This window comes from Mustela nivalis, assembly GCF_964662115.1.
Source record: "Mustela nivalis genome assembly, chromosome: 15".
NCBI lineage: Eukaryota > Metazoa > Chordata > Mammalia > Carnivora > Mustelidae > Mustela > Mustela nivalis.
Window position 1 is genome coordinate 27,972,115 of NC_139034.1, and position 144,179 is coordinate 28,116,293.

Below are 144,179 nucleotides of genomic sequence, written 5' to 3' on the forward strand. Positions count from 1 at the left end.
TCCTATCTCTTAATCTATCCACCTATTGCTCTCATTATAGATAAGCATTTTTAACTGATTTCTTGTTAATTTTTTTTTATGAAAATAGCCACAAAACACACATGGGTGTTTTTATTCCCCACATCTACCGACTTTACACAAAAGATGTTATCTACATTGTTCTACACTTTGTTTTTTCACTTAACAACAGAACCTGACATTTTTCCACATCAGTATATAGAGAACATCCTGACTCTTTACAGCTGCATGTTTTCATTAGGTGACACATTAAAGACAGACCCATTTTCCTTGTTCCTCTTCCCCATCAAGAGGTAGATTCTACTTCCCTCCCCTTGAATATGTGTTGGTCTTAAATGATTTGTTCAACTGCAGAATACAGTGCAAGTGAGCCTGTGTGTGGAGGTTAGGCATGAAGAGGCCTGCTGCCTCTACCTTCCGACACTCCCCTGGGAGAAAGATGCTAGGGGAGAAATTGGACTCCCCTGAGACCATCATGTTGTGTGGAAGCCAAGCTAGCCACATGAAGAGACCACGTGTGGAGAGGTGTTTGGCCAGTCCCTGGCTATTTTAGCCACGCCAGCCTGTGTGCCAGACGTGGCAGTGAAGACCCTGGAGGCCTCCCATGATCTCAGCCTGGCCAACATCTGACTCTAACCCCATGAGAAAGCCCAGCTGAGTCTAGCCAACCCACAGAACACTGAGAGAAAATGAAGCATTTTTGTCCTAATCACTATATTTTGAGGTCCTTTGCTACATAGCAATTGGTAACCTGAACACAATATGCAGATGCACATAATTCACTTAACTAGCCCCTTCTAGATCAACGTTCGGGTTGTTTCCGATCTTCTGTTATGTCAATCAGTGGATGTCATGAATAATCTTACCTATATATTGTTTCGTACATGTGCAGGTTTATAAATTCCCAAAACTGGAATTAGTGAGTCAAAGGACATGCATTTGCAATTTGGTGCATTTTCATTCATTTAAAGTGCCAAATCCTTGCCCATTTTCCTACTGATTTGTTCTTTTATATCTCAGTTTCTAGAAAATGGGTTCTTTGATATGAGGTACGAATAGTTTTCTCCACTTATCTTGTCTTTTGACTTTGCTTATATTGATTTTTGCTAGGAAGAATTTTATTTTTAAGTCTCCCATATTTCTTCCACTTCTTTTATCTTTTACCATTTGGTCTTTGATCCATTTAGAATTCATCCCGATGCATCTAAATTTGTTTTCTAAATTAGTACTTTTAAAAATCACATATTAAATAGGTCCATATTTTTGTTACTGATTTGAAATGTTACTTTTATCATATTCTAAATTTTAGTATGCATTTAGGTCTATCTGCAGTATTTTTATTCTGATTGTCTATTCATTTGATATCACACTCTTAATTTTTGTAACCAAAAACTATCATTTAATATGTGAGATGGCTAGTATGTGCCTTGTTAGTCTTGTTTCAAAGAATTCTTCTGAATAGTCTTCCTAATTAATTTTCTCATGTGAGCTTTAGAATCAACTTGTTGAGTCACAAAATAATCTGGCAGTTACTAATTGGAATTACACACAGGGACATTTAATTTAGGGAGACTTGCCATCTTTAGGAGGGTCACTCCTTTTATCCAAGCATATGGTATGCCTGCTTTTGTTTAAAACTGCTTTTGTATCCTCCCTGTTCACCCCCCTGACTGCAGCAGAGATGGCCCCCTACATGAAGAGGCTTTCCCGGGGCCAGACTGTTGAGGACGTGCTGGAAGTTCTGAGTGACATAGATGAGATGTCTCGGCGGAGACCGGAGATCCTGGGTTTTTTCTCGACCAACCTGCAGCAGCTGATGAGCTCTGCCGAGGAGCCCTGCCGCAACCTGGCCTTCGGTCTGGCCCTGCGCTCCATCCAGAACAACCCCAGCTTTGCAGCAGACTTCTTGCCCACGTTCATGTGCTGCCTGGGCAGCCGGGACTTCGAGGTGGTGCAGACGGCCCTCAGGAACCTGCCTGAGTACACCCTCCTCTGCCAAGAGCACGCGGCTGTATTGTTGCACCGGGCCTTCCTGGTGGGCATGTATGGGCAGATGGACACCAGCGTCCAGATCTCCGAGGCCCTGAGGATCCTGCACATGGAGGCAGTGATGTGAGCCTGCGGGTCAGTCTGACCGCATGCCGCCCCTGCATCCCTCCTCTGGCTGCCTGCTGGTCTCCTCCAGGGCATGGAGAACATCGAGCCACTGCAACAGCATCCATGGCCCGTGGCTCCATGCCTGCAGTGACAGGAACAGAGGCTGATGTCCCCGCGAGCCTCAGCAAGGGGTTGGTCTGAAATGAAATGTTCTGAATTCTCAAAAAAAAAAAAAAAAAAAAACTGCTTTTGTATCTTTCAAGATCAGTTTAAAGTTTTTGTTTCATAAAGATCTGGAACATTATTCTGGCTATTTAGCTTTTTTGTTGTTATTCTGAGTGTAAAAAGGTCTTCCATTACATCTCCTAACCAGTTGTTTAAATGTATGAAAGCTTTTAAAACTATTTATTGATTTTATGTTAAGCCATTTCATTAAATTCTTTTTTTTTTTTTTTTTTTTTTTGTAGTCTTTTTCAGATGCTCAATCTTACTGGGTCATCAAAGCATACGATTATTTAATTTGTAAATAATGATAATTTTATATCTTTTTAATTCTTATGGGCCTATTCTTTTCTGTTTATAACATTTTTAGCTTATTCTTGACTTTACTAGGAATGCTGTTGGTATTTCTCCTTTAAACATAATGTTGACTTTCAACTTGGTTTATGTTAGCAAGTACACATCTGTTCCTATGTCACTGATTTTCTTTTTAGATCAATAGTGGAAGTTGAATTTTACTACACATCTTCAAATCATCTAAAGAGATAAATACATAGTTTTTTCTTTGGTCATTTATATGGGAATTCATGTAAGGAGACTTCCTAAAATTGAACCATCTTTGACTGGAATAAATCCCACTTTGTCATATTATTACTATTCTTTTTTTTTTTTTTTAAAGATTTTATTTATTTATTTGACAGATAGAGATCACAAGTAGGCAGAGAGGCAGGCAGAGAGGCAGGGAGAGAGAGAGAGAGGAGGAAGCAGGTTCCCTGCTGAGCAGAGAGCCCGATGCGGGGGCTCGATCCCAGAATCCTGAGATCATGACCTGAGCCGAAGGCAGAGGCTTAACCCACTCAGCCACCCCGGTGCCCGTATTACTATTCTTTTAATGTGTCATTTGAGTCTATTTCGTAGAATTTTGCTTTGTATTTTTAAATAGCTTTGGTTTTTAAATGTTGTACAATTATTACCAGGTTTTTGTATCAATCTTAAGCTCAGTTCTCATGTCCTGTTTAATAAATCTTTCCTACACCATATCCATTTCATTTTGTTTGGTTTTCTCATTTTTTTATCCTCTAAACTCCTTACTGTGTTTTATCATTGTCTATTTTCTCTCTCAATTCATCTTCATTTCTTTGACGGTTTATTTTTTTTCCCGTTTCTACCCTGAATCTCTCCAGCTCACTCTTGGTCTCTTGTCTTGCTGTCACTGCCATTGGGTAGGACAGTCCCACCTCTCCTTTGTGCCCGGCTTTGTAGAGGTAGGCACAAATATTTATGACTGTGCCATTAAATATTTCACATCTGTAGTAAAACACCTTTTACTATTTTCATCCACTCTTTGGCAGCACTTCACCTGCCATTTGCTTTTCCTGATCTTTCTCTTGTTTCATTTCTTGGATCTCTAAAATAATTGGGGTAGGTTATTTTTAATGTCTCACCTTGGAGGCCCACGAGTTTTTCTTGGAGCAAATATTTGCAGGATCACATCCTAACCTAGTAGAGATTTTCGTTATGAGCTAAGATTTTGTGCATGAGTTTTAAATCTATTCTCCCCAGCCAATAAAGTCAGGCAGCTATGGGGGTTTTCAAAAAGCACCTCTCTTCTTTTTTGTTTCTTGCAGATAGGGCTTGCCAGGCAAGAAAGAGTGTGTGCGCGCGCGCGTGCTTTCATCTCGTCATTTCTACTTTTCACAACTAAATTGGGTCCAGAAAGTTCTTGCTGCCCTTATTTGTGCATGGTTTCCTCTGTAGTGACACATGAAACTCAGATTCTGCTCCTCACCTCATCTCTCCCTTTTTATGAAGGTATTTTTCTGACTCATCTTGATTTCTGAAGCCGTATACTCTTCTCTCCTCTTTTTCATGCCCCAGCCAGCTCCCCTGCTGGGTGGGAGCTATCTATCTATCTATCTATCTATCTATTTATTTATTTATTTATTTCTGCTGTTTTTTGCTATTTCGCTGTTCTTAGTTTTAGCTCCCTCTTAGTTTTGCTGAAAATGGATATTTTATTTTCATTTTTTATTTTACTTTTGCCTTCCACAACTTCAAAGAAGGGGAGAGACAACTCTCCCATTTTTATACTCAAACTGGGAAAAGTCCATGGACATTCATATTTCAAATTCCATGTGAACAGCCTAAAGGATTGAAGCTGTGAATATGGTGAAAATCTTCTCAAGGAAAACAATATGTGACTTACTTTCCAGAACATGGAGATGTTTTGAAGCCTAGGATGGATTTAAAGTATTCCGGATATTTTCTTGGTTTATCACTGGGGCAAATCATTTCTCTGGACCTCATTTCTCCAACGAAGGGAAGGATTTCTAAAGCCTTGTGGCAGAGTGGACAACCCAAGTTTTAACTCTCAGAAATGAATCACAGATGGTGGAAATTAGGCTCAAGGATACTTAGATGGGGTAGAAGACCTTCCTGGTCTAGGAGCCCAGTGTTCTTCCCTAAACAATTCTCTTCCATGTGCTGGCCTGCTCTGCCAGAAATGCATGGACTATGGTAACATTTCCAGTGCCCAAGCCCTTTGGCTCCCCTGCTTTCCTTCCTATCTCCATGGCAGTTATTTAAAAACCAGACATTTTAATACATATCGTGTTGATATAATCAAGAATACAACCACGATCATTAGATCCACTCTTCTATTAATCCCCCAATGGCCAAATCCAGGGTGTGTTACGGTAACTACATTTTGTCTGTTCAGGCTAGTGCTCTGGAAACTATACTCCAAACAAAGGGGCCTTCATTTACTCAAATTTTAATCAAACAATTGTAGGCAAATTAGCCATTTTTAAAACGGACAAAACACGTCTTTTACCGAGCTTATCTTTTAAAACAAGACAAAACAAACAAGCAAAAAAACCCATTGGTACTTTTGATCACGTTTTAAAAACTGAACCCTGCATCTCAACCGTTTTTCACTGTTCACTAATGAAATCAATGCAAATAACCTTGATATTTGTTAAAAGAAAAAAAAAGTGAAAAATTCATTTTCCAAAAATATATTTGCTTAGAAATTCTTTTTACCTTATGAACTTTCTTGGCCTTATAAACCTGTCAGCAGAGCAAACTGGGAGCCAGTTTCCTGCAGCCATAAACCCCACCACCCTTTTTACGAGTCTTTATTCTTTGGAAATGTAAACTCTTGTGCTGAAAAGCATTCACTGGGAAGATAAATGAGTAGTAAAATGATTAGTGCCCATTTAATGATTTCTTACTTCTGGGCTGGTTGACAACTGAGACCCGAAGGATGGGCTGTGAAAGCAGACTTCCTCTCCGCACCTGGGTAGATGGGGTCTTCCTGGGGCCTTGCCTGGGCCTGCTGACCCCAGAGCCTCTGCACAGCTGCTCCTGGCAGGACACTTAGTCTTTGGGGTGTCTCCTTGGAGCGCACCCTCTAACCACAAATTATCTTGAAACCTGTCACTGCCATCTTCCGGCCACGACACCAGGCCGGGAGAAGGGAAATGATATCCCGAGGAGATTCTTCACACCCCTTAGGAGCTGAGACTGTATCCTTCTGCGACCTCACCTGTTTCTCCTTCTGAGGAAGGGGCGGGCCCTTCCGCCTCCTGGCGCCTCGCCTCAGGCCACGCCCACCTGGATCCCAATCATTGCAGTTCAGGCGCACCTGCGGGTCTCTCCTCCGCCAACCCCCCCACCCCCACCCACAATCCCCAACGCTCTCTTTCTGTGGCTCTTCTCTTATTTTTGTGAAGCTACATTTCCTGCCATTCGACACCCCGCAATCTCCATGTCTCCCTTTCTGGGGGCTCTGCTCTTCTCGTGTGAAACTACATTTCCATGTAGGTTCAGGCTACCTGAAGACCTCCACCGGGCTTTCAGGCTCTGGGCAAGCTACCGTCACCCAGCTGACCTCGAGCTGCTCCTGGATTCCCTGAGCAGCCATGCCCAGGGGCTGAAAAGTTAGGATCGCTCACAGCTCTGCCAGTTAACAGCTGATGGGCTTCTGAGCCTGCAGTACTTCCCTGGAAAAAAGTTTAAAGACGGCAAATGGATGGCCTTACATTTGAAGGAAGAGGGGGCTTCCCCAAGACAGTAGGTACCATATGCAGCTCATTACTGAGAATGAGCTCTTGCCAAATATTCAAAATCCGTATTAAAATTAATTGGCCTCAGCATATATATGTCAAGCGACGCGTGTAAAACAGAGCCTGGTACCGAGAGCTGGTGCAGACTGCGGTCATGGTTGAACACATCGTTCTCAGGAATGACGGCACCAGGATATTCTTAGGAGGGACCCACTCTGAAATCACCCTGATTTTTATGGTTTTGAGTTCTTCTGCTTGTCCTAACTGGTCCCGTCTTCTCATGCTGTTGAGATAAAAAGGTGGTGTTTTTTCTTAGTGTGCCTGCCCACTGGCTGTGAGCTAGGAAACCAGAAATGAGTTTTAGGAAGTCTTTGAAAATAAGAATAAATTGGCCTTGAGTGGAAGCCTGGACCTTGCGAAATACAGTTTTCAAAGGCAGGGTCTGGCGTGGAAGGGTAGGGCTGTGGGGGCGTTGGGAGGTGCTGCGCCTTGAAATCCCAGCGCCCAGACACTGCAGACCAATTCTATCAGACTTTGCAGGGGAGAGGCCCTAGCATGAGTGTTTTTTCAAAACTTCCAGATGATTCCCAACGTGCAGCCAAGGTTGAGAAGCCTTCCCTGGTGCCCATACTGTGTGTCACCCTATGTGATGGGATTACCCAACCTGGGGTGGGGGAGAGAGGAGATGGGGAAAGCCAGGGAGCTTGCATCCAGGCCATTGCTCCCTGTGTCTCCCCAACTTCAGCTGCAGAAAATTCTTCTTGAGAAAAAAGGTTGACTGGCTTTGACTGTATTAAATTTCCTGAATCATTTTTTATTCTGCTTTTTGAGGAAGAGTGTACATTCTTTATTTGTGTTGATGAGGGAGCAGGAGGCTGGCTGAGGACAAAGCAAGAGCTGGTGCCTTGCCCCCCCCCCCACCTTCATCCGCTCCCCTCCATATGTGTAGCATTCCTCAGGCACCCCTGACTGCCATAAAATGATAAATAGTTAACTTGCTGAGATCACAATCCTGCAAGACAGGAGTCTCCCTTGGTTTGCAAATGTCCTTGAGATTACAACAAAGAAGTTACCTTATCAATAGCCCAATTTCCAAAGACACAGAACTCAGTTCCTCAAGCCCTAATGTCACCCTCCCCTCCATAAAAAACTGAAGGAGGTGGAAGTAGAAGGAAAAGTAAATAAAGTTAAATTTCTTCTAAAACCTAAATCTCATTAACAAGGATGCTTGATAGCAGGAATGTAACATTCCACCAGACTTCCAATTGTCTTTACTTGATAGCAACTAAGCCTTCAATAACCTGATAGTATTCTTTGCCCCAATAGCCCTTCTGAACACCCCTTTGTCCTCACCTATCCAACTCCTATGTATATAACGAACCACTCCTAACAACCCGGGGCAGCCGCATCTCTGCCTGCCCACGGGCCCTGTCACCATGCTTTAATAAATCACCTTTTGCACCAACGACGTCTTAAGAATTCTTTCTTTAGTCGTCGGCTCTGAACCTCCTCACCCCACCGAACCTGACTTAGGTTCTGGGACTTCATCAGTGTCATGGGGATCTAGTTAATCAATTGTAATATTTCTTAGTTCTTTGGAGAATTTTCACAGGATAGATTTAACTCCAGCTCTCTGAGGTTGTTTTCACTTTAACTTAAAAAATAGGTAATAAACCACTTCATAAATGTCAAGTACCATGCATTGTGTCCCCACAATGGTGAGTTGAGGGGTCCTGCAGACAACTCCCATGTTTGAATATCTGCTGTAAGGACTCAGAGAAGTTGTCAAATAGTTGGATTCACAGCTTAGATTTCTTACAGTGGTGTACTAAGGGTACACAGCCAGAGCAGAAGGGACAGAGACACCGGTGGAGTTGGGAGCAATCATGTACCGTCTCCTTAAGCTCTCGCTCCCTCCCTGCTTGCTGTGAGGGGTCACAGAGTGTAGCTAAATCTTTGCACACATTCCTGGTCGTCTCCTATATTTCTAACAGTAGGTATAGCTGAAGCAAAGAGACTACAGCATTTTAAGGCTTTTGATATATTTTTCCAAAACTTGGCCTCCAGAAGTTACCCTTTTTTTTTTTTTTTAAGATTTTATTTATTTATTTGACAGAGGGGGATCACAAATAGGCAGAGAGGCAGGCAGAGAGAGAGAGGAGGAAGCAGGCTTCCCGCTGAGCAGAGAGCCTGATGTGGGGCTCGATCCCAAGACCCTGAGATCATGACCTGAGCCAAAGGCAGTGGCTTAACCCACTGAGCCACCCAGGCGCCCGAAGTTGCCCTTTTTAAATATCCTTCCTAGCAGTGGCTCATTTCCCACATCCTCTCTGGCTCTAAGCAGGACTGTTTTCTAGAAGTCCTTGACCATCTTACAAGGAAGGAGTATCTCATTTTATTGGGGTATCAGTGACCCACATGCTGAGGGTGAAACATGTGAGGCCGTGGCTCCATGGAAACTAGAGACACAGGCCATATGGTCTCTGCCCTGCAGGCTGCTCACAGGCCAGGTGGGAAAGAGCCTTATGCTGTGGCAGCAGGCATGCAGAGGAATGGGCTTTTTTGAAAGGACTGGGGTCTTACTGCTATTGATCTACTTTTAGTTTTCCTGTGAAGTATTTCTGAAGGAGGAATCAATAGAATCATATATCATATAGCATATATAAATATATACCAATTTAATAAAACAATATAGGTTAAACAATAAGGTAGTTTATGGAAAGTGGGGGGCTGCCAGCTAGGAAAAAGGATAGAAACTGAACTTTGGAAATTGGATGACTAAGAAAAGAAGCAGATTCAGGTTCAAGGAAACAGTACCTAGAGGGGCCTGGGCAAAGATAGGGGTAGGGCTCATTTTTGCCTATGCTTGTCTTTTTAATTTTTGGGGGGACTATATCATGAATTACTATGTAAAGATTTAAAGAGTCATAATTTTTTTTATAATTTAGGTGTGTTGAATTTAAATTTATTAGTAGTTCTTTAAAGTTCAGAGGCCAATGGAGTATGAGGTTGGGGCACAGGTAAGAGAGTGGGGCTTCCTGTGACAACTCAGGTGTCACCAGTTTTCGGTGGCTTTGGTCACTAAGGAGTGGGTTACATTTGAGGCAGTGAGTGAGCAAGTGTGTGTGTGTGTGTGTGTGTGTGTGTGTGTGTGTAGAGGGGTGGAATGGGGAGGGAGGGAGAGAGAGAGAGAGAGAGAGAGAGAGAGAGAGGAAGCAATAGGCCAAAGACACAATTGGACAGTGGAGTCAGTGGAAGACAGAACTGTTCTGACAAGCCTTTCTGAAGTTGGGACAGCCTTATACCTGTGGGAACATGGTGCCCACACAGAGGTTTCCCAGAAGTGTCTTTTTGGAGGAGAAAGAGATAAGGGACAGCCAACATGTTAGCTGGTTCTCCTGCCTTGAAATGAGGTCCTGAGAGGCAAACCGATTTGCACAAGGAGGCACAGCACACCTGACAGTAAATCTCTAGCATGGGCAGTTGTTTTGGGCCAAAATATACACCGGCCTCCAATGACTGGGCTTGGGATGATGCAAGGAGAGGACTGAAAAGGATCTTAACTCCACAACTGTATGTTGCACTCGGTGTCAGGCTCTTGGTTCTTACCCAAATGGCCTGGAGTCCAAACGGGTGATTTCTGCTGAGCGCTCCCTCTTGGAAGCCTGTCATACACCCGATTTCCACAGCAGGTTCTGAGTTGTGTTTTTGAAGAGGAGGGTTCACGTATCAACTACAGAAATACTGAAAGGTCTTCAATGTTAAAGCAAATTTCTCTGTGTGAAAGGAGGTGTGGAATAGACCACAGAGCACTTTCCAGAATGAGGTTCTACTTACCTGCTGGAACTAGAGAACCAGAACAAAGTCGTTTCTGGAAGAAGAGGTTTGGGTCCCCAGCGAATGCAGGAAGATGACTGAGTGGGTTCTACCCTACTCCTCTTGTGTGTCATGTGGATGCACCAGCTCAAATCTCTGGGTATTTTTGCACAAATCTCTTCACTACCATCCCCTTTCCCCACCAATGTATACACTGTGCATCAGAATTCCCCACTAACTTACTTTTTGGTCTCTACTTGCAACTTTCCCATGTCTTATGCCCTTACTTAAAAACACACACACACATATACACATACTAGACTTCTTTAAAAAAATGAATCAGTGTTTATACCTCCAGCAGATTGTAAAACGTACATGTCCAGGTATTATTTTAAATTAGTAGCTGCCAAACTGATAAGGAGTAAAGAAAAGTCAGGCTTTTCTTTTTTCTTTTATGTTAGGGTAGGAAGTTGGCTCGTCAGAGTTTTTACTGTGGAATCAAGTTTTGATAGTCAGCACACAGACCTACCCCATGCTCATCTAGCCCCAGGAGGGGACACAAGCCAACAGGGTCAGGTTTCAGAAATCACCCCCATTTCACCATCTACCTTCCTCTCCCACTGTTTTGAAATGAGAACCATGGTACTGTACCATGGGAGATAGGCCAGGGCTGAGGGGTGACATGGCTTGAGTTCTCACACTCTGGGCATTCTGGGGGTGCATTCAAGTTCCATGACAGAGTGGCCTCAAGGACAAAAGGCCATTCATTACCCACATGCACTAGTGGTGTTAATCAAAGAAGTAAATCTTTACTGGTTACTTCCTTAAAGCACACCTTTTGGCATAAGCAGAATTTCTAGAAGGTGCAGAAGAAAAAATCTTAGCCCCTTGAGAGTGTCTTAAGTTATAGAAGAAGCAGCCCGGCTTTGCGTTGGACTTGCTGTCACTCTGTCACTTGCCCCTTTTCTGTCTTTGTGCTGCCACCTAGAGAGAAAAGGAAAACATGTTGTATTCTGGCAAGCTGAAGTAGTCACCTTAAACCCCAAGCACTAGCTGCACCTTCTAAAACAAAAAAGCAGGGTGGGCTGTTTTAGTTCTGAGAAATAGCAACCTTACACTTTTGCTTCTGAGGGAAGACTTCAGGTAAGGGGTGGGGTCCCCGTCCTGGCCAGCCTCTCCCTTCCTGAGCTCATTTTGGGGCTATAATTAGTCTCCTAGAGGAGCGTGCATGGGTAGGAAGCGTATTTTCTTTCCACTGTGCAAAGGGAGTGAAATACAAAATCTTCACATCACCCAGATTTGTGGAATGAACACCATCATTTCAGAAGAAAACCAAAGATATAAGAAACATATGAAAACAAGGTTTTAAGTTGAATAATTCTTTTTTTTTAAATTTTTTTTTAAAGATTTTATTTATTCATTTGACAGAGAGAGATCACAAGTAGGCAGAGGCAGGCAGGGGGGTGGGGGAAGCAGGCTCCCTGCTGAGCAGAGAGCCCGATGTGGGGCTCTATCCCAGGACCCTAAGATCATTACCCAAGCCGAAGGCAGCGGCTTAACCCACTGAGCCACCCAGGTGCCCCTAAGTTGAATAATTCTTAAGCCCTCTTTCTACTCACTTCCTTTTTCTTTCATTTTGAAAGACAGATGCTTTTTTTTTTCCTCTAAAAAGTAGGAGGCCAATGTATAAAAAATAGATAAATGTAGATTTGCTGGGAGCAGTAGTGCCACTAGTGGCCCCTAACGTTGCTCTAAAGAATGCCTTTAATGTGTTTAATGATGACATGCAGCTTTCTGACTGTATACAAGGTCAAACATAATTTACTCTGTAGCTATTATGTTCTCAAAAACATTTTTTTTAAGTTGATGAAAATCATATTTCTATGCCATAATGTGGAGGAGTTGAGGTCAGACCTTCCCTAACCAGCTGCCTCTGCAGAACCCTGTCACCCTCTGCTCAGCCTTTTCCATAGACCCCCCCCCGCCCCCACCGACACACACACCGCACTCCTAGAGCAGAAACATCTTGAAGGCAGGTGCTTTTGTGGGCCACACTGACAGTTGCATTTCTAGTGCCTAGAACATTAGGCATGTAGCAGGTGCTCAGTATAAAAAGTCTTAAAGGGATACATGAATCTGAGCTTGTCCCTGGGCTTTTTTTCTTTAGAAAAGAACAAATCACAAGACTAACTTTACTTGTATACACATTCTGATTAAAACACATGTGTAAGGTTAACAATTCTTTGAACATCTATGAAGTCAGTTCCTCTATAAATCATATTTGGTGATCCCTCCCTCTCAAATAGGCTTGATTAATGTGAGACTATCAAAATAACATTAACAAAAGTACAGTAAATGTGAAAAGGCTGACAGCTGAATTAAAGATCTGACATGCAAATACACCAGCTGAGTAGCTTTACTTCAATTCTGGGCCATCACTGTTGAGGATAAATTGACCAGCAGAATTCATTTTGAATAGAGCAAGATGATATAGCACAGTAAGTCTGATTTTTCCTTCCTTAAAATAAAATTCACAATTAAAACAGACTTGTGAGGGAAAAATGGCCATAAAGCCACACACACAATGGTATGAATAAGAAGCTTAGGTCAGTCAGTAGAAAGAATCCTGGGCTTGAGGGTAAAAAGGTAGCGGTGGAGCCTGCCACTTTCAGTCCGTGCCACCTATTTTCACCAGCATGGAATGAGGTACACCCCCTTTCTGGTCTACCTCAGGGGTTTGTTGTGAAGATCAGTGTTGCTACTGTAAGTGATTGCTGCAGACACCGTAAAGGACTATTAAACATAAAGTAGGGAACCTCTTTGTCAGTCTAATGACCCTGAAGAGTATTTGAATCCCAGCATAGGAAAGGTGTATAAATCTTGTCATTTCTTGCCATTATTCAGACAGTCAAAGCCAGTGGCCATCTTCCAAGGACATTAAGAAAATGCCAGTGCCCTTCCCATCCTGGACCGGGAGCTCTCTGTCTTCCACGAAGAGACTGACTGCATCTAACTCTGGTGCTCTCCAAAGCTTGGATTAGTACTGGAAAGAGGGCTATTTGGGAGGACGTATGTGATTCCAGGTGTCTAGTCAAGCTAGGTCATCTTTAATAGCAGATGACGTGACTTCCCAGGTGTAATGGAAGTCAGTTCCTCTGGGGAGAGGGAGTTTGGTGTGGAGAGTCTGGGAGTCAGAGGTCCTGAGCTGACCTTCTGGTTCAGCTCCTTATTAGCTGTGTGACCTTGGGCTTTCAACTGTAAAATGGGGAAATAATACCAATGGTGCCATACTGTTTCTGGAAGGAGTAATCACATAAATTCATGTGAAAAGTGCTTAAAACCTGCAAAGCACTTGGTCAGCCTTTGACAGTACTTCCCGATAATTGTGCTCTTCACATTTCTTTTTACTACAAGGTAATGTAATCTATGGAAAATGAAGAAAAGATGAGAGATCCCGAGAGCCAGAGTATGGGGAAAATTTAAATTGAAGATAAACCAGACATACAAAGAAAAGAATGTTGGTAATCTGAGATCCGTTTCAGAAATATGTATGGTTTGACGAAAATGATGGGGGTGTGTGTACATAGCGGTTTTCTAGATTGAAGAAAGTTTTAGAAGCCTGCCCCATATAAGCACATTAATCAAAAAGATAAACGATGTAAGTAAGAGAAGCAAAGGGCCAAGGGATTTAAGCAAGCCCTTTGGGTTGGCTGTCACTATCCTGGCTGCTATGGTGCCCACCCTATGACTCTAGCCGTTGTGGGGGTTAAAGGACTTACACGTAGAGCAAAGAGTTCAGAACAATACTACTCCAAGAATGTGGTAGATTGGTTAATAGTATTGCATTATTGTAAATTTCCTGGGCTTGATAATCATACTATGGTTATGTCAGGTGTTAAGATTAGAGGAAGCTGGGTGAAAAGTATATGGAAACTCTACTGTTTTTGCACCTTTCCTGTACGTCTAAAATTATCTTGAAGTAAAAAATAAAGAAAAAAAAAAGAGAAAGAGACCCAGAAGTGACAGCGATGATGCAACCAGTAGACATTTATGGAGTTATTGTAACTATAACAAAATATTTAAAGAAAACACAATGAGAGAAATGGAAAGACATAAAAAAGAACCAAATAGAGCATCTAGAATTGAAAATTCCCTTATTTGAAATAAAAATTCACTAGCCAAGGTTAATGGAAGATGAAACACTACAAGACAAAGTAAACTTGAAAATACAAGAAAACTGTCTAACATGAACATAAAATAAAACAAAATCCAGAAACTCAGTGAAAGGATGGTGGATTATTATCAAGTGGTCTAACATACATGTAAATGAAGTCCTGGAAGCTGAGGGGGTGAGAAGAAAAAAAGCAGAAAAATATTTAAAAAAACACTGGCCAGAAATTTTCCAAATTTGATGAAAATTACAAACTCAAAGATTCAAGAAGCTCAATACACCCACAAACAAGTTAACACAAAGAAAACCACATCAACATGTCATAATCAACTTAATGAAAACTAGTAATAAAGAAAAAAAATCTTAAAAGAAGCCCAGGAGGAAAGGGGACACCCTTTAATATAAAGTAGAAGAAATACAAAAAGTATCACAGATGTCTCATTAGAAATAACATGAGCCACAAGACAATGATTCTCGGACAGTATCAAAGAAGTTAAAAAATATTCAGCTAGGTTAACTAAGAAAACAAAAAAGATACACATGACAAACAAGGTATGAAAAAAGAAATGACTACAGATGCACAGATATAAAAAAGATACTAAAAATATGAGAAATGTTATGCTAATAAATTTGACAACACAGATGAAACAAAGACATTTCTTAAAAGACATAAATTAAACTAAAACTGGCATATACACATGCAAAAGAAAATTAGAATAGCTCTATCTCTATTACAGAAATTGAATTAGTATTAAAAACATTCTTAGAAAGAAAATTCCAGGCCCAAATGGCTTTATCTGTTGAATTCTGTCCAATATAAAAGGAAGAAACAATTACTAATCTCATATAAACTCAGAAAATAGGTGATGAGAGGATATTTCTCAATTCATTTTCCGAGGTCAGTTTTGCTCTGATACCAAAACTAGACAGAATTATTACAAGTAAGGAATACCACAGACCAACATTCTTCATGAATGGAGATATAAAAACCCTTAACAAAATATTAGGAAGTAAAACACAATACTGTATATGAAAAGAATAATCCACTACAGACCAAGTAGGGTTTATCCCAGGAATATAATGGTATTTTAACTTTCAAAAATAATCATTGTAGGGACGCCTGGGTGGCTCAGTTGGTTAAGCAGCTGCCTTCGGCTCAGGTCATGATCCCAGCGTCCTGGGATCGAGTCCCGCATCAGGCTCCTTGCTCGGCAGGGAGCCTGCTTCTCCCTCTGCCTCTGCCTGCCATTCTGTCTGCCTGTGCTTGCTCTCGCCCTCTCTCTCTCTGATAAATAAACTAAAAAAAAAAATATCTTAAAAAAAATAATCATTGTACTTCACATATTAAAAGACAATCTGTTATTAAAGGAAAGCTACAGGAGCATCTCAATAAATGAGGAAAAAATACGTGACAAAATTCATATCCATTCCTGATCAAAACTCTTGGAGAACTGGGAATAGGAGAGAAATCTACAAAGACTACACACATTGATGGATAGAAGGAATGAGCACATCCTGTGCCTAGATTTTGGTTTCTAAATATCATTCTCCATGAAAAGGAACCTTGGCTCTTTAGGAGAAAGGCTGATTTACAGCTTGAGCAGAAACAGGACAAGCGCCTGGAAGACCCTGGCACAGAAGAACCCACTGGACAAAATACAAAATCTACAATTCCATACTGATATAAGTTCATAAATGAATAAATAAGCAGAGAAAGAAAGCTATTCCTCTTAAAGAAAATGTCAGCTAAATATGAAAGAAATAATAAAGACAAAATGAAGGAGTTAGAAAAATCACCAGTCGATTCTAAACCTTGTCGGTGAATGTTTGATAAGGAATAGCATACTTAAAAGTCCCCAAGAATTTCCCACAAATTGCCTATTAATTACAAAGAAAAAAGTAGTAACTCTACAGTGGATAAACCTGTATCAAAGTGAATGAAAGTGAATGTCACTGGAAGTGGGTCACACTAGGGCTCCTGAGACAGTTCACTGAGAAAGACACATCGTTACCTCTGTAGGTACCCATAAGGTATTGCTTGAATCTAGTCAAGACGAAACATCAGGCAAACTCAAAGTGCGGAACATTCTGCCAAGTAACTAGCCTGTACTCTTCAGTAATGTCAATGTCAAGTAACACAAAGACCAGGTGAGAAATTCTCCAGATTAAAGACTGTAACAATAACAAAAAAGAAGTCTCAGTGCTAAACAGTTTTACCATTTTCTTAAATATGGCCCAAAAATAGAGTGTTCCTATGCAAAATTATTCCTTTCAGAACACTGGTCAAAATGGGAAGGTTAGCACGATTCTAACACTAAAACCTAATACCAATATTGCTTTTGAATACAGAAGAGAAAATTCTAAGTAAAAGCCCAGAAAAACGAATTAACAGCTAGATTTGACATAGCTAGCCCAGAAGCATACACTGTGGTATTCTTTATACAAGGTCAGGGAGGGTTTATCATGGAACTCAAGTACAGTTCAACAGTGATAAAAACCCCCTCATCACCTCAAGAGGTGCTAGAAACATATTTGATAACAACCAACACCAATTACTAATTAAAACCTTAAGGAAACAAAGTATGAAAGGAAACATCAAAAATAGATATTCTTTATCATATTAACAACAGCTAGTGTCAGAATTAATGGTAACATACATTAATCAAATCACAAATCAAACCGATTGACTACTATTACTACTCTTCAACACTGTTCCAGGTATTGTCACCCATGTAAAAGGATATAAAGGATATCAAAGAGGTATAACTATTAGAATTGCACCCATTTTTTTCCAAGATTACATACCTTATGTATCAAAACCCCAATATGAATATAATAAAGTTAAATTAATAGTTTAGTAAATTGGTTATTTAAAAGATAAATATGTAAAAATATAGAAGTTTACCACAAAATACCCAGTTAGAAGATGTGACTAAAAAATAGATTTCATTACTAGACAAAAATACCCAGATATATGCCTAAAAAGAAGTATTTAGAACCTATATGAAGATGAAAAGCAAAATAGTAGCAGAAGGTATGGTTAGGATTTTAGCAAATAAAGAGAAATCCTATATTCCTAAACAGCAAAAAGGAATTTTATAAACATGTCTGTTTTTCACCCAAATAATTTATGTGTCTAACAAAAATCGCAATAAAAAATCCCATTGGAACTTACTCTTGAACCCTGACAAAATAATTGTAGAGATCTAATGGAAAAATCAACAGGTAAGAAAACAATCAAATTAGAGCTTTATCTCACAGCATATTTAAATATAAATTTTATAGATGATTTAAGTAATTAAATATAAAACAAAAAATTATTAAAAAATCAGAAGTGACTGGTTAACTTCCCTGCAGAGGAAATGTATGTAAATCAATGTAAAGGAAAAGTTTATATATATATATATAATAGATATAGATATAAAGTATCTATCTCTCTCTATATAGTGGTATGTTACCATACACAAACACACACACACACACACATATATGTGTGTATCTATGTAAAAACCAAAAACATCTGCATGACCAAAAAAAATCATACACAAAATTGAAGACAATTTGCAGACCAAGAAAAAATTTACAATGAACACAGTGGACAAAAACTGTCTTTAAGTTATAGAATATCTCTAAGAGTCCATAAGAAAAACACTGACACTGCCACAATTTAACAGAGGACATACACAGATAATTCTTTAGAAGATGATGAATGGTTAAGTAAATGTGAAAATGTTCACCATTACTACTAATGGGGACATGTGAATTAAAATGACAATAAAAATGCCTTTCCCCCTACTTATTTGCAAAGCTAACATTCAAAGTTAACAAGGGGGCAGTGAATAAGATAACAACTGAAAGGACCATGTGTTACAGTGTAAGATCCTGTATGCTTTCTACGAAAGATCTACCCACAAATACATATTTGGACAATTCTGTTATAAACTAGGAAGCCCACATCTAAAATCCATTCTAAGGGATCAATAAAAGCTGTAAACCAAACATTGACTTGTAATCTGATTCTTCAAAGAGTGAACACTTGAAAGCAATTTAAATGTTCAAAATAGGGTCATGGTCATTAAATAATCACATATCCAAATAATTAAAAAAAGGACCATCACTAAAAAAGCATATTTATGAAGAATACTTTAGTAGCCTGGGAAAATGCTCACAAAATGATGCTGCCAAGAAAGAAGATAAAATTATTATTATTAATAATAATAATAATTAAAAAAATTATTACAAGAACACGTGCCATATGATCTTTGGGTAATGTCACGTTGGGCGATTACCATTTTAATATTATGCATTTCTCTATTTTCTACAACAAACACAGATTCATAGGGCAGAAAATACTCAACAGAAGATTCACTAAAAACTCAAGGCTTTGAAAAAGTAGTGGTTTCTCTGATCACGGTTATCGGATTCTGTCCGTATGCTGAAAATCATATTGTTGTCACTTCCATGTGGCAGACTGGCTTAAAAGAACAGGCATACACTCAAATATTGTCACACGCCAGTTTATTGAGGAAACTGTGATGCTAGCGAGAGGTTAACTCTATTCACTTGATTACTTTTCATGATGTCAAACAAGAATCTGAAGGCTACAAGCCATGAAGTTACACAATGACTTTCCCATATTTTGTTCAGAAACACAAAAACGAATGTTTGACTCTGAAAATTGCCCTCTTTTTTTTTTTTTTTTTTCAAAAGGTGGTAATTAAGGGTCGGGAGGCACAGTGGTATAGGGAAAGGACAAAAATGGAACATGTAACAGGCAAATATTTTGGCTAGATTTCATTTTCCAAAGTTTCAGATCTCTCCAATTTTTTTTTTATTTTTTGTAGTGAAAAAGGAATCAATACTTTTCATTCCACTCTTGTCAACTTTAGCCAAAGCCTTCTGAGCTGCAGTCATTTTGCTATTTTTCTGTTAAGGAAAATAAGAGAAGAATTATTACAAATGTAACTAACTTTTATAAATCGTACATGCAAATCAAACAAGACCGTGCATGCATGTCTCAAGGTTCATGAAGAGAACTACTGGCTACTAACATGCTTCATAAGGGAGTTATTATTATTATTATTATTATTAATTAATTAATTTATTTATTGTTAATCTGATTTCCATTCACAATTCAGACCTAAGACACAAAATCCAGTAAAAGAGGCGGGAGACCAAACTGCCGCCTTCTAAGGAGTGGAATGCTACAGCCAACGGTTTACTTTACGGGGATAATTCTGGAGGGTGTATGAAGTACAATAACACCAACAAAGGAGCTGACACAGACGCGACTGTCAGAGAGGAATGCCAGCCTGGCGGTTCTGCGCAATGAATAATTCACCACCATGGACTGGTGCATTTTACTCATAGGCTCTACGGGAAACCAAGGACAACACTATTATATTAAAAAAATAACCCGTACCGAAGAGCATCCTGGACCAGCAGGATGACTGCCCCAGTTTTCCTCCAACAGAGAAATACTTGCCAAAAAGCTGACTCCAAGTAACTCTGCCTTTGAAATTCCTGGTCCCTGTGTTTTGTTTGTTTGTTTTGCTTTGGTTTGGTTTTGTGCCATATCCTGAACTAGCACTGCCGGCAGGTGAACAGCCGCTGACTCTGCTTCAGTGCATCTCACCTTCTCCAGCAGAAGCAAACCTGATGGGACTCAGCAAAGGGAAAAACTCATCTGTCTCCCTGAGAACGGGGAGACAAAGTCACTGTCAAAGAAGCTTTTACAGGCACAGTATATGATCCCTGAAATCTTGCTTCTCACATTCTGTCACTTACATCTTAGGAGGTTTATTTTTTGGCTGAATGGTGAGAAGTGATGGCTCTTTGTGACCAGTTATCCTCTGTATTTACGGACACATCCTGGCCCAGCTCTATTTCCCTGGGGCTGTGCCCAAGTAAATGTAACAAAAAGCCACAGTTACAAGGGTGGGGCAGAATTAGTACTTGCAGAGAAACTCAATGTCCCTGCTTAGGAAGCCATGGAGATAATTGGCTATCTTGCCAAATCTCAGCTGGGATTATACCCGTGACATCACATGCCCAGATAAATTACATATAGATCAAAGAATAAAATCTATAAAAAAATTAAATGCTAAGGAGAGAGAATGTTGTTAAAATCTAAGAGGAAGTGAATTTATCTTGGGATGGACAAAGTCTAAGCATAAAAATAATGAGAAAGTCACAAGGAAAAACAATTCCTACATTTCATCTTCATAAAAACTTAAAACTTTAAAAAATCGAATGAAAGGCTAAACACAAATTACAGAGTTATTTGTACCCTATATGTCATCAAGTGTTAATAATTCCTAATCTTGAATGAGCTCTTAAAAATCAACAAGAAAAACACTATCCCAATACAAAAAATGGGCAAGGGACATGAACTGACAACTTCTAAAAATGCAAACGGCAAATAAGCATTTGGAAAAACAACTAACCTTTCTCATCGAAGAAATGTACCCTAATCAGACAGCCAAAAATTTTCAAGAATAAAAATAATATTCAGTGTTGTCAAGAAAGCAAGATGAGCAATCTTGTAGCAATAATGGTTGGAAATACAAATTTCTACATTTTTGGAAAGCATTTTATGTATATATTCTGTATACACACATACAATCATATATATGATTATATATATGATATATATCATATATAGTCATTTATGTGACTATATATGATAAAATATATATGATAAAATCATATATATTATTATATATAATACAATATATAGATAAAATCATAAGCATACACACACACACATATATATTCTCTCCATAATCATGGAAAGAGCTCATGTTTTCTAAGCCCTTACTCTTAGTTCTAAATTGTGTGTAATGAAATAATCAGAGATACAGATTATAAATAAGAATGTTTATCACTTCATTAAAACAAAGAATGAAAAAGGCAGAAATAACCTAGTGTCCAAAAACAGGAGAATGACTAAATAGATTATGTGCCCTACAGTGAAATAAAATAACACAAAGAATTGAATATCATGAAACCATTAATAATCTGTCAGAGAATGCCTAATCACATGAGAACATTTTCACAATATACTACTAACTGAAGAGGACAGAACCCTAAAACTATAAATATATTAAAATGCCAATTTTAAAAGCTGTATATATTTTTATAATGTATGTATTAGATAAAACTTTGTAAGAAAGGTTACAAAAATATTTGCTGGGCTGATTGCTGAATGGTAGGGTTATTAATAATTCCTGTCATCATTATAAGTCCAGGGAAGCTTCCAGGCAGTAGAGTTGACAGAACATGAGCTGTGGAAGCTCCCCCACTCTGTTCCCCCCAACTCTGAATACACAGCAAAGTGTAGGCATGCTCTTGCTAAGTATAGTGCCTTGCCTTGATTCAGAAAAAATCTTCCTGGCATGACATATTCATTGTCATTCATAATTCTGAATTAATTACTGAGTCATAGAAAGGCAAGTTCACAGTCCTTTGTGGTTAAAATTGTAACATCAGAATCAAGCATGAAATCACTCCCGGATGTCCTCAGGGCCACCTACTGAATCCAGGAATATGCCACTCTGGCTGGACACACATACCTTTTCAGTCTTCAAATCTTTCCTGTTAAACTTAGTGTAATCTTCTTTTGCTTCTACGGGCTCATCAGATAACTTTACTTTCTGCAATGTTAGAGCAGTGAAGTGATGTCAAATGTCACCTTGACATGTCAATCCATTTTTTAAAAAACAATGGGGTCCATTTGGACCAAATGGAAGGCCAAGTGGAACAGCAGACCCTGCAAAGGGCTTACTCTGCATTTTGTCAATTATCTGGGGGAAAGAAGCCACATATCCCTTCTGAGAAGCAGTGTCGGTGATGGGGGGATATGCTAGGGTGAGTCCGTGACCTAGCCCGTTGGGCCGTCTAGCGGTACTGATCACATATTTTGTATGTACTGGGACTGGGAGGTATTTAGGAGACTGCTGACTTACAGACAGTCTGAAGGGGTGAAGGCAGGCACATAAGTCAAAGATAAAAATTCCCTCCAAAGGGGCCAGGAGTCCAGTCAGAAACACCACTTCAGTCACCTTCTGGGCTGATGTAACATCCATTTAGGAATAAGGCACATTATTCTCTTATTACCATTTTTGTATAGCTTCATGTTCTTACCTCCTTTCAATTCAATTATCTCATTTTGTCCACACAGGGACAACCCTGCAAGGCAAGCAGCCAGCAGGAGAAGGAAGCACAGAGAGAGTAAACAAATGACTTAAGCCCACTTAGCAGAGGATAAGGTGTGAGATCTCCATTTCTGGACAAGAGCTCTTTCCATGAGGCCCAGTACAACTAAGTCCACCTTTACTTCATGTTTTCACCTTTCACGAGGGCATTCTGTACCAACGAATGTGAGAGCCTTGTCAAAAGCTAGACTGTGGCCTTAATGTTGACATTATGGAAGGAACTGTGACACATTTACTATGTAAAAGGCCCATAGCAGGGCAGGTAAGTCTTGATGTTTAACATAGAGAATTGACTGCATTTGACCACAACTTGGATTTCTGCAGATCTTCAAGCTCTTTGTGGAGACACCAGGGTTGAAAGACCCAATGTGGATCTTCCCTAGGAAATGCAGATTTATTCCCAGCCTCCCTCTTCATAACCCAGCGTTTGCCAAACGAAGAGCTGTGGAGTTAGTTTTAAAACATGCCATGGTAGATGTCTAAAAACCCAAAGGGATAAAACAACGTGTCTTGAAATTCTTCACTGTAAAGGAACAGGGAGGACCTCCTGGAAATTTAGAACATCATATGGCAACACTTTCTCTTGGGCACACAGTAATCTCTAGCAAATGAATCTTCAAAAGAAAAAGACTAGTTTATCACAAATGAACTACTACCAGCAAAGTAGGTATATAAGCAACTTTCTTAAGAATATGTTTCTACTTAAAAATTAAGATCAATAAAGGGTGTTTAGGTGATGCATATTTTTACTAGAAAAGTATCTTTAGCCAGGAGAGTGGAACTCACAGGTCATAACGACGAAGGCTATAACTGTCTCAAACTGCAAAAAGCTTAAAGTTATAAGATGGTTTGTGATCCACTGTAGCAAAATGTTCTACTATAGATGTCACGAGAAATGCTTGCGCATAGTCACTTTTTGCTGGTAAGTCAAATGAAAAACGTTCAAGACAAGAGCTAAAGACGAAAAGTACTTCTTTGTAAGTATACAGAGGTGTCACATATACAGAGATGATGACTTGTTCAGGTGTTTTAATAGTATCAAACAGGATACCGGTAATCAGTGCTCACAAAAAAGATGACTGTGGTCAGCCTCTGCACTGAACTTTTTCTAATGTTACAGCACATGCTGAATGTTTGAAAGAATCACAATTGTTACACTTATTTGAACTGTTCTTATTTAAAAGACCAAATAGGGGCATGTAGAGTCCGACTCTTGATGTCAGCTCAGGTTTCTGTCCCAGGGTTGTGTGTTTAAAGCCCGCGTTGGGCTCTGTGTTGGGTTTCATGCTGGGCATGGAGCCTACTTCCAAAGGGGGGAAAAAAAAAAGACCAAATCACTACAGGTCTGGGGGGATTATTTCAGAAGAAACAGAAAATGGCTCAGAAAGACAGTAACAAAGGCTGCGACTTTGAATGGACACAGTTCTGGCAAGAGAAGAGCCAAGAGCAGAGCACCACAGGAATGAATGCCAGGATGGGTCTTATTCTTACAAATGATCTGCAGGAAGGAACTCCAGAGTATCTCCAGTCCACTGACTGCACTCAGCTCTGCCAGCGATAAATGCAAACGAGGGGAGAGCGCGGGGGCTGGAGGCTGAGCGTCGACACAGGCAAACATGGGATAGTAAGAAAGTAATGCAAAACATATTAAGGATGCCAGGCTTTATGCTATCTTACACACAGATACAAAGACACCTAATAGCCACTGGAATGGATTTGCTGAAAACCATCAACTGTATGACTGTAAAAATCGATCAAATCCCAGACACAGACAAGAAGGCTGGCAGAAGATGTTATCCTAAGCTTGTTTAAAGCGTGGTACATCACCTGTCCAGTTTGCACTCCAGACACTAGAGCCCCAGCCAGACATCACAGACTGGGAGACCTTGAATAGCAACTAAGCAGCCCAGGAGATGAGGCTGAGGTTTAGGAGAAGCAGGACTGTGAGATCTAGATCAGGGCTTGGCAAACCGCCAGCCCAGCCCTGCCAGCCGCCTGTTTTTATAAATGAAGTTTGGCTAGAACGCCACCGCCCGCATCCGTTCAGAAATCGTCTGCGGCAGTCTCTGTGCTCCCACAGTGGAGCTGAGGAGCTGTGATACAGACCATCTGCCTTGTGAGGCCTCCAACTGTCACTATGTGGCCTTTATAGGATAAGTCTGCCGACCCCTGATCTAAATCATACACTATGACATCACAAACGATTTAAAGTTTGGAAATTAAAATAGGCAAACAGAAAACCGGGTTAAGAGTAAATGTAGGAAATGCATTACCCTGGATGGTGTCAAAGGCCAAACCTTCAAGAACAGGCTTTGATCCTTCACGAATGATCTCTAAGTTACTAAGGAAGACAGATATTTGGGAAAAAGAAAGATGCTTTGTTTCTGGAAGGAGAGAAGTAAGAGAGGAACAAATATGCCCATCTTCTTAGTTCCAGCAAGGCAAGCATGCCTCTGTCCTCCAGAGCTACTGTCAGAGATGAACTACCAGACTGGAAGAAACGTGGGTCTTACCTAGAAGGACCTTAGGCCCTACAGCAGCTGACCTCTGCCCAGCGCTATTCCTCCCAAAGGGAAAGGATGGTGCTCCTTTGACAGCCTGCTGAAAATGGCCACCGCTAAGGCTGACGCACTTGAAATTTTCTGTCCTTCTCATAAGTCAAAGTAATGAGTGCTTTCAGAGCCGCCACAACCTCCAAACAGGACATGAGACCAAAAAAAAAAAATCCAAGCATGTTGGCCACCTTGAAGGCCGGGAGAGAGGAAAGTTCTTCAACATGCACTTTCCAGTCTCGAGGCATTCATTATTCTGTTGGCAAGAGAATGGCCTCATGGACGAGCTGGTGCGCGTTTATTTATTTCCCTGTCTCTGAGCAGCGCTCACTTGTCTGAGATCAGGCCTGGACTGAGGGACGCTGCAGTTTGCCATCAGGTGCGGTTTACCACTGGCTTCTCTGCTCTCTGCATTGGGAGACAAAAACAAGCTGTGGCCCATGGGGCCAAGATGCTGTGGGTGGCAGTTTGAGAACATCTGGAAGAGGAAGGGTTTTTTGCAAGACACAAGTTGTGCTGATCATTCCTAGCACAGAAAGAAAAAGTTTGGCTATCCTTGCTCAAAGGATTCTTTGTGCGGCAGAGTCATGCTCTGTTCGCCTCTGCGGCCATAACAGTTAGATCGGGCAAAATGAGTTGTAGTTATCCATCGAGTATTCCTGATGATTAATCAGGGTAATTGCGGGACCTGCCTAACCCAAGAAGGCTGAATCTTAATTATGTATCTTTAGGTAGGTATCTGGTACAATCAACTCTTACCTGGTTTTCTCAGCACTACAAAAAAAAATCTACAAAATCTTCAAATCTACAAAATCTACAAATCTACAAAAATAAAAAAATACTGATAAAGAGCTCCTTATAACCTTTAATCCACACAACATCACTCCACCCAAGGAGGATTTAGTATGCTTTAAAATGGACTAGAGCACACTAAACCTATGTGGTAAAAATGTACTATTTTTCCAAGTCCCCCAAAGATATCTTAGTCACAGCTCCTTACCTTTGATGGAGGGTTTGGCAACGATGCTGAAGTTTCTGGAAGCCTATGGAGTGAAAAATAAGAATCAGTCATGGTTTTTCATAGAGAAGCAAACAGAGAGACTGGGCCAACGGACTTAGCAAGGGCTACTTTCATGGACTAGCTTCACCTCCATGTGTCCTCCTGGACTATCACCTCAGTGTCAAGAATGACATTTCTGTAAATGAAGAAATATTTATTTTCTTCACATTGGAATTGTCTGAACTAAAAAAAATAAAATTAGAACTCATTTGTTGCAATGGAACTGCTTTTCTTTAGCCTCTATAAATTTACATTTTGGCATTGTAGTATTTTTTTTCCTTCATAAATGACAAATCCAGCACATGTATATTTTTTATTTAAATACAATTTAGTTAACATAGAGTGGAATCCAGCATCTATTTAAAAGTAAAAATTATTTTAACTGTTGACAAAATTCAGACAAACTTGACTTTTCTTCAATTAAAGAGAAGTATAATTGACATATCTTTCTACCTGAATCTTTAACCAAAAGCTAATCACTTCAGAGGAAAGAAAAGAATCTGAAAAATAACCGGAGTACAAAGACATAGGTCACGAATGAGATAAACAAGCACAGAGGAACCCAGGGAAACATTAAACAGAAAGACAGGGTTATCAATTTAAAGCAGGCTTTCAAACACTTCAACCAGTTTCCACTAATTGTTTTTTAAAGTAGGACCTATGCAATTTGCTAAAAACAGCAACTATATATGTATTAAGAAGCCACTTTAAAAAAAAAGAAAAGAAAAGAAGCCACTTTATTTTCATGTATCAGAGGAGAAAGCTATTATATGAATCAGGAAAAGCTATTATCACACCCATAAAAACTTAACAATAGTTGCTAAAATCAAGAAAAGAAACACATTCTTTTCAGTCTAAGGTAAAGTCTTTATGTTATATTAAATATCTTCATGAAGGACATAACACAAATAAATCATTCATAAACCCATTTTCCGCCCTCAGACACAGATTGTATTTCATCCTTTGAGTTCCAAGTGCTGGGCATAATAAAGGTACTTGGCAAACATCTCATGAAAGTGAAAGTGGTACAAAACCTTTAAATGTAACTTTCAAAAATATTCTAGGGGCACCTGGTGGCTCAGTTGGTTAAGCATCTGCCTTTGGCTCTGGTCATGATCTCAGAGTCCTGGGATCAAGTCTTGCACTGGGCTCCCTGCTCAGCAGGGAGTTGCTTCTCCCACTCCTTCTGTCCCTCCCCTCCACCTTCCCCACCCCCCGCTCTTGCTCTCTAATTAAAAACAAAAATCTTAAAAAAAAAAAAATTCTACATGCCATCTCTTATTTTCTTCTAATCTTTATTTCTCTTAAAATGATCACAGTGCTCGCTTCGACAGCACATATACTAAAATGAAAAGCTATCACAAAAAACCACATTAGTGAAGTCTAACTGGTGATAAAACTGTATACCAATTATACTCTAAAATCACACCAGCCCATAATTCTACATGCCATCTCTTATTTTCTTCTAATCTTTATTTCTCTTAAAATGATCACAGTGCTCGCTTCGGCAGCACATATACTAAAATGAAAAGCTATCACAAAAAACCACATTAGTGAAGTCTAACTGGTGATAAAACTGTATACCATTTATACTCTAAAATCACACCAGCCCATAATTCCAGTCCTAATACTCACCAGTTTCTGCAATCAGTATCTACCAAATCATTTTGTTCCAATAAATCAGTGTCTATTAAAAACCACCTTCAACCATAGAGTCTAGGAGGTAACTCAAAAATAATTTATGAGAAGCAGTGATGTGATAGAGCCATTAAGGAACCTATTGTTGGGAAACCAAGAAGCATCGAGGTACTTCCTAATTATGGCTAAAGATGAACAATACTTACTTTAAATATTTCGCTAAGTCATCACTTAATTCTTTAGGGATGTAATCAGATATCAGGCCATGAGCATAACGAATATAATCCTCTGAAAGAGAATGGAGAGTGCAAAATAAAATCAGTTGCAATTATGGTAATTTTAGTCAAATTGATCAGAGTTAAAGTTCTGGCTCTCTCTGGCCTTAGAGACTCACTTAAGCTTGTTAGCCTCCATTTTCCCATTTGTAAAATGGTGATGTTAAGATGCATGATTATAGCAGTGAGCTATTTCATGGATGCGATATGACAGAATATAGCAGATGCCCACCAAATGACAGTTAAAACAAAAAATTCAGGGTCTTTTTCTTAGTTCAGGCCTTTGAATACAAATAAAGCTCAAAATCAGCTGTAACAGTATGACATATTCAGGCTTATAAACACTAATTTTTTGGTCTGTTTCAATATCGAATGAATCAAATTAGTGAATAGTAATGAATACATTCATTTAAGAGACGTCATAGATGATATATCTCTGTCAAGTACCTGAACATTATATATACTCTCAAACTAATAAAAATGTCTTCAAAAATGGAAAAAATTAAGCTCAGCAGAATGTATGATCATTTATTCTAAAGCATATGGCCACTCAGTACTAAAACGAAGCCGTGATATGGATGAGATGCAGTTATGGAAGTCAGAATCTGTTTTAAAGCCCTGTTTTTTAATTTGTATTTTATGTAGAGTACTAGAGGATAATCAAACTTAATATATGGGATAATCACATGGGGAATATAAGCTACCAAAAGGACCATCTCAGGTTTGTTGCTGGGATATTCATTTGCTTCTTTTTTTCTTTCTCTTCTGCCTTCAAACTAAGACAATAATTTGCCTGAGCATTAAAGTGACTGCTTTCTGGAGCACATAATCTCAAAGTCTTCAGTGAGAGAGACCTTGACTACCAACACAGTAAAGTTATTTACTGAAAGTTACTCACTGATAACTGAAAGTTATCACTGGGCCCTTCTTAAAATGTGTTATTGGTTCTAGGTTAGTAATTATCCAGTAAGTCATGAATAGACAAAGGGAATTAAGAAAGCGAACACGTTATTGGTTTGCCACTTCTGGTGGCTTACTGAGCTAAAGACCTAAAAAAAGGAAAGCTTACTTCATGACTAGGCCTTAAATGGCAATATAGCTTTGCCCAGACCATTATATTTAGAGACTGGCACAAACACTGGATTCAGGGCAGAAGATGTGATCTCCTAGCTAGAAGTGGTGACATTGGATAAGTCATCTACTCTCTGAGACCACAGTTCTTTACTTTTAAAATGAGATCAGCCTAAATAATCTCTAACATCCCTTCACCTTCTTAAAAAAACAAAAACAAAAAACAAAAAACTAGGGTCCATCCATCCACTTGACTCAACTCCTTCTCTTCTGTTAAAGCCAATCAGAAACCATGAGAGCTGGTAAACTCGGGATAGCCAAAGCTGGCCACCATTTCCAGAACAGTGGGAGTCCTCTACCATCTATAAGTGCAAGGTGTTTTAAGCTAGATTTCTGCAAATCAAGGACTGCCTGCATTACCTTCAATCAGAAACAGGCCCCTGGTCCTAGTTTTGTTTTAATGATGACACTCAGATGCTTTGGACTTGTATGCCCACAACAGGGGAACACTCAATTGGAGCTTAAAGTCAGAAAAGTTTCTGTCCTACCATTTGGGAATGTTAATTGCACTATATAGCTGTTTTTATTCAACTGTACATACAAAAACAAGAGAACACATACTAGAAAAAGCAGAAAATGTACATTAATAACCTAAAAGAAAAAAATTGCCAAGGGCATCAATTTTCACCTAAAATCGACAAAACAAGACCAATAGTAGAACATATACTTTTTTTTTTTGAAAGATTTTATTTATTTATTTGAGAGACAGAGATCACAAGTAGGCAGAGAGGCAGGCAGAGAGAGAGGGGGAAGCAGGTTCCCTGCTGAGCAGAGAGCCAGATGCGGGGCTAAATCCCTGGACCCTGGAATTACGACCTGAGCCAAAGGCAGAGGCTTTAACCCACTGAGCTTCCCAGGCACCCAAGGACATATACTTCTTGAGAGTAAGATGCAGAGAGGTGCAGCCCCTTCCTCTCCCTTCCTCCATACTCGTGCATGTGCCCTCTCTCTCTCTCTCTCAAATAAATAAAATCTTAAAAAAAAAAAAAAAAAAGATTTTAAAATCACAAGTCAGGCATTTATACAGCAGCAACTTACTGCAGGCAAAAATGATTTCTGACAAAATGACTTACTTACCTTCCTTGTCACTGGAAACCTGGTCCCCAGAGAAAAAAGCATTTGCCTGTACCCGGGCACTGACATTTATGTTATTGGTTTTTAAGGCTGACACAGTCTGATGAACCTGTGAAGTAACCAAAAAGGAAACATCAGGGTATTTCCAACTAACGTTAGAAATACACCACCTTCCAGATGGTTCTCAATCCGTTTAAGATGCAGGAAGAATATCTGAGGATCTAGAAATGTCTTCACTGGTATCAGACAAAGAGAGATGGCCACAGCATTTCGGCATGATGTCATGACATGGACTTCTTAAGGCCTACACAATATGAGAGCACTGGCTCTGGAGTTGGGCGGCTTGGGTATGCTTTGTGACCATGGACTACTTACATAACCTCTCTGTGCCTCTACCTAATGGGAACATGAGTAGTACCTAATGCACAGTACAGCGGTGAGCATTAAATGAGTTCATGTAAAGCCCTTAGAAGAGAACACAACACAAAGTTAATATGCAATCATTTTTCTAAATAGAATAAATCATAAATTTCCTGCTTCCTAGGAATTTAAGAAAAGAGACACAATCAATAAATATAAACATAACTTTGCTATTCATGTCATTATCATTTGCTAAGGACAAAAACTAAATGCCAAGATCCTTCTCAGGACTTTAACCTGATTCTTCACTTACTACTAATGCAGATAAGGGTGAAGGGTGAGGGCACTTTTGAAATCCTTCCACTACTTCGGATAGGAGTGACCCAACTCTGCAAGGTTCATTTCCATGTTTCCAGGTTCTCCATGTTCCCCATAACATGATAGGACAAGCATGTTTTTACATACAAGATAGAAGAGAATCTTAGGAATCCATACTATCCTGGTATTCACTGAACTTGAAAATCTTTGTTATCAATAGACTTGGTCTGGTGAGATTCTTAATGAGTGTCAAAGTACACAATTTTCTTAGACCAATGGCTTTCACAGTAGTCTGTTTGTACTATAAGCACAGGAAGAAAATACACAGCAACCCAATAAAAATATATGTTTCAAAGAATCATACTTAATACTTGTCCTTAATCTGTGCTATATTTTAATCCATCCCACCCCATCCCAGAGAAATACTGGCTGTGACCCATTAAATCAATTTGAAAAGCACTGCCCTAGACCTTCTATTAGTTCTAGCATTTTAGGATCACTAAAATCCCTCGAGCAAACGGACGCTGAGAGTGAGGCACCCGTCCTCTGAGCCTGAATTGTGTCTGCCTCAGACCCCTGCCTTACTGTGTGAACAACAAAACCTCTGAGACAACAGCAGGACAAAGAGCAGCAAATGTGCATCCTGCCTCACATTACCTGGTGTGGAAGTCTACATTACCAAGTAGTGAGAACTTCTTTCGTCCAGTGGTGAGGATCATGGGCAATGGGGATGCAGGTCAAAGGAAAATGTCAAGCTAACTCCAGAGATGAGTTAGGGAGGATGAAAAGTAAAAGATTTCTGTTCATATTTGGATATCTTTTTTTTTTCTCTTTTTAAAGATCTTATTTATTTATTTGACAGACAGAGATCACAAGTAGGCAGACGGGCAGGCAGAGAGAGAGAGAGCAGAGGAAGCAGGCTCTCTGCGGAACAGAGAGCCCGATTCGGGGCTCCATTCCAGAACCCTGGGATCATGACCTGAGCCGAAGGCAGAGGCTTTAACCCACTGAGCCACCCACTGAGCCACCCAGGCGCCCCTCATATTTGGATATCTTTATACAGGTTTTCTCTTTTAGTTGGATATATAAGATGGCCATTTGATTCGTACTTAGCGCCTTCTCTAAAGAGTTTTTTAAAAAAGAGCATTAAACTTTTTCTGCCATAAGGTATTAGAGATGTACTCTACCTTTTTTTCCAGCCACTTTATTGTCTTCTCTTTGCTGTACTTGTAATATTTCTTTTTGTCTATTTCTGGATTAAAGAGAAAAAATCAGAAAAGTGTATTAAACATAAAATAAATTAATAAAGCTATGTATAAGACATATATATATATATATATATATATATACACACACACACACACAGAGACACATAATATCAATAATTTAAAAATGTTTCATAATAGTTTATACTCTTAAAAAACTCAATTTATAAGCCTAAGAGCATACTTGAGAGATTAAAAAAAATCCCCAAACAGAACCCAGGTGCCTCAGGTTTCATTCAACCATCAAATGAATGGGAATTTAAGCAAATCATCAAATAATACTACAGTTCTCATCCCAATGAGAAATTTTTCTCTTTTCTTTTTATTATATCTTTATGAGATGACAGATGTTAACTTATTGTGGTGATCAATTCATCAAACCTGTGAATCAAACTATTATACCTTACACCTTGGACAATGATGTGTATCAATCACTTCTTAATAAAACTGGAAAAAAGTATGAAAACAAATCTGTAGAAAATTTCTAGTTTTTACAACTCAGCAAATTAACATGCTAAGGAACCTTCATTTTTGGAACTGAGTTGAAGCTTAGCTCAGTATTTTCAATGAGACTTCTTTTCTAAAATAAGGATGGAAATCCCAAGAAAGGAAACTGAAAGTAAATGTAGATGCGCTGCAGACACTGAGGGAAAAAATCTTGTTAACTACTTGGTACTCTCCTGGTGGGATTAGCGAAAAAGAAGAAAAGATTATGCCTATCTTTGAATGCATTACCAGTATAACCATGACTATGTTTCAGGAGAATTTGGATTTATGATAGACTTGACCTGGCCCTTTTTGGGGATAAAAGTGCCACCTCTTCTAAGTTACAGTTCTGCCCTTCACAATCCTCCTAGCTTTACATACGGTGACATGAGCTGTTATTTCCTCGGTAACACTTCATTCATGGAGTTTCTTGCTTTCTGTGCAATCGGCAGAGGCAGAGGCCTGTGCTCCCAGCCTCCTGCTTCATGCAGGAGTGATCTTTGGGACCCCTGGAAATCGTAGGGCCAGATGCAAACTCCCCCCATGTGACTTGGCTAGCCATGTAGAATAGCGTTTTCTTTTTCCTCCATATTCGTCACGGGAGATGGAAATGCTTATTCAGGGATCATTTTCGGCAGTCTGTTACGTTGCTTGCCTTCCATGAAATGGTTTATATATATGGGAGAGGGGCTGGCCTTGGCTCCTGTACGTGTCCTTCCCCATTCCAGCCTGTGGTTGTTAACACTGTGGGCGGTAGGAGGCAAGATGGAGGGAGGGCTGGGCCTCTGCACCCATCACCTTGGGATGTGTCAACTGGAATCATGAAGGAGAGACAGTTGCAAATGGCATTGTCAGAGTTTGAGGATTCCAAGGGGCAACAGCTGCTGTGTGGGAGCCAGGGGCAAACCTGGACAAAGAGCCTGCTGTGGAACCAAGGCAGGTAAGACTGGACTCAACTTCCCTGGAGACAGTGTCCTGCCCATGTACAAAAATAAGGGGAATTCTAAGAGCACACAGCAATCACTCAATAAATGTACACTGTCGTGTGGGTTAAAACTTCTAAAGAAGCTCCCTTCATTGCCTGAGATAAATCTCCAAAGAAGTTCAGTGTAGAGGTCTCTCCTAAGAAATCCCACCTAGACTATTCTACTCACTTCTCTCTTGCCTCTGATGGCCATATTTCTTGAAAGAAAGTTCTACAACATTTCCTTCCTCTCTCGCACTCCCTGAGCCCCTTGTAGGCCCTTCCTTAATCCTTTTGAAAATGCTCTGCCGGTAGAAGTGGAGACCACAGGCTCTGGGCCATACTGCCTGGGCTCTGACACACCCAGTGCAGATTGGTTTTCTAATGTTCAACCAACTCTGCATTCCTGCAATAAATCCCACTTGGTTATAATATGTTATCCTTTCTACACACTTGATTTGCTAATATTTTATTAGGAATTTTTCAGCCTATGATCATAATGAATATTGGCCTGGTTTTCTTTCTCTCTCTCTCTCTCTCTTTTTTTTTTTTTTAGATTTTATTTATTTATTTCACAGACAGAGATCACAAGTCAGACAGAGATCACAAGTAGGCAGAGAGGCAGGCAGAGAGAGGGGGAAGCTGGCTCCCTGCCGAGCAGAGAGCCCGATGCAGGGCTCGATCCCAGGACCCAGAATCATGACCTGAGCCGAAGGCAGAGGCTTTAACCCACTCAGCCACTCAGGCGCCACGGCCTGGTTTTCTTTCAAAAGTAATTTGGTATTAGGATAATTTTGGCTTCATAAAATTAGTTGGGAAATATTCTTTTCTCATGTAATTTCTAAAAGGGTTTGTGTAAGTATCATTATTTGAGTATTAGTTCTATCTTAAGGTATGGCCGAATTCATCAGTGATGCTAACTGGGCCTGGAGGTTTTTTCCTAGGAAGTTTTAAACTGTCAGTTTATTTCTAACTGAATACTCCTTGGAGAAGAACAAGCACTAAGAAATATCCAACTTGGATACCCCAGGATGCTACAAAAGGACCAAGTGCAAAAACTGCTTAATTTTGAAATTCGCAAATTTCGATAAGGGGGTTCAAAATATTCATGAAGGCCACGGGTTACCCAAAATTATGAAAAATACCATGTTTGTTCATGTCTTAAATTTAATATTTGCAAGAGTTAGTGAGTTAGATAATATGTGCATATGCTGGAAAGGTTTCTTTCCTTAACGTGTCTGGTGCCTATAAAACTGGTCTCAAACATCTGGAAAGATTGGGTTTACAAAATAAGGATGGAATAAAAGTGAGTCCACAATTAAATAACATGTTCAGCAATTGGGTAATCGGCTCATCCTGAATTTCCCTGATGTATTATTGAACAAACTGCCTAGAGCACATTTTCACATCTACTTTCCCAATGTTTTCCATAACAGAAACTCATATAGTCTCTTTTTTTTTTCCTGCCTCCTGGGGACAGAAACTTGGCAACTGTACTTGGGGTATTTTAATCAGGTAAGTTTTCCTGGCTCTTCTTGTTAATCACATCAGACAGCCCAGAGCAGCTCTGGCTTGCAATATGAAACAGTGTGACACTCAAGATGAAGTTCATAACCCTTTATTAGGCCCTTCCCTGTCATCCCTCCACTGAATGTGAGCTTCTTCGGCAAGAAGTGACTGAGCCCCAGAGCTAGCAAACACAGACACATCATCTCCTTCACTAATAGAGCAGGCAGTGCTAACTAAGATCATTGCCATTGTCACTTAGGATTCAAACAACTGGGGCTGGGTTTACTGGGCAGGGATGAGGTGGGTAGGGGGAGGTGCTCATAAACCTACAGGCTTAACCAGATCTTTAATGCCACAGACTTCTGAGACAGCATCTGAAGTCTAATAATGAAACAGCTGGCTGGGGAATCTGAGTGCTTCAGGTTTTGCTCTACCTGCAGAGTGCCTATGGAGAGAATGGACATTAGAGACCATCAGCTCTCTCCTTTGTCTGTGCTCCCTCTCCTGAATATCACTGACCACTCCCTGGCAGTCCCCTAGCAATAAAATATGGAACGGGAACCAAACAGTAATTTATAAGTGGACAGTAAGCTAAATTCGAGTAGGCAGCTGGGACTATTGCTGAAAGGAGGGAAATGGGTGCCTGAGAACAGAAAGCTCACTGCTGGGATGAGAATTGTCTTTTCCTTATGTTATCATAGTTCTCCGTCTTTCCTGTCTCTCTCTTTTTGCCTCACAAAGGGAAATTATGAAGACGGGATATATAAGATTTTTTTTTTTTTTTTTAAATAAGTTTCTATCTTTACATGAGATACCACCTAACAACTCTACCTGAGTGTTCTGGAAGGTGTGGCACAGTTGCAAGAAGGAGAGGAAAGAGTGGCTGTCAGGCACAGGCTTCAGTTCTGGTTCCCTGGCTTCTACGTCTGTGACGCTAGTCTAGTAACTTCATCTCTTTGAGATTTGGTCTCCTCATTTGTAAAAATGCAGGTTTTAACAGTAACAAGAGGCAATTACTGAAAGATACGATGATATATAACTTCGCAGTAGATAGTAGATATTTTTATTATTATCACTTATCCCCATTCTACTTAAATGACTTCAATATGTATTTAGCAATGGCCCATCAAACAGATGTGTAAGGGTGTGCCCAGTATTTACACATCAGCAAAGAATTAATAATTTCTACAGAAGTCTTAATAGTACTTATATTTACTAAGCTTTTACTATCTATCCAGTACTCTCTGGGCATTGATTTACCTCTATTACATAATTTAATTCCAGAAGCATCTCTTTATGGTAGACACCAGATACTATTAATTGCAATACTTAAATAATGTTCACATCCTGGTTACTCAATAATTTCAACACTATAAAGCTAAAAATAAAATCATTGCTTTATTTTGTGATCCAGAACAACTTTGCAAAGTACTAATTATAACATATAGGGGATACTCTCAACCCTTCAAACTCTTCATCTGACAGATCAAGGATGCTGAAAAGTTTGAACGATTTCTTCAAAACTGTATAGCAAATATACTTTTAATTTTCCTTGCAGGCCATCAGATCCTGCAATCAGATTACAGACTGTTTTTAAAGAAATTCTTTCCCCAAAAAGAAACGAAGCAAATATAATAAAATATTAACATAGGTTGATTATTGGATTGAGTACTAAATAATATTTGCAGTTTTTTTTATTTGAATTTTTTGTATCTTTAATTTTCTTAAGTTAAAATAATTGTTTTACCAGTCCATGTACTTTCATTTTCAAAGCAGATATATTATCAGCCTATATATTTTTCAGGTTTCTACCACGCTAGGCCTCAAATTTTTCTTTCTTTCTTTTTTAGTGATAGTAAGACAAAACATAAAGTGATAATTCAGCTTAAATTTCATATAGTAAAAGATGTATGCCATTCTTTCTAAAAGTCTTGACAGTTTCTTCATAATCAAATTCTTCTCCTAAAAAATGACATCTGTATATCCTAAAATAATGGAAGTTTTAAAAACAAAACCAAAAATTTTAAAAATGAGAAAAAAAATGATATAGAAATAGTAGGATTTCTTACATCTCTTAAAAATGCATCATCCTGAAAAAGTCCTTTTCATCAAAATACACATAAACAATCTCACATTACTTGCCTTACCCCTTAACCCAGAACACAAATATGTGAAATATTTTCTTTGTGTCAGTTCTGTATACAAGGTCAGCATACTGAGATGGAAATCTTTTTCCATGAAGATCCAAAGGGTAATTCATAGTATTTTGAAGTTTACTTAAAGCTGGTCAAAGATAAGCATAGGACATGCACTTTCTCCAGCAGCTGAACTCTGTCAGGCAATGTTGAGGAGTGAAAGAGAGTGATAGGAGTTCAGATGATGATTTAATCAATGGTCAGGGGTTCCGAGGAAAAGAAGGAAGGAATGAGAGAGAGGAAAGCTCTTGTTTTGAAATGCAGGTTCTAACAAATAACAAATGCCAGTGCATTAACACTGTTTCTGAATCTGGGTTTCTGTGTTTTGGTTTAAGATAACTGTTCTTAATATAGCTCATGCAAGCATTTGGGATAATGAATTAATTGCATTTTCAATTTACCTTAGCTTGGCAAAATTAAAATGACTTAAACCTATCCCTCATTATTTAAGCTTTCAGAAATGGCTATAAGCCACTTCATTTGTTCACCCACAAAAAGATGGTTATCTCCTCCAAGCTCAGCATCGGGGAATGTCTTTAATGGGACTGTTTTGATAAAACCTTGGTGCCACATTCCAAATCCAAAATGGAGCCCTAAGCTTGGTCAAGGGTGATTTAGCTGAACCTAAAATGTAAAATGTAATCAGCGAGGTTCTCCCCTTTCCCACTGTAAGCTTACACTTCTTGGAACTACCACTTTGTTGGGCTCAGAACTGTCACGGTTGCCAAACCAACCATGAACAACCACAGCTCATCAGCCTCTTGGTTTGGTTCCCACACTCTATGTCCATGTTAACCCTGAAGCTACTTGGATGACTTTTTGGAGACACGGATGCTAAGTTTGTATAGTGTTTCCAACTTAACAAGACATGCTCACATATGCTTCACTTCCTTCTCTCAAAATTCAAATGAAAAGTATCTACAACTCCTCTCTTCGGTAGCCTCAGCCTCCTCCCACCTGTGTCTCCAGAAGGCCACCCTCACCGCAGATCAGGGCACAGCTCAACAGTCATCACTGACTCCTCTGCTGTCTTGACTACCACCCAAAACCGAATGACACTGGTTCTACCTCTTGGGGCTACAGTCTGCTAGTTCCAGTGCTGAGTTCAGGCTACCATTATTCTACTACAGCAGCCTCCGTGGACCTGACCTTCGATTCTCCAATAGGTTTTCCACATCATAGCCCTGCCCTGCTCAAACTCTGCTGATGCTCCGCTACCATCACACAAAGTCAGACACACATCAGCGCCTTTATCAACTGAACCTTGCCCTGCATGGGCAAGGGTGGGAACCCCTTTCCTTCCTTCCCGACCTTCATGTACCTTTGGCATTCTATACTCTGGCAAACTTGAACTCCTTAGAGGTCCTTACACATGACGAACTTTCCCATACATCCATGCCTCCGTAATGCTGCTATTCTGACTCATCCTTCAAGGCTCCACTTAGAGGCCCTCTCTCCCAGGACAGGAACACCATAGCCAACTCCCCGCACTCCCCATTCGCCAGGTTATAAATCTGTCCTGTGCATCCCCAGAAAGCCAGGAGTTCACTTTGATTACTTTCTGCTGTCATTGCCCTATTTGCATTTGTCCCCAATAGACTCAAAGCCTAGTAAGGTAAAGGATAATGTCTTATTTATAACTAGTTTAACTCTAGTGCTCAATATATGCTTCTTAGCAGGCATTCAATAAACACTTCTTGATTTAATGAAGGTACAGGCTTTATGTAATTTTACAAGAGAGAAATCTGAGGCAGAAAGCAGTCAAGGAACTTAACTGAAGTCACAGACTAGTTCAAAGAAGAACTGAAACCAAAGCCCAAGCCTGGTGATTTCTGGCCCTGTGGGAGACAGTCCACTGTATTCCACTGGTTAGAATTTCCAACACTGAACAGTCCAGTACAACAGAGGACCAGCACTGACGAGCAGAAGCAAGTCTAAATGACAGCTTCCCCTCCGACTGGCATAGAACAACCTTATATTCAGAGGGACAGGCACGCAGCCTTTCCAGCAGCCATAAGCCTGATTTCAAAGGCCACATACTCTACCTTTCTCCTCTGTCACATGTCGAAGTAACTTCTCCAGATCAGGAAGTTTCAGCAACAAGATGCAATTTGGAAACATGTCATCCACCACAACTTGATTTAGGGGCTGGAATTTTCCCTGAAAAAAGACTTCATTCAGTCAGAAGGCAAGCACTCCAGTCAGCAAACTCACACATTATAAAAAAAAGAAAAAGATACATCATCTCATAACTGGACCTTTAAACTGAGTTCAAAGTCATTTGTCTCACCTAAAGAACCCCTCCACTGGGATAGGCTCCAGAACGGACTCTTGGATCCCTCTAAGAAGCTCTTGAACGCCCTGGGGTTCCAACCAGCATACCACCCATATCAAAAGTACAGTCACAGAAGGGAAAAGTTCTAGAAGAGCACCAGAAGCCATGGAAGCTTATGGAAATGGTCTGGTCCTACCCATTCACTGTGAGGAAGAACCAACTGAGGTCACAGAGCAGGGGTTCTAATCATCACTCAGGAAAAAGACCAGATCACACATAGATCAAATAGCTTCCCTCCCTATCCTTACCCCAGGGCTGAAGAAAGAAATGCTAGAGCAAGGAGAAAATTACCAAAATGAATCTGCTCCTGCCAGAACTGTCTGATAGTGCTTCCAAGTATAGACCATGATAAAAGAAAAGATAGCCAGAGGGATAAGTACAAGGAAGCTATACACATATTAAATCAGGCCCATCTCCAGAGTTGTGCAAGGCCTGGTGGCCAATGGGCCAGAATTCAGAACATAGGAGTTCAGAATATTCTTCTTCTCAATCAGGTTATATTTACTTAACTGTGCAGAGGCATGAAGTCTGTCTAAATCATTACTCCCCTGACTTGGGGATAGTGGACTTTATAAAAAAATGTATGGTTCTGCCCATGTCCCACTTTTAGCTCACTCTGCTTTTCTGTTTTGGTGACAACTCCATTTGGAGACAAAGAAACCGTCTGATCAGTTTTCTTTCTACAAATGCAGCTTTCTTTGGTTTGAAGGGTGAAATCTCATTCACTCAGTAGCATATGTCAAAGCTTGTCATACTTTCTGTTAAGTCAAAGAGTGGCAAGAAATGCCTCAGTTCCAATGCTGTCTTCTTCCTTCAGATAGAAACAATATCCACACATTTTCCAAGTCTGCCTGTCTTTAGATATCTACCTTAATCTATATTCTTTCATGGTCAACATATATTTTAAGTATTTAGCAATTTAAAACAATAATCATATATAATGAACTGCCACACAGTTATGTTAATTTCGTAAGTAATTAATACTTCATTCTCACTTTCTTTACCATATATACTCAAAAAGGAAATACAAGAACCAACTTGTTTTGAATATAAAGTTAGTAACAGTTGGGATAGCTAGAAATTCTAGAAGAACTTTTCTGATGTTAAATCTTATGATTAAAAAAAACTAGGTCAACATTTCAAAAGTGCATACCAATATTCTTTAACTCAATAAGAAAATATTGTGTCTCACACGCAGGGAAGGAAATACCTCAATGTTTCATGAGTTATTTTATAGTGTACTTCAAGTATTTGAGAGGAAAAATTAAGATGGTTTACAGTGAAAGCCAACCACCCCTCTACTTCATTCTGTGTCTTTCGACTTGAAACAGCCCTCAGGACTCCCAAGAGGTCCAGGGTGAGGATAATTCACCATGGTCATGGTCTCAGTGGGACACAGGGAAACAGCCCCACAACATGGAGGGGGGGGGGGCTTTAAATGTGCATCAGTATAGGTGCTAAGGCTGGCTGGTGACTTTACCTCTGTTAATGTAACCTAGAAAACAAATGGGAGCCAACTGAAATATTCAACTGAATATTATCAGATCCTTGCTTCTGGTGGTGACCAGACCATTTCTGGTGGTTCATTTAGAGATGAAGATTTACTGTCCTCACAGCTCATATACCCTAAATATGCTGGCTCCATGGTAGCTTCCAGAGAATGAGCACCATGAATGAAGGAAGGAATAAAACGTCGCCAGTCCAGGGTAACGGACAGAGGATATAGGAAAGGAGGGGAAGAAAAGAAGCTAAGCTGTTTCCAAAGACAGCATGACTTAAAGTTTGAAGTCCGTTTTATTGCTTTCGGTTTTTATAGCAAATTAAACTGATACACCCACCGTATGGAAGTTTTGGAAATTTGGTGTAAGGACTAAATAAGATGAGCCCATAAACATTTAAACTATAAGCAAATATCAGAGTACGAAGACCCAGATTCTTCTAAGCAGTTTAAAATAACACTTATTCCTTAAAATTGTTAATTCACAGATTTTCAGACTGTGGTTGGTAGATGCTGGGGGGGTCTCTCAGACCCTTCCAGGGGGTCCAGAGCTCAAGACTATTTTCACAATAATGCTAGGATGCTATCTGCATCTTCACTGTGCTGACATGTGCACGGCCAAGGGAGGAAGAACTGCAGGCTTCTTAGCACCAGTCATGGCCAAGGCATCAACCTGTCCTGCAGCTCCTGTGCTCTTCACTGCCAGGCAGGGAAGGTTAAAAAAAGAAAGAAAGAAAGAAAGAAAGAAAGAAAGAAAGAAAGAAAGAAAGCCAGCGTCACTTCAGGATACCCTTGATCAAGGAGTAAAAGCAATTACTTTTAGTTAAATCTTGACCCTGAGTACAAATCTTTTAAATATTCTGTGTGTTAAAAGTGATGCTGAAGCCCCTTCTGCTGCTACCCAGGTGCAGTAATCACCTCAAGGAAAAGTGCTTGCATCACTGAGTCAAAGGCAGAAATAACTACTTTTTGTGGGATACCATTTTTAATTGAAAAAACCGTTAGGGACTAGTGCTGTTCAGACCTGGGTATTTGGCAGAACATAAAAGAAGTGAGCCTGGGACTTCAAGGAAAAGACTGAAAGTACTTGCAGCCGGTGATATAATTTTAACTTCCAAGCAAAAATTAGAATTGTAGAAAAGTTGTATCTGCTATGACAGCTTCCCAATATACAGTTTTCTGATGAGATCAGTGGTGATATTAACAGAGGAGGGAGAGAGAGAAATGAGATGTGTTAACATTTGGAAGATCTGCAGAAATCAGTGGAGCAATATTTTCCAAATGACCAAGACATGACATTATAAAGTCCTACATAGGTAAAAAATCCATTCTCAGTGCAAGGCAGACCAATGGATTCTCATGTAAACAGAACACAGGAAATTCACTGACAGGGTTTCAGATTCTACATTGCAACGGATTTTTAAGAAACCACTTCCCCCTTGTTGGTTTTTAGATTAGTATCAAAGACTATGTTGTCTGAAGGTGCTATTGTACCAGTCTTCCCTTTTCTGACTCCATGTCTGTGTGAGGCCGCGAATTCTTCATATACCTCTACGGAAACAATACATGGACATGGACCGAATGCAGAACCAGATAGGAGAATCTCGATGTCCTCTATTCAGCCAGACATCAATAAGATTTGCAAAAATGGAAAACATGCCACAGTCTTCACTGAATTTTGTTATTTGTTTCATTAAAAACATGTTATTTATGTTAACATGTAATGGGCTCATTATTTCAAAATAAATTAATAAAACTATTTTAAGTTGCTCAGTTTTAATTTCTAATGCAGTAAATATTGATAGATAAAACCCACAGGAATAAAAAGCTTTTGGGGATCCTAAAACATTTTTAGAAGTATAATGGTATCCTAAAACCAAAATATTTTAGAACCTCTGACTGAAATGATTACTGTTAATGAACTCTTTTATTGGAAGGGTATATTTCATCTAACTAGGATTCCTTAAGTTGCAAGAACAGCTTCCAGGTTACTAGGCACACCCCAGCTGACCTATTTAACATCTCACAGAAAGAAAATGAAAGAAAATGTATTCTTTCCTCTCCTAAGGGCCAGGGTCAGTTTCTTAACATTTGTATTGTATTTCAAAACGAATGAGTACTTAACGATAAAATCCTCCTCATCCTTAGGCTTTTTGTCAAACAAGTAAGTCATGGGGCATAGAGGACTAGGCCAGTCTTAAAAGTCACTGGTAAACCAGTCAGAGATTAGTGCAGGTACTCAGGTTTGTGTCAGTGCTCTAACCCATGCCAGCACATGTGATACAGGTATTCTAGACCAAATCTACCAACCTGAATCTAACTAAATTATATCTGAATTATTGGGACTCTACATTTGGGTCATTAAAAGGAGAGAGAGAAGAGAGAAGATCAAGCAAAAAACGATCTATTCTGTTCCCTCACTGTTAAGTCCCAAAGAGAAACTCACCTCTTTACCAGTCTTTCTGAGGTAGTGGAGAAGCAGAAATAGAGGGTCCATGGGTGTGGCAAAGTGGAGAAGACCTCCTACAGATTAAAAAGAGAACAAAAGGAATTAAATGTCTTAGAAAGACAACTTACTGGGGCATCTGGGTGGCTCAGTGGGTTGAAGCCTCTGCCTTCCATTCAGGTCATGATCCCAGGGTTCTAGAATCGAGCCCCGCATTGGGCTCTCTGCTCAGCAGGGAGCCTGCGTCCTCCTCTCTCTCTGCCTGCCTACTTGTGATCTTGGTCTGTCAAATAAATAAATAAAAATCTTAAAAAAAAAAAAAAAGAAAGACAACTTAGTTATTTCATCTTAATCCCAATATGGAAACCATTCCTTGAAAAATATATGTGAAATTCTAAATTCAGAAGCTCTTCTTACATAGGCACATGATTCTACATGACTCTTTTGAAATGTGCTACGGTAAGTGTAGTGACCATCTGTCAGCACATAACGTTATTACAGTCTTACTGATAGACTCTATGCTGTACTTTTCACTTCTGTGACTTATTTATCTTACAACCGGAAGTCTGTACCTTTTCATCTCCTTTATTTATTTCAGCCACCCCACAACCCACCTTCCCTCTGGCAATCACCAGTTTGCCCTTTGTATTTAAGAGTCTGTTTTTGGGGCAGTGCCTGCGCGGCTCAGTCAGTTAGGCGCCTGCCTTTGGCTCAGGTCATGATGGGGGTGGGTGCCTGGGATTAAGCCCCGTGTTGGGCTCCCTGATCAGTGGGGAGTCTGTGTGTCTCTATACCCAACTTGTGCTCTCTTTCAAATAAAGAAAATCTTTAAAAAAAAAAAATTAAAAAAAAATTTGTTTCTTTTTTTATTGTTTGGTTTCTTAAATTCCATTTATGAGTGAAATCATATGGTATTTGTTTTTCTCTCTGGCCTATTTCATGTAGCATTATACCCTCTAGGACCATCCATGTTATCACAAATGGCCAGATCCCATTCCTTTTTATGGCTGAGTAATGATCCATTTTAAGTGTAAGTGTGTCTGTGTGTATCTATCTATCTATCTGTACATATAGATATAGATATGTACATATAGTATATGTATATACAGATATAGATAGATATAGATAGATATATATCTATATATCTATATATCTATAGATATCTATAGATATCTATCTATATCTATCTATATCTGTATATACATATACTATATGTACATATCTATATCTATATGTACAGATAGATAGATATAGGTATATATCTCCTCAGGCAAGGGAAACAAAAGCAAAAATGAACCACTGGAACTATACAAAAAAAAAAAAATAAGGTCTGCAGTGAAGGAAGCCATCAACCAAAGGAAAAGGCAACTACCGAATGGAAAAAGATATTTGCAGATGATATATCCCATAAAGGGTTAATACCCAAAATACATAAAGAACTTATATAACTCAATGCCAGAAAAACAAGTAATTTGATTAAAAATGGGCCAAAAACTTGAATAGACATTTTTCCAGAAAAGACATACATGACCAACAGACCCATGAAAAGATGCCCAACATCACTCATCATCAGGGAAATGCAAATCAAAACCACAATGAGATATCAACTCCCACCTGTTAGAATGGCTAAAATCAAATACAAGAAATAATAATAATAAATAAAAATAATAAAAAATATAATAAATAACAAGCGTTGACAAGGATGTAGAGAAAAAGGAACCCTTGTGCACTATTGGCAGGAATGCAAACTGGTTCAGCCACTGTGGAAAACAGTATGGAGGTTCCTCAAAAAAGTAAAAATAGAAATATCATATGATCCAGTAATTCTACTACTGGGTATTTACCCAAAGAAAATAAAAACACTAGTTTAAAAAGATATATGCGCCCTGATGTTTATTGCAGCATTATTTACAATAGCCAAGGGATGGGAACAATCTAAGTGTCCACTGAAGGATGAATAAAGAAGATATGAAATATTTAGAAATCATTTTTTATTATGTTTTTATTGTGTTATGTTAGTCATCATTAGTTTTTGATGTAGTGTTTTGTGATTCATTGTTTGCATGTAACACCCAGTGCTCATTGCAATACATGCACTCCTTAATACCCACCACCAGGCTAATCCCCCTCCCCTCTGAAACCCCCAGTTCGTTTCCCAGAGTCCATAAAAATCATTTTTACCAGAGGTCCTCCTACCACCCCAAAAAAAGGCAAAGTTGGGAGAAATACTGACAAAATGTGAACCAGGCAAACATTAGGAGACCTGTATGTGTAAGTTTATCTATAAAGCTGCAGTAAAATGTCATTTCCTACACGTTTGAGGATGAAGCCATGGGCAAGCAATATTATTCTCTCCATGAATAGCTCCTTCTATGGTCTGTGGGTTCACAGCTTGGAATAGCCAATAATTCAAAGCTGAGAAGGTGGTTCCCCACTTGAGACCCCACCCTATTCAGACCTTACCCTAACGTCCTACTCCTTAAGGAAAAGGCAAGAGGAAACAAGTCTAACAAGACTGAACATAAGGAACAGGAGACTCTGTAGTAAGATTACTATCCAGGCTAGAAGGAAAAGAAGCATATCAAGAAAACTACCTACCTAGTCCCCACTTTTCCTTCCTTTATCACAGCCTCGCTAAGCTCCTTCTTACACACTCCTTCTTCCATGGAGGTGAACGAGAAGAGATATTTCATCACATGGAACGATAAATAATTCCTTTATCTTTATACTTATTTTGGTTTCAGGAAACATAGGTACTTTCTTTGATTCCCTAACAGAGCAACCTACCTATACAACCAAGAAATTCTAACCCTAAATTATATATATGATTCCAATTCACAGAAAGTAAAAAAAGTTAAGAAAGTAATTTCACATTATGATATTACTTGATTATTTTTTTAAAGTAGAAGAGAAACTTATGAAAACAACCTATCAGAAGCTCTAAGCTCATTTTATATGAGGCATCCGTGATAGAAATTAGGAACAGGTTTTTAGGTCTGAAAACAATATCCTGGTGGCTATTCTTAAAAGCAGCTCTTTCTTCAAGGCTAAGTTTAAAAAGAAGACAATGATGAAAAAAGCAGGCACCTTTGCTATGAACATAAAACCACTCAAATAAGGTCTATTAAAAAGCATAAAAAGCAGATACCAACTCAGACAGTCCAGGAGAGGTGATCAATCACTGACTCCCAATATTTCCCAGTTTCATCAGGATATTATTGTGTCTACCTAGCTAAACCCAACTGCAAGTATATTACGTTAGAAGTTAGAGCTCTCATACTTTGCCAAACGAATAAGCATAGCAGTGACAATAAAAGGGAATATATACTTTCCACCTGCCAGACTATATCATAGTCTGCCATTGTATTTTGGCAACTGAAAGCCATTTCAAATATTTTCATGCACATAGGTATATGAAATTTATCACCAGCAATAAACTCTTGTTCTGGAACGTCCTAGAAGAAAGACAAAGTGGCCTTTTTACACTGGCTCTAAGTGGAGACATACATAGTCAACAGAAAGCAGAGGGCTGACAAAGAAATAGAAAATACTCTCAGGAAACAATGAGAACACAGGTAGAGGGAATGTATAATGGCCTCAACTATCACTGACTCAACCTTCCCCCGACTCCTTGAACCATCAGAACATGCGGAATCCTTTCTCCTTCTGAGTCAACACTGCCCCCAAATTAGAGGAACATTAAAAGAATCAGAACTTTGGTGTTGGGTATGTGTGTGTGTGGGGGGGGGGTGAAGGGTGGGAACAGTAGTAATTTTATGACAACACGTTAAAAAAAAATCTTTGTTATATTCTATTTCATTTTAGAAGTGCATTCATTTGCACAGAAGTAAGACATTAACACCTGAAGATCCTCAAAAGTGTCTAAAAGAAGAACAAAGAGTTCCCAGTCCACACTATGTACGCTCCTGTGTTAGAAAAATGACCTAATTCCTGACCAGGGAGGCATCTGTGTTTTAGGAGACAAAGTGGAGTTACTAGTTTAAATTTGCCTACTATCTAAGATACATAGATACTGATTTAAAATTGTTCAAACTATCTTTCCTTTCCCCCTGATTAAATCCTGCTCTGATGCCAAGGAAGGCCAAAACATGGACCAGACTCCAAACTGGGCAGACAAGCCTGCACTCCAATGCATGAAGGATGGAAAAGCTAGAGTATGTGTTTAGTTAACAGAAATATATACATGCGTCACTTACCTGACTGGACTGATTGATTTATAAACCAAGAATGGTGTTTTTCCTTGAAAACTTTTATTTCAAACAGCTGCTGTTGACACATATTGAACAAGTAAATGGTTCCTTCCCCTGTTAAGACAGATCTGTTTTTTATTTGTAAGTTTTCACACACACACAAAATCAAAAGACTGTCCAATAGTTCTGAGGAATGTTCCTAATATGGACATAAACATACATAGATATATTCTATACAAACTGACTCTGAGGAAAGTTTATAGCTATTATATACAGATGCTTGTTTCTGAGCTCTATAATCCTCACTGAACTTAAACCAGTAAATTAAAAAAAAAAAAACAAAAAACGCAATCATTCATCTTAACTGCTACAAAGCGTCTCATTGACTCCTCCATTAGATCGCAAGGGGAAATCAGTTCTAAAACTACCCAAGCCTGACGCTTCCACCAGATGAACTGAGCTGGCATGTGGGTCCTGTCACCAGAGGGCCCAAGATAGACCCCGAGGGCCAGCACTAAGTGAGAAAGGCAAGGGCCCTTTGATGCATGAAATTTTTTTCTAAACACAGCACTATCAAGGACCCTGAGTTTGAATCTATGTGGACCACACGTTGGGGGTGTGCCTTTGAGGAAGTTGTACAAACCTTTTTGTGCCTCTGTTTCCATATCTGTAAAATGGAAGCAATAGGGAACATACCTCACAGGGTTTTGTAAGAATTAGAAAGGCAGAACACATGTAAAGTTCCTAAAATAGTAAATGCTCAGCACATGTTAGCCTTGATTTTTCCACAATGTAGTAAATGCGAACATTTGTTCCTCTGTTGTTTACAGACATGTAGATAAAACACAAATTTTACAAGAAGCCTGACTTTTTTGTATACCTTTACTTTCATTAAATGCTTTACAACCTTTACTGCTACCTAAGACTTCTCTAGAAAAAATGTGAAAAAAAAAAAATTAGAAAAAAAAAAAAATACGGGGCGCCTGGGTGGCTCAGTGGGTTAAGCCACTGCCTTCGGCTCAGGTCATGATCCCAGGGTCCTGGGAATCGAGCCCCACATCGGGCTCTCTGCTCAGCAGGGAGCCTGCTTCCTCCTCTCTCTCTGCCTGCCTCTCTGCCTGTTTGTGATCTCTCTCTGTCAAATAGATAAATAAAATCTTTAAAAAAAAAAATTAGAAGTTAAAGATAATAGGAATTTTCAATTCAAATTCAATTCCACCTTGAAGAAAAGGAAACTGGAAGAAGCCAGGACTTTTTGCCTTTTTTGTGGCTTCTATTTATGTCTTTCCATCAACAACGGTAACAAGGCACTACCCAATAAATTTCTCTTGCTTTTGCTATTTCAATATTGTACCTGCCAGCACAATGTTCTAATTTGCTAAGTATCAGATGTCTACACACAATCTTACAAAATTAATAACAACCCTATGACATAAACCTTGTGAAATAAATTAAACAAAAAAACCCCACATAAAGATAAATATCAGAATTACTATATTTTATAGTATATTTTAATATTTTTGCCTAAAAATTAGGAAACAAAATATAAAGTTAAAATGAAATTAGTTGCAATAAAATATGTATCTGTATACAATGCTTTTAATATAAAAAAATCACTTCTTGAATTGGAACAAATATACCACCTTTTGGTTAGAACAAAATAAGGAAAGTACCACTAAAAATGAAAACACTCAAAATCTTGGCATGTCAAGTAAAAACTCTATTTTTTCTTTTTTACTCTGGCTGTTTATTTCACAACATAAAATGAATATAAGTGGACATTAATATTGGACAACTATTTAAGAAGAATTGGCTTAAGAAGGCTAAAGAAAAACAGTCTGTTTTCAGAGAGAAGCCAAACACACTACTTTCTATCTTGTATGCATTTCTGATGAGTGAACAGTTCTATGGATTTAAATTAGAAGAAGAAATAAACAAAATTTAGGCCAAGCTCGCTGTTGTCACCCAGCAATGCCAACTTACTTTTAAAACCTATTAAGGAAGAACAAACGTACAAAGGTAAATAAGTATATACACTTTTTATGCGCAATGTTTAAAAAATACTAGAGTTACTGTAATCGGAAGAGAAGGGGGCAGGAAAGCTTACCTGAACACGGGTTCACCAATTTTACAAATATAAGTCCACTTTTCATCTTCTTTGAAGCATCTTTTAAATATTCTGAAAAGAAATAATGAATTTGTTAAATTAAAAGACATTTGCTTTCTTGCTCACCTTATTTACCTTATTCTCTCTCTCTCTCTTTTTTCCTTCTGTTTGAATGATTTTTCTTTGTAAACTCTCTAACTCCAATTTGGTTGTATCCTCTGTGTCATACTTAAAAAGGCCCTCTCTCCCTCAAGCCTATATGAATCACTTACATTTTCTCCCAACAACGCTGTTATCTTTTTTTTTTTTTAAAGATTTTATTTACTTATTTGACAGACAGAGATCACAAGTAGGCAGAGAGGCAGGCAGAGAGAGAGGAGGAAGCAGGCTCCCGCTGAGCAGAGAGCCCGATGTGGGGCTCGATCCCAGGACGCTGGGATCATGACCCGAGCCGAAGACAGAGGCCTAACCCACTAAGCCACCCAGGCACCCCCATTGTTATCTTTTTAATCTATCTGAAACATAGCTGGGTTTAAGGTATGGAGAGGAGATCCAACTTTTCTTTTTTTCAGTGAATTGTCCGGTTGTACCAACGTTATCTTCTGAAAAACGCATGCCTGAAATAGTTCCTTTATGCTAAATGTTTAAACTACATTTGTAAGTCTGCCTATGGAAATTCTATTTTGGTCTACTAGTCTGTGTCAATATTAGCATTACTACTTTAATATTTTGATTATTATAGCTTTAAAATACATTTTAATATCTACTGAAGTAAGTTCTCTCATTATGTTTCCTCTATAATATTTTACTGTCGAAGTTTTAATGGTGTAGATCAAAACACAAAGACCATGACCATTTGATTTATAACATCTTCCATACATTTTGAATGCACATTCATAGAACACATTTGGTGACTCTCTCTCTCCGAAAGGAACAAAGGGGTCTCATAATCCAGCAGATCAACAACCTACCAAAGAGTAAATCAGAGAGCTTTGGGTAAGCAGTAGCACTTCATTGTGTTTATTTTATGTGCCGCCCCTTCACCCCACTTCAGATCTTCATAAACTTGAATACAGCAAGCATGATTAGAAATCGGCTTACACATAAATGGTTAAAATACAACTTTCTTCTTCAAATAAGAGGAATATTAAATAAGCAAAAGAAAATATAAACCCCAATTTTGCGATTTCCAATCACAACTAAATGGAATACCAAGAACTTTATTTACCCTCCCACCTAAAACCATCAATGACAACAACAACAACAACAAAACAAAGGAAACTATTGTGTTCAGGACACGGGGCATTGAGTCGTACAGGATAGTGATCCCTGAGAGATGGGCGACAATTAAGGTGACCTCTACAAATGCCCCTGCGTATTGCCATGAGGAGTTTCCACCTGCCCCAGGGGGAGGCTGGCAGACACCCTGCATTGACAAATTGGGGCTGCAGGTTCACTGGGTGGTGCACAGGAAAGGAGAGAGGTACAGAGAAAGAAAACCCTAGAGCTGTGCAAAAGACACTGCCTGAGTATCGAACTGAGAACTGTATGTAGTACATGCAGGTGATGAAACTACCCCAAGACTAGGAGATGAGAGGGGAGAGTACCTCACGTTCATGCAGGGCTCGGAACTCCAGACAGACGGGGAAGCCTCTTGATTCCGAGGACATAAAAGGGTCTTGCCTTAGCAGCAGGGAACAAAGAACCCTAGCCTAAATGCAGCTGTGGTACCAATAAATTAATTTTATCTAAAAACCAAGACCTTAAAAAAAAAAAAAAAAAGCAAGACCTAGGGGCACCTGGGTGGCTCAGTGGGTTAAAGGCTCTGCCTTTGGCTGAGGTCATGATCCCAGAGTCCTGGGGATGGAGCCCCACATAGGGCTCTCTGCCCGGCAGGGAGCTTGCTTCTTCCTGTCTCTTGCCTGCCTCTCTGCCTATCTGTAATCTCTGCCTGTCAAATATATAAATACAATCTTAAAAAAAAAAAAAAAAAAAAAAAAAGCAAGACCTAAAAGGATCAAACTCTTTCTGAGTACCTTCACTGGGCCCCAGAATGAAGCTCAAGATTATTTACAGGAATACAAAAATATTCCTTGGCCGAAAAGATAAAATTCACAATGTCTGGCATCTAAGCAAATATTACTGTGCATTCAAAGAAGCAGAAAAATATGGCCCGAAATGAGAAAAATGAAGAACCCAATTATTGAGAGAGGGGTCCTGATATTAGACACAGATGTTCAAATGGATAGGCAGAAGCGTAAGGACAGTATTCCTCATGCACAAAAAATTAAGTAGAGACACATAAGTTTTCTCAAAAGACCCAAGTTGAAATGAAAAATACACTAGATGGGATTAATGGCGGAAGAAAAGATTAATGAACTGAAAACATAGCAAGAGAAACTATGTGAAATGAAAACACAGAGAAAAAAGAATGAAAAATAAATAGACATTAGTGAACTGTGGGACAACTTCAAGCATCCTAATACATGTGTCTGAAAGAGAGGATGTGGGAACGGAAAAAATATTTGAAGAAATTATAGCCAAATATTTTCAAATCTGATGAAAACAATAAACCTACATGTCCCAGAAGTTCAATAAAGCCAAAACACAGGAAATAGGAATAAACTATATATCACGATCAATACTTCAAAGCCAGTAATAAAAAGACAGATCTTAAAAGCAGACAGAGTTAAAGAAGACATACTATGTACAGAGGAACAAAACTAAGAATCTCAGCAAGTTTCTTCATTGGAAACAATGCAAGCCAGAAGACATCTGTAAAGTACTGAAAGAAAACATGATGATCCCAGAGAAATTACCCTTGAAAAAATAAAGGTGATAAATAGACTTTTTCAGACATGCAGGAGCTGAAAGCAATAACCACCAACAGACCCGCACTGCCAGGAATGCTAAAGGAAGTCCTGGCAGAAGGAATAGGCTACCAGATGAAAATAAGAATTTAAACAAAGAAATGAGAAGCACTGGTAATGGTGACTACAGGGGTAAATCAATAACAATTTTATTTCTATTACTTATATCTCTTTAAAGATCACTGACTAGGGTACCAGGGTGACTCAGTGGGTTAAGCCGCTGCCTTTGGCTCAGGTCATGATCTCAGGGTCCTGGGATCGAGTCCCGCATCGGGCTCTCTGCTCAGCAGGGAGCCTGCTTCCCTCTCTCTCTCTGCCTGCCTCTCTGACTACTTGTGATCTCTCTCTCTCTGTCAAATAAATAAATAAAACATTAAAAAAAAAGATCACTGACTAAACAAAAATAGCAAGTTAGTGTGGGGTTTATAACATACATATAAATAAAATACATGAGAAGATAGCATGAAGGCCAGGACAGGGGAGAGGAAAGCATACTACTGTATGTTTCATCTTACTGTGTGAGTTTTTTCTGCCATCTGTGGAATGGCGTGACATCACCTGAAGCTAGATGGGATCGATATACGTGTGCAGTAAACCGCAAAGTGGCCACAAAATTAAGAAAAAATGCTGCCACTAATATGACAATATAGATGAAATAGAACCATAAAAAAATTTTAATCCTAAAAGAAAAAGGCAGAAGGGGAATGAAAAAAGTTAAAAAGGACAGAAGAGACAAACCAGAAAACAAACAGCAAAATGACAGACTCAAACCTAACCCTATTAATAATCACACGCAATGTAAATGTCTGTACACCTTAATTCAAAGGCAGAAATTTTCAGATTGGTTAAAAAAGTAAGGTAATCCTCTATGCATGCATGTAGAAACACTTGAAAGCTGCAAGTAGATTAAAAGGAAGAAGATATGCTTTTCATGCTAACACTAGCACGCTTTTCATGCTAAACTAATTAAAAGAAAGATGGAATGGCTCTGTTAATAACAGACTTAGAACATTATAGTAATAAAGAAGGTCATCCCACTGACTGACTGCACTTAGCATCAAAGCTTCTAGCTCCATCCATGTTGATGCAAATGCCGACTTCATTCCTTTTTTATGGCTGAGTAATGGTCCATGGTGTATTCACACACCACCTCTTCTATATCCATTCAGCTATTGATGGACACATGGGTTGCTTCCCTATCTTGGCTATTGTAAATGATGCTGCAGTAAACATAGGAGTGCACATATCTTTTCAAGTTACTGTTTTCATTTCTTTTAGTAAATACCCAGTAGTGGAATTGCTGGATCATACGGCAATTCTGGTTTTAATTTTTTTGAGGCGCTCCATACTGTTCCATAGAATTTCACTCCTATTTGGAATTTAAGAAACAAAACATACAAAAAAAGAAAAAAAGAGACAAACAGTAAAACAGACTCTTGACTGTAGAGGACTGGTGGTTCCCAGAGGGGAAGGTGGTTGGGGGGGGGGGGTGAAATAGGTGAAAGGAATCAAGAGTGCCCTCATCGTGATGAGCACTGAGTGGTGGACTGTGGAATCACTGTATCATACACTTGAAACTAATACATGAATGTTAGTTATACAGGAATTAAGTCTTTTTTTTTTTTTTCAAGGATGTGATTTCCTGGTGATTTCCTCTTTAGGAAAACCTCTTTTCCTAAAGAGGAAATCATTGTAAATGTTTAAGCTCACAGACACAGAGCTTCAGGATGCACTAGATGAAAGCTCATAGAACCCTGTGCCCCAATTCCAACCCTTGGCAACTGCTAATCTGTTCTCCATCTCTACAGTTTCGTGATTTTGAGAATGTTATAGAAATGGACATACACAGATTTAATTTTAGGAGTCTTTTAAGACTTTCCTTTCTGCAACTTATAAAAATGTGAAGGATAAAGTTTAGCACTGTTAAAAACTTTTCCACAAAACTAAAACAGGTTGTGGTTTTCCCTCCTTCACCTTGCTGTTTCTCACTATTTCAGCTTCACTGTCTCTACTATGTCAAGGCATGGAAAAAGCGACCTCTCTCCTTCAGCAATACACCTGTGGTTTTACTTCAGTACTATAGTAAACCTTTCAGCTTGAACGTGGTGAATCGTTATTGATTTTTTTGTTTCCTTTTTTTCAATAGAAAGTTCTAGTTCTAGGGATTCTCACCAGCTCTCCTTCAGCTTTCCCATTCTTCCAGCGCTTAAAATGATTAAAATTTATAAATACTAAAAGTCTAAAATATATATTCTTAACAACTATACAAGGGAAGCAGTGTTTCCATTTTTCTCAGGAAGAGCACTAAATCCAGAGGATTAACTATAGCCTAAATGTCAAACTGTAAACTTTGGAATTACTAAGTACAAATAAATACTGACATTAATGTGTTCTGCTGCAAATGCCAGGGTTCTCTGAAATACACTTTGAGATGTATTAGTGTAGATAATGCTGAAATGTCTACGTAGTATGGGAAAAAAAAAATCTTTTCTCAGTTGTGCCAATAAAATAACCTGCAGTTGTATTGAATATTTCAACACAGAATTCCAAGCGAGATGCTATTCTCAGGTTGTTTTACCTCTTTAACAACAGAATGGATTTTAAAATTAATCTCTCCTGCCTACTTCACTCATTCAGTTTTTAACTATTGATTAGTAAAGCAGACCCGGCCTGTTCCCATGAGGAACTTTTGGATGTTCCCTGGAAGAAACAGATACTGAGTCAACAATCATACAAAGGCAGACACCAAATGTAACAGCTACTAAGAAGAAGAAATACATGGAATTTAAGACCTTAAGATAGGGGACACAACAAAGAAGAGTAGGTCTGAGAAGGCTTCCTGTGCCTCACATTAAGTTCTTCACTGTGATGGCTAAGAAGTCAAGGGAATTATGCTTTCACTTCACCAGGGAAATCTTCAGGAGGCTCCTGGGCCAAACTCAAGCCACAGAAGGGTTTTGTTTGATTTGCACATTTGAAAAAATTTGAATTTAGGTGCCAATATTTGGAAATCGGGTGATTTTTACATAAAGGCCGCCCTTCAAATACATGCTCCCTAGATAAGAAAAAAAAAAAAATCACTAGGTAAAGATTTTGCCTTGTACAATCAAACAGGCAACAACAAACTAACTTTGTCAAAGTCCAACTACCACTTTCTAGTTCCCCTTAGTCCTCTGTCCCATCTCGTATACCCATTGCACAGTCGGGGGATTATCAGATGCCATGTATGGTCTCACGAGACCACGTTTTTGTCTGCTAGAATCTATGAACCCACGGCACCAAGTATGGTGCTGAATAAAGAACCATTCACTAATAAACACCACTCTCTTACTGAATCTTTTTTTTTTAAATTACCAATCTTTATTTTATATTATTTTATTATAATTTTCTGTTCCCAGTACTATCCTAAGCACTAAGGATTCAGCTGTGAATAAAACAAAGCCCCCTGCTCTCATAGCAAGACTGCATTCATAAGGGCTCTTTATCTGCCCCGCCCCCACCCCTCACCCCCATCTTCTTCTCCAGTCCACTTAGTCATTCTCCATGCTCCACCCTCCCCTCTCAATCAACCAGACTTACAGGACAGGGAATAGGGCCCAGATCTACCAGACCCTGGAGGCCCAGGGTGCAGAACATAAAATTCATTCCACAAATGTGATTTATATTTATAATTTAAATTTATATTTATTTTTTATTTATATTTATTTGTATGTATTTTATAAATTTAAATTTATAATTTAAATTATAAAATTTAAAATTTGCTAGGAGCCACATTAAAAATAGGTAAAATAAGTGTCAATAATATATTTTACTTAACCCAATAGGCATTTTCAATTCAACATGTAAAGAAAATTTCATATGAAATGTGTTAGCATGATAGTACCTGTAGATTTTTTATAGATGCCCTCTATCAGATTGAGAAAGTTCCCTATTCCCAATTTTTGGACTGTGTTTTAGGATGAGATAGTGCCATAATTTCTCAAACACTACTTCTGTGGCTGTTAAGATGGTTATGTGGTTTGGGGCTTTTATTTTATTACAATGGTATATTATATTGATTGATTTTAGTATGTTGAATCAACATTGCATTCCTAGGATAAATCTCACTTGGTCATAGTGTATAATGCTTTTTACATACTTCTGGATTTGGTTTGTTAGTTGTTGAGGTCTTTTGCATCTATGCTCATAAGGGATATTGATCTGTATTTTTCCTATGCCTTTGTCTAATGTTGGTATGAAAGCAATATTGGCCTTGTAGAATTAGTTGGGAAATGTTCTCTCTCTTTCCTTTTTTGGGGAAAACTTTGCAAAGGATTCATATGAATATGCTCAATGTTTAGTGGAACATACCAGTGAAACTATGTAAAGATTGGGCTTTTTTTTGCCCCTGTAGGAAACTTTTAATCTAACTTAATTTCTTTACTTGCTATAGGTCCATTCAGATTGTCTATTTCCTCCTGAGTTGGTTTTGGTAATTTATGCAATACTAGAGCTTTGTCCATTTCATCTAAGCTATCTATTTCTTTGGCATACAGTTGTTTGTAGTGTCCCCCATGATCCTTTTTAATTTCTGTAAGGTCAGTAGTGATGTCCCCTCTTTCATTCCTGATTTTAGTAATTTGAAACTTCTTTTTTTCCTTCGTCATTTTAATGAAAGATTTGGTAATTTTGTTGATGTTTTCAAAAGGACCAACTTTGGTTTCATTGATTTTTCTCTCTGTTGTTTTTCTATTCTCTACTTTCTTTATTTCTACTCTAATCTTCATTCCCTTCCTTTCTATTTGCTTTGGGTTTGATTTGTTTTCCTTTTTCTAGTTTCTTAAACTGGAAATTTGGGTTATTTGAGACCTTGCTCCTTTAGGCATCTGCAACTACATATTTTGCTCTGAACACTGACTTACTTGCATCCTTTATGTTTTTTATATATTTTGTGTCATTTTCACTCATTGCATTCACTTTGAGCCACTGATTATTTTAAGAGTGTGTCATTTAATTCCCACATTTGTGAATTCCCCAAATTTCCTTCTGTTATTGCTTTCTATTTTCATTTCAGTGTTTTTGGAGAGCATATATTGTATAATTTCAATCCTTTTAAATGTAGTGAGGTTTGTTATGGCCTGTGATTTTTTTTTTCTAGAGAATGTTTCATGTTCACTTAGGGAGAGTATGTATCCCATTGTTGAGTGGAGTGTTCTACAGATGTCTCTTAAGTCTAGTCATTGTATAGTGTTGCTCAAGTCTTCTCTGAGTTGTTTTAGCCAATTGGAAAAGGGTTACATAAATCTCCTCCAACTATTATTAAATTGCGTATATTTACCTTCAATTCTGTCAGGTTTTGGTTCGTGTGTTTTGGGGCTCTGTCTTCAGGTGTATATATGATTATTAGATCTTCCTAATACACTAACACTGTTATCATTAAAAAATAACCCTTTTTGTGTCCAGCAACAATTTTTGTCTTAAAGTCTATTTTATAAGATATTAGTATAGCCACTCAAACTCTCCTTTGGTTACTTGGTTACTGTTTGCATGGTATATCTTTTACATCTGTTTATTTTCAACCTATTTGTGTCTTTTAATTTAAAGTGTACATCTTTTAAATAACATACAGGAGGGTCATGCCCCTCCACACACACACACACACACACACATTGTGCCAATCTCTGCCTTTTAATAGGAAAGTTTAATGCATTTACCTTTAATATGATTACAGATAGGTAGGATTTACATCTGCCACTAACTTCATTTTCTATATGCCATATGGTTTGTTCCTCTATTACTGCCTTCTATCATGTTTAAGATTTTTTTCTAGCACATTGTTTTAATTCTCTTTTCATTTCTTTTACTGTATTTTGGGGGAGTTATTTTCTCAGTCATTGTCTTGAGAATTATACTAAGTAACTTAACTTACAATAATGTAGTTCATATTAATATTAACTTGAAAACTTCAATAGTAACCAGAAACTTTCCTGCAATACATTCTTTTTCCTACCCCTCCTTTGCGCTAGTATTCTGTGCCATATACATACATATATACACAGGCATATACATACACACACAAATTATATCTTTATATAAGCCCATTAACCATTTTATATCTTTTGCCTTATGAAGTTGTATTTTTAAAAAAATTTTAAAAGACATTTATTTATTTTAGAGAGAGAGCGAGAGCGAGAACATGAATGGGAAGGACAGAAGGAATGGGAGAGAATCTCAAGCAGACTCCAGGCTGAGCCCAGAATTTGACACAGGACTTGATCTCACAACAATGAGATTGTGACCTGAGCCAAAACCAAGAGTCTGACGCTCAAATGATTGTCACCCAGGTGCACCTGAAGTTGTATTTTAAATTAGACAGAAAAGAATCACAAACAAAAATACCATTGTACTATCTTTTATAGTTCGCTATGTATTATCTTTACCAGTGCTATGAATATCTCGTGTGGATTCAAGTTACCATCTAGTTTCTTTTCCTTTCAATCTGAAGGACTCCCTTCATGATTTCTGAGAGTCAAGTTTGCTAGTGATGAATTCCCTCAGTTCTTCTGTATCTGAGAATGCCTTAGTTCCTCCCTCAGTGGTTTTTTTTTTTTTTTTTTAAGATTTTATTTATCTATTTGAGAGAGACTGAGGGAGAGAGAGAGAAGAGCAAGAGCAAGCACGAGTCAGGGGAGAAACAGGGGTAAAGGGAGAAGCAGACTCCGCCTGAGCAGGGAGCCCGATGCTGGGCTCAATCCTGGGACTCCAGGATCATGACCTGAACCAAAGGCAGATGCTTAACTGACCGAGCCACCCAAGTGGCCCTCTCCCTCAGTTTTGAAAGATAGTTTTGCCAGATATAGAATTCTTTTTCTTTCAGTATCTTGAATATGCCCTCCAATTAACTTCTGGCCTCTATGATTTCTAATGAGAAGTCAGCAGTTTATTTTATTGAGGATCTCTGTACTTGATAAGTCATATTATCTTGCTACTTTCAAGATTCTCTCTTTGTCTTTATCATTTGACAGTTTGACTACGTATGTGTAGATATGGATCTCTTTCAGTTTATCCTACTTGGAGTTTATTGAGGTTCTTGAATATGTAATGTTTTTCATCAAATTTGGGAGGTGTTTGTCCAATCTTCAAATAATTCTTTTTGCTCCTTTTCCTCTCTCTTCTCCTTCTGGACCTCCCCCATACATATGTTGGTGTGCTTGGTGGTGTACCACAGGTATATGACATTATGTTCTATTTTCTTACTGCTTTTTTCTTTCTGTTCCTCAGGCCAGCTAATCTTAATTGACCTGTCTTCAAGTTTGCTGTTTCTCTTCTCTGCCAGTCCAAATATGCTATTGAGCCTGCTAATGAATTTTTCACTTCAGCTACTGTACTTTTCAACTCCAGAATTTATATATTCTTTATAAATTTCTATTTCTCTTTATTGATAAACTTTATTTTGTAAGGTTTCATTATCATACTTCCCATTAATTTTTAAGACATATTTTGCTTAGTTCTTTAACTATATTTATAATAGCTGATTAAAATCTTTGCAGAGTAAGTCCAACAACTTGGCCCCCTCAGGGACAGGTTTTATTTACTACTTTTTTTTCTCCTATGTATAAACCTACCTTCCTTTTTCTTCAGGTGTCCCACACCTTAACAAAAAAAAAAAACCAAAAAAACAAAAAACAAAAAACAAAAAACCCTAGACATATTAGAAATGTAATAATTAATGTGACAATTCTGGAAATCAGACTCCCCTTCCCCAACTCTCCAAGATTTATTGTTGTTGCTGTTCTTTGTCATCATTGCAGTTGTTGCTATTTGTTTAGTGACCTTCCTGGACTAATCCTATAATGTCTATATTCTCTGTAACCACTGATGCCTCAGTTAGTTTACTGGATAGCTAACGATTAGTCTGAAGTTTGTTAAATGTTTTGAACAAATCAGCCTCCCAATATTTGCTGAGAAATTCTGCATGTGTTTTGGGATACGCCTGCAACACTCAAGTAATTTTAACTTCTGCCTTAGCTTTTATTAATTGCTTGCCTAGGACCTCAATGTCAGTCAGAGGTGAGAGATTAGGGCCTGTCAGGTCTTTCCTGGGCATGCACACAGTCCTGAATATGTGCTCAGTCTTTTAATTTCCTAGGACTATGTCAGAGCTTCTAAGATACCTTATCCTCATATCTCACTTTTACGTTTTTGACCAGGTCCTTATTTTCCCAACTGCTATTACCCCCTCAGCAGTTGATCTATTAAACAATTGCCACTGATCATTTTTGACAAATGCCCTGAGGACAAGATATTTCCTGCAGAGCAAGTTCGAAGCTCCAATCAAGCTTTTCCAGGGAAATGCAAGACAGTTCAAACAGGGACAATGCTCTGGGAATGGGACTTCTTAAGAAGCTCCAAATGAGGCCTGTCCAGCCCAATGGTTGCAAAGCTGCTGGTTTTTACAAGCACCATGTTTGCAAGACTGCTATTTTTCAAGGTTACTGTAGACCTGAAGAGAGGGATATGTGAGCAGTTCAAGTTACAATACCACAAAGACTGCTTAATGAGGTTCAGCAGTTTTTCCTGAATAAACACTTCTCAGACTGTTGGAAGACTTTGGCTAATTTCAAGAGTTTTGAAAAAGTTGACTTTGGCCATCTTTGCCAATGTTTTCATTGCTTTTATGGAGGATTTACCCCCACTGGATTTTGATGGCTTAGCATAAGTAAAGAACTTATATTGCTATAAGACTTCGGATAAATTCTTTAATCTATACCTGGCCTTAGGCACACAAAATTACCTGTGACTATAAATTAAAGGCTCTATGAAAGTTAAGGGTTTTTGCTGTTGTTGTTGTTGTGTTTTTTTTTTTTTTAACTTTCATTTAAATCTGGAAAATCCTGTATCATCCCATGGACCAGTTTCTCATCCAAAGGCTTAGAAGCTCCATCTTTTTTCTAACTTTTACCTACATCTAGCATATCTAAAGGATAGCTAAATTAATTAAGGAAGAAAAAAAAATCTGTTTTTAGAATAATGGGAAGGAATCTGAAGCACAATCTATTAACCTAGTTTTAATTGAGGCCTATTTCTTTGATAATGTCTGCATAGAAAAAGCACAAGATCTGGAGACAGAGAAGTCCACAATCGACTCACAGCTCCACTTCTTCTCAGCAGTATGAGCTTGGGCATGATACTCAGACTCTGTTGCCTCAGTTGTCTCATTTATAAAATGTGCATAATAATTATTATTTTATAGGTTTTTCTTAAGCTTAAATATATGTGAAAGTGCTAGAATACATAATAAGCACTCAGTTGAAAACCAGTTTTCTTTCTCTCAATAATATGGAAACATTAAGAATTTGTAGGGAGGGGCACCTGGGTGGCTCAGTGGGTTAAAGCCTCTGCTTTCAGTTCAGATCATGATCCCAGATCCTGGGATCGAGCCCCGCATCGGGTTCTCTGCTCAGCTCTCTCTCTCTCTTTCTCTGCCTACTTGTGATCTCTGGCTGTCAAATACATAATAAAAATCTAAAAAAAAAAAAAAAAAAAAAAAAATATATATATATATATATATATATATATATGTAGGGAATAATAAGTTCGAAGTATAAAAGCTGAAGAAATTCTAAGCACAAAATTATCTAAGGGCCTAACAATTAGCTTTCCAAGAAGAGATTACATTAGGACTGGGATTTTTTTTTTTTAAGAACCCCAAATATAATGCATTTTACATGTGAAAATTAAGATTGTATATAGTAAAATACCCAGTTTTTGGCACATGTGACATGCTCAACAAATGTTACATGAATGTGTTCTTTGATTTTAGAAAAAGCTCAGTAAGAAAGGGTGAAACAAGTTTTGATACTTAACAAGCTAAACTTCATTTATCTAGAAAATTGACTTGTATGAAACACCTTCTTCTAAAACTATGCTGAATAAAGTAAGACTTCAAATTATATATTTTTTAAAGAGTAGGCTTTACATTTTCTTTCTTTCTTTTCTTTTCTTTCTTCTTCTTCTTCTTTTTTTTTTTTTCTTTAGCTGTTTTCTCTTACAGAAGAGAAAACATAAGCCATGCTGGCCAAAAGAGTGTTTTCACAAAAATAAAAGAATTCAGACAAATCAGAAGCGGGTACTCAGTCTTTTCAGTCATTTCGGACTCAGAAATATCTTAAACTTCCCAACAGTCTCTAGCCCTGCCGGTCTAGCTTCTTACGCCTAACCAATCCATAGCAGTTTTCTTGTGGTCTTTGTGTTTTCTATAAAAGTCCAATTTTATGTCCCACTGGTCACCATTAACTCTAGCAGCAAATCTTCCATCTGTTTACCATCCTGATCTAAGTACCTCAACAGAAAGGAAAGTCTGATTGCTTCTTTCCTGACATTTGAACTTTAAAGAAAACATACCAGTGATAAAGAGACAACTGTGTCCAATGAATGTAAAACAATGAATAGTGACTAATATGTATTGGGCATTTACTACACACTGGGCAATGTCCTTGATATAAGTTACATAATATTATCCTTATAACAGCTCTATGAAGTAGGCACTATTTGGGATTCCTACTTTCTTGCATGAGAAAGTTTTCCAAGGTTAAGAAACCAGGTCGCAGAGCTATTTAACTGTATGTAGAGCCAAGAATAAACTCAGGCAACCAACAGTTTAAACTATGATACTGCAGAGAAACTCTTAATCTCCCATCTCATCCGTCTCAACTCAAAAAACAGAAACTGCAGCTCTGAAGCACAAGAACTAGCTCATACAACTGTTCTCTCACAACACAGATGTCCCAGACTCCTCCGTCTCCTCTTATTGTGTCCTTCCCGGCCTTGAGGACCAAAAAGTCATCCAGTCAGCTGCCCCCACTTTAGTGCGGCCAGAATCCCACACTGCCAGAGGTGCATGCAGCAGAAGGAAAAACGGGAAAGGGAGAGAGAGAAAAGGGTTCGATCAAAAGAGACATAAATAAAGGATGAGAGAAATGTGTTGAGGGGCACAAGAAACCTCAAGTAATAACCAGATAGAGGCCAGCTTGACCAAATGCGAGAAAGGGAAACTGATGTTTCTGTTAGAGAATGCAATATCCCATACATTGCCACATACACCCCCGAGATTTCTGTGATAACCTGAGTACACGGCGTGGATCAAGGCATGGACTTAACCATTCTGTGACACCGGCAAGTTAGTCAGGAGCTCTTGTAGAAGGCAAAAGAGAACACTATTTTTCATCTTCAGACTACATGGTATGGGTTGTACAGCTGATATGAAGCTAGTTATCAACCAGTGTTTAAACTTGGCAGGTCTTTTTTATCCCTCTCTTGTTAAGACAAGTTTCTCCGTATTGTTTAAAGTTCAAAGACAGGAGACAGGAGGGAAAGTCACCTTTTTGCCAAGTGTTCTTATGACTTGGAAGCAATGGACATTTGTTCATGGCCCTGTCTGATTACTGGCACACAGCTCTGAGAAACACACACCCACTGTTACATGGAAAAGAAAGAACAGACATCAAAGCATCACTTACTTTATTTTTAGATACCATATCAAGGGTATTCCATTTTCTTAAGAAGGTCCAATAGGGGAAAAAAAAAGATGAGAACATCACTCTCATGCTCATGCAATACAGTGATCTAAATAGGTTCCAGTTCATTTTCTGTAGTCATCGGCGATTAGAACACATTCAAGCCCCTTGGTTCCGTCTGTTCCATTGCCAGGGATAGCTCCTTGGAAACACTTGGTTAGGACACAAATACAATGCATGCAAGACAAGTCAGCATAATTTTCAAGTCACTTGCTACTTCCAGGAATGCTAATTTCAGCATTAACTCTATGCTTCCCTTCCCAAGATGTTACCACTGCCATCAAAGAGATCTGGGTCACGTTCCTGGCTTTGAAGCTTTCAGCTTCCTTGAACACTACAGGAGGTAAACCAAGAAAGATAGAGAGAGGCATGCATCAGAGAAATAATTTTCAAGTTATGGGTTCCTCTAAGAGTATCTTTTTAATTTTGAAGCTTTGAAGAAAGAAGAAAAAAATAAAAAATGAAAACTGGCCTTCACCAAAACCAGAGAAGATAAAATCTCCCATTTTCTCGGGGCTGCCTCTATCCATAGCCATGTTTTTGGGATTGGTCTCTGTGCTAAAGAAGAAACTGATGAAAAAAATTTAGGTGTGCAGTCAATTCAGAGCCACAGAGACCAACAATACATCAAGATGGAGCTCTCAAAATATCTAGGAAGCAGGAAAATTCTGGAGGGGTTGAAAGGACAGACCTGACTGGGATGTCCAACCATAACCAGGCTGGCTCCAGAATAGGAGGTGTGCTTGGTCCCTGGTCATCAACCCGACAAGAGAGGGAACCCCAGTCCTTTCTGATCCTCCCAGATCTCCTACCCTGGTGAGGTAGCGCCATTCAGTCAGCAGAGTGGCCTCTGGCACACGGCAGGGGTCCCAGAGGACCGGGGAGCGCCTGGAATCTCAGCCATTTCATTCCTGTTGAGTGTTGGTCAGATGATCTGACTTCTCGAAGTCTTGTAAAATGGTGATAATAAAGCTTGCCTTGACTACTTCCCAAGGCCACGGAGATGGTCAGCTACAGTAACATACATCGAAGTGTAGTGCGAAGGTATAGGGCTAGAAGATACAGACCCTAGAAGATGGGCTTCCTTAAGATTATATAAACCCTGGGTAAAAGAAGGAGCTGCCCCACCTCCCTGCCACCCAGTCAAAGAGACCACTAGTACCTGAGAAGCTGCGCATGCTCGGCTGAGACAATCCCTGCACGCTGGTGGGTATGGGCCACAGCTGGCTTTGTGCTGCTGAGCCTCGCCTTTCCTTCTTCTGGAGGAGCGCTCCTTACCCTCAGGTACCCTCCGTCCTCCCAGTCCCACCTGGTGCTGTAGTGGAGCTGGCCCTCAAGGCTACAGCTAATAGGGGGTGAGGCTGTGCTTGCATGAGAGCTCAGAGGGGCCAGTCAGAAGGTTGTCTTGAAAATAGAAACAAGAGAAGAGGGGCAGCTTCTCCCAGCAGACACCAGATCTGAGGCTGGTGCAATGTGCAGCCTGTTTTCCACGAAGTGAAGGAAGCTGGTTTGAGAAGAGGAAGTGAATTCTCAAGAGAGGCAGACACTCTGGACCTCCTCGTGCTGCGAGCCGTTTCCAATGTTCTCAGACTCTCCGCCCTGCCCCTGCCCCTGCCACCCAGCTGGCCCTTCCTAGGAAGAGATGACCCAGCTAGGAAACTCCTAAAGGAATACAGGCCAGGTTTTGTAACACAAGTCAGATAGACTGGCTCTACGTGAAGCAAACAGTAATTTCCATACCAAGGCAGACTGACTCGTGGTCCATTCAAACTGTCATCCTATTTATGGCAAGCGCCCCAATGGATGTTTGCAGGAGGTCATGGCTGTCCTAAAAAATCAACCTCGAATGGCTTTTAAGAAATCCCAACATGCCATTGTATCCGCTAGGGTTCTGTGAATTTATGCTCACCTTCTGGCATCCATTTGTATTTTCAGTCTTTACCCACTCTTAAAGATAATCCATCCAGGGGCGCCTGGGTGGCTCAGTGGTTTGGGCTGCTGCCTTCGGCTCAGGTCATGATCTCAGGGTCCTGGGATCTAGCCCCGCATCGGGCTTCCTGCTCTGCAGGAAGCCTGCTTCCCTCTCTCTCTCTCTCTCTGCCTGCCTCTCTGCCTACTTGTGATCTCTGTCTGTCAAATAAATAAATAAAATCTTTAAAAAAAAAAAAAAAGATAATCCATCCAAAACATGTACGCTGTGAAGTAGTACTTATTTGGTATATTTGTTACAATAGAAATAAACTTGCATGTAGAAAGAGTAAATAGTGAAATACGGGTAAAAATAGAAAAATGAGAAAAAATTAAGAACACTGACTTCATACTGGGATACTCACAGGATAAAAAGACTGGAAAGAAATATTTCCAAAATTGGTATTTCCCAGTGGCAAGATGATAGATAATTTTCTTCTTTATGTTTTTGTGTCTTACTAAAAGGTATATATTAGTATTCTAATAAAAGAAGTTACTGGGCGCCTGGGTGGCTCATTTGGTTAAGCAACTGCCTTTCGGTTTGGGTCATGATCCTGGAGACGCAGGATCGAGTCCTGCTTCGAGCTTCCTACTCAGTGGGCAGTCTGCTTCTCCCTCTGACCCTTCCCCCTCTCATTCTCTCTCTCGCAAATAGATAAATAAATAAATAAATAAATAAATAAAATCTTTAAAATTAAGAAAATAAGAAGTTACTAAAAAAATATTGGGAGAAAAATGTCTAAATAAAGATTTAAGATTTTATTTATTTATTTATTTATTTATTTGACAGAGAGAGAGAGAGGTGTCACAAGTAGGCAGAGAGAGAGAGGGCGAAGCAGGCTCCCCACCGAGCAGGGAGCCTGATGCGGAGCTCGATCCCAGGACCCCGGGATCATGACCCAAGCTGAAGGCAGAGCCTTTAACCCACTGAGCCACCCAGGTGCCCCTCTAAATGAAGATTTAAGGGCTCGAAATTGAGCAATAGATACTGCAGAGCCTCACCAAATGTCTTAGGCTCCTGCAGGAAATCAGCTCTGGCTACAGACTTTGGCCAACTCGGATCCTAGTTGTTCTAGGGGCAGATAATAAAACAGTCCTCAGAACATATAGATCTGACTCTTTCGGTACCCAGCCCATTCCACTTTAGCAACAGTCATACCTGGAAAGTAAAGTTACCTTTTAAAGATATTTAAAAGGCACATACAAAGGACTTCCGAAAAACAATGGCTGGAAGTCCTAAGTGGCATGCTCTGCTTCCAGAGACACTGGGCAAGGGTGGGCTCTGAAGCTTAAGGCAAAGGCGCCCAGCACTCAGAAGCCCATGGTGGTGATGCAGGACGTACACACCTGGATTCTCTCCAGCCGCTGGCACATACTGGGTTCAATTGATTAAGTGTCCAACTCTTGATTTCAGCTTAGGTCATGATCTCAGAGTCATGAGTTTAAGCCCTGCTCCACACACCCCCAAAAGATAGTGAATTGAATAATCATGATGAAATGCGTAGATAGGTCAAGAAGGTACCACTAGCTTGCACACTAACAGCGGGGAGGCTCAGAGGGAAGATGTCTTAGAAGAGCCATGGGCTGACTTTAAAGGATAAGGAGGCATTTGCCAGGCAGAGAATGTGGAGAGGAGCAGCCAGAGGTCTAGGCAGACCCAAAGTCACTGGGCATTCAAAGAAAGAGACATTGTATAACCCCAATATCCCTCAGTATTTTAGTGTTACAGTGAATAAGTAGTATGAGTACATAGTGAAATAAAAGGCAGAAACAGAAAAATGAGAAAAATTTAAGAATACTGGAATTCATTTTGTGATCCATACAATAGCTTAGCTTTGTGGAAACTAAAGTCGAACTGAGCCTTGAAGAAAGGCTAGAATTTGGACAGAAATGGAAAAGGAGGACAAAGGGCAGTGTAACAAAGACTAGGGGAAAAAAATGGAATGTGAGACATTTTTCCTTTCAGTGAATGTTTATTCAATGCTTGCTCTGTCCCAAGTCTGGGGCTAAGAGCTTGGGGTGCAAGGAAGAGCTTTGGAGGCTGGGACTGTGCTCCCCACTGTAAAGAAGAAGAAATGGAGACTTTACAAAGAGGATACAATTTGGAGGAGGGCATGGAGCCAAGAAAAAGCACAAGCCCAGTTTTAGCTGTGTTTTAATATAACATGTTAGAAAATACTGATGAGTTGTTTGTTATCATGGTGAAAGCTTAGAGGATATGGGGGACATCCATGCAGCTCCTTTTCTGCTATTCAAATTAAACATTATGTTTTATTTAGGTAAATACCCAGTACTAGAATTACTGGTAGTCCTATGGTAGTCCTACTTTAAATTTTTTGAGGAACACCCCATCCTCTTTTCCACAGGGGCTGCATCACCTTAAAGGCATTCCCACCAACAGTGCATGCAGGTTCCTTTTTCTCCACCTCCTCTTTTTGATTGTAGCCATTCTGAAAAGGTAAGGGGATATCTCATGGTGGTTCTGCTTTGCATTTCCCTGATGATGAGTAATGTTGAGCACCTTTACATGTATCTTTTGGCCACCTGGATGTCTTCTCTGGAAAAGTGTCTATTCAGGTCTTCTGCCCATTTTTTGATCAAATTATTTGAGGTTTATTTTATGTTGAGTTATATAAGTTCTTTATATATTTTGGAAATTAACCCTTTATTGGATATAATGTTTGTAAATATATTCTCCTATTCAGTAGGTTGCTTTTTTATTTGATGGGTTTCCTTCACTATGCAGAAGCTTTTTACTTTGAGGCAGTCAAAATTTTTTAAAAAAGCTTTTTATTTTGATGTGCTTTTCCTTACCATAGGAGACATATCTAGAAAAATATTGTTATGACTATCCCTATGTTTATTGCAGCATTATTTACAATAGCCAAGATATGGAATCCAAGTGTCTATCAGTAGATGAATGTATAAAGAGGAAGCTGGTATCTCAACACACACACACACACACACACACACACACACACAACTGAATATTACTCAGCCATAAAAAGGAGAAGATTTTGCTATGGATGGACCTACAGTGTTTTATACTAAATGAAATAAGTCAGACAGAGAAAAATACTATGGTTTCACTTATATGTAGAATATAAAAACAAAACAAAATAAACAAAAAGCAGAAACAGACCTATAAATACAGAGAACAAACTGATGGTCACCACAAGAGGGGAGGCGGGGAGAAGGGCAAAATGCGTGAAGGGGAGAGGGAGATACAGGCTTTCAGTTACGTATGAGTAAGTCATGGGGATAAAAGGTACAGCTAGAAAGTACAGAGTCAGTGGCATTGTAATAGCCTTGCATGATGACAGATTGTAGCTACAGTTGTGGTGAGCATGACATAAGGTACAGAGTTGTTGAATTATTATGTTGTGTACCTGAAACTAAGGTAACATCATGTGTCAACTATACTCAAATGAAAAAAAAATAAAATATTTCTTATTCTTGTTTTATGAAAATTTATTTCTGCCTTGGAGGATAAATACATGAGAGTTATAAGTTCTTGTAAGTGTCCTAAATCTTTTAGAACAATTACTAGCAGGACAGCATCAGGCTCAGCTTAATCACACCAACTGACAACTGACTAAGCCCATCCCCTCCAGAATGTGCTCCGCAAGCAAAGGGAGCAGATCTAATGACCATCTGAGAAAGGTCAGTGGGGCTCCCACCAAAAACAACTTTGTAAAGACAAAACCAGCCTCAGGATTTGTGTGGGAAATACTACACATGCTCCATGAGGGAGAGTTTAGAGACTCCCACCCCGCAGAAGGCCTGCAGAAGACTACTCAGCAAAAGACACATCTTCCAAGAAGCTGAGCTTCACTACTCAGAGGTTGTCTACAATCAGCGTTTGAATTGTTCCCCATCCCTCACCAAGCTAAGTACAGTTTCCTCCCCTGTGAATAAGCTCTTCTGAAAGTAAGGAAACTTTCAGCTCACAGGCTGGATTTCCAAACACAAACATGCACGCACGCAAACAATGCTGCCAAAGAACAAAAAAACCCACTGACATTTTCCTTCTGAGATTAACCTTGTGCCTTGTACATACAGTTATATGTACTGTCTTTAGGGTCACTGAACAGTCATTTAGATCTATAGCAATTCTTCCTTTACCACATATTTTCAACTGTTACTTTTTTCCAAATAAGAGATGCTTCTTGTGGGCTTACAAAAAAGCTATAGGACTCTAATCAGAAATAACATTAATATAAATTGTCTCTACCATTAAACAGGAAAATCAGTTTTGCCTTTTCAATTTGATTTCTTTTTCAATCATTTAATTAGAACATAGTTCTAAAGCCTGCTTTCATACAATGCTTTCAAATCTATTTTTGTATTCTATTTGGAGAGACAAATCTGATATTATTATTTGTGAATATATGCTCTTGCTCATAAAAGGCTCCTTAAGTCATCTGGGATTACTAAGGGAGGCAGACCACCTGTGATTCTTATTTCCCAAAAAGCAATCCATCCTCTAACCTCACAAAAGCAGGCACTATTCATGCTGTGGGGAAATAAATAACAAATATGATTCTCCCTCAAAATACTTTTCAACGTGTATTTTTTGAGATAAAGGAGAATAACGTCATTGCAAAATTTGCCTACAGCTGAAGATGTGATGTGGTCTACTTTGATCTGAGGGGCTGTTTAATCAGGGGGCTGACTGAGACATGCTTTCAGACCAAGCTAACCCAGATGAATTTAGTGGTCCTGAGATCATTTCGTTCCTTCCTTTTATCCTTCACACAACATTAGGGTTTCCCAATGTTTTGACATCTCCTTGGAGCTGATGCAGTGACAAGGTTCAGCCATGCCAGCAATCCACACAATCTTGTATCCTACTAGGCTCAGTGGACCTGTTCCCAGCCCACCTCTCATCTGAGGGCAGATTTCAACTTAGCAGAACTGACCAGTGTAGAAAACGTGGAGTAGAGAAAAATGTTTAAAAATATGACTTAAAAAATTTTACCTTCGGGGCAGCAAAGAGGGATAGAAACTTACACCAAATTCTAAAAAATAGAGATGTTGATGGTCTCTTACAGTAACTAAAACTGCAAATAGGGTACTATCCACAGACCATTTTGGAGAAACACTTAAGACCATTCCAAACTACAAGAAATGCCTACCTTGCTTAAATGGGAGGCAGTTCTGTCTGCACTGGCCTATGAAAATCAAGTCCCTAAGTCGAACTACTTCACAAGTATCCCTTCCAAGTTCCAGCTTTTGTTTTTCTGGGACATCCGACTTCTCTAAAGAAATTGAAAATAAGAGGCCTCCCTAGTGCTTTTTTATATATTCTTCAACATATAACACAATGTTATTGTAGGCAACTTGATAAACAACGGGAATTAAATGGTGGGAAAGAAGTATCATTCCGAAGTCCAGTGGCTGTGCATTTGTCTCAAGGATAAATCTCTGAAGTTCTATTTGCCTCTTGGCTAATGCACTTATGTTCTAGTACACAGAGTAGTAAGCTCTTCGGATCCCAGAAATTTTCTAAAACTGAATACAAACTGCTTCCACCAAATGCTTTTGAAAAATTCTTACACAAATTTTTGTTTTCTTTCTTTAGGGCCCAGCTTCACTATAGCTATGGTCCTCACTCCACCCAAGATGTAGTCTTCTCTCAATCGTACAACTTACTGGGGCTGATTTCTCATCTGCTGAAAACAACAATGATGACAACAAATGTGTATTTGTGAAGACAGGCCTCACAGCCTGTGCTTCCATGTGCACCCCTGATGATACTAATTCTGGCCCCCACAAAGAGAGCTAAACCTAAGGCTGACCAATCCTGCCTCCTGGCCCACTGCCAAGGGCTGTCCCTGTGCAGGGCTTCCTGGTGGTGTCCACACACCAGCAGCATCAGCATCACCTGGGAACTTGTTTGAAATGCACATTCCCGAGCCCCCTCCCTGAGCCACATTATCAAATACTCTGGGGGTGGGGCCCAGTTGACCAAGTGACCAAGGCCCTCAAGTTTGAGAAGCATTGTTGCCTGGCAGGAATGATCAATACACCAATGTTTGTACACTCAAAGCCTGCAGGTGGCAGTAAAGGCCGGCTCGAAAGACAGGAGCAGAAAACAAGTTGAGTTTCAGAACCTGCCTGCCTGATAACACCGGGCCCCAGCCGCCTGCTCAGCCACTCCAGTAAGCTCAAAGGTCATAGGACATCTCAGCTTGGAACAGGAAGCTGACTCACATTCTCACGGCGCAGCAGTCAACACATCAAACCTAGGATTGTCAGGGATGCATCAATATTTAACTATTTTTGAAAGTTTTTGTATTTAATACAGTGAGGCTACAAACACACCTCAAGAATGAAAATGTCAATACTGATCAAAAGAACAAAGATCAAACAGAAAATATGAAACGCAAAGTATCGTGGGCCCTTGTGTGTATCTGAATCATAAGAATGCCCTTCATTCTGCAAGAATGATTAGAGTTCCTGCCCTTAATATCCTACTGAATTGATGTGACAAAAGCAAGAGGATATTTCTAACATAAGGCATGTTTACAGGTAAGCCTTTGCTAGATTCTGCCAAAACCCTGAATTTTCCTTTGATGGCTTTAATATACAGACATCTACAGTGAGGACGTGGACCAATGGGAACTCTCATACACCGCTAGTGGGAGTATAAATCGGTACAACCACTTCGGAAAACCGTTTAGCAGCATCTGCTAAAGCTGAACACACAGATACCTAGAAGCAGCAATTCCACTCCTGGGTATATACACCCCGAGGGAAATGAGTGTCTCCTTCTACCAACAGCCTCATAAAAGCATGTTCTTAAAAGTATAACTCACAATAGTTACAAACTGGAAACATTCCAAATGCCCACCCACCAGAGAGGAAATAAACATGGAAGTTCATACAATAAGACACACACAGCAATGTAAACAAAAACCACCCGAAAAACCAAACCACTGTTAGACACAATATGGATGAATTTTAGAGATATAAGGCTAAGTAAAAGAAACCAGACCTAAAGGAGTACACACTTATCCAAATAGGCAAAATAAATCTCTAGTGACAGAGGTCAGTATAAAGGCTACTAAGGCTAACAGCAGGCATGAGCTTGCTGGAAAAGTTCCATATCTTGACTTGGGGGATCATTACAGGGGTATATACATATGTATACATGATGAAAATACAGGGGTGTATTCACTGAAATGCACACTTAAATTTGTATACAGTTTATACCTCTTTATAAAGGGAGAAAAAGTTAAACACACACATGCACAAATTATACTTGGCAGACTGTCACATAATAATTTTCAATATTCATCATAAAAGTCTAGGTTCCTGAGTAACTATCACATCATCAGAGTATTATCTGCTGTAAAAATAATGCATTTACTGACCTAAATCTAAAATTAATTCCTTATTTCCAATGTTATGCCATCATCGCAATGTATCTACTATAATGGAGTCAAACTTCTCCAACTTGCTCTCCCTAGTCCCAAACCCCTTTCATTCTGACATTTACTGGAATCCATCATGTCTGGAAACTGACTGACTATCCATTATCCTAAGCCCCTGCAGACTCCGAATGGTTCCTCATCACCCAGGGGGTGGCTGAAGAGGCTTGGCTCCAGCATTCCTGTCCTGATCTACCCACACGAATGTCTTTGAACCACCTTTGTCCTAGCCCCTACCACCACCTGGCTTCCCTCCTGCCTCCTTCCCTCCGCCTACGGCCTGGCCCAGGGCTCAGGCCCTATAAAAAAGTGCAGGATCCGATCCAGTGGGAACCCAGAGGTTGGACCAGCTGCCCAGTGCAAGAGTGCGGGACAGCTAACTGCACCCCAAAGCAGCCACTCCAGGGCCCCACTGCGTGCCCAGAGACCGTGAGCCCATGTCGCTGTGCGTAGGCCTGGGCCCCTCCTGCGGCCCACCCTAGCAGAAGCAAGACGCTCGGTCCGTTTCTGCGCTTTCGCATTTGGGTTGTGAAAACCGCAGCTAGCTGTAACGAGCTAACGAGCGACCAAGATGAGGAGCAACAATCTGGGAAGGAATCCCGTCCCGAACCCGGGTCCGAGGGGCGCGCGGCACCACTACGCACCACGCAGGGAGGCGCAACCCGCTGGGGAGCGCGCGTCAGGCCGCGGGGGCCGAGGGCCGACGGGGGGCGTGCCGCGCCGCTCCAAGTGGAAGTCCGGCGGTGCGCCATCCCCGTCCGCCGCTCCGCGCTCTCGGGCCGGGCCGGGCCGGGCGAACAAGAGGCCGGGCGGGGCGAGGCGCGCCGCCGTCGCCGGCGGCCGTGTTTACCTGGCAGCAGGAACACGTGTTGCCGGGCGCGAGCCCCGTTCCCGCAGTCCATGCCGGCCGCCTTCTCCGGGAGCGCGAGCCCGACGCCTGCAGGCCCGGCGGCAGCAGGCCTCACCCGCGGGGCGCGGGGCCGGCCAAGAGCTGGCGGAAAATGGCGGGAGAAGGGTCTATTCGGGGGAGCGCGGCGCGCCGAGGCGCCGCCAGAGCCCGGGAGGCGGCCCGCGGGACGAAATTACTTTCGTTTCCGGAGCCAGCCAGCTGCGCCGGTTAAATTTTTAAATTTAGCGCCAGGCCGAGGCGCCCCGAGGGGTGGCGCGTCGCCCGCCGGCCGGGGAAGGGTCGCGGCCTCTCCCCTCCGCGGCGCGGCCAGTGGTAGGTGCTCGCCGAAGGCGCCGAGTGACGCGGCGCGCAGGGCGGCTGCCCTGGGACGCGGCGGCGGGAGGGGTCGCCTGGGCCCGCCGAGGGGTGGCGCGGCCGGCGGGGAGAGTCCCGGGGTGAGAGCCGGGTCCCCGGGGAGCGGAGCCCCAGGATAGAGGAACCAACACCGCCGGAGGGGCTGGAGCATTCGCGCCCACCCGGCGGGGAGGAAGAGCCTGCAGCAGGTTCCCTGTTGAGGGCGATCCCTATCCGATCCTAATCCTGAGGTCGCTCTTGTCAGTGTATCTTGTTCAGCAGTCGCGTTCTGCGTTGGACTTAATGTCAGAATATTTTGTTTTGTGATTCATAACGCAATGTAAGCAATCTTCAAACTGGGCTTAGCCCTTACCACTAAAAAGAAGTTAGTGTACGACTTGAGGCTCAAAATACGAATTTGTTATTTTGGAAGATTCTTGGTAACGAGTTAAAAATTGCATTTAAAAAAAGTGATGTTTAAAAATCATGAAATTTGGAGATTTAAACTTTGAAAAATAAAATTTTGTTTGAAACAGCAGTGCCTGGTACGTGGTCTTTAAAAAGAGGATAATAAATCCTTCCTTCATAGCTTTAAATAAAGATAGGTCTCCCTCTCCCGTTCATTTCCAGTCCCCTTCCCCGGGGGCAATTACTGTTAAAAGTTCATCCTCTGTTCTTCCAAAAATTTTCCTTACACCATACAAGTCCATGTCTTATTTATTTATTTATTTATTTATTTATTTATTTATTTACAACTGGAAGAATATTATGTAACTTTTAATGCACTTCACTTTTCTGGAAGATAGTTAAATCTGGCAGTACTAGATCTCAGTCTTCCGAAAGGGGTTTTAACTTCAATTCCATTTCCCACGGGGGGGTGACAAATGCAGTTGAAATTGACTGCAGAACACCCCTCTCTGGCTGAGGAGGGACATCGCAATGCCAGCGCTGGAACAGGCAGAAGATTAGTATTGCTCTGATCTCTTGCCTCCCCCAATATTATACCATGGGAAAAGTTATGGTGTGTAAGCTAAATCCCTAGGCACACCGTAATCATTACTAACAGCTAGGAAAGAAACGTTACCCACAGTTCCCTCTCTCTGACATGCAGAGTTGTTTTCATTCTTCTCTGATCCTTTCCAGCCCTTGGCTGTATGAATATGCATTTGTTATGTGGTTGTTTCACAGAGTAAAGACAATTTTGTCTGCTTGTCTCCCTTAACGTTGTCTCCCTTAACGTTGTATAAATGGGTTTTCCACGGCGTCCAGAATATTGTTAATGGAGACATTATTTTACACTGTTAATCTACCAAGGTTACTTAACCATTCTCTAGTGAGCAATATTTAGATGATTTTAAACTGTTATTATAAATAGCAATGAACTAGATGTACACATAGCAACATGAGTGCTTCATATCAAGAGAAAAATAAAGTCAGAGACAGGACTAGATTCACAGCAGAATACCAAGTAGATAAATTAAAAACACACATAAACCACCACTATATCTTTTATAAGGATACATGTACCTTTAAAAGCATGTATCAGACACATAAGGAAAGGTCTTCAAAATGGAGGAGAATGGGATAAGGGACAGATAAGGAATGAGGGGGCAAGAAAAATCAAATAAGAGAGGGGCCAGGGCACACATGGGCAACTGTCCCTATGTCTTATGAACTGGAGAGTATAATTAATCCTCTGACATTTAGGTCCAGGGACAAAAACTTTTTTTTAAATGTGTTACAACAAACATTTCTAAAAAATTTCCTTTATCCACTTAAAAAAAAAAATTATTTAAGTACCTTCTCAGAAGGTTACCAGTGGTGATATAGGAAACTGACTCCAGATTCCTGTTGCCCTCAGGGTAAATAAAGTCCAAGGTAGGAACCTGGGAACACTGGTCTGCACTTGCCCCTCCAGCCACACCTCCCATTGCCTCCCATCCCTGTTCTCAGTGTGGCCATGAGGACCTGCCCTTGCCACATATAGCGCTTGACACTGTTCCCAATGCTGGGATGCCCCTGCCCAGGGGCTAAACTCATTCCTTCACCTTCTTTCTCACCCTCCACCACTTAGCCAACTTCTACTCCTCAACCAGGTCTTAGACAAATTCCTTCTCTACAGCACTTCTGCTGCCCCACACTTTTCTAAGAATGAGAGAGATGCCTCCAGTCTTCCCAGGGATGTTACTAAGTAGTGGAGTCCAATCCTACTTCAGTTTCTTGAGGGACAGTATTTAGTAACTCACCACTTTATCCTCAAAAAATAACAGTGGCTCTCTCTCAGCAGTAACTGTGACAACACTGTGCTCAACACTTAACTCAGAAGATCCCTTTTCATCCTCCAACAGCCTAAAGGGGAAGTATTAGTGTGATCCCCACAGTTTATGGAGGAAGAAAGTAAAGTTTAGAGAGATCAGCTAATCACCCAAGAATGCCCAGCCAACAAGGGCAGAGCAGGAATACCATCCCAGAAACAGCTTTTCACCTTCCCTCCCTCCTTCTCTAGTGTCCAAGCCTAGGGCAGAGCTTACCAGCACTGCATGAGCTTAGCATGGATCTTTTGAATAAACATGTGTGGATATATAGGCAGTTATGGCCCAGTGTGGCTTGTGGCATTCTTACATTTGATAAATAAGAACAAACTGATTATATGGAGTATACCATAAAATTTTCCATAAATTAATTTTTATATCAGTTACACTAACATGCAAAGAGACAAGTAGGTTATTTCTCAAAGAATAAGAAACAGCAAGTAGAAAACTGTGTGGAGAATCACAGAAGCTCTTCTACATGCCGGAAGCAGAGATGTTCATTTTCTAGTTAGGAAAAAAAAAAAAATGAAGTGGGGGAAAAAAATAAGTTCAGAGTCAGAATTTTAGCGATGCTTAGTGATAACCAAAGCAGAAAAAATTCTAAGGGTAGAGAAAGGATTTCTCTCTCTCAGAGATTATTAAAAACTTATGAGAATGCTTCTTTCAAAACAAAATGCAAATGAAAAGTCACATTTATCATCACTTTTAGCATAAGAAAAGATTGTTGCTTTGTGTTTGCCTTATTGCCAAATATTCATCTAGTGACAGTAAAGAAGGCATCAGCAAGCATAAGCTGGGGAGGAGAAAAGGATCAGCTCTTAAAAGAGCCAATTGTTTAGAAAGGGAGCCACTGAGTACTAGTGAGCCATCATTTCTAGAGAGAATATTTCCTTTACGTTCACTCTCTTAACCTACCCAAACTAAAATTGGATTGTGCTTGTTGCAGAGAGGCAGTGGGGCTCACATAAACTAGTGAGATCTGCCGGTTCTAGAATAAGAATGACTGAAGCTGTTAGGAAAGGAAGAAGAGCAACTCCTGACATCTAGAAGCTGGCCCTGGGGCTCACAGCTAGACCATGTGACTGTACCAGGAGACAGAAAAAATTTCCCAGAATACCAGCCTCACACAAGGCTGCCCTGAGACCAGAATAAAGTGAGAGAAAGCCAGGCTGCCTCATGATTTTGGCAAAGCGCAGACAAAAACGGGTCATTGTGGCACCCACAAAATGCCACACACCTCCTGGCTTAGCCAGAATGAGTGACTGCTACTTCTTTACTACTATGGCATTCTCCTCATTCCGGCTTCCCCTCCCTGTAGATAAGGTTCCCTGAGATATCCAATCATGAATTGCCCCAAATTCCAACAGCACCCAGTCTGGAAGTAGTTCTTGCTTCCTTTGACTCCCCCCCCCAAGTCACCCAACCAAAGCCCAACCCCTCCAAACCTTCCTTCTAACACCCTCTTAGTAAGACTCATGATTTTCCATGGCATGAATTCACCCTCCCTGCAGCAAATAACAATCTGAATTTGTTCAACTATCCGTGTGTTCCTCGTAGTTTTTGACTGAAGCCTACTGACACCATGTTTATACATTTCAGTCTGTGTGTGTGTGTGTGTGTGTGTGTGTGTGTACAGTTATAAACATTACAAGTATTTACATAAAATCAAGGTAGCAAGAAAATTCAGGCAACTCAAGCTCCCTAGAGATATCTTCTGAAATATCTGTAGAGATATTGAGCAAATGAGTCAGATAATCAGACCATTACATCTTTTGCTGCATGAAAGCCTGAACAATCACCATACACTTCAGAAAATTTTAATAACTCGGTGCCCTAGTTATTCACTTCATTTACTTTTATCTATGCCGTTAATATTTTCTACAGTGCAGTGCTTCTGAGATGTGTTTTTACGCCATGAATTACCTAGCAAGTCAATTAATTGAGAGATGCTAAAATGTTGGCTACTTTTCATTAAAATATTTATTTTCAAAAGCAGAATACATACTCCTATACAAAGTATGGCCACAACTAAGAAGAAAAAAAAGGAGTGGTAATTAAAATTTAAACATAGTTGTTCTTTAATTATTTCAGTTAATATTTCAATTTGATAATAGAAATATTAATTTCTAGTTTCACTTTACTCCATAATCCCTCCTATCTGTTTAAACAATAATATTCTGGTTCCCTTTTTGTCCTGCTTTCTTTCACCACTGGTCTCACAATTAAGAGGCTTAAAGATACACATCCACTGATAACATCAAAGCAGAACATTTCTGTGGTTTTCTGTCTACAAGTAAAATACTCTTCAAATAGTAATGAGATACTCTATTAACTCACTCTGTCAAACGATCTGAAAGTAGGACCCACAACTGTTAAATATAGCTAATTATTGCAAAAGACTAACAGTTTTTCCTGGTAGTGTGACTTCCACCCAACATTTTGCTCAACAGCAAAAATTAGTAATATTGATTATTTAAAAAGGAACTTGTGCATTCTGTACAGACATTTAATTTTACAGTAACTCTTCTACTTACATTGACTATGTAACTTTTCTGAGATCTTAGAATCTTCTTTGTAAGGCCATGAAAAATCCTTCATTCTTTCAGAAACTAATAAAAGGACTGTCCTTTAAAAGTCCTTTAAACCCTTTAATTTCAAGTTTTATAGTGATAACTATAAATAATTTGGCTGCTGAACTCTGTTACAATTTTTATTATGTTATACATTGTATCATACATTATCATTTCTCTATTTTTAGCATAAACATGAAGCGCTCTTAAAAAAAATTCATCAAAGTGTCTAGACAGAACAAATGAATGTGGTTAGTTCATGAATACCCCTAATTCTTTAAGTACTTAATGAAATTAATAAAAGAATTATCTTTTAAAAGTGCTTATACTTTTTTAATTTTTTAACATAAATATTAAATGCACTAAAAAAACCCACATCAAAACTTCTAGATAGAACAAATGAATCCCATGTATTTCTTATCAAGATCACCCCCCAGAGGTAAAGAATGTGTAACCAAATAAGTACCCTTTGTTCTACAGTTGGGAAAAAAAAAAAAAAAAAAACAGAGAGATTTGAAAAAAAATTAACATTGACTTCAATTGTGAAAGAATTTCCCTAAACTTAAAGACTGCAGTTTTTTATTCCACGGCTTTGGCAGTATTGACTAAACTGTGACTAAATTGACTAAAATGTGACAAGCCTATAATGAAACAGATTTTGTCATCTTTCTTGTAGATGGGAACCATCCAGACATGTTTCTATTTATTTAAAATGTAGCTTAAAATAAAAACAATATTAAGAAGTACGAACAAGGGGGTGCCTGGGTGGCTCAGGGTCCTGAAATGGAGCCTGAGCCTGAACTGGGCTCCCTGTGCAGTGGGCACAGTGTGCTTTTCCTTCTCCCTCTTCCTCTGCCCCTTCTCTCTCCCTCACTCAAATAAATAAATAAAATCTTTTTTTAAAAAAAAGTATGAGCAAGGTATGGTGCAGTGCTTCCAGTTTCAGAGATAAACACCGAGACAGAAGAAAGCTTTACAGCTGAGTTCATGTTTAAATTGCTCAAAGATCAGTACAGATTGGGATGAAGGAAGTGTAAGTTTGGGGACAAAAGAAAAAAAATGATAATGCTTTCAGCTTCTCACAGAATTGTAACAGTATGCTAAATAAAGAGGCACAGTTTAAGATCATGATTAAAAGAAGTGGCCAAATTTTTAGTCATCCCTTTTGTGAAGCTTTTTGTTATATTTTGTTTTGTGTTTTGTGCTATTTATATGATGTCAATCTATTTACAGTCCCTCGCTTTTGTGATTTCTAACATCAAATATATCTTCTGTGAGTCATCTCATAAATGGCATCCCTAGTGCAATTATGTACAACCCAAAAGTGATATTTCTATGGTTTCTTCTCCAAATTATTTATTTCACAGTCCTCTAGCTTTTAAAAAACTTACACTACTTCATATATGATCCTCATAACACAAACTAGATCCAAGTACCCTTTTTTTTTTAATAAGTACAGAAAGACATTGTTGATTTCCTTACGTGCCAGGAAGAGAGGTCCCTGCTTCTATGTTGGAAAGTCTGAAGTGAGAAACAAATGAACTGTACCAAAGACCTAACCCTCCTGCCTGGGTGGCAGGGCTAATTCCCCCCAGGACTTTCATTCCCTAACCTGGGAGGCTCCAAAAATAAAATTTCAGGGCCCATCACACCGATCCTGTTACTTTTCTCCTGAAGTTTTATGTTGTAAACCAAGTGATCCTGCAATTTATTTTCTGACCTCCTTTACTACTTCATTTTCCACATTGGAAAAATAGGTGAGCTCAGCAGAGGTACAGGTTTTGATAATTCTACCTAGATTATCTCTATTATATCTACAAATTGTAACCAGAGGCTCACTTCTTAACTTGTGCTACACTCCTTGGGGTTGCATTCCTAGAAGTTAGTCAAAGGCCCTTGGTCTAATGGCTTGTCAAGCCAGATGAGGATTGGGCCTTATAAGGAGAAAATGTTAAGTTAGAATGCCTGCTTTCTAAAAAAAAAAAAAAAAGTTAGAAGCTTCTGATAAAAGGCAGAAAATAACCTATGAATGCAATAACAATCTCTTGGTAATTTTGAATTTGAGGCTTGGTCTCTCTCCCTCTTGATGTGGGCCCCATCTAAATTAATCTACAGGATTTATGGACACCTACTCTATGCCAGACACTGTCCTGTGTGGGCTGTATCAGTAAATAAAACAGACAGAAATACCCGCCTTTCTGGAGTTTACGTTGAGTAGAGGGAGACAGACAAGTAATACACATAAGAAGTAAATTCTATAGTACAACTGAGATGGGCTAGCTCTATGGAGAAAGGAAATGCAGTGGGAAAGGGGGGTTGTGAGTATGAGAAGGGTTGCAATTGTAAATCAAGAACTCAGAGCGGGTCTCATTGAGAAGGTAACATTTGAGTAAAGACTTGAAGGAAGAAAGGCAATTAGGCAGGTACATACCCATGGGAAGGAAGGGTGTTCCAGGCACAGGGAACAGCTAATGCGAAGGCCCATGCTTCAGCTCTCATGGCACATTCTATATCAGAAGAGACTGTACCTTAAGTGGAGTAAGCAGGGGAAGAGGTAGTAGGAGGTGAGGTTAGAGAAAGGATCTTGCACACCACTGAAGGGGGACGAATCGGACCCCTCAGAGGGCTGACCAGCGAGGGCTTAGAGGGTGCAGAAATGCATCAGAAAAGGACTTTGATCAACAGGTGGCCAAGGGAAAATGGTAGAACAACTGAGGGCCCTTGCAGCTATAAATCTGAAAGAGGGCTGGTGTTGTTCAGAATATTTTCCTGTAATCCACAGGAAGAAATACATTTTATAGCATGACCCAGCATTCATACAAAAGACACACACAAATACAGGTTTTCACAAACCAAGACTTATAGGCAATACTTGTCTGCAGTTGCAAGAGCATTGCTATCGGTAATGTGATCATTTTGGCTCCACTCTAACACGGGGATGATGTAATCAACAGCATTGACTCTGATCCTGCTTTGGCTAAACACAACACAGGGCCTAATGACTTTAAACATGGAATCACCACCATTAGCTCATTAATCAAAATCCAATGTATTTATAAGATTTTCTGCTTTCATGACAGCTGTCATTATATAAAAATACTGTGTGGGCTGGATCGCTATTAGGAAATGTAAAACATGTAAGATTTGGGTACATCATTTCTGACAGGCAGCCAATATTTATGGTAGTTGGCTAAAGAGATTTTTCTTCAAATAAACAAATGTTTAATGTTTCCAAAAAAGCATAGACATAACCCTAATTAGTAAATTTGCGAATAGATATTTGTTCATTATCTCCAGACCAATCTTTAGTTACATCTGTCTATCTACCTATCTATCATCTATCTTAGATAATACAAATTTTAGAACTGCATCTCAAAATGTTTTGACAGTTTCTCAATTTGTTTAAGAGCAGCTTGTTTTATGAACATATAAGCACTGGTACTTTTCTGGCCTGTTAAATTGCTCTTTTAAAATACAAAATTTGTTTCAATGAGATAATAGATTTAAATATTTTTTTCCCCTGCAAAAAGTTCTTAGATTTGCCACAGGATAGGTTAAAGTCTATTTGTGACTTATTTACTTTACAAGTGGAAGTTTGTAACTTTTTTTTAAGGTTTTATTTATTTATTGCATACAGAAAGAGAGAGAGAGAGAGAATGGGAACACAGCAGGGGGAGTGGGAAAAGGAGAAGCAGGCTTCCTGCTGAGCAGGGAGACCAATGCGGGGGGGAGGGGGGGGTATTGATCCTGGGTGTCCAGAAGTCTGTAACTCTTAATCTCCTTCATCTATTTCATACATCGCCCAGCCACTTCCTCTCAGGCAACCACCAGTTTCTCCTGTGTATTTAAGAGTCTGTTTGTTTTTTGTTTGTTCATTTGTTTTGTTTAACAGATTCTACATATAAATGAAATCATATGATATTTGTCTTTCTCTGTCTGACTTATTTCACTAAGCATAATGCCATCTAGAGCCAATCATGTTGTCACAAATAACAGGATTTTATTTTCTTATGGCTGAGTAATATTCCATTTTATATACATACACACGCACAACCTCTTCTTCTTTATCCATTCGTCTATCAGTGGACACTTGGGTGCCACCATATCTTAGTTATTGTAAATGATGTTGTAATAAACACAGGGGTGCATATACCCTTGCAAATTAGTGTTGTTTTCTTTGGGTAGATATCCAGTAGTGGAATTACTGAATCATATGGTATTTTTATTTAAAAAAAATTTTTTTTTTTTTAGGGGCGCCTGGGTGGCTCAGTGGGTTAAAGCCTCTGCCTTCAGCTCAGGTCCTGATCTCAGGGTCCTGGGATCTAGTCCCATGTCGGGCTCTCTGCCCGGTGGGGAACCTGCTTCCTCCTCTCTCCCTGCCTGCCTCTCTGCCAGCTTGTGATCTCTGTCTGTCAAATTAAAAAAAAAAAAAAAAAAACTTTAAAAAAATTGAAAAAAAATTTTTTTTAAGATTTTATTTATTTTTTGACAGAGAGACAGAGATCCCAAGTAGGCAGAGAGGCAGGCAGAGAGAGAGGAGGAAGCAGGCTTCCCGCTGAGCAGAGAGCCTGATGCGGGGCTCTATCCCAGGACCCTGGGATCATGACCCAAGCTGAAGGCAGAGGCTTTAATCCACTGAGCCACCCAGGCGCCCCCATTTTTAAATTTTAAATCTATATCATTTTCCAATTTACATTTACCAATTTACCAATTTACATTTCCACCAACAGTGTGCAATTGTTCCCTTTCCTCCATGTCTTTGCTAATACTTATTTCTTGTCTTTTTGATACTAGCTATCCTGACTGAAGTGAGGTGATATCTCACTATTTTTTTGTTTTGCATTTCCCTGATGATGAGTGATGTTGAGCATCTTTTCATGGGTCTGTGGCCATCTGTATGTCTTCTTTGGAAGAATGTCTATTCAGGTTCTCTGCTTCCATTTTAATTGGATTATTATCTTTTGGGGGGATTGAGTTGTGCTGGTTCTTTATATATTTTGGATATTAACCCCTTATTGGATTCTTGCAATTGGACATTTGCACATATCTTCTCTTATCCAGTAGGTTGTCTTTTTGCTTTGTTGCTTTCTTTTGCTATACAAAAAAAAAAAAAAAAAAAAAGAAGCCTTTATTTTGGTGTGGTCCCAACAGTTTAGTTTTTATTTTGTTTCCCTTGCTCAAGGAGACGTACACATAAATATGTTGCTGAGACCAATGTCCAAAAGATTACTGCCTATGTTTTCATTTAGAAGTTTTATGGTTTCACATCTCACATTGAGGTCTTCAGGTTCAAGTTTTACAGTACACTAGAATCATCCCCTCTGAACCACTTACTACACAGCAGTGTCCAGTTTTTTCAACAGTGTTATCCAATGAATCACTCTGCAATGATGGAAATGTTCTATATCCGTGCTTTCTGTTAAGATAGCCACGAACTGCTTGTGACTGTTGAGCACTTGCTCTGTGGCCTATATGACTGAGAAGATGAAATCTTAATCTTGTTTATTCCTAATTTATCCAAATCTAAATAGTCATGTGAGGCTAATGGCTGCCATATTGGATAGAACAGTTTTAGAAAGAAAAGCTGAGTAAGCCACTTTCCCACTTAAACCCCACCAAGTTTCCAATGACCTTTCAAATAAAAATTTAAAGTCCTCAGTTTGATATTTAAAGCCAAGATGAGCTGGCCCCTACCTATTACTTGCTCACTGTAACCCCAACGTCCTTAGTCATCTTTACATTCCTGTGACCTACTACGGTCCTTCCACCCTCAAGGTGTTGATACAGATTGCTCTCTCTGCCAGGAAAGTTCCCTCCACCACCCACCCAATACTCTCTCACATGGATTATTGATTCACGGACTCAATCATTCAGAAATATTTGTTGAATTCCAACTATGAGCCAGACATCGTGCTAGTGAGTGACACTAAGGCAATAGAACAAGATAAAAGAGGTCCTCTGTCCTCCTGGAATTTATAATCTAGTTAGTATGACAGGCTTTTTTAAAATAAATAATCAAAATGATAGTAATTTGTGATAAGCTTCTTATATCTAGGGTCTGAACCAAACCAGAGAATAATAGCAGAGAGGGAGAGGATTGTCAATGGATAGGACATTTTCAGTGGAACCCTGAAGGGAAAGAAGCTACATTATGTGAGAACAGGAAGAAGGGCCTTGGAGAGCACTTATCACAGGGGTAGTTAGAGCTTCTCCCTGTGATCACATATTTATTTAAGTTTGTAAGCTCTGTGAGAGCAAGGACTCGATCTTGTCCTATTTACTCATAGCACGAGGCTGGCATAAAACTGATGCTCAGTAAATGTTTGCTAATGGATAGATAAGTACGTTTTCTGAAGTCTAAAACAGAGCAATTGTTTTAAAATAATTATAAAAGGAAAAATAGTTAGTGATTACTAATTATGATTCAGTTTGGTTTATAAAGAGAACTTTATCCAATCTTGGAAACTTTAAAGTACAAAGTACAAAATAATTTCTCAGGAATCAAGAATTTGTTGATACTCCACAAATTCTCAGAATGTCTTAATGAAGCCACTTTTCCTGGAGTCTCATCTTCATGCCCAAGTTCTTACTTTTATTAAATTAATTATTAAATTAGGCCTAAGCAAGGCCATTCTTTCCATTTGTGCTTCAGATCCCCTCCTGGCTATTCAGATTGGAAACATGTCAGCTTAAGATTGCACAGTTCAGGGGTACCTGGGTGGCTCAGTTGGTTGGACAACTGCCTTCAGCTCAGTTCATGATCCTGGAGTCCCAGGATCAAGCCCCGCATTGGGCTCCCAGCTCCATGGGGAGTCTGCTTCTCCCTCTGACCTTCTCCTCGCTCATGCTCTCTCTCACTGTCTCTCTCTCGCAAATAAATAAATAAAATCTTTAAAAAAAAAAAAAGATTGCACAGTTCATACTTCAAGTCCCCACCTACACTAGCCCAAACAAATTAACACTATAGGTATGAGATAAAAATTGAAAAGGCATACCTCATGTTGTAAGGCATCCCTATGGATTACCTTTAGAGATAAATGTAGGCGTCCCTATGGGTTACCTTTAGAGAGGAAGCTCAGAATAGTAACTTGGGGCTAGCTTTGTAGGCTTATAGCTTCTGAGCTGAGCCGCAGACAGAGGCAGCTGGGAGTTCCACTGTGTTGGGTACCAGAATTAAAGTTGCCCTATGTGAGATGGGGTCAGGGTAGTCCCATTACTTCAAATCAGCAAGTGAGGTAGGGATGGAAAGAGGGATATTGGGATGAGGGAAGACACAGACAATGTTCCTGCAGGCCAGGAACATTGCAAGGCCCTCTGTGATTAGGTGACTGGATCTGGGAGCTCTCCAACATGACCAAAGGTGGAACGCCTGAGCTACAGATACTAGACTTGGCTCTGAGTTGGGAGCTGGGTGGAGGCCATTACAAATTTGCTAGATAAAAGGGCACGAGAAGAGCTGGAGGTAGGGATGAGCAGGACAAACAAAAAACAACCCTTCAAGATGAGCCTGCCATCGAGAATTCCAAAGCACAAGAGGAAGAGGACAGTTATTACTCAAAGCGTGGCACACAGAACCTACAAGAGGAACATGGATTCTCTTAAGATGATACGAAAATAGCAGAGCAATCTGAAATTGATATTGAAATAAATGTTTCAGAGCCCAAAGAGATAAAAGAACACCCTCACAAGAAAAGACAAGAGATCATAAAATAAAAACTGATGGAAATTGAGAATATAGATACATATATATAAAATCCATTAAGATTCATCAAAATTAAAAAAAACAACAACACAGGCATTGAAATAAATACACAAAGTAGAATAAATTCTAGGCCGGACACAGTCAAACAGACAAGTGATAGATGAGAAGGCGGTAATGAGGAAATAACTAAGAAATTACACAGGCAAGTTGGTGGAAATAGGAAAGGAAAGGGTGGCTGGTAATCATGGTGGCTAGATTAAGAGGCTCCTGAAAGAGTTCTGGAAAAGATTACAGGGAATGGGAGAGAAGCTAGACTTGGAGAAATAATGGCTGAGTATATTCAAGAATCGTTGAAGTATTGGAGTCCTGATAGAAAAGTGTCTCCCATCTCCTGCCTTTCTCTAACTCCTGAACTTTCCAGGCTGTCCCCTGGAACTCACTGTGGTCACCCTCTGAAACCTTTATATCACAATCTCTTCTGTGAACACTCCCTTCTCCTACTTGCTCTAAAGCAAACTTGGTTCACCCAAGGAAAGAGTTTTCCTGGAAGCCCTTCAGAGTTTTCTCTCTCATACCACCTTACTTTGAGGTGGGATAAGTGTTCTTGTTCCTCACGGCTAGGAAGAAACTTTTATGAACATAAAATGAAAGGCAAAAATAAAAAACTCTGAAAAAGAAAAAAAGATTGACAAATTTGACTACGTTAAACGGTTTTTTTAAAACCTGTAAAATATGACAAAGTTAAAAGGAAATCCACAGACTGGGAAAATATATTTGTCATGTCTTAACTGACAAAAGATTAGAAAAACAGAATGTATATATTTTTAAAGCCTGCTTATCAATAAGAATGACAAAACAGACAGATGGGTAAATGTTATAAACAAATAATTAACAGAGGAGGAAACCCGAATGATCAACAGACAAGAAAATATGCTTACCCTTCATGAACAATCAGAAAAGACAAATAAGACATCAAGTTTACACCTTACTGGAAAAATTTTAAACCCCTCAGTATCAAGTGGTGAAAAACTCAGAACTTAAAAAAAAAAAAAAAACTCAGAACTTTTTAGTGGAAGTGTGACTTTTTATGGGCAATTTGGAGAGCAGATTTTATTATCTAATAGAATTTAAGATGTACATATTCTATAATTCAGCATTTCCACTTACATAAGTATTATATCTTAGAGAAACTCTCAAATACGTGCTCATTCTGATCTGTACATATATGTTCAATATACAGTTTGTAATAGAGGAAAATTGGACATGTTTTAAATGTCCCTTAATAGAAGAATGAGTAAATAAATTATATCACTGTTGTACAAAGGAAAACCATATTGCCAACTTGGAGAAATCTTAAAAACACATTCTTACATGTAAGTAAATATCAGAGTGATACATACACTCTGATTTAAAGAATACAAACACTCAGGGCACCTGGGTGGCTCAATGGGTTAAGCCTCTGCCTTCAGCTCAGGTCATGATCTCAGGGTCTTGGGATCGAGCCCCTCATCGGGCTCTCTGTTCGGCAGGGAGCCTGCTTCCTCCTTTCTCTCTGCCTGCCTCTCTGCCTACTTGGGATCTCTGTCTGTCAAATAAATAAATAAAATCTTTAATAAAAAAATAAAGAATACAAACACTCAAATATGGAGACTATTATATCCCATAATACATATATGTATATGAAATGTGTGTATGATTATGTATATGTGATCTACATATATATGTGTGACCTAAAAACTGGACAGGAAGAATATGCACTTTGCTCTAGGAGTCCTTACCCTTCTAGAGAGAGAATAGGCCATAGTATATAAAGGGGGCATCAATTATATCCCTAATATCTTAATTTTTAAAATAAAATATTTAAATATTTTATATTTTATAAAATATGAAAAAATTTCTCTGTACTTTCTGAATGCTTGAAAATTTAAAGGACTTGCTTTATTGCAGTCAATAGAACAGATGGATATTTACCTTAAAACTGAGACCAGATATAAAACCCAATACCACATCCTAAATTTGTAAAGAAGACAGGCTGGTTAATAACATTTTAAAAAATCAGTTATGTGGCATAGACGTGGTTTTCAGCAAAGAAAGTCCTGGTCCCTGTTTCTACTTAGGGTTGTGATAAAGGGAATGGACTTGGGTTCAGCCAAAGAGATTTAGATTAGACACTAGAAATAACTGCATATCTCTGCAAGACTGAAGATTGCCTAGGGATTTGGAGAAAGAGCTTTGCTGAAACAGCTGAGATCCTGGCCTGCTTGGAGCTAGAAAGGATTACCAATGTCATCGATGTCCTTGGAAATTTGAGTTTCGATCTGTGCACTTTACAGATAAGATCTTAATGGATCTCAGAATCAATTGCAAGGCAGGAAGGACACCAAGGAAGAGAAGAAGAAAGCTTGGTCCTCAGTCCTCATAAGAACCTATGCTAATGAGAAGCTATTACACCCTAAAGGACCAGTGGTGACCAGGCTCCAGGAGAGTGTGATGCAGGGTCAGGTGCAGTTTTCTGTGTCCGCCAGGTTATTTCTAACCACCTGTCAACAAGCACTTGTAGAGCAGCATCCGAATTCTATATTGCACAAGGGGCTCCACAGAATGAGTATAGGAAAGAATGACATGAGTGCTTGTGCTTAAAAAGTGTGCAATCAAATGAGAAGAGACCCCCGCATTTGAAAGCATGAGAAAAACATAACACAACAGTTGATAATCAAGGGTGAGTGCACCTGAAGTCAAGGAAGGATTATGGGCCGGGCTCCCTGTCATTGAGGAGGGATTTATGATGAGCTTGGACAGTCACAGAAGAGCTGAGGGCATTTCAGATGTCCGCTAAAGGTGGGCTGAGTCCTGAGGGAGGAATGTTCATGAGTTTCAGAGAGTGCTGTTCATGGAGGGTCGTGGCTACAGTGCAGATGTTTCGGAGAACACGGGAGGTGATGAGGTGACATAGTTGATTAGCTGTGTGCGGTCACCCAACGCTTTGGAGATCAGCCAGCGAATTCCAGAACTAAGCATGGAAGCCTGTGTGTGTTCTTGAGTCAGGCAGGGATATTCTGAGAACCATGTTTCCAGGTTTTGGCAGCAGTTTTCACCATTAAATATTTCATATAGATTAGGTATAAAATAAAAGGTCTGCATGTTTTTCTGCTTCTTTTTTATATTAAAATTTTGGATTCTTCTTGTTGTGAAATGACTCCTCTTAATGGCTTTAGAACACACTGAAGAAAAGAATACCCCTTCATCAGTCGGACGACTTCGCCTGAGCTTTAATCTGGAGCCTAAAGCCTTAGTATTTTTTTAGATTTTCACTGCATCTTGGTGTGATTTCTCAGAAAATAGCAGTAGCGGGTTTAACATGGCAGAGCTATGAAAAATTCAGACTTCCTAAATAAAGACTCTCAACAGTTTTATGTCAGATCCCAACGTAATGCTTACATAATGCTCATCTGCCACTGGGAAAGGGCATTAGGTTTCCGACTGAAGACTCAATATTGTAGAGCAGGGGGCTGAGCACTGAATACAGAGCAGGAAATGTGGCCTCTGTTCTGTCTCTGGGTCTGCTCAGCACTTCCGGAGTCAAGTCAGGTCAAGTCACTTCCCCCACTCCAGGTTTTATCTAAAACTGAGGGGAATTAAGTCTAATGAAATAAAAAAAAAATAACAACAATTTTCAGCTCAAACTTGATATAAAGATACATTTATTTATGTATCTGGGGTTCTCGCTTGAACCCAGGCAGGTACATTTGAGGGCATCCCTGGGCATATCTGGTGGGTTGGTAGAAGTCTAGTCTCAGTTGCATGAGGAAGAAGTCTTTTGGGAAAATAACCCAGTTTTAGAGAGTCGAGCACACACACTGGTTCAAAAACAGTTCTCTAGCACCGGAGAATGGAGACAATAGGGAGTACGTTGTTTACTATATAGAGCCGCTGTGGCGCAGCCCTTGTGGACTGGTGGGGGAATTCTAGGAAAACTTCAGAGATATTGGTGTACAAATTGCTCAGAAGACCACTTAAATCAGTCGAGTATTTTCAACTGCAAGGAATCAAAATCCCCGACTCGAGCTGGCATAAACAATAAGAATATTTATTTATATAACTGGATTCCAAAGGTAGAAAAACATTAGTTTCCTCTTAAGATTGGTTCTGTTTGGAGGTACCTGGGTGGCTCAGTGGGTTAAAGCCTCTGCCTTAGGTTCAGGTCATGATCCCAGGATCCTGGGATCCAGCCCCGCATCAGGCTCTCTGCTCAGTGGGGAACCTGCTTCTTCCTCTCTCTCTGCCTACTTGTGATCTCAGTCTGTCAAACAAATAAATAAAATCTTAAAAAAAAAAAAAAAAAAAAAAAAAAGATCCGTTCTGTTTGTGCTCACAATTTGGTTGCCAGAGCCAATGGGAGTTACCTACTTCTTGGTCTATCTGAGGCATCACATACAAATCCTTTTTATGTTGCCTTTATCATGCCAGATCATGCCTTTCCTCAACACCGTGGCTAGGGGACTACCACTGACTTGAACTAATCAGGTTCTATTGTTGGTGACCCAGGTGGTGCTCAAAGCGCCCTGAGACTTGTGGAAGAGGGGTAGGGTTCTGAAAAGCACTTAGGTTCTATAAGGTGTTAATGAATATTCTGCAAGCAATGAGCTTTTCTCAAGACTCTTAACTCGTATCTGGATAGTGTCTGGAGAGGTGGGGAGAAGAGAGCATCTCCTAGTGACTGAAAACACTTACCTTGCGGACACCAGAAAACGAGGGTTATTGCCACGAAGGTGTCTGTGATAGTTTTCTAAAAGCTGAAAGGACACGGTTTCCTCAAACTAATAGGTCGTCCAAAATACAGCTTTGGTAATTCTGATGGTTCATGTTCTTTAATATGAAGTTTCTCATTCACTGCTACTGACTTGGGCAGAAATCACATGTTCCATACAGCTGGAAGGAAGCTGTCTAAGAGAAGTTATCCAGTGTGTGTGAGGAATGGAGATGATTAAATGTATAGATGGGGAACGATCCTGGCTGGGATTTGGGATACATGAAAATTCAAGAAATGCATTTGGACAGACCCCTGGGGATTTGGCTAAAACAGAGAAGAGGAGATATTTTTTAAAAATGGTTTTCCCTTGATTAATGGTATAATTTTGCTTTCAATCATGAATTGAGCCCACTTTTTGGTAGGTGGGGTTGATGAACTGCAGAAATTCTAGTTCAGCTTTACCTTGGCTCTTGGCATCATTTTAATGTTAATGCCGATTGATTGATACCAGCCTCTTTGTTTTAGGGATAAAACCTCCTGAGCTTATTAGAAAAGCCATGTTTCCTACCTCATTCAGTGCCTCTACTTTGCATATAAACAGGGAACTTGGTTGTGGCCTAACTGAATTTCTGTGCACAAAAGTGTGGTTTCCTGATAAAGAAAATGAAATCCTGTCTCCATGTCATTATGAGTCTAACATGCATGCTAACTTTTTTTCTTTAAACTGTGTATCTGACTCACACCGAAAAATCCTATTTCTACTCCAAGGGAAAAAAAAAAGTTAAATTTATGTTACATGCCTGTAAGGCATTTTAAAGTTAATCGGGCCCTTTGGGTCTAATTTAATTTGTGTAAGATTGCTGTTGATGATTAGAATAGCTATTTAAGATTTTTGTTAACAGTCTGTTATGCGGACTTAATGGAAATACTCCAAAAGCAGTCTGTTCACTTTCCCCTGTCAAATTCAGGTTACAGAGCCTTCACAGATGTTGTAAGTAGACATCGATATGAAAAGGGAATAGAACACAAATTAAAATCATAAGTGTACTCAAACTGCCAACGTTGAGCTTTGGTTAAAAACATCTGTCACATAAAAGCAAACATTCAGAGCCATTGCGTCTTGTAACAATTGTCTTTATTTTTCATATCTTTGGCATTTTCATCATTTTATGTTACTGCTCCCTTTGGAATTTTTCTTACGAATGATTGTTTTCTTAACACGGCTGATTTCTCTATACGAATAGTGTTTGTAAGGCTTTGGTACCAACACTATAAAGTGAAAGAATCCCAAGGATAGCTGGAATTGTAATGGTCTCACAGAATCAGAAAACTAAAGCAGAGCCCTCGGAGAAAGTGAATGTATTTAACTCATACAGGCCATTTTAACTCAGTGAGCTCTCTGAGTCCTTCTACAAGGTTCTGTTTCCTCATTTACAATTTATAATGTCCTTACAGACATAAAATGACCATGGACTTGGTCCAGTTCTTGCATCTCTATAACAAAGGAGATTCCAGGATGCTCTAGACTGGTCTCCTGTTGTTTGTTATAAGCAGACAGGTGGGTTTGTTTGTTTGTTTTTCCAGATTTATTTGTCTAATGACTTTGTTCTAAAAGCTTTCGATTTTTTATTCCTTTGTTCTGTTTTAGTTTTCTGTTATCCAGGCTCTGCGTTTCCAAACCATGGACCCTCTAGTTCATCTTCGCCTTCTCACTTTTCTCTTCCATCTCCTTGGTTTCCTATCTCCTCTTTGACTCATGTTTCTTTAATAGAGAGAGAGAGAGCTTTCTCAGGGCAAATGAGTGTCCTGTGAGCTGCAGTCCGCTGCTACAGCGGAGCAAGAGCGAGGAGGCCATGAGCACCTTCTCTGCGCCATGCTGGGCTGCCCAGGGACATCCTTTGCTTCCTGGATGGCAGTAAGGAAGGGACAAATGCATGGATGTCTGAAACTGTAGCAAATACTTTGAAAATAAGCAGTCCACTCTTTGAGTGGGAAGTGGTAGAACCAAAATCCTGGCCTTTATTGATTCTTGATTTGCTGTTAATGGTGATAGGTTATGATACTACAATTAATACATTATAATCAATGAGGTGACCGAAGATTAAACTTATGTGGAAAGCATTATCTTGACAGGTATTTGGCTGGAGGTTTGCCATAATGTTCTCTTTTCTTAAAAAGTCTTTTCAAAAGTATTAATTTGGGGCCCTTGGGTGACTCAGTTGGTTAAATGTCTGCCTTCAGCTCGGGTCACGATCCCAGGGTCCTGGGATGGAACCCCACGGCAGGATCTCTGCTCAACAGGGAACGGGGGTCTCTTTCTTCCCCTTCCTCTACCCCTCTCCCATGCTCGTGTGTGCGTGCACTCTCTTTCTCTCCCAAATAAATAAATAAAATATTTGGAAAAAAAGTACTAATTCATAGAAGGCGAACATAAGATTTAGATTAAATTTATTCCTTAATTTGGGGGGAAATCCCTATTTTATCTTGCTTCATGTAATGGTTAATTGGCATGAAGAGACTAAAAAACTAATAGAAAAGGTTATGGATCATGCTGCCTCAACCTACTCTCTTCCTGATCAGCCCAGGCTGGTCACCACATTCTCCTTCCTTAGGCTGTCATTTGCACCATCCAGCAGATTATAACCTTTCTCACTTTCTTTTCATGCAAAACAAAATCCTTTTTATACTAACATATTCAATGTCATGAATGGTAAGACTCAAATACAAGGCCCAGTGATCACATTTCCCTCCATAACTGATGAGGTGATTGTACAGTTTGGTTAAACGTTTGTTCAAATATATTTTTAAAGATTAAAAAAAAAAAACCACACCTAACCTTTTGTTTCTACACCTCTGACAATAATGATAAAAACAACTTACCTCTCCCGTTCCTACATGTCTATCATCGTTGTGACACTCTTGAAAACAGGGGAAACAGGATGAAAACAGGGCATCTCTGGAATTATGGTAGAAAGATCTGGCAGCCTTTCCATCTGTACTTGGACTATGGAGATCTACTTTGAATGTGGGCTCTCTTTGAAGGCTCAGGCCACCCTCCCGCATGGACCTTTACCTGCTGTGACTCCATTTTAGGAGCTGTGTTTTCTTCCCCGTTGCAGACTTTCCTTGTATTTGCCTCAGTGGTAAAGGTTAACAGTTGGTTGGGGCTGAGGGTGCGGGTACAATGTGTAGCATTTGCCAATTCCTGTGGTGTAAGTACTCCCAGCACTGCCACTCTCAAGCTATCACCTTGGCATCACTAAGTCCAAAATTTGGAAGTAATATGCATAATGGGCTCTTGGGAGCAAGAACATGCCACCTCAGAGATTACTAAACTACTGTTAAAAACAAGACAACAGATCCAAAATGGAGTCCCTTGTGCTAAGCTCCACATCACCAAACTGAGTTTTGCTTATAGTTCTGGCTTTCCCAGAAACTGTCAATTAGGAATCGCCTGACCAGTACTAGTTAGATAGACCCCTGTCCTCCCCCAAAGGAAAATAATCTTGCAATAACCAACATCCTTTTTTGCCTAGTATCAGTTCTTTTATCCTCCTCCCTTCTGGCTGTAAAAGCCTTTAATTTTGTATGACTCCTCAGTTTTTTTCTATCTGCTACATTGGATACTAACTGATTTGAAACTGTTTTTTTTTTTTTTTTTTTTTTTGCTTGAACCCTTAAAAATTATAATATGCCTCAGTTTATCTTTTAACACTACTCACCAAACATTTACCTACTGTGAGTCCACTACTTCTGTTATGTACCATGGGAGGATACAGTGTATAAAATAACATCCCTGGCAAAGCAGAGGGAGACACAAAGCAATGGCCAGAGAAAGACGGTATGCAGCAGTGATCCACCAGCTCCCCCAAAGTGACTCAGAAAAGCTCAAAATAAGGGCATCTTTGTGGAGAAGAAGTGCCTGAAAGATGCTGAAGATTTCACTGTGTGGTCAGAAGGGGAGAAGCCATTCCAGGCAAGGGAAGGCTTGAAGGCTGAAATAGTCATGGTACATTCTTAGAAAAATACAACAGATTTCAAGTCACCAATACTATTCCAATGACCACAAATGGAAAACTTTTTGTACTATTACAGAATATTTGTTTCCCATTTACCAAGCATTTTTATACAGAATGTTTCTTTGGAGCTTCACTAAAACCTTGGGAGACAGGTAGAAAAGAATAGATTATTACTAGTATTATTATTATTATCTTCACTTTATAAATAAGGAAACTTAGAGTAGGGGAAGTTGAGAGCCTTCCTGTGCTCTGATAGGCCCAGGTCCAGAATGCTCTATCCCACACCTTACTGTCTGCCATTTTGAGGGTTCTGCTCCGAGGTCCTTTGTTAAGACGCACATCCATACAGTGGGCTCTCAAATGGCAGAGCCCCTCAGGCATGACCATCATCTGTTTTTCTTTATAAAGAAACTCTTGTGGCTGGAGCGACAAATCGACCAGGAACGTGAGGGTAAAAGGATGGTGAAAAGAAATTAAGAGACAGAGATGGGGCAGGAGGAGCACTGAGGAGGATGTCCAACAGTGCTAAGTTTATTCAAAGCATTAAGGCCATATATATAGTGATAGGAGAAGCAATACACCTGTGTCTAGTTAAACAACCATGAGTTCCCATAATAAGTTTCACATCTAACTATAAGCAGACCTCCTGACGCCAAACGACTGATGCTAGTACAATTGTTCTATATTGATACAGCAAACCTGAAAGTAATTTATGAGCAGTATTAGGGCAGCAAGAACCAGCAATGAACTTTTTTTTTTTAATATTTTATTTACTTATTTGACACACAGAGAGAGAGAGATTCCAATAGGCAGAGAGGCAGGCAGAGAGAGAGAGGGGGAAGCAGGCTCCCTGCTGAGCAGAGAGCCCGACGTGGGGCTCCATCCCAGGACCCTGGAATCATGACCTGAGCCGAAGGCAGAGGCTTTAACCCACTGAGCCACCCAGGTGCCCCCAGCAATGAACTTTTGACCAAAACCAAATTATTCTCATTTGTTTAGCAAGCGTGTGGGAAGTCACATAGGTGAGTGCACAACACATAGCACAGACCCTTTCTCAGTGCTACTCAACTTTTCCCACCCTAAACCTCTTGTTAAGTTATTTGGACTTTAAAGGAGGCACAAGTCAGGACCTCGTTTGGTCCTTGTCTCAAGCCTTATTGCAGCCTCCCAAAAGAAACTGAAGGACTGCCTCAATGGATTTATAAAGAAGAGTAAAATCTTCTAACAGTGCCATTCTTTACAACATGTGTTCAAGATACTGTGAAATTACTTTGAAAGTAGACTAGTTATCTGACATGAATAAATAAATAATTTTTTAAATAAATACTTTTACTTTATTTATTATTCTTCCTCTAATTCACAAAATCCTTCAGATGCCTCACAATGAAGTGGTCTACATTAGGCAGGGTCCTTTTGGTTGCAGGTGACAGAAATCCAAATAGAAATTAGCAGAAGCTAAGAGGAACATTAGTTAATCTAACTGGAGGATGAACAAGGTCATTTGTAATTTTAGCATGTATTTAAGATAAGCAACATACATTCATTTTGTGTGCTTATAAATTATACCAGTATTGTGAATATTTTAAGTATTCAGTTTATTCTTTGTAGTGGACACTGTGATGTGGTCACTCAGACCTTCAGGACAAGGTACTTTTCCCCCATTTGGGAATGTTGGTCATGGTTGGTTCCCTCTTGGAGAATTTCCATTGGCCAAAAAGAAATACCTTGCCCGAAGTCACACTCCGTACCTAGGTGCATCTGGATGGGAAAGAAGAGCCAATCGAAAGACCTGGCTTCTTGCCTCAATGTGGGGCAACTCTGGGGGGGAATCCAGCTCCAGAGCTCCCCAAGAAATTAATACAGCTTCTTTTGCAGCTGACTTGTGGTTCACCTTGTCCCTCTGCCAGTTCAGCTCCCCTCATTCCCTTACAGGTGTTGATCCTGAGGGCACTTCCCAGTACACAGTACTTCCTGTGGCAGAACTAAATTGTTTCCAAGGTGATGTAGCAATTTACTCTATAACCAAAGATTTTTATGAGTTCTTTTTCTTCCACATCCCCAGCAACATTCTGTGTCATTGGGTCAAAATATTTTCTTTGTAAAGCCAGGAAGTGTCATGGACCATTTCAATGTTGTTTTAGTTTTAATTTCTCTGAGCACTGGTGAGATTAGCCGTCTTTTCACCTGTTTATTGCTTATTTGTATTTCGTCTTCTGTAAACTGCCTGTTCACATTCTCTGCCCATATTTTTCTATTGAGTTATCACTTTTTCTTGACTTGTCAGAATTCTTCACATACTAATATTGCTATGTGCTATGCAAATATCCTCATGTGTCTCTTGCTTTTTTACTTTTGTTTGTTAGTTTTGGGTTTTTTAAATCTTACTTTTGTTTTATTTTCTTTTTTATTTTTATATAGTATTATATGGAGGGTTTTTTTTAAGTTTAAGATATTCACTGTATTCATTAAGTTTAAGATATTAATTGTATTCATTGTATCATTAAGATATTCATTGTTGTATTATATTTTTATGGTTTATGTTCTTGAATTTTATATAATAATTACTTCTCTATTCCAAAGCCATAAAGAAATTATTTTCTATTTTCTTCCAAACTTTTATAATATTGCTTTTCTTATACTTAGGTTTTTCATCTGTCTGGATAGCCAATTTCCTCAAGACTCCTAACTTGATTCAACTCCTAATTTGAAACAACATTGTTGTAACTCCTAATTTGAAACAACATTATTGTTTCAAAATGTTAATGTCAATGTCAAATATGTAAGCACTTAAGTTTCTAGACTTCTTTGTCTTTGGTGTTCTGAAGTTTCATTGTGATATGCCTACCAATGGTCTTATTATTTTCATCTAAGAGTGAGGGCAAAATAGACTTTTACAGAAACAAAGCCTGATACGTTTACTAGATCCTTGCTAAAAGAACTACTGAAAGATATATCTCAGGAAGAAGAAAATTAAAACCAGATGAGAGAACTAGGTTGTAAGAAGCAGTGCATCTTTGCTTCATTTGGCAAAGATGCAACTAAAACAAAACAAGAAGTTGAAAATAGAGCTACCCTATGACCCAGTTATTGTACTACTGTGTATTTACCCCAAAGATACAAACATAGTGATCTGAAGGGGCACCTGAACCCCAGTGTTTATAGCAGCAATGTTCACAATAGCCAAACTATGGAAAAAGGCCCAGATATCCAACAGCAGATGAATAGATAAAGAAGACATGGTATATATACACAATGGAATACTACTCAGCCATCAAAAAGATGAAATCTTGCCATTTGCAATGACATGGATGGAACTAGAGGATATTATGTTAAATGAAATAAGTCACTCAAAGACAATTATCATATGATCTTACTTATATGTGGAATTTAAGAAACAAAACAGAGGGTCATACAGGAATAGAGGAAAAAAATAAAACAAGATGAAACCAAAGAGGGAAACAAACCATAAGAGACTCTTAACTCTAGGAAACAAACTGAGGGTTGATGGAAGGGAGAGGGTGTGGGGATGGGTTATCAGGGTGATGGACATTAAGGAGGGCACGTGATGTAATGAGCATTGGGTATTATATAAGACTGATAAATCACTGACCTCTACCTCTGAAACTAATAATACATTATATATTAATTAGTTGAATTTAAAATTAAAAAATTTTAAAAGTGAAACATAACCAGCATTAGCTATCAAATAGTAATCACAACGTATGTTGGCTGTTCTAAGCATTATTTAATGGCCAATCTCTTCTTACCTAAATTGTGAAAGGTAAGAAAGGGCAGAGTAGAGAAAATAACAGAAAGAGTAAATAGAAGGTGGAAGATATTGAGAAATCTGTACTGCTTAAGATCATATTTGGTGCTTTTTCTCTTTTTACCATTTTGTGAGTCAATTTAAAAAATGACAAATTTATGCTTTTCCTAAAAAATGGATAATATGCAGGTATTTTTAATTTGGAATAATATAAGCATCTTTAAAATGTTATTTTTGGCTTTAAAAAGTAGGTAAAAAGCCAAAAACTGGAAACAACACAACTATCCATCAATGAATAAACAGGGAACAAAATATGTTATATAGGTAGAATGGAATATTATTTAGCTTTCAAAGGAAATTCTGACATATACTGCTACATGGATGAACCTTGAAGTTTGCCTATGCTATGAGAAATAAGTCAGTCATCAAAAGACAAACACTGTATGATTCCATCTACAGGAGGTACATCAAGTAATCAAATCATGGCAATAGAATGTAGGTTGTGATCAGGGATACAGGGGGAAGACAATAGGGAGTTATTGTTTGATGAAGACAGGGTTGGGTTTCTGTTTTGCAAAACACGAGGAAAGTTCTGGAAGTGGATGATGATGGTGGTGGCGCAAAAATGGAATAGACTTAATGTCACTGAACTGTACACTTAAAAATAGGTAAGATGGTAGATTTTATGTTATGTGTATCTTAAGACAATATCCTGAGTGAAATAAGTCAAACTGAGAAAGTCAATTATCATATGGTTTCACTTAGTTATGGATCATAAGGAATAACATGGAGGACATGGCGAAATGGAGAGGAGAAATGAGTTGGGGGAAATTAGAGGGGGAGAGAAAACACTAGAGACTGTGAACTCTGAGAAACAAACTGAGGTTTTGGAAGGGAGGGGCTGGGGGAATGGGTAAGCCTGGTGGTGGTATTATGGAGGGCATGGATTGCATGGAGCACTGGGTGTGGTACATAAACAATGAATCTTGGAACACTGATAAAATAAAATAAAATTAAAAACAACAACAACAACAAAAAAATAAAAATAATTTAAAGAATGAGTAAAATTATGTTAGCCTCTGTTTTATCATGTGTTCAGGGATGAAAGCACCTCTGAGAGAGAAGTCCATTGCTCAGTCAAGGTTTGAAGACACCAAGTTTAGTCTGGTGGGGCCACACCATATCCACCTCCCACAAGGCCACTTCCAACCAGTCCCTACTCCCGAGGTCAGTTTTTCTAATAACTCTAGAACCTTACTCCTCCTCTCTATTAGCACTCCAAGTCTTGGGTCAGGCCCTCTCATTTCCTACTTTGAATAACACAACACAGTATTCCCTGAAGTATTTTCCACACTTCAAGCTAAGTGGTCTTCCAAAAACAGGAATCTGTTTAAAAAAGAGTGGGGGAGATAGTGAGTAATCATGTGAAATGATACAATCCAGTCCAGGAGAAAATGCAGTCTGAGAAACAGTTCATGGATTGTAATCCTTCAGGAGAGAATAGTTTAAGTTGTGGAGACAGAAGTCAAATGACAAGGAGTTAAGAAAAAGTGAAGAAAGTGAAATGAAATTGCCTCTTTGTCTTAAACTGTCTATTCCATTGGTCTGTCTGGAAAACACTCAGTCTTTAAAGACCAGATAAATGACCTCTTTTTCATAGTCTTCCTTAACATTTTCAGGAAAGTTGAGAGCTTCCATTTCCCCATTTCAGAGTACCTTGTTCACTCTTTTACTATGGAGCTTATTAAACCCCACTAATTATTAGTTTTTCATCACTTTCTGTCACTAGACTGTGTGCCCTTGGGAGCAGATATTATTTTCTGTTTATCTTTGAATCCCCAGATCCCATCATGATGTGAACAATATCAGTGCTGGCTGAATGAAGGAATGGTGTTGAAAACATCTATAACTTCGAATAACTCTGAGGTGATCTTAATTTAATTAATTATTCTCCATTCAGAGGAAAGCTACTAAGGCAGAGTCCATTGAGAATCCATCTCCGTGGCTACCCTCAGACACAGCTTCATTATGTATTGACATGATAACCACTCATAAATCCAATCATATAAGGTCTGGAAACATCTGCATGATAGAGTCATATTTTATGTATAACACACCAACAGCCATTGATTTTTGCCTATAACCAGCCATGGATCAACACATTTTACACATTACCTGTAATTTCTTCTGGAGATTCTAACTCCAACTCCAATGCTGTCAACTCTTCTGTTCAACAGTTGGGACACAGGCCAAATCCAGCCCATTGCCTGTTTTTGTAAATAAAGTTTTGTTAGAACACAACCATGCTCGTTTATTTACCTATTGTCTGTAGCTGCTTTTGCACTACAACAGCGGAGCTGAGTAGTTGTGGCAGAGACTGGACAGTGTACAAAGCCTAAACTATTCACAATCTGGAACATCAAAGAAAGTTTGCTGAACACACTTTAGTCGATAAACTAAAAGGTAAACATGATTTCATGTCTTCTGATGTTTAGTGACTAGTACAATCATTTGACTTAAGCTATTAAGAGCATACCCAAGGGGCACCTGGGTGGTTCAGTGGGTTAAAGCCTCAGATCATGACCTCAGGGTCCTGGGATTGAGTCCCATATTGGGCTCTCTGCTCTGCAGGGAGCCTTCTTCCCTTCCTCTCTCTCTGCCTGCGTCTCTGCCTCCCTGTGATCTCTGTCTGTCACATAAATAAATAAAATCTTAAAAAAAAAAAAGCATACCCAAATCATGAAATGCATTTTCCACTTTTCATAGTCTCAGAAGTTTAAGTAGAAGAAATGAATGCAATGACATGATTCAGGGTGTAACTATTTCTAGGTTAGCTCTTTGCTCACTGTTCTTCTGTGCATAGACACAACGAAGATGAAGATTCATTTTAACTTATATTCATAAATTCTGTTAAATTACACTGGATTGCTTATTAAGTGAGCATTATTATCCACATTAAATCTGTCACCAATGAAAAAAATTACACCCAGAGAAGAGTGTAATCCCCTTATTAGCCTGTGACCCCAGGGCATGGCTGAATAGCACAGAGGCCCTGAATGCTCAGCTTTCCATGCGGAGCTCTGACTTTGCTGAAAGATGTCTAGAAACTGATAGAATCAGGCGGCTCCCTGCTGGCAACACATCTGTACAGAACTCAGAAGCATTGTTTATTTCAGCAGAGATCTGGAACAAATTATCCTTAATAATTTGGCTCCTGAAATAGCTGTTTCAAATGTTAAACCATGGTGAACTTGCACTTTATGGGAGTTCTCTCCTCTAAATCATGATCCTTTTGTTTTTCTAGAAGTCCACTATAATATAAGCTCCATGGGACATTTATCCCGCAACTCCAGGCCCTGAGATGGTCCCTAGCACCTAGTAGGCACTCAACAAGCATTTATGTTATACTAAGTCCATCACAAATATGGGAGATCCTAAAGGGCATTTTTGAAGACTAAGGAAAGTTTAAGCTCCTTCACATTTAATATGAATTTTGAACTTTGAGGTTTTCAAGCATTCTTTTTTTTTTTTTTTTTTTTTAAGATTTTATTTATTTGTCAGAGAGCGAGCGAGAGCAAGCACAGGCAGACAGAGTGGAAGGCAGAGTCAGACAGAGAAGCAGGCTCCCTGCGGAGCAAGGAGCCTGATGTGGGACTCGATCCCAGGACGCTGGGATCATGACCTGAGCCGAAGGCAGCTGTTTAACCAACTGAGCCACCCAGGCGTCCCAAGGTTTTCAAGCATTCTTTAGCCACATTTAAAAGGAGTGTGTGTGTGTGTGTGTGTTTCATGTAACCTTGTGACAAGTACACAATCTGAGGACAATGCATATCTACTGGGAGGGTAAGAGTTAATTTCCATATAAGACACCGCAAGTTACAAGTCTGTTATTCTTATCCTGAAAAGGAGAATAGCCAGGAATGATGCAAAATCACAGCTGGATTTGTTGCTGTTTTTGTTTACTTGTTTTTATACCTATCAGAGAAATCATGAGGCAAAGACAACTCAATTGACTAAATTTTAGAAAGAATCAAGTACTTTCTGGAAGAGGAGTCTTACAACTGCTTTCATCTCTAGGACAGTTTAGAAGCGTTGTAGAAAAGGAAGGAAGAGACCAGCTTACTTTTAAACACACCGTCAATGATTATATGTGGTTGGTGATCATGGATAAGATTCACAGGGTTCCCAAAACAGTCTGCACCCGCTCAGCCTGCTCTAGTTTGTGGGAATAGCACAGGGAGAGTTGGGGGTAGGGCAGGAGAGCTGAAGAATATCCCCCAGGGGTACATCAAGTCTTCCCTAATACAAGAAAACACACATCCAGGCACATCATAGTCAAACTGTTGAAAACCAAAAGTGGAAAGAAAACCCTAAAAATGTCCCAAGGAAAAAAATACATGTTATATTCAGAATATCAGTAAGAATGATGACTGCTTTACTTTAGAAAGAAAAATGGAGGCCAGAAGATAGTAGAGTAACATTTTTAAGTAGTGAATAGAAAAGAAAAAACATCAACATAAAATTTGCTCTATATTTCAACACTGTGTAGTATTTTTAACAATGTGTGTACCCACTGCTGATATCTACATATAAATTTATCAATATATTATCTACATATTAGGTATCTATATATTTTATCTATATCTATATTACATATCACAGATATATAATATTTATGTTTACTAATAAATTATATAAAATTTATCTATATTTTATGTATATATATTATATATCATATATATAAGCAGAATTTGATACTTTAAGATAGATAAATACTGAAACCATGTTCATGGATGAAAGATTTAATATTAAGATGCCATTGTCTCCAACCGATCTATGGATTCATCACAATCCCAACTGAAATCCCAAAGGCCCTTTTGTCTGAAATCACAAGCTAATTCTAAAATGCATATAGGAAAAAAAATAATAAGTGCGTATAGGATTGCAAAGAGGCTAAAATAGCCAAAATAACTTTGAAAAAGAAGAATAGAGTTGGAGAATTGGCACTTCTTTATTTCAAAGCTGAGGATGAAGCTGCATTAATCAAAACAGTAGTTCTGGCATGAAGATAGACAATGTATATCTTTGTCTCAGATCTCAGTGTCACAGATCACTTTATTATGTATTATACATATACATATTATGCATACATGTTACACATATGCACATTTGGTATTATGCAATACATATATGTACACTATATGTGTATACATATATGTCTGTATGATATATAGGTATACAGATCTATAAATTTATCTATAGATTTGTCTATTGAGCTATCTAGCTATCTAGCTATTTAATTGTTTCTTTTTACTCTGGAGAACTCAGACTAATACATACTCCTAGGTGTGTACCCAGGAAAAATAAAAACATATGTCTACACAAATATTAGACACAAATGATAATAGCAGAGCTTTCTGTATTAGTTAAAAACAAGAAATAACCCCAATGTTTCAGCAGGTGAATCCATAAACAGAATGTAGTGTATCTATGCAATTAGATACCACTCTGCAAAGAAAAGAGGACTGCTTATATTTACAACCACACAGACGAATCTCAAAACCAAAATGATGAGTAAAATAAACTAAATGCAAAGGAATACATACTATATAATTTCATGTATATAAAGTTTAAGAAAAAGAAAATCTATGGTAAAAAATACAATCAGTGGAGGGGCCATTGGGTTGCAAAGGGACATGAACAAAATTTGGGTGTGATAGGAATGTTTTATATTTCGATTACGGTGCCAGTTTAATAGGGAGATGCAACTGTCAAATTTATTAAACTGTACAATTTAAATAGATGCAGTTTATTGTGTGTAACTTATACCTCAAAGGTCATTTTTAAAATATGGATAGACACTTTATGCATACGCAAGAACCCAGAAAATGGTTGGATAGTCACCTCTGTATAGGGACGTAGGGTGGAAACTTTAAATTTTACTCTATATAGTCCCAGATTTTTAAAATGGATCATAAAGTGTATAGCTTCATTACAAAGATTGGTGAAGCATAGAAATTTATAAGAAAAATTACAGATTACCCATAATCTCATGACTCAGAAAAAGCCTTCTTAACATTTTGGTTCAATTTAAAATAGTATCATGTGTATATATTCCTTGGGAGCACGATTCCAAAGAAGAACATAAAACTGAGATCACTCTGTATATAATTTTTGCATCCTGCTTTTTTATTGAATATTATATCCTAAGCATTTCCAAATGTCTTTGGCTGTTGTTTGAAAACATGATTTTTACAGAAGTGTAGCATTCCACTATATGGGAGCAGCATAATTTGTCTAACCAGTTCCCTAATTGTTGGATTATTGTGGATTATTTCCCATTTTTTATTATAAATAATGTCCCAATAAATATAGTTAATCTTTCCAGGTATCCCTCCTTATCTCTAAAAATAGGTTCTTGGGAGTTGGGATTTTTGTATCTAAAGCAATACAGACACTCTTTATATGGTTCTCCTGTGATTAAGTTTCAGTTAAGCACGACAGCATGAACAAGGGAGGGCCACCTGCCTTTGTACGGTTGGATACATAGGCCCCAATGCCCTTCAAAAACTGTACCACGTTATATTTCCACTAGCAACCCCAGTACATCCCAGCCAAATCCAGATAATGTCACTTTTAAACAGGTGATAATCTGAGAGGTAAAAACATGGCATCGAATTTACAATTTATTTTCCTTTTATTATTAGAATACCTTAACTTCTGTCATATGTTTATTTCTCATTTGTATTCCCCCTTTAGGGAGCTGCTTTAAATTTTGAAGCAAAATCCTCTACATGGGGCAAAATGGAATTTTTAGGTAAACTTTATGTTTCTATAATAATCCCCCTCATCTCCATCAAACTTTCAAATCTTTACAACAATCACCACAATATAATATTAAAAACCTCTTGGATGGTATCAGCAAGGGTGGGAGTGGTTAGTAAGTAATCCATGGCAGACAACTTGCCAGAGTAAAAATGGCAAAAGGAATATAAATCTCGTTACCTTTCTTCACTTTAATCTCAAAGCTTACACACCCATACAATTTGGTCCGACTCAGAACATTAAATTAAATCATTTCTCAGATACACAATTTCTATTCCTATGAAAATAAGCTACATTTTGTTTCATACTGTAGTGGCTGGGGAATACAAATGCTTCAGGTTGGTAGTATAATTATAACATGTAACTTTCCACTAGTGATAAAAGAAAGACCTGTTTGAGAGTATAAAATTTGTCCTTAAGGAAGGCAATATGTCTGGTTTGAAGCACATTTGTCAGACAACAGGACAAAGAATCTCACAACAAAATGGCCTTCCAGTGTGAAGGCTCAGCATAGGGCTGGCAAATAGTAGGCACTCAATGAACTACATTGAGAGTAAATTCTAATGAAATAAATAATTTCCTTGCCTCCTTGGGATTTTTTTAAGTTTTAATGAGATGCAATATTATTTTTAATGAGATACAATTAATGAGATACAATTTTATATATAAATATACATATATATGTGTGTATATACATAGTGCACAGAATTTAAATATTCAGTATAATAATTTTGGTGGTGGTGTCAATTTGAGTATAGATAACACACAATGTTACATTAGTTTCACGTGTACAATTTAGTGATTTGACAAGCGTATACATTATGCTATTAGTCTAACAATTGTTCATTACTTCCTCCTGTGTCATCATTATCCAAAATAAAATAGAGAATACTTCCATCACCCAGAAGTTTCTTCCTGGTCCTTCCCAATTCATTTCTCATCTCCCAAACCCAGAGGCAACCATTATCTGATTTTTATCACCATAGCTAGTTTTTACTGCTCACAGACTTCATAAAAATTGAATCAACAGTATTCATTCTTCTGTGCAGAAATTATTTTGCTCCCATATACCATTTTAAAGATTCATCCATGTTGTCATACCACTCCCTTTTTGCCGCTGAGTAGGCATTGTACTTATGGTATGGATAATGGATATACTACAAATTTTACAAATAGTTTTGCCATTCTCCCACTGGTCGACATTAGGTTATTTTTTCATTTTGGGCTATCATGGCTTAGACTGCTTTGAACACTGTTGGGCAAATCTTTGTGTGGACATAGCTTTCAGTTTTCTTAGATAAATTCCTGTTAGTGGAATTGCTAGGTTATGGGGAGAATGTATCTTTAACTTTATGAGAATTTGCCAAACATTCTCCAAATTGGTTGTACCATTTTATACTCTTCAGCAATGCTCCACATTCTTGCCAACACTTATAGTCAGTTCTTTGTATCTTTGGTTTCGTGTTTTTGTTTTTTTTTTGTTTTTGTGTGTTTTTTTGTTTGTTTGTTTTTTGTTTGTTTTTTGCCATTCTACTGGGCATTGTATTTCTTTGTTGTTGATGAAGATATAAAGTTTAATGAGTTTTGATGATTTCATAAACCATACAATCACCATGTAAAACAACATATAGAACATTTCTATTACCCCAGAGATTTTCCTTGTGTCCCTTTGAGTTATTCCTCTCCTTTGAAAAGCAACTATTTCGTGACTTTTATTATTGTAGATTAGTTTTGCTGTTCTAGTAATTAAAGTAAATGAAATTATCCAGTGCGTTAGTTCTACCGATTTCTGTGTAAAACTTTGCCACAAATTTAGCGGCTTAAAACAGCAGACATTTATCATCTCACAGTTCTTATAGGTTAAAGAAATCTGTCACTGCATGGCTCAATTCTCTGCTCAGAGTCTTACAAGGCCAAAATCAAGGTGTTGGCCTGGGGGAATTCTTGCATGGGGCTCAGGATCCTCTTCTAAACACTGGTTGTTGATAGAATCAATTTCCTTCTCACACTTTTCACATGGACCCCTCCAGCTTCAAACCAGTCTGAGTTCCTCTCAAGCCTTGAATCTCTTTGACTTCCCCTTCAGCCTCCGCTTTTAAGGGCTCATATGATTAACTGGGCCTCCTGAATAATCTCCCTATTTTATAGTCAACTGATGAGTGACCTCAATTGCACCTGCAAAGTCCCTTTGCCAAGTAATGTAACATATTCACAAGCATAACAGCACGACCAAGGTCATGGAGCCAAAATTTTCTCACCAACAGTAAGTGTTCTTTTTTTTTTTGTTCTTTTGCTGCAATCAGATTAATATCTGTAAGATTTAGACATATTTTGCAATTATCAATAGTTCTAAACTTTTTTTTTTCCTTGAGAAGTATTCTATTCCCTGAATATATCACAGTTTGTTTATCTACTCTCCCAATTGATTGACATGTGTGTTTTTTCAGTTTTTGGCTATCGTGAATAAGAATGCTGTGAATATTCTTTTACAAGTCCTTTAGTTAAAATGTGTTTGCATTTCTCTTGGTAAGTACCTAGGAATGTAACTGCTGAGTCATAGGGGACATGTATGTTTAATTTTATAAGAAGCTGCCAAATAGTTCTCCAAGTTGCTTGTACGTTTGTTACGTTTCCACGAGCAATGTATGAGAGTTTCAACTGCTCCATATGCTCCCTATATTTGTTATTGCCAGTCTTCCTTTTTTTTTTTTTAAGCCATTCTAGTGAGTGTGAAATTGTAGCACATAGTGGTTTTAATTTGCCTTTTCCAGATGACTGACGATGTTCAGCTACTTTTCTTGTGCTTGCCGGCTATTAAGTTTTTTCTGAAATGTCTGTTCAAATTTTGTGTCTATTTTAAAAATAGGATTTTCTCAATTATTAATATATGTATATATGTTTATATATTAATATATATTTACATATTAATATATTAATGTTAATTGTAAAAATTTTCTCCAGTCACAGACTGGAGGAAATTTTATAAGAAGTTGTTATTCATTTTCTCAATAATGGCTCTTGAATAGCAGAAAATTTAATTTCCACGAAGTCCAACTTATCAATATTTTTACTATTATTGTTAGGGTTTTTGGAGCCCTCTCTAAGAATATCTCTTTTTTTTCTAGAAGCTGTATAATTACATATTGCTTATATTTAAGGCTATGATCCATCTTAAATTAATTTTCTTCTACAGAGTGACATGGGGGTTGAAGTTTATTTTTTATTTTTTATTTTTTTAAAGATTTTATTTATTTATTTGACAGAGAGTGATCACAAGTAGGCAGAGAGGCAGGCAGAGAGAGAGAGGAGGAAGCAGGCTCCCTGCTGAGCAGAGAGCCTGATGCGGACCTCGATCCCAGGACCCTGAGATCACGACCTGAGCCGAAGGCAGCGGCTTAACCCACTGAGCCACCCAGGCGCCCTGAAGTTTATTTTTAAAATATAGATATTAGGTTTTTTTCTATCACTTTCCTTTACTAAAAAAAGACTTTCTTGGGGGCGCCTGGGTGGCATAGGTGGTATTCGCTCAGGTCATGATCTCAGACTCATGAGAATGAGCCCTGCTTTGGACTCTGTGCTCAGCTGGGAGTCTGTTGGGATTCTCTTTCCCTCTCTTGCCCCCTTTGCCCCTTCCCCTCCTTAAAGGAGTATGGGGGTGTGCTCTCTCCCTAAAATAAATAAATACATTTTTTTTTTAAGAAAAGACTTTCTTTTCCCCGTTGGTAGATTTTTGTCAAAAAAATTACCTGAAATATATTTACATAGAAGTTCTCTAGTTTCATTCTTCTTTTTCAGAATTAATTCTCACTACGTTAAATCCTTTGCAGGTATTTCCGCACCGTTTGTTAAAATGATTTTCTTTCCCCACTTAATTACTTCCACAATTTTGTCAAAAATCAATTGATTATATGGGTCATTCTACTTCTTTACTCTATTGCTTCATTGATCTATTTGCCTAGCTTATTCTAACATCACACCTTTTTGACTACTGTGACTTACAAAAAGTCTTGAAATCAAATTTACTCTTCTCCTAAGTTGTTTTGACTATTTTAGGCCTTTGCATTTCCATATAAATTTCAGTGTCAGTTTTTCAATTTATACAAAAAAAGTCTGCTGAAATTCTGAATGAGATTGTGTTGAATCTGTATATCCATTTAGGATGAGTTAATATCTTAATAAGATTTAATGCTTTCAGTCAGTGAACATGGTATGTCTCTTCATTTATTTGGATCTTCTTTAATTTCCTTGACCAATGTTTTATCATTTTCAGCATACAAGTGATGCACTTATTTTGTTAATGTGCATTTTGTTAATTATCCCTAATTATTTCTTACTTTTTGTTGTATTAGAAATGACACTTCTTTTAAGGTTTCAATTTCTAATTATTTGTGGCTAATGTATAGAAATACAATTGATTATTGAATATTGACCTCTTTCCTGTAAACATGCTATATTCATGTTCTAGTGATTTTTTTTATAGGTTCCCATTGGATTTTCTACATAGTTGATCATGTTGAATGTAAAAAGAATGATAGTTTTACTTTTTTCCTTTCCAATCTAGATGCATAATTTATGTTTCTTACCTTGTTGACACTGGCCAGGATCTTTTAGAACAATATAGAATAGAAGTGGCAATTGTGGATATCCTTTCCTTATCTCAGATCTTAGTGAGAACACATTCAGTCTTTTACGGTTAGTATGGTGTAGCTGTAATTTTTTCAGGGATGCACTTGTTCAGATTGAGGAAATTCCTTTCCACTCTTAGTTTGCTGCAAATTTTATCAAGAATGGATGCCGGATACTGTCAAATGCCTTTTCTGTATCTATTGATACAATCATATAGTTTTCCTTTTTCAGTCTGGTAATCTGGTATGTTTCACTGAATGATTTTTAAATATTCAATCAACCTTGCATTCCTGAATAAATATCAATTGACTATGATGTGTTACAATTTTTATGTATTTTTATATTGCTAAAATTTTTATTAGAATTGTGAGGTTTATTTATGAAAGACATGGTCTGCAGTTTTCCTGTAATATCTTTGCCAGGTTTTGTTATCAGGATAATACTTGTCTCATAGAATGTATTAGAAAGTATTCTGTACTTTTTTATTTTCTGGAAGAATTTGTGTAGAATTGGTTCTATAGCTTCCTTAATCATTTCATGAACTATACTAATGGAACAAGGAGTTTTATTTATGGATAAATTTTCTGTAATAAATATATGTTAATTTTTTTTAATACTTTAATCAGGTTATCTGTTTCTTCCTACGCATTTGGTAGTTTGTGTCTTTCAAGCAATTCATTCATTTTATCTAAGTTGTTAAAATTGTTGGCCTAAAGTTGTTCATAATAATTTCTTAATATATTTTAAATATTTGTAGAATCTGCAGTGGTATAATGGTGTCGTGGTTGTATTTTGAATGTGTTCTTTTGAATTTTGAATTTGTTCTTTTGCCTCATCTATGTTTTTGTTTCTCTATTCTTTCTTCATTTTTATTTTAAGATCAGATATTTTGTAGTATTCCACTTTCATTGTTTCCTAGCTATAACCCTTTGCTTTATTTTTATTTTTTACCTATATATTATAATATTTAACATAATTCTGGCTACTTAGAATTAATATTGACTGGCCTCAGGTACAATATAGGAATCTTAACAACAGTATATTTTCACTTACCATCCCTCCTTTTTTTTTCCTTTTTACATTTTATTTATTCATTTGAGAGAGAGAGAGAGAAATAATGAACAGGAGTGGGGTGTCTGCAGTAGCAGAGGGAAAGAAAGAACACACAGGCAGACTCCCCACTGAGTGTGGAACCTGACGTGGGGCTTGTTCAGGATCCTGAGACCATGACTTGAACCAAAACCAAGAGTCAGCCACTTAAACAGCTGAGCCACCCAGGTGCCCAGATACAGAATTCTTAAGTTGACATTTTCCCCCCTCAGCATTTCAAAGCCCTCTGACATCCGTATTTTGGTTATTAGATAGTCTTTTAATGTAATTTTATCTGTCAGGATTAAATACAATTCTGCATGCTTATTTATTAGATCCCTAAGATCTCCTCCAATATCTGTAGATTTCAGCCATGATGGGTTTAGGAAGAGTTTATATTCACACTTTGAATTTCATTTTTTCTTTTCCTCTCTTACTGCTAAGATTTCCCCTTTAAATTTCCATCTGCTTTTCCATCCCTCAGTCTTATCTCTGGCATATTTACCTATAAAGATGTGGTTTTTTTTTTTTCCCCATAATTTCCTGCAGCCATAGACACCGGGATTGGGCAGTGCCCTTGGACCAGAAAACCACAACCTCATAATTCTTACCCTTCCTAACTGAAATTTTAAACTTGAACTTGCCTGCAACTTCGGTCCACTTTTGCATGTCCCACTGTCTTAATTTTTTATTTTTATCCTATTTATATAATTTTTATTTGAAGAGAGGGATCATATAACCAGTTTATTCTTTTGCTATTAGCAGAAGTAGCAATCGATATATATCTTCTTGTAGAATTTGAAAATTATAATTGCGATCATTGTATATAAGCTCTGTGAGTTTTTATCAAACAAAATATGCCTTGGTTATTTTTCCATGTTAGCACTGTATCATTATTTTAATGATTTTAGTGTATTTCTTAGTATAGTATGCTATAATATATTTATCTATTTATCTAAATACAGATATTTAGTGTATCTCCAAATGTGTGTTTTTGACAACAAACACTGATATTATAAGTCAAACGTATTACTAGTGATACACTTTTATGAAAGTGTGTGATTATTTCCAAAAGAAGTCCCTCACAGAGGGAATTTCTGGGTCAAAATACATGTGCATTTAAAATTCTGGTAGAAAATCTCCAAACCATCCTCAAAAATGGCTAACTCAATTTACATCCTACCTATAGGCTGAGACTACTCATTCCTCTTTCCATACCCTCACTAACCCAGGATATTATCAATTGAGGATTCATTTTAGATACAGAAAAATCAAGAAATACAAGTCACAGTCAACTAAGGCATCATAAAATTGCATAATGTTGAGTCATAATTTATATTTTGTTAATGATGAAGAAGGAGATTCATAGAATATAAGTTCCGAGAAGTATGGATTTTGTTTTTGTTCACTGCTATATCCAGAACAGTGCCTTATATATAGTAGACATTCAATGATAGTTGTTAAGTAAATGAATAAAAGAATGAATAAGTGAAAAAAAAAATCGAGAGTCAGAACTTGCAGTGGTATTGGAAATTATAAATGTAACTGCTGCAAATGGGGGAAAATGGAGACCAAAGAGCTAATTAGCTGTTCAAGGTGTCACATGTGATGAGTTGCAGAGATATAATTGGACTAAAGGCCTTATAAGAACTCAGGGCACTGGAAAGTCAGAAGTGATGTTGACTTTTTGACTATTACTTTTCTCTGATTGATACCTCTTCAAGCCACATAATACCCAATATCTTATCTGAGGCAAAATATTTAGCCATGTCTTTGAAACTACAACATAGACTAAAATTTTAGGTTGGAGTTAGAATTTCATAATTGAAAGCACTTCCTATCTCTAGAGGACTAAAATGCAATGCCAATGTCCCTGAGATTGAAATCTGCACCATATCCCTGTGAAGCTTTCAAAGTAACTGGGAGTGTTAAAGTCCCCACAGTTGTTACTTTCACCAGCACACAGAGTGCATAATGAGTGCTCTTCTTCCTTGTCCCCACGGACCAGGAGCATCTTCATTGGTCTGTCATTCAAGCAAGAAATAAACTGCTATTTTGTTAAATGACTGAATATTTGAAATTTACTTGTTTCAGTGTTTAACTAGCATAATGGTAGGGTAGGGGTTTTTGAGACCATATGGAAGAGACAATAAGCCGTCCTTAGAAGGTGTCCTTAGAAGTAATAATACTTAAGGTAAGCATTGATGAAAAAGAAGTTAAACTAGGAAGGGAATAGCTCCCTGAACCTGACAAAAAGAACAGCACAGGATATGAATGGGGGAAAGAACAGCATGGGAAGAGCTCCAGTGACAAGAAAAAGTATATTGCATCTGAGGAACTGAGTGTGGATGTGACACTAAGTGGCCACAGTGTAATAGGTAAGAGGCAGAAAGAAATACAATGCTGGAAATTGAACAGGGACAAGTTCATGAAGATCTTACAAGCTATTCATGGTGTTCATACTTCACCTTCAGGGAAATGAGAAGCTAGTGAACTTTTTTTTTAGGTAGGAATTTGTCTTTATTGGATTTGTATTTTAGAATGACCCAGAATACTGGTGCTCTACTGCAGATGAGTTAACTGGTAGTAACAACAGAAGCTGAGAAAATAGGAGAAAATAGTAGCCATCCAGATGTCAGAAGGTGATGATGGTTTAGAGTAGGCTGTAGGTAGTGGGTGGAGAGAAGTGGGTTGGCTATAGGGATATTTCAGAGGTAAATGGACCAATCACAGTCCTTGATATCATGGAGAAGGTGAAGGACAGGGAGGAGTCAAGGATAACACCTAGTATTTTGTCTGGGACACTGGAAGAGGAACTGGGAACATAGGAGAAAGAGTGAAGAAAATTAGGCCAGTCCTGAACAAGATGAGTTTGAAGTGATTATGATATACCCAAGGGATATATCCCATGTCTCATAGTAAATTGTCATGTGTCCACAGAGCTTTAGAGAGAACAAAGTCCATCTTATTGGGGGATGTCATTATCATGAAAGTGGAAGGTAATGCTTGAAATAAAGCAATGGCTCAGGAAGAATATGCAGAGTTCACTCATTCATCAAACTGGTCATTCACTATCAGCACTGGGGGAAAAGCACCAAAAATGCAGGTTTTTTACTCACTGAGCTATAATCCAGAGGGGGATGTTCTGGGGGTAGACAATATACAGGTAAACACAACAATAAAACACAGAGTCATTCTCTGTGTTTTAGACCCAGTGTTCAGGGAAGGAACTCTTTGAGGAGATGTTGTACTATTGAAGCCAAGAGACAAGGGGGCCAAAGACTGAAGCCAGAAGAAGACTGACATTTAAGGGCCAAAGAGACAAAGGATGCCACAAGGAAGACTGGGAAGGCCTGGCCTGAGACTTGGGAGAGCATCCATAGACAAGGCAGCAGAAGCCATGAGAAGAAAGCTTTCCAAGAACAGAAAGGTTAAGAGACCAAAAAGTGGCCACTGAATTGACAAAGGGAAGATGACAGGACCTTGGGAAGGGCCCATTTCTGGAGTGGAGGAAGGCTGGCAGGCAGATCCCTGAAGCATGGGGATGGAGTTAGGTGTGAGGGGGGAAGCACAGGAAGAATAGGCAGGGATTTCAAGAAGTAAAGGAAGGAAGGAAGCTGGACTGAGGGAAGATAGAATTTTTGAGCAGTGAAAAATAATAAGCATATCTGATGTAAAGAAGTCACTATAAATAGTGCAGGAAGAGGGGGGGCACCTGGGTGGCTCAGTGGTTTAAGCCTCTGCCTTCATCTCGGGTCATGATCTCAGGGTCCTGGGATCGAGCCTCAAATCGGGCTCTCTGCTCGGCGGGGAGCCTGCTTCCCCCTCTCTCTGCCTGCCTCTCTGCCTGCTTGTGACTTTTCTCTCTCTATCAAGTAAATAAATAAAATATTAAAAAAAAGTTATGAGAGGAAAAAAGAGACAACAAAATGAGAAAGAATTCAGGGATTGCTTTGTGTACTAAGTGTTTTATGTATTTTTTTCTTATTCATACAATACTAATATTACTCACAGTTTGCAGGTGAGGAACTTAGATCACAGAGTATAAATAAATTCTTCAATCTACACAGCTGGTAATGGATGTTTTGGGCCTAAATTAATATCTGTCTCACTTCAGACTTTGTTTATATTTTTTAAAAATTGTTTTTATGGTATGGATTTCCCTCAAAAAATTTAAAATGGGAACACCAACATATCCAAATCAGTAAGGAAGAAGTAAAACTTTCACAATTTGTAGATGACAGGATACTATATGTAGAAAATCCTAATGACCCTCCCAAAAAACTACTAGAACTGATTAATGAATTCAGTAAAGTCACAGGATACAAAATCAACATGCAGAAATCTGTTGCATTTTATATAGTAATAGTGAAGCAGCAGAAGGAGAAATTGAGAAAACAATCCCATTTACAATTGCACCAAAAATAATCAGATGCCTAAGAATAAACCTAACCAAAGAGGAGAAATATCTGTATTCTGAGAATTATAAATACTGATGAAAGAAATTGAAGATGACAGAAACAAATAGAAAGACACTCCATGATCATGGATTGGAAGAACAAATATTGCTAAAATGTCCACAGTACCCAAAGCAATATACACATTTAACACAATCCCTATCAAAATATTAATAGCGTTTTTCAGCAGAACTAGAAGAAAGAATTCTAAAATGTATATAGAACCACAAAATACCTGAATAGCCAAGGCAATTTTGAAAAAGAAAAGCAAAGTTGGAGGCATCACAATTCCAGATTTCAGGTTATATTACAAAGCTATGGTAATCAAAACAGTATGGTACTGGCACAAAAACAGACACATAGATCAATAGAACAAAATAGAAAACCCAGAAACAAACCCACAATTATACGTCAATTTATCTTTGACAAAGCAAGAAAGAATATGGAATGGGAACAAGGTAATCTCTTCCACAAATGGTCCTGGGAAAACTGAGCAGCCACATGCAAAAGAATGAAACTGGACTACTTCCTTATACTGTACATAAAAAAAAAAAAAACCCTCAAAATGGATTAAAGACCTAAATGTGAGGCCCAAAATCATAAAAATTCCAACAATAATTTCTCTGACATTGGCTATAGTAACACTTTTCTAGATAGGTCTCCTGGGGCAACGGAATTATAAAAGCAAAAATAAACTATTGGCACTACATCAAAATAAAAAAAATTTTTTTTTGCAAGGCAAAGGAAACAATCAACAAAACTAAAAGGCAACCTATAGAATGGGAGAAGATATTTGTAAATGACATATCCGATAAAGGTTTAGTATCCAAAATATATAAAGAAGTTATACAACTCAACACCACAAAAAACTAATAATCTAATTTAAAAATCGGCAGAAGAAATGAACAGACATTTCTCCAAAGAAGACACACAGATGGCCAACAGACACATGAAAAGATGCTCAACATCACTCATCATCAGGGAAACGAAAGTCAAAACTACAATGGGATATCACCTCACAAGCGTCAGAATGGCTAAAATCAAAAACACAAAAAAGAATGAGAGTTGGTAGGGCACCTGGGTGACTCAGACTGTTAAGCATCTGCCTTCCACTCAGGTCATGATCCCAGGTCCTGGGACTGAGCCCCACATCAGGCTCCTTGCTCAGCGGGAAGCCTGCTTCTCCTTCTCCCTCTCCCTCTGCCTGCCACTCCTCCTACTTGTGTGCTTTCTCTCTCTGTCAAATAAATAAAATCTTTAAGAAAAAAAAAAAGAATGAGTGTTGGTGAGGATGTGGTAAAATAGGCACCCTCTTGCACTGTTGGGAATGCAAACTGGTGTAGCCACTGTTGAAAACAGTATGGAGGTTTCTCAAAAAATTAAAAGTAGAACTACTCTATGATCCAGTAATCATACTATCGGGATTTACCCCCCCCAAATGCAAAAAAACATGAATTCAAAGAGATACATGCATCTTTATTTTATAGCAGCATTTATTTACAATAGCTCCTTCTATAATTTGGTTATTATAAATATTATATATGTATATAATGATATATAATATAAATACATACAGTATAAATACATATAATATATTATATATATAAAATGGAATATAATTTAGTCATAAAGAGAATGAAATCTTGCCGTTTGCAACAACATGGTTGGAGCTAGAGAGTAGAATGCTAAGTGAAGTAAGCTGGTCAGAGAAAAACAAATACCATCTTATTTCACTCATATTCATTCTCACAGGAATGACTCTTGATCTCAGGTTAAGAGATTCAAGTCCCATGTTGAGGGTAGAGCTTACTAAAAAAAGAAAAAATAGTCCCTAGCCTGGAATGCTGACCTAGAGTGACCAGTAGCCTTTTTGTAACCAAGAGGACAGAAACCACAGATGGAAGATGTTAGAGCAGAAAGCTAAAAAGAGCTTCATTCTTTGGTAAGCTACCCCCAGCTTCCCTCTCCCTCAGATGAATTTCTGTTATACATGATCAGTAAATCCTTATTTGTTTAAGCCTCAGTTAACTGGGTTTTATTCTACAGCTGAATGAAGTTAAAAAATGACACACCATGCTTTATTTTTCTTCACAACACTTACCGAGCATCATCAATTCAATTTACTTGTTGATTTTATTGTCAAACTGTCATTAGAATATAAGCTGCTCGAGGGAGGAATGTGGTCTGTTTTACTCATGTCTATATCCCCAAATCTACAACAGTACCTGACCAGCTGAGATACTCAATCAGTGTTAACTATTTGTCAGGTGAACGCGTGGTGGCTTGCTCCTTTCCATGTTAATGACTACAGCTGTGCCTATTTTTTGTATGAGCTTTCTTTGTAACAGGGGTATGTACTATCTTGGTGTCCCATGACTTTATTTATCCATTACCCTAGAGATAGGCATTTCAGTTATTTGCGTTTTTCCTCTATGTACAACTGTGCTCATATGTGACTATTTCTGCAGGATAGAAATTATCCTCCAAAAGGACTGATTTATATATCCTGCTAATAGCATATGAAACAAGTCTTTGTCTGACATTGTTGGCCACGTGTATATGAATTCGCTTTTATTTCTGCCAGTCCGGGGATTGAGGAGTAGGAAGCCCTATCTCAAATGTTAATTCACCTACATTTTCCTGAGAGCTAGTGAGGTTGACTATCTTTTCCTATGTTTATTAGACCATTGATTTTCTCTGTATCTTTTGCCTATATTTGATCAAAATCCGTATCATTAAATCTTGTAGAATTGTTTTCTATAAGTTCATAATTGATCCTTTGTGCTTTTTTTTTATGCTGCGAGTATATTTTCTCAGGCTGCACTAGTTTTAAAATGTTATTTATGGTCTTTCATCAAATAAAAGTTTCATAATTTTATATAATAAAATCTATTTTTCCTTTGTGATGTGTATATCCTGTATCTTGTATATATTTATGAGCACTCAGCACTAGCAGTAAGGATCTTGGAGCTGAGAACAGAGCTCTAGGAAGGCTGTGCCAAAATCTTCCTCTGGAAGTCCTTCCTCTCTCACATAAATCAGTTTCCTGCTCCTGCTGAAGGCCCTTTCCATATGTGTAGCCCTGGTTCTGACTCTTGAACTATTTGTCCATTTTAGTACCATTATCACACTTTTTCAAAACCTTTTTAAATTTAAATTCAATTAATTAACATATAATGTATTCAGAGTTCCTTATATCACATGCCCTCCTTAATGTCTATCCCACAGTTAACCCCATCCCTCCATGGCCCCCCTTCAACAACCCTCTGTTTGTTTCCTATGATCAAGAGTCATAAGGCTTTGTCTCCCTTTTTTAGTTTTGTTTTATTTTTTCCTTTCTCTCTTCCCCTATGATCCTGTTTTGTTTCTTACATTATCACACTTTTAAAATTAGTATAGCTTAGAGCACACTTTGATACATAATAAAGTCCTTCCTATTTGTTTTTTTTTTTTTTTAAGATTTTATTTATTTATTTGAGAGAGAAGGAGAGTGGGAGAGTGGGTGCAGGGCTGCGCATGATTGGGGGAGGGGTCGAGGAAGAGGGAGACGCAGACTCCCCACTGAGCAGGGCGCCCAATTCAGGACTCAATCCCGGGTTCCCGAGATCATGACCTGAGCTGAAGGCAGACGCTTAACAGACTGAGCCATCCAGACGTCCCCTAATTGTTCTGATTTCAAAATTTTCTTAGCTATTTTGACGCTTTCTCTTCTAGACTAGCTTGAGAATGAGCTTGTTTACTTTCATCAAAATCCTATTGAGGTTTTACTGGGATTGTATTGAATAATTTAGAGAAAATTAATAGCTTTATAAAATTGAACTATTCAAACAGAAAGGGAATATTTGTCTCCATTTATTTAGATCTTCTTTTATAGTTATTTAAAAAAATTTATTTATTTTACTTTAGAGAGAATGGGGGGAGGGGCCGGAGGAGAGGAAGAATCCTCAAGCAGACTCCCCGCTGAGCATGGGGCCGGATGCAGGGCTGGATCCCATGACCCCGACATCATGACCTGCGCTGAAATCAAGAGTAAGATGCTTGAGCAGGTGAGCTACCCAGATATCCCTCCTTTTACAGTTTTTAATAATTTTTTTATCTATAGTTTTTGCATAAGTCTTGAACATGTTCATGTTTACTGTATTCCCAGCTATTTTGTAGTTATTATAGATTGGACCAACTTGCCCCTGACATTTCTAGTCAGTTATTGTGGTATATGGGAAGCTAATCAGTTTTTGTATGTTGACTACAAATACCTGAAGTAAACTTTCCTCTGTTCTTACAGTTTTTAAGTTGATTTTTGAATTCCCCAGGCAGGTGTTTCTATCATCCACCAGAGCCCAATCTGTTAGCTTCCATGCTATATTGCTTCCCTGTGAAATTCGGTAATTTAAATATCAGCATGGAAATTTAAGAAAACTAACAGAAGTTTTACTTTGAAGTGTAGTGTAAATTGTGATAAATAAAATAAGATATTTTAAGGTATATTTTTTGTCCATCATATGCATTTTAAGTAAGCTCTATGCCCATGGGCCTTGAACTCACAACCCTGAGATCAAGAGTCACATGCTCTCCCAACTGAACCAGCCAGGCAACCCCTCACATGCATTTTATATTTGATGCTGACTTTAAATCTAAGTCTTTGTAAAATGGAATCATGTATTAAAATTAACATTTACCTGGAAAGCATAAGATTTTATTCTTAGCTGAAATGAATAGGACATTAAGAAATGCTTCACTGGGGACACGTGGGTGGCTCAAGTCACTGAGCATCTGCCTTTGGCTCAGGTCATGACCCCAGGCGCCTGGGATGAAGCCCCACATCAGGCTCCCTGCTTGGAGGAAAGCCTGCTTCTCCTCCCACTCCCCCTGCTTGTGTTCCCTCTCTTACTATTTCTCTCTCTCTGTCAAATAAATAAGTAAAATATTAAAAAAAAAAAAATCCTTCACTGCTTTAACAGATTATCTATCATTATCTATGAATGATCCATCAAAGACTATAATTTAGGCCTGAGTTAGCTTAGATATTTGAACAGAGGCATTAAAGATCCCATTGAAAGTGGTTTCAATTTTCAAATGGGAAGTACAGATGAAATAAAATTTACATATGATGTTTTTTGAACAAATGCTTGAAATTTGATCATTTTTATGGACCATTTGCGTTTTATGGTCAGATTCCCATCTATAAGACCCCACTTGATAATGAACAGTGAATAGTTAAAAAAAAAAAAAAAACCCAAAAAACAAAACACCCAGATGATGAGAATTAAGATATAGACATTCTTTGTGCTAAAATATGCAGTCGTATTTTTATATAAACTTAAGTTTTAAAATAGTTTGTATCTTTTTCCTCCAAGGAGGAAAAATAGATCACTTCAATCATGCTCAACAAATCTTTATTTTTAAAATGTCTTTTACCTTATTTCAACTCTTCTGACTATTCTCAATAATATTTTGAAACAAAAGGACTGAAATGACCAAACAAATAAAACAAGTAGATCTGTCGGCCTCTCTTGTTTTCCTAACACAGAGAGCCAATGTGGGAAGGCACTAAGCCAGTTCCCAAAACTGCATAAGCTCCCCCTTGCTGCACGCAGGGTTTAAGAGTTGGAAACTAGACCAAAACTCCCAGTAAGAAGTTTTGACTTTACGGAAACATAAGCATAGTAATCTTGCTACACAGAAGAACCATGTGCCTCCAAAATCCCTTGTCCCTGCCCCCTTTTCTCATTTTTCTTAGGAAAGAAAATTCTGGAAAAATAGAAGGGAGAGAGGAGGAAATGAGAGGATGGATAAAACCCCAAGGTCTGTTCCACCATAAAGCCTGACAGAAGAGAAACTAGGGAAGAGCAGAAAATTTCTTAAAGGAAAGAAGTGCTAAAGGGAATGAAGATAAATATAAGGAAAGGAATTGTTTGTTTTTATTTTAAATATATTAGCCCAAGTCAAGAATTTCTTTCAATCATATTAAGAGAGTACCTTCTAGTACTTGAAAATATGAGGGCAGTCATGGGAAGTGATGAGGTGATCAAATTTTTTTTTCCCCTACTGAGTTGAAAGAACCCACAAAAGTTCAGGAAATTAAGCAGCTTTTAAATTCTTCCCTCCAAGGGGAAGGATAATCTTCAGGGGTTACATTTTGTAATCAGAAATTGAGGGGAAAACCCAGTAAGGTTGTCTTGTTGAGATTATGTGTAGGCAGCAGGAAAATCCCTGCTACCCCCTCATTCTTCAACATGAAATCATCCACCAAAGCTACAAGAAATGAGGAAAAATCCTATTAGTTCTTTTAAAGTCCCTTTCTTGACTTTTTTCTGCCAACATCAAGGATTCCTCCTGAAAATAAACTAAACCAAGTGAAATGATTCACACGTCCAGAAAGAACTGCATTTTGTGTTGAGGTGAATTGCACATTAAATTATGTTGGAACAGGCAGGTGAGCTCCAACATTTCAAACTTCTCTTTTCCCTCCCTTTACTTCACTGGTCTATTTTTCTACACTTAGTTGTACTGAGCCTCACTTAGCTTCACCAGTTTAATAGGGTCTGGGCAAGCAGTGCATATATGATGTCCCTAAAACACATTGCCCTATGTAAACAATTGTTTTTGGCAATTCAGAGGTTTCGTGGCAGGACTGCATTTTTTTTTTTTTCTTCTGAAAATCAAATGTTTAGGCCAAAGCTGGAATTGCATGTGCATTTTTATGACCTGGCATATTCGAACATCACAATTGTATGTTTAAAAAGGCAATTTGATCTTTTTTGCTCTTTCTTCTTTGGGCTTCCATCTTTTCGGTGCCGTTGTTTTCTTTTTTACAGAACATTTTCAGATCTTGGTCTATCTCTTCAGCATCTGTTTCTCCTCAACCATAATTTTCATTCAAAAATAATAACTCTCTGGTCTCTTTGGACATGTTTTGTTTTGCTCCCGCCTATGAACTTTGCCAGGGTGTGCTGAAGGTTAACAGCTCCATTGCTGGAATTCTCTTGGATCCCTTTTGGAGAAAAGCGCCAAAGTATATAAGGAGGGCTCAAATGTATCTAGGCTCTGCCGAGTCCTTTGAGGAAGGCTTCACAGGGCGGCACCCTCTCCCATTTCCCCCTTCTGTTCCCGCTGGGCCAGGCTTCCTCAGGATTCCAGCACAAGTTCGTATCTTGCTACACTTGGGGTGAGTGCAGCACAAAGTGAAGAGATGCTGAATCGCTATATTGTACACTTGAAACTAATGTAATGTGCATCAACTACACTCAAACAAAAGAGATACTAAAAGGAGGAAAAAGGAAAGAATCCAGAGGAAAAGAACCTCTAGATTCACAGAAGGGCCAGAATACTTGTTTCTCTAATCACACTCTATCAGTTTACTAACACTGCTTCTCACTTTCTGCAGTTTTCATCCCACATTACCCAAGGTCATGAGTACTTCTGTTGTCCACTTAATAATGCTCCCATCAATTGTCAGGAAAGACCAGAGTTGCTTAGAGAGGTTTTTCCACAATTGTTGAATTCTGCAATTCACCTAAATTTTAGGTGAAAGTTTAGGTGAATTGCAGAAGTGTTGCTGGAAATGGCCAGAGCGACCTTTTAGGGCCAAGAGGCACTAGGTCACAGATCACTCCATTAACAACATTTCTGCACTCAGTAGGTCAAGCAGTTTGCTTTAGTTGTAGCTTTCTGTTGCAAGAAGCCATACACTCAACCCAAAGTGGCTCAAGCAAAAAGTTTTTGGTGGCGTGTGTAACTGAAAAGCTCAGAGGTGGGGCTATCTTCTTGTGCTGCTAAACATAGGTCTTGGATGGTGTTGTAAGACCACTGGCTTCTCACTATAAATCTCTTCCTTTTGTCTCTTCACTGTTGGCCCTCTTGACCCTCAGACTCACAGAAGAGCTACAGAAGCTCTGGAGCTTAAAATGTCTTAGTTTCACGACCAGAAGTGGTCATTGCAGTCAGCCATTTGATAGTGGAAGGGTTTGCTGCATGAAACTGGATTTCCAGGGTCTGTGGAAAGAGAAGCATGCTTGGAGATCTGATACTCCTAGAGATTAATCAGCCCTGGAGCCTTCCTATTATTAAGTCTTGTGATTGGAGACAATAACATTCTTCTCAATTAAATGACTTTGTATTAAATTTTCTTGTTAGAAAGGAATTCATCATTTGGCCTACACTTTCTTCTAGTTCCATTATTTTATTTTATACAGTACATTCAGCTCAAAGCATCCTAAATATTATTGTCATATTGGCTCCTCGTGGGTCATGTGTCACTTCCTGACCATTCACAATGAGAATGTGATGTGTGATTGGCCCCAGGCTCAGATGCCCCAGTCCACTTCTGCAGTGGGACAGCTTCCTTCCCCCTGACTATATGGACCAAACATGGAGGAGGAGGAAGAGGAGTATCTACTGGTAAATGAGGGTATGTTTCCATAAAATAGTGAAATAGATACTGTGAAGCAAAAGTATCAGGTGTCCAAGACTTCATCCTTTCGAGTGTGCCCTCTATTACACTATGGCCTTGACCTGTCAGTATAGTGAGTAGGGAGTGTGTAATTCAGTACTTGATCTGGTAGCCCAGCATGTATAACTTTGGAGATGTTCAGATCAAGGGCAGATCTACTGTGCTCTTGACCTGTCTCAATAGCTTATGAGTGCTTTTCCTCACTTAGAGCCTCATATCTCCAGCTTTGGAACATCAGCCATTCCAAGGTCATGGCAAAGTAAAATGTTGTCCATGGCTGGGACAGACAACCCTTAGTCCGGGGCTCTCTAAAAGATAGGAGGAAACTCAGACAATGATTGAAGCAACATGTACCATCCCAGAAGCCCATGGTTCTCTGGCCCTTTCTCTCATATTCCCTAAAGTTCAGTTGGTCTCATAGGTCTCAAAGTCAGCCTGGGATGTAGAACAGTGGGGCCTCAGGTCAGGCTGCGTCTAGTGATTTCAATTGTGCTGTTGGCTGGAATTCCATCTGTCAAGAAGGTTTTGCAGTCAGCCATTTGATAGTGGAAGAGTTAGCCCATGAAACTGGATTTCCTGCTTATCTGGAAAGAGGAACACCCCAGGAGATCTGACATGCTCTGTGAAAATTAGGGGTTAGTTTTTGCTGGTTAGTCTCTGCTAAACCTAGTGTATTTCAATATTCGAGGATTAAAACATACACACACACACACTCAAAGAAGGATTTTTCTATTTTTTTTCTCATGAACTTAAGTAACTTCATCAAGAGAATCTAATCAACTTCAAACTATTTACTTCCCTCCAAAGTAATTTCCTGTCAATGCACAGACATGCATTTTTACTTAGTTATAATTAGTGTGAACATACTCATTTTTATTTAAGAAAGGTTTTCTTTACCTTGGCATTCAGATTTGTTTTCATAGGCGAAGAAAACACTGGGAACTAGAAAGAACCTTCACTGGAGAGTTGGGAGGATTATATGGGGTCATGTTATCCTAGAGTTGAAGAAACCTTAAAGGACCCCGAATTCCACCCCATATCTCTGATGACCGCCCTTTAGACTAACAGACTCACTGGGGCAGCTTTCCCACACAAAGCCCTCTCCAGTTCTCACTCCACCACACTGAGGGGGGCTGTGGTGGGGGACACTCTCTTCTAAAGGAAGGAGGAAATCCCACCCTCCAGGTGGGGAGGGTCCAGTGTCTGTCATGTTCCTGCACCCTTGTTACCTGCCTCATTTGTGTGATGGAGTTATGTTCAATGAATGGTTTCCCATTAAGGAAGAAAGCCGCCACCAGGCTACTCTGTAACACTCCTCCATACCATTCTCCTCAACTGTGTGCTGCTTTTTAAAAATATATATAAAATGTAATCACACACCAATAGTTTCCAGTCTATCAAAGCGTAAATTTCCCAGTCTTCTCTCCTGAGTCAAGAAAGCAGCGAAGTTAGGTTTAATTAAAAGCAGCAACTATTTGTACAGCTGTCCCTGGGTTCATGGCTCCTAAAAGGATTTAGCTTCAAACTCCCGCTGCCCATGTCCTTGGGGAGTTTCACACAAAGCCATTTGGGCTCCTCCTCTGGGCAATGCCAAACCCTCACTTCCCCAGTCACCTTGGCAGGGAGCCGAAGTGTGTCCTACCCTAGCTGTGCCCTGATGCCTCCTTAGCCATCAGAGTCCCTGAGTGTCTGTGGCATGAGCAAAGCAGAGAAGAGTAGAATGTCCATATACACAAGTTACACAAGTTTGGGGGACAGGGGGCCTTGAAGGTTACTCCAAGAAGTTCCTGAAAATTCTCCCAGGATTGGGAAAGGGGTGGGGGAGGGGATGGGGACACGGTCTACCTTTTGTGAGCTTTCTCTGGCTCTTGGCACCCTTGCTTAGGGTGGTTCTCTTACCTGCCACCCTCAGTACCCAGGGCATGAATGGTCACTGACAGGCATCCTTCAAAGCAGATGGAGGCGGGGTATCCCTGCGGACGGATGCATCTGCACCAAGCCGCACGTTTTCCCATCGAAGTCCTGGAGAAGAGAAAGAACCCGCGCTCAGCATTTGGGGGATTTTCGAGCGCACAAGGAGCCCAGCCTCAGGCAGTCTTGGGTCCCGACGCGCCCTTTCGTACTAAGAATTCAGGGGCCAGCGCAGGCCATCTCCTGCGGGCCTGGGGCGGGGCCAGCCCCACCCTCGAAAGGCAAGAATGCCGAGAAATGTGACCTTGGCGACCCCCAAAGCCCCCGCCTCTCTCACTCACTGCTGCACCTGCCCGCCAGGCGCGCCGAACCGCAGGCAGAGGCGATGGCTAGCCCGGCGCCCTTAGTGGCCTCTATCAGCCACCAAATGGTGGCTCTGCAGACTCTGCAGCTGCTGCAGCAGGAGTGGGGCTGGGGGGACGGTCCGGGCGACCCGGGGAACCCGCAGGATCCAGACCACGTGTCCGCCGCCCCAGGGCATCGCACAGGCCCGCGGCTGGCCCGGGCGGGGCCTGGGCGCCAAGAGGGGGGCGGGGCGCAGGGGGTCAGGAATGGCGGGTCTGGGGCTCGGGCAAGTTCCCCAGAAGTGGAAGTGGTGCGAGGCGCCGAGGGGGGCGCGGAGCTGCTGCCCTTCCCCAGGGGTCGGGTGCCCTGCACCCTGGCCCAGATGGCGATGCGCAGTGCGCTGGCCCGCGTGGTGGACTCGACCTCGGAGCTGGTCAGCGTGGAGCAGACGCTGCTGGGCCCCCTCCAGCAGGAGCGGTCCTTCCTCATCCATCTGAAGGTGAGTCTGGCCTCCAGCACCCCGCTCCAGCGCAGGATCCCGCCACAGGGCGGGGCTGCGGGGCCGGAATGAAGGGATGAAGCCGGGAGGGGCCACCCGTTGCAAAGCGGGGCCATCCATAGGGATTCCGCCTCTGTGAGAGGGAAGGGGGGAGGTGACACCCCTGGGACTTGAGTCCAGGAACTGAGGGGCCCACCTGGGGCCCACCTGGCTGTGGAACTGAAACGCAGGGAGGCCTTGCCAAAAACCTTCCTTCGGAACTCCTTTCTCTCTCTCTCACATAAATCAGCCTCCTGCTCCAGCCCAAGGCCCTTTCCACATGTGCAGCTTCTAGGGGTGGAAGACAGCTGCCCCTGCTTTCCCCTTCCAAGTTAATAACCCTTACTCCAGAGCCTTAAATGCATGTATTAAGTCCCCTCTGCCTTTTGTGTGAAAAAAATCACCTAAATTTATTTCAAGTTCCTTCACACTTAAGAATCAAACTTTTTTTTGCAGAAACCCAATTCCCCACAGAGTTCAGAGGCCTTTACGGAGTCAACCTAAATTGTCATAAAAGTGGGGTGAGAGCCGGGTGCAGCCCGGGTGTTGAAGCGTGAATACTAATGCTAAACTCCTGCTAAGTCGAGCAGCTTGTGTTTGTAGGGCACGTTTCCTCTCATGGTACCAAACTATGTTCCTCAGCCTAGCCAGGGAGCAGAACAGCTGCCTCCCCGGCCAGGTGGGACTAGGGAAATCTGCAGATCTTGGGATCCAGTGTCTGCCTTGTCATTAACTAACCTAATTGGTTTACGGTCACAATGTCTTTGGGATCTTCTGGCTTTCCAATTTTGCTTCCTACCTTCCCCTTGGGAGGCCAGCAGAAGGAAATGGGTGGGAGTGATGAAGAAAACTTAGGGGGGTTCCCCAGAGTTGCTATTCTTGCTCTTTAAGTCAAGGTTTGGAAAAAAAACTGCTGTGTTTTTAGGTTACTAGACACTGTAAAAGGTTGATCTGAAATTAAATATGATCAAGCAAATGATACAGCCAAATAAGTATTGTTACTCTAATACAATGGCTTCTCAATCACCTGATACTGACATTTTGGGCTGGATAATTGTGGGGCTGTCCTGTGTTATAGGATGTTTAGCAACATCCTTGGCCTCAACCCGGGAGATGCCAGAAACCTTACTCCCCCCCCCCCGCCCCCAACAAACTGATACAACCCAATATTCCCAAATGTGTGTTGGGGGAGGGGAAATAAGATTGCCTCCAAATGCAAAGCACTTCCCCACTTACATTAGGAAGTTAAAAACTGAAGCTGCATTTCACTAATGCTTGTGTGTAGAATGACCTTTTTTTGTACCATGAAGAAATAAAAAATCCTACCAAATGAACTATGATGCACCATCTATTGTAAGATCACATCAGAGATTTTGGAAAAGTGAAAAAGTGTGCATCTTAGAATTGCTGAAATAGGAAGGGTTGTCTGATGTTGGGGCATATACAGGGCACATGTAGGTTGGCAGAAGGAGAGACTGAGTGATCGGCTTTACCTTAGGTGATCTCAGTAGGCTTCTTGGAGGAAATAATCTTAAAAAAAAAATGAATATTTGCCCCACAGGCATAAAAGGGAAAAATCACTTCAGGGGAGCTGTGTGATCTAAGGCCCAGAAGAAATGAAAAAACTTGGGCTTTGGGGGAACTAAAATTAATTCATTATGGCAGAAACTTTAACAGGATGATGGACAGGTAAGTGGGGTCTGATGGCAAGAAAGGTCTGTGTGTCATGCAGAGGGCCTTGAATTTTCTTGCAGGCAAAGGTAACCCTTGAAATGACTGAGGCGTGGACGTGACCCTAGATAAGTTACAGCAGGTGAGGATGCAGTCTGGGGATCAGCTTGGAGACCACTGTCCGAGGGCCCAGCCCAGCTCAAGTGCACTGGGGCTCTCTGCTCTGGCCTATAAACTATGCCACTCGAGCTTCATGCCACCGTCCCTTCTACTTGGTCATTCTTCTGATGCTTCCTACTTGACTTTTTGTCCTCAACATTTTCCACCCTTCTCAAGCGTTCTTTATCCAAACCTCAACTGGTCATTCCTCTTCTGAGAAAATAGAGGCCATCAGACACAAATATCTTCCTCTCTACCTAAAAAAATCTCACTTCTACTCATCTTCTTTCTTGTCTCTAATAGAGAAATGCTGTTTGGTCCCCTCAACCCCCAACCCAAAGTAGCCATCCTATTGGAGTCTGCTGGTCACCTGCAGTAATGGGTTCTGAGGGCTCCTGAGAACAGCCTGTGTTTTCAGAAGGGAGAGGTTTCTTTAGATGATTTGTCTCCTGGCCAACATCTCAGAATTTTGCTTGGTTTTTAGTTTGGAGAAAAAAGTAGTATCTTTGGTTGTAAAGGAGTGATTACAAAGAACTTAGACTTAAGGACACAGTTGTCTGTCTTTTCAGGGGGCTGGTTATGCTGACCTGGCTTCATTATTACTAGTGTTAAATTGACTTTTGCATATGCTACAAAGTGTACCACCATAAGTCTAGTGACCATCCACCAGCATACCGTTGATTACCTTCACCCATTTCAGCCATGCCTCAACCCCTTTCTCCTCTGGGAACCACTAGTCTGTTCTCCATATCTATGACTTTGTCTTTGTTTTATTTTATGTGTTCATTTGTTCATTTGTTTCACGTATGAGTGAAATCATTTAGTGTTTGCCCTCCTCTGTCTGACTAACTTAGCATAGTACCCTTAAGGTCCATCCATGCTGTTGCAAATGGCAAGAATTTATTCTTTATTTATGGCTAAGTAATATTCCATTGTGTGTGTGTGTATCTATCTATCTCACCTCTTTTTCCCTTTATCTATCGCTGGACATTTAGGTTGCTTCCATATCTTGGCTATTGTACATAATGTTGCAATAAACACAGGGGTGCATATATCTTTTCAAATTAGTGTTTTCAAATTTTTTGGATAAATACACAGAAGTGGAATAGCTAAGTCATGCAGTAGTTCTGTTCTTAATTTTTTGAGGAATCCCATACTGTTTTCCATAGTGTCTGTACTGATTTACAATCCCACTCACAGTGCCCAAGGGTTCCTTTTTTCCACACTCTGACCAACACTTGTTCTTTCTTTTCTCTTTGATAGCAGCAATTATAACAGGCGTTAGGAGGGGTCTCATTGTGGTTTTGACTTGCATTTCTCTAGTAATTAGTGATGTTGAGCATCTTTTCATGTGCCTGTTGGCCATCTGTATGTTTTCTTTGAAGAAATGTCTGTTCACATGCTCTGCACATTTTTTAACCAGTAGTTTATTTTTTATGTCTTTGAGTTGTAGGAGTTCTTTTTATGTATTTGGATATTAACCCCTTGTCAGATATTCAGTTACAAATATCTTTTCCCGTTCAATAGGTTGCTGATTCATTCTGGTGATGGTTTCTGGTGCCCTGCAGAATCTCATTAGTTTGATGTAGTCATGTTTGTTTATTTTGCTTTTCTTTCCATTGCCTTTAGAGTCAGATCTGCAAAGATGTTCCTAAGACTGATGTTGAGGAATTTACTGCCTATGTTCTTTTTCCCCTTAGGAATTTTATGGTTTTAGGTCTTATATTCAAGTCCTTAATACAATTTGAGTTAATTTTTATGTGTAGTGTAAGATAGTGGTCCAGTTTCATTCTTTTGCTGGTGGCTGATAAGTATTCTCATTATCGTTTATTGAAGAGACTGTCCTTTCTCCATTGTATATCCTTGGCTCCTTTGTCATAGATTAATTGTCTATATCTGTGTAGATTTACTTCTGGGCTCTTAATTCTGTTCCAATCTGGTTTGTGTGTCTGTTTTTGTATCAGTATCATCCTGCTTGGGTTACTGTAGCTTTGTAGTATATCTTGAAAGCAGGGAGCATCGTACTTTCAGCTTTGTTATTTTCAATGTTGCTTTGGCTATTTGGGGTCCTTTGTAGTTCCACACACATACTTCTTTGAAGTATGCCATTGGAATTTTGATAGGTATTGCACAGAACCTATAGATTGCTTTGAGTAGTGTGGATATTTCAACAATATTAAAAATATATATTAATTCTTTCAATCCAAAAACAAGGATTTGTCATTTATTTTGCCATTTATGTGTGTCTTCTCCAATTTTTTTCTTGTTTTCTTTATTTTTAAATTAAGAACATGTGGATTGATTTTATACACAGAAGGATTTCGGGAGGAGTTGTGCTAATGGAAATAACACCTGTGTATTACTTGGAAGTGTGTGGAAACATCCCTCTAACATCAGTTCCCTCCCACAGTGTTAGTTGCCACAGAGAGGAGGGGGACTCACTTGAACTAAAGCCCTCTGCCCAAATGAAAGGCATTAGGACCCAAAGTAAAGACAGTGCAGGACAGCTCAGTGATCTGGTCCTGTGAAGCCTTTCAAACCTACTATGCCACTTGCTGCTGTAGGCCCTTGGGAAAATTATTCAGCCTTCCTGTGCCTCAGTCTCCTTTCCTTAAAGTGGAGATAGAGGTATCTAACCTTATAGGGTTATTAGGATAATGCACATGAAGACTTAGCTAGTGGCTGCCCATACAAACTCTCAATACCTTTGAAATTTATCATTATTATTATTATAATTATTAACAAGTTTATGTCTCATGTTCTCATTGACTATTATTATTGTGAGTTCCAGCCTTGATATTGATGGATCTAGCCCATGGACTCTATTTACTTTTCTGAGTCTGTTGACAAAGGCAGAGTTAGGATGACCCAAGGAGATTTCCAAGAAGTCTCCACTATCCAGAGGTCAGCTTTAGCCCATACCTGATGACTGACTTAGAGATGCTACCACTGAATGACTTGCTGATCGAGCCACTGAGGCTTAAGCAAGTGAAATTTTCAGGCATGGAGGCAGAGAAACTCTCAGCACAATACTGATGGACATTTTTATAGTATTTTACTCTTTTTTGAAGAAACCGACACTTAATATTCTTTTTGAATATTTAGAGATTATCATACATTCAAAACATGCATGAAGTGAGCTTTTTTATAGTGGATAAAAAAATACTTCATAATCGTGAGTCTTGTTAAATTTGTTGGAGAGGCTAGAGTTAACCTGCTAGACAAACATTTATTATAGAAGGAGACTGAGACTCAGAGGAATTTAGGATTTTGCTAAAGATCTCACAGCTGGGAAGTGATGGCCCATGGCTCAAACATGGTTTTGCCTTTTTTTCTTTTTTTTTCTGTCATATCACAGTGCTGGATTAGAGAGGTGAGATGAACATCATGCAGAAATAAAGTCCATAAGTGTGTACAGTTGGTTGGATATGCTGTGCACTGCACACTGCTTGGGGTGCAAGAATCACCTTGTAGACTGGATATCTTGGTCAGCTTGGGCTGCTATGACAGCATGCCATAGACCAGGTGGCTTAAGCCCCAAACATTTATTTTCTCATTGTTCTGAAGGCTGGAAAGCTGAAGATCAAAAATTTGGTTTCTGGTAAGGTCTTTCTTCCTGGCTCGCAGACTGCCGCCTTCCCACTATGTCTTGAATGGCTTTTTCCTCTGTACCTGGTTAGAGAGAGGGAGAGATATTGGATATATCTCTCTCTTCTTACAAGGACACCAATCCTACTGGAGTAGGTCCCACCCTTATGACCTCATACAACCTTAATTACCTCCCTAAAGGTCCTTTTTCCAATACAGTCATACTGGGTTATGTTTCAACACACAGATTTTTTTTTTTGTGGGGGTGGGGGGACACAATTTAATCCATTATATGGGTGATTTGTGTGTCTCTTTATATGAGGGCCACTTTACATAGTGACCCAAAGCACCAGGTGAATGTAGGAAATCATTATCCAACTAGTAATAACTATCAAGAATGCCTTAGACACTCACCACTCAAAGGGAGCATAGAAACATGCAGAGGACCAGACAGAAGCCAGTCCAGGATTTTAAGAACTGCTGAAAATGACCAACTCACACAGACACCATTAACCAAGCCAATTATGAAGTCACTCTGATTTTTTCTGTCTTCCTTTGAGAGTCAAAAACATTTATAGTTTCCAAGAGTTCTGCTCTGGTGCAAGTTTCATGGAAACTATGGCTGATGCCAACTTTCAGAGGCAGGAGAACTTTCCTGCTATTATAGATTAAACTTGCCTGTGAGTTCACCCATTTCAATTAGCTGATCTGGTGCCAGTTATTCTATCACGTTCCGTGGTCCTTGCTGGTTTTCTCATTCTACATACCAAGCGTGGTGGTTATAAAATCACTGGCTTTGGCTTCATGGTCACTGCTAACGCTCTTTGCAAATTGCAAGTGTGAACATTGGGTCACTCAGAGGAAGACGTTGGTGATGAGTGCTTTTTTCCCCATTAACGTGAGTGTGAAGCCAGTTTCTGCAAATTTGGGAATTGTGTCTTTAAAAATTACTTACAAACTATTGAAGGAATAAATGCTCAGAGTTACATGATTATAGCATAGACAGGGAATTGCTCTTCATTTGGGATAAAATCGTGGTGTTCTGGGACAAAAAGGCCCAGTGACTACTCTTTTAATAGCTTCATTACAGCTTTGTCCTTGCTCATAACGTGAGTGATAGGAAAATCAGGACATGTACAATTGCCAAAATGAGAATTTTGGGAAAGATATCTCAGGAAGGCCCTAAAACAAACCTGCTATGTTTAACATCTTGATGGAAATGCTGCCGTGCTTTGTTCTATAATTTTAGGGTTTGCCTTGTCTGCATACCTGAATCAAGAACTTGTATCCATCACAAAGCTCTTAGTAACTGGACTTTTCTAATGAAAATGGTACCAGACCCAAAGCAAATGCATAAGGAATCTTAGTTCCTTGTGAGCGTTTGCACTGGGTACACCACAAGTAAAAATGTTTAATTTCCTGTGGACGATAGACTTTTTATGGTGACTGGCAGATACTTTGGTTCTTCATTGAGTGTTTTATTAACACACAGTTACATATCTATTTGAGATTGACTGTGGGTTCAGGCCACTGGGGGCTCCTCTGGGCCCTATGAATTTGTAGTTCAAAGCCAGATGCTGATGAACCAAGGGGACAATTTGTGTAGTATGCTACTTCTGCTAGCATGGTTTTCACACCATCCCTCTAAATAGAGAAATGGCTTTCCAATTTTATGGACATATCCAGTATGGGGGTGGGTGATGGGTCTGGGAAACGAATCTGTTCTCCTTCGTATGTCCCAGCACTTGGCACCTTTAGTGGAGAGTGGTCTGCTGAAGTTCATTAAGGTCAGGAGGCCCCCACCACAAAAGCTGGGGAAAGACCTTTCTTCAGTGCTCTCCATAGGGGACATTGGGCATTCAGGGCAAACTAGAAAGGAAAATGTGAGAAGAAACAAGTTTGTGGAAGCCATTGCAAGAGACTATAGCTTGAGATGTGACTGTCTTGAAAAGAACCAACTCATTTTAAAGACAGTGGTGAAGGGGATATGAGCTAATTTATAGTTTATATAGATGGAGAAGTGATTTTGAAGGTGATGAGGAAGGAAAAAAACTAAAAATCTTCCTTGTGGATTCGTTAAAAGTTATCTGCATAAAGTCATATTGTATTTTTTACTTTATTATCCGCTGGTGTTGGTTTCAGAAAATAGGCTTTGAAACTGACTGTCAAAGCCAGATTCTTTTTGCCTTCAAGACTTCAGTTTTGATGGGAGTGTTTATTTTCAGTACAAAGCTAAAAAAAGCCTTAGCTTTTCTTCCCTTTTGGACTTTGCAGGTGCATTTGCAGTCACTCAAGGATTCCAGATGTGTGCATTCCTAATAAACACAAAGCATAATGCAGAAAAGTGCAAGTGTGGCAGTTTTTCTAAGAGACCTCCCGTATGCTGGGCAGGAGAGAACAGAGTGGAGGAAGAGAGAGCTCCAGCTAGGGGGGTCGCTGATTAGCTAGGAATTGGCTTGACATGGGAGGTAGAAGTTTCCATGCCTTGAATATCTTCCAGACAGCCAAACCCTCTCAATTATGTTGCAGCGAAGTGGGATGGGCCAACAGACCAATCTCAATTTGGATGTGACCAATGCCAACTGGAGCTTTGTTAACACTCAGTTAACCTTAAGAAAAATAGTGTGAATATAGGGCCAAAAAAGAAACATTCATTTGTAGACATTTTTGTTCCATCTCAAAGCTAGTTTGGTGCCTCCCTGCTCGCCTGCATGGTATCCCCGCTTATCCCACAAGGACATCTGAGGCTCCGTAATTTCAGTTCCCCAGTCTGTCTCCCACTGTGGGTAGCAGGCTCTGCTCTCCACGTCATCATAGTACCCAGCCCGGTTTCTAATTTGGGGTGGGTCTTGATGAACATTTGAGTTTGGGAAGAGAGGATTCTTTAGGATTCACTAGCACCCTTGCTGGATTGTAGGGTAGCACTATTTTTAACTTTTTGAGGAAAATCCATACTGTTTTCCAGAGTGGCAGTACCAGCTTGCATTCCCAACCCTATCTTGTTAACATCTCTTGTTTCCTGTTGTTGTTCCTTTTAGCCGTAATGACAGGCATAAGGTGATACCTCATTGTAGTTTTGATTTGCATTTCCCTGAAGCCAAATGATGTTGAGCATTTTTCATGTGTATGTTAGCCATCTGTATGTCTCTCCATGTCTTCTGCCCATTTCTTACCTGGATTTTTTGGTTTTGGGGTGTTGAGTTTGATAAATTCTTTATAGATTTTGGATATTAACTCTTTATCAAATAAGCCATTTGCAAATGTCTTCTCCCATTCTGAAGGTTGCCTTTTAGTTTAGGGGGAAAAGAGCAATTTTTTCTTTATTTTAGAAAAATAATAAATAAATAAATAAATAATAAAAAAAGGTACCCCTCATTTGCTGTGTGACTTCGGTACGTTGATTTATCTCTCTCAGTCACATTTCTTCATCAGTCATTCATGGATGGTTGTGAATCTTGAGTGACCCTAGGTAGATCAGAAGCCTGGTCTTGGATCCTGCACCTAGCAGGTTGGGCCAGATCAGTGTTTTTTAAAATGCTGGCTTGCCATGTGCTCTCCATGTTTGGAAGTGCCCAGGGACTTCATTGTGGCACTCAAGGCTCCCACATTAGTTTGTGTGCTGGTTTCCAGCACAAAGCTCTGTTATTTTCAGTCTGGACTTCTTCCAGTCCCAGCCCCTACTTGACTTCAGGCCTTTGCTGTGTTATTTGTTCCCTAATTGTGAGGGCCATCTCTTCCCTGAAAGGCAAAGACTGCATTCCCTGGCGCCAGCTGTCTTGGAACATCTGTACAGCTTTCCTGGATGCCTCATCCTAACCCCCATCCCCTTCTGCAAAGGCCGACAGCATTCTGATGCTCTTGACCACTTTTTTTTTTTAATTGGGGTTAAAAAAAGGGCATAACCCAAATTTGACTATTTTTAGTGTATAGTTTAGCAGTATCAAGAACATTCAGATTATTGTGCAACCAATCTCCATAATTTTTTCATCTTGTAAATCTGAAACTCTGTACATATTAAACAACAAATCCCCATTACACTTCTCCTCACCTCTGGCAGCCACCATTCTTCTGTTTCTGTGTGAGTTTGACGACTCTAAATATCGCATGTAAGTGGAATCATACGGCATTTATCTTTCTGTGTCTGGGTTATTTCCGAGAGCGTAATGTTCTCAAGGTTCTTTCATGTTGGAGCACGTCTCAGGATTTCCTCCCTCTTTAAGGCTAAATAGTATTTCATTCTATGTATATACCATCGTTTGTTCATTCATTCATTTGTCAGGGGACCCCTGAGCTGCTCTCACCTCTTGGCTACTGTGTATAGTGCTGCTGTGAACATGAGTGTGCAAATATCTCTTTGAAATCCTGATTTGAATCCTTTTGAATATGTATTCTGGAAGTGGAGTTGCTGGATCACATGGTAATTGCATTTTTAATTTTTTTGAGGAGTCTTTATGCTGTTTTCCGTAGTGGCTGCATGATTTTAGATTCCCACTGGCAGCACACGAGGGCCCAGTTTCTCCACATCTTCACTAACACTGGTGATTTTCAGGATTTTTTCAACAGTAGTCATTCTAATGGACATGACGTGTGCTCAAGCACTCTTCTTTGTGCCTTAATCTTATTCTGTGTGACCTCTCTACTACTGAACAGCTTAGATAGTTTCATCTCACCAATTAGGTTCTTAGCTTCTATAGAGCATTTTGTTCTGTAATTTTCTGTCCTTCCTTCCTCCTCTCTCCTTGTTGCCGACCTCCCATCTAGAGGAGTACTTTATGCACAACCTTAGATGAATGGAGTGCCTTATAAATTCAGGGTTTGCATGACCATGAGCTTATTTGACCTTCAAAATCTCTCTGTGTGGTAGCTATTTGTTTCTACCTTATACATTAGAGAACTGAATTTTCCAGACATTAAAAAAAATGTCTTGTCCACAGGTGGCCTGTCAAAGGGACAGAACCAGGGCTCTGATGGCAAGTCCAGTGCTCATGAAGGGAAAATCCCAGCATTCCAGGGGTCTTTGCAGGTGCCTGGAGGGCTGCCATCCTAACTAACATCTAGAAAATCCTTTTTGCTGTATAGAATAACATGCTCACAGCTTTTGGAGATTAGGACATGGGCATCTTTAGGAGGCCATTATTCTGTCTACTACAGGGCAGATTCCAGCTAAGAATTAAGGGGAAAAAAATGTTCTTGAAATTAGAGCTAAGGGTTGCCTCCTAAGCACATGGGTTTCTCCTGTGTGGCAAACAGTGTGACACCAGGTGTGCTCCAGAAAGGATTCACACGTCAGAAAGGGCTTTGTATGAGCCTTCTACAGTGCTTGGATTATGAGTCTATAAATGTCTGGTCTTCTGTAGGGTTGGGTCTTTGTGTTTTTACCATAGCCCCCATCCCCTTTCACTAGACATTTAGATATATGCTCTTGTGTCTCAATGCTCCTACTAGGTTATCAGCTTTTTTTTTTTTTAAAGATTTTATTTATTTATTCGACAGAGAGAGATCACAAGTAGGCAGAGAGGAAGGCAGAGAGAGAGGAGGACCCTGAGATCATGACCTGAGCCGAAGGCAGCGGCTTAACCCACTGAGCCACCCAGGCGCCCTAGGTTATCAGCTTTTTATAGACTAGGTACCCATGTCTTACTGCTTTTTACCCAGTGTGTTCAATCATGTAGTGGAGACTTCACATGTTTGAAACAAATGTATTTGTTTCATTAACTGAGTCTGAGGCCATTACCCCAGTAGATGAGTTGAGTCACTATAAAATGTAAATGCCGCCTATCAGTTTGAAGCACTGTAACAACCAACACATTTCATATCCACAGTCTGAAATTATACAAGGCTTTAGACGTTCCAAAACCTGTCTTTAGATTGCTCAGTCAGAGCGTTCTAATGCTGGCAACGTACTCAAAACCCTGTGAAGGGTATGACATCATTTCTGAAAGCATCTGGGACTTGCTAAATAAAAGCTGCTGGGTGGATGTGTCCTGTCATTGAATGGAAAGCAGCAAATATGAAATCATCATGAGCATCGATCATGGGGTTTTCTACTGAAAGTCCATGAGCCATTCAATATGCCACTGTCTCAATGCTGTGATTTTTGGCCCCCACCTATACAACAGAATCAGTAGAGGTTTGGCTGGAGGCCATGATCACTGGATCCACAGTTAGCCTTCAGACCCCAGGAAGAGAAGCAACCACCTGTTTTATTTTTCCATCCCCAGGCTTAAGAGTCCCATGGAAAGCCTGTGCCTATTAATTTGTTTTCTTTGACTGTTAATATAGTTGAGAAAGGATTAAAAAACTGTACTAAAAGGGTAAAATAAAGAGACTTTGCAAAGCTTGCCAGAGATCTGAAGTTTACCCAGGGCCTCAGGGACCAGTGCAGCCCAGCAGTGGAATTTTATTATATGTATACTTTCCCCAAATGATGCCTTCTTTGATTCTTTACAGTAAACGTGAAATTGACTTCAGATTTTAGGCCCACAAACATATTTTTAAGGCATTTTAATCTTATTTGGGTGATGAATGCCTTTGCAGACTGGCTAATAGGCACACGTCAGCACACATTTCAGTGGTTCCTTCAATTTTGAATTTCCCTTTGCATGTTGTCTTTGATCCTTCCACTTTGTACTTAGAGTTGGATTATTTCTGTAAAGCAAGCAGACAATTTCTCTTGATGTGGATCTGGCGTAGTAGTCCAGAAGGCATTACTCCATCTCAACTTTCCCATTCCCAAGCAATATGCAGGAACATAGGTTACTCCATGAACTATGGGACGGATTATCTACGTAACCCCTTGATACCTTCTGAGCAGAAATGAGCAAAATGCAAAGGCGGGGAAGCAAGAATGCTTTAAATAGGAAGAAAAAAACAAGAAGCATGGTAGGCTGTGAATGCTTGAGTAAAGGAACTGTGGCTTGTTGTGTTGATCTTTCTGTCCCAGCCCCTCACTCACACTGGAGTCCGGCTGCCATTGTTGGCCAAACTCAACAGATGAATGTTTGTTCTGTTTCCCAGAAGATGTTCTCTAATAAACACTTTGCCAGAAACCCAGGTCCTTCTCACCCAAGTGACAGAGTTTTTGTTAGGGAGAAGAATAGCTTCTCTTTCCACATAGAAGTAAGAAGAAAACCCTAGTTCCAAACTTCAGTTCAGCTTTTAGTTCTTTCTTTCATTTTCTTTTGGATTATCTGTTTTTTTTCTTTTCCTAAGTTCTTGAGTTGAATTCTTAGCTCATATTTTTCAGTGATTATTCTTTACTTTTATGGCATTCTCAATGCAGGTGTATCCCACAAATTTGTGATATACTATTTTCCATAATTGTTCAGTATAAAGTATTTTAAAATTTCAATTATTTTTTCACTGATCCATGAATTATTTGGAAGTAGATTTTTAAGTCATGTATGTATTGGGAAAGTTATGTTATTGATTTCTCATTTATTTGCATTATTATTTATATGATATAGACTTCTAGATATTCATTGAGAATTTGCTTTTAGCGTATTACAATAGAGTCAGCTTTCATAAACATTCCATATATCTTTGGGAAAATTTGTATTTGCTTATCTTTATTGGACCAAGCTTGTGATTAGTGTTTTAGTCTTTTCTCTCCAAGTTGATCATTTTGTTGTTTGATTTTTTTCAGTGTCTGAGTAAGCTGGGTAGAAATCAGCTTTAATGTTTGTGGATTGAATGTAAATTAAGATAATCATATTAGGCACACACGAAGTACAGAACTGTTATCCTTCTTGAGGAATAGGTCCTTTTATTAACTGTAGTTTATTTTATCCCTAATAATGATTTTCCTGGCTTTGTTTCAACTCTTCTTTGCTGTGTATATATTTTAGCATCCATTTACTTTAAGTCTTTAGGCATTTTTAGTTTTGAATGTGTTCCTTGTAAATAATTTATCAATAGATTTTTAAAAATTCTAATCTGGTAACCACATATTTCAAAATGTGTCTGATTTAATGCTTTCTATTCAGCTTGATTTATGTTTGTATATTTCTTCCTTTTTACCTTCTAAAAACAGAATCAATTAAGTTTTCATTTTCCTTTTATCTGCTGATTTTGAAGTTTTACATATTACTTCTATCCTTTAATGATAAGCCTTACATTTCTCACATGCATACTTAATATATCTGAAATTTATCAGCTTCATCACCTTTCTGAATATGTATAATGCCTTAGAATGCCAGTCCCTCCTACATGTTACTACTATTCAGGATTTTGGAACCATCTTGTTTTTGTAAGTCCCAAGTTAATGGTTATAATTTTGGTTTTGAACATCAGTTCTTGAACATCATATTTTTAAGTTTGTTTGTTCACTGTGGCTTCTTGCATCTCATTCTTTCCTTTTGAAATGAATGTCCCCTATCTGAATTATATCTCTAGGAAAATATGACAGTGAAGGTAGTAACTACTATTGTCCTTTAAAAGGAAGGCATATTTATTTTACCCTGACATTTAAATAATAGTTTTATTGAATTAAAAAAAATTCTATGTTGACAATTATTTGAAATGTTATCCCATTCTTTTCTAGGTTTTGGTCCTTATAGCTTGGCTGTTGGCAGTCTGTCTTGTCATCCCTTGAAGGTCATCCATTCCACCCCTACCCCCTGCCCCCAGTTGCTTTTAAGAGTAGTTTTGCCTTAATAAGTTTAGATTTGAATCTCATTTCACTTATTCTGTTCAAGGCTGATTTTATATCCTGAATCTAGGTTCATGATCCTGGATTCATGTTTTGGATCAATTTTGAATAATTCTTATCCATTATTCTCTTTGACTATTGTCTCCCTTCTTCTCCCCCAACCTTCTCTTCTATCATCCATGTTATTTAACTTTCCATACATATTTCCCATGTCTGGCTTTTTATCTTGCATTCTGAGTAATTTTCTCATATTCATCATCTAGTTTACTATGCCTTATTTCGAATGTATTTATTCAGGTGTCTAAATTGTCTATTGAGTTTTTAATTTGTCACAATAGTTTCTAGAAATGGTATTTGGTTCTTTTCCAAGCCTGTTTTTACTTAAAGTGTTTCTGATTCCTTCTTTTATATTTTTAATCACTTTAAACATATTTTATAGTTTCTAGCTCAAATACTTGGAGTTTATACTGCCCTGTATTGGTATCTGCTATATCATGGTGGGTTATATTTTAAATTTCATATTCTGAGTTTGTCTTTGACAAAGTGTTATGGGAATACTACTGTGGGGCATGGTTGTAGACCTGTCCCCATGGAATAGGCTTTTATTTGCTTTTACCATGTGTCCATGGATATTTTAGCCCAGTTCCAATTTTTAAGCCACTTTCTTAGCATGAGTGTTCCCAGAACATGTATGTGGTACAGAGGGCAGCTCCCAGCTTTAGCTGTTGGGTAGCAAAGGTGAACAGTTACACATTCTTGGGGCAACTTTATCCTCCACCCCAAACCCAGCTCCAGATTAACTTTCTTTTTTTTGATGAATATTGGTGGGCAGCTAAAATATTCTACTTTTTCTTTATCTCTGTCCATTAGGGATTTTCATGGTTTTCTTGCAATGCCAGAAAGGATATTTGCTCTATTTTATTTAGACTTCAGTTTCCTCAAAGGGTTTTAGGGAAAATAAGTGTGCCATGTTATCAAAACCAGAAGTCTGTGGAGAGCATTTACATGTATTTAAAATAAATTATATATTCAACATTATCTCTGGTATGGAATAATTTTATTTGTTTGTTTATTGGAATAATTTTAGTGTACCATTTCTATACAATGGATTTTAGAATATGAAGCATTTGGGAAATAAAAATCTAGTTATTTCATTCTTTTAAACTACCTGGGAACTATTCTTTCTAAATTTGCATTGGAAAGTTCTTGACACTATGTTCATTATATACCATATCCTGTGTTGGAATTTTGAAGACTGTGAGTATGGAATAATAGGAACAGAGGCTATTTGTGTATTTTTCAAAGCTCTGTTATGAACAAATAACAGAAACTCAACTCCAAATGGCTGAAGTAAAAAGGCATATTCATTGATTCAGATAACAAAAAAATCCTGGGGCTTATTTTTCAAGTATAGCTGGATCAATATACTCAGATAATATAATTAGAATCGATTTCTTTTAATCCCTTGGTTCTGCTTTTTTTTTTCTTTTTTTTCTTTTTCCTCTACTGACTTCCTTCTCATGTGGGTTCTCCCCTTATGGTGGCAGGATGCTTTCCAAAAGCCCCAGTTAAAAAGAACTTCTCTTTCCCAGTCCAAAAGACATTCTAGAACTGTAGCTTATTGGTCTGTGTTAGGTCACCTGTCCATTCCT

The 144,179-nt window shown here is 39.1% G+C and overlaps 2 protein-coding genes and 1 long non-coding RNA gene across 6 annotated transcripts in view; 1 reads left to right on the forward strand and 2 right to left on the reverse strand.

Moving 5' to 3' along the window:
- Window positions 1–11,004: 11,004 nt before the first annotated feature.
- Window positions 11,005–75,136, reverse strand: RNASEH2B (ribonuclease H2 subunit B). Of its 3 annotated transcripts, XM_082700547.1 has the most exons (11): window positions 74,708–75,136; window positions 50,029–50,100; window positions 47,928–48,035; window positions 43,711–43,787; window positions 39,477–39,591; window positions 32,200–32,264; window positions 30,338–30,443; window positions 28,061–28,142; window positions 26,157–26,199; window positions 21,963–22,043; window positions 18,890–19,314 (listed from the first exon to the last, which is right to left on the reverse strand). In XM_082700547.1, exons 1-11 carry the CDS (start codon window positions 74,757–74,759, stop codon window positions 19,198–19,200), a joined length of 918 nt encoding a protein of 305 aa, XP_082556673.1. In that variant the 5' UTR covers window positions 74,760–75,136; the 3' UTR covers window positions 18,890–19,197. The 3 variants fall into 3 exon arrangements, with proteins under 3 accessions (XP_082556675.1, XP_082556673.1, XP_082556674.1); XM_082700549.1 differs by lacking the exons at window positions 18,890–19,314; window positions 21,963–22,043 and adding an exon at window positions 11,005–11,201 and having other exon boundaries at window positions 74,708–75,120; XM_082700548.1 differs by lacking the exon at window positions 21,963–22,043 and having other exon boundaries at window positions 74,708–75,120.
- A 27,264-nt stretch (window positions 75,137–102,400) lies between these two features.
- LOC309848656 lies at window positions 102,401–128,412 on the reverse strand. Of its 2 annotated transcripts, none has more exons than XR_014303192.1 (3): window positions 128,345–128,412; window positions 127,565–127,687; window positions 102,401–102,486 (listed from the first exon to the last, which is right to left on the reverse strand). It is a non-coding gene; the product is annotated as an uncharacterized lncRNA (long non-coding RNA). The 2 variants fall into 2 exon arrangements; XR_014303193.1 differs by lacking the exon at window positions 128,345–128,412 and adding an exon at window positions 127,918–127,987.
- The window catches only part of DLEU7 (deleted in lymphocytic leukemia 7), a 17,636-nt gene continuing 1,152 nt past the window's right edge, over window positions 127,696–144,179 (forward strand). Inside the window, exon 1 of the mRNA XM_082700550.1 lies at window positions 127,696–128,420. Coding sequence (XP_082556676.1) covers window positions 127,962–128,420 — 459 coding nt within the window. The 5' untranslated portion in view covers window positions 127,696–127,961. The remainder of the gene's footprint in view (window positions 128,421–144,179) is intronic.

What these genes read in the sequence shown, in the direction of transcription:
- RNASEH2B (XM_082700547.1), bottom strand. Translation starts at nt 74,759, where the DNA reads ATGGACTGCGGGAACGGGGCTCGCGCCCGGCAACACGTGTTCCTGCTG. An exon ending in ACACGTGTTCCTGCTGCCAG is followed by an intron (nt 50,101 to 74,707) that starts GTAAACACGGCC and finishes ATTTCTTTTCAG; the next exon opens with AATATTTAAAAGATGCTTCA. An exon ending in GGTTTCCAGTGACAAGGAAG is followed by an intron (nt 28,143 to 30,337) that starts GTAAGTAAGTCA and finishes ATTCTCTTTCAG; the next exon opens with AGGATTATATTCGTTATGCT.